The sequence below is a fragment of the Leucopleurus acutus genome, assembly GCF_964270905.1.
Source record: "Leucopleurus acutus genome assembly, chromosome: 6".
Taxonomy (NCBI): Eukaryota; Metazoa; Chordata; class Mammalia; order Artiodactyla; family Delphinidae; genus Leucopleurus; species Leucopleurus acutus.
In genome coordinates this window covers 74877415-74994072 of record NC_139149.1, presented here as the reverse complement: position 1 = coordinate 74994072, position 116658 = coordinate 74877415, and the positions used below count along the sequence as shown (strand labels likewise).

Sequence of the window (116658 nt, the reverse complement as noted above, 5' to 3'; positions counted from 1 at the left end):
CTTCAGCCCGGCCCCGCCTCACCCACCGCCTGCACCCCGGCCCCGCCCCTCAACAGGCCACGCCCCTTCCCACCTCCCATCTCCCTCAACCATTTCCTCAGTAGGTGGCTCTCGCCCCGCCCCTCAGCGACGCGCCGCGGTAAAGTCGTGCCCTAGGCCTCTCTAGCCCTCTGGAGGACTTGCAGTCTGTGTCCGGCGGCGCCGGGCGGCGGTGGGCGGGTCTGACGTGTGGCGTGAAGAGCCAAGCGAGCGGGCTGCCGGGTCGGGGTTGTTTTAGGCTCGAGTGTTTTGGCGATGGGGCTGCGGGAGATGTGGAGACTCATGTCGAGGTGAGTGAGCGAGCGGTCTAGGGCAGGTTCATCGGCTGCGCTCGCCCGGGTGGAAAAGGTCAGGGCGGTGGGGACTGGCTGGCCTTGACGTTTCGAGTCGCCCTTGGAGGCGCAGCTCTCAGACCCGAGTCCCGACCCGCCTGGACCACCCTCAGCCCTCTTCTGGGTCTCGGTGTCACTCCTTCTAGCACCTTCTTTGCAGCATCACCTTCGTTTTCTGCCTCTCTGGCTCTTAATGCAGACTTGACCCCCGTTTCTTTCCTTTTTCAAAGTTGAGTAAGTTTGGGGGATACGCAGGGTTTCAACTTGGGGGAATTTTGTGGCATGTTTTGTGCTGCTAACAAACGCTCGTGCTTTGCCAGTTGTTATCTGTGCTTGTGGTGTGATTGTTGTTCAGCTGTGTCGCGTAGTTCCAGCGTTAGTACAGCTGTCTGGAACTTTGAGGCGAGTGTTGCGGCCGCACAGCTTGGCTTGGGGGTATGTGTGCAAACGTGTTTAACTTTTGAAAGTGCTACTCAATGCAGCTTGAGCTCAGCTGAGGAAATCTGGTAGCAATCACTGTAGGAAGTTAGGCTGGAGCAGTCTTGAGGCCTACCGCCTGCCCCCATGCATTACCAGGTATCAGCTCAGGCTGCTTGAAGGGAGAACCGGCTAATTGCCTCACAGCTGAAATTCCTGGGGGGTTTTAGTCTTGGATTTTGCTTTAGGGCAAAGAGATGGGAGTGGTTTTTTTGATTTAAGAATACTTTCAGTTTTAGGGCAATGTGTCTAGTTGTTTTAACCTTGTATCCATGCACTTGGTATTCAGTATTTGAAGAAAAATCGAAGAGTTGCTTTCCTTCTTCGTTTTTTTTTTAATACCTTGAAATTAGTTGTCTCTGTGCCTCTAACCAGCTCACAGAGGAACTTGGCAGATATAAAGAAAATCGGTACATATAATCAGTGCTGATGCTTTTTTGAAGCTGTGAGCAAATACCGAATTAATTGAGAAACAAATTGGGAAGACATGTTAACTTTGTTAACAAAATTAACTGACTTGGGAAAGAATCTGTCGTTCCCAGAGTTCAGATTGGCTTTGTTGCACGCCCAGTTGCAAGGTACAGACTGATTAGGCGAGTCCTGGACTGGTTTGGGGGCTTTGATCAGAGATGCCTTTTCCAGGGCCAGCCCTGGAGTGGGTATTACCCTGGCAAAGCAGAGACCTGAGGCCAGTATCATCCAGTCTTAACAGCCTAATTACAAATGTACTAAGGAACAGGGTGCCACAGTTTTCTGAGAGGAACTAGGGCCCCTGTGCTGTGGTTGACATTGTTGGGCAGTCCTTGAACCCTGGCTTCCCTTGGCTTTTCTGTCACTGTCTTGCTTTCCTACTACCACTCCCCACTACTTATCTTGCCCTAGTGCCATACAGCCCTTGGAATTTTTTGTTATTGTTGTAGTTCCCCAGTAAAGTACCTCTCTCTGAAGATAGCTCTCAAATTTGTATGTCTAACCTTGATTTATCCTGAGCTCTAGTACTAGTCACAACCACCTGAATGTCTCTTTTGCACCTCAAATATACATTTGCATATAAGTGCAACCCTTATTCCTCCTCTGCACTTTCAACTTCATAGCACTATTCTTCTAGATTCCTAAAGTTATCTAAGTTCTCCCACACTCCCAATCCTTATCTCTTCCTGCTGATTTGAATTTGAACATTCCTCTCATTTATCACTTGTTCTTTTTGCAGAAACTTGATTAATGGACTTATCTCTTCCCAATTTGAATAGGTTCTGCACATGACTGCCAGATTAATCTTGCTGAAGTTTTACTTCAGTGCCTTCCATTCCTCTGCTCAAAAGCTCTTAGAGGTGTTCTCCTACCTATGGAATTAAATAAAAAGTTCCCAGCCTGGGTTTCAAAGATTAGGCCCCAGTTTAGTTCATGAATTCGACAATACTTACTGTCCTGTTACAGCTCCTGGGAGATAGTGTTCTAGGCACATCTGTTATCCTGTAGCCAACCTGGACTACTTGTTCTTTTTTTTTTTTTTTAAAGATTTTTTTGATGTAGACCATTTTTAAAGTCTTTATTGAATTTGTTACAATATTGCTTCTGTTTTATGTTTTGATTTTTTGGCTGTGAGGTATGTGGGGTCTTAGCTCCCCGACCAGGAATCCCAAGGGTCGAACCCACACCCCCTGCATTGGAAGGCGAATTCTTAACCACTGGACCGCCAGGGAAGTCCCTGGACTACTTGTTCTTATCGTTTTTAACTTCAGGTCATTGAAGTTCGAGGAGATCAGATGAGAAACAAATATTTAAACAAAAGTAATACCTAGTTATCAAGTCTGTTAAGTGTCTTAAAGGAAAAGAGAGCCAGGTTTCAAAAGGAAGAGGGGCTCAGGGAGCCTCTTCAAAGAGACTGATCTTTAAGCTGTTAATAGTGTTTATTCCCTTCTTCATCTCTGTGTTGTGCTGAACTGTATTGTTTTGGTTTGCTTCTTGGGCTGCCTGTCTTCTCTTTCTTTTACTTCTGTGTAGTTGTTTCTGAAGGCTCAATATTTGATTCTCTGTTATTTTTATTATTTTTTAGTCGAACAGTCACAAACCCAAATGCAGATGCCCAGAAGGAATGGTGCTGGCTAGGTGGCAGCAGTGGGGATTAGTGGGGAGCTAGTGAGCAATAGAGAACGCTCTCTCTAAAGGCAGCTTTTCAGCCTGTGTGTCCTTGCCGTTGTAGAGTGTAGACCCAGGGTTTCCAGAACTACCAGTTTGTCTGGAAAAGCTGGAAAGCTGCGTTTTTAAGTGAAATCTCTTGATTTTAAAGTGTCTGTCATTTTAAAACACTGCTAACCAAACAACACATTTGTAGGCTCAAGCAGCCTTCAGGCCATAGTTTTCAACTGTAGCTTTCTCACTTATTCCTCATAGAGAGCTTAGAGATTCTTAGGCCTCAGTGATTGTCTATACATGTGACTTCCTGAAATGTCTTTAGTTATAACTTTTCTTTCAAACTCCAGTCTTCTCTACTCACTGTTGAATATTTCTACTTAGGTCATTACAACCTCAAATTCAAAATGGAATTCATATTTCATCCTACAAACCAGCTAGTTTCCTTCCCAAGCTTTTCAGTACCTATTTCTCCTAGCTCTCCTGGCATGAAATCTTGTAGTCGTTTTTGGCATAATTCTTTTAATTTTCCATTGAATTTTTACTTCTTAATAACTCAGTAAATCATTGCCTTGTTTCCACAGCTGGTGTTCATCAGTTCATGCCTGAGTTACTTGGCCTTGGACTTGATTTTCTGTTCTATTCGCATTCTACCATGCCTAGTTCTGCTGTAATAATCTTCATTAAGTACTATTTTTATTATATCGTCATCTGAAACAGTTTCATGAAAAGTTAATTTTGTAAGCCCATGTGTGCTTTATTGGATAATCAGAAATCTTCTAAACGATAAGGTTCTCATCCTTCTAAGACAGTCGTTTTTAGCAAGTATGAGGATCACCTGGAGGGTTTGTTAAAAATAGATTTATGAGCCTTACCCCACAGTGTCTGATTCAGTAGGTGTGGGATGGGGCGAAGCATTTGCATTTCTGACAGGTTCCCAGGTAAACTGATTGTGTAGGTCCAGGAACCACACTTTCAGAACAACTGCTGCAAGCAGCCAAGTTGACCATCACCTGAAGGAAATAAGCCTGATAAAGTGAATTAGTAAATTAGTAGTAGCTGTAATGTGCATGTCTCTTCCCTTCCACCAGATGGCACTTTGGGAGTCAAAAGAAAGGAAGGAGACCATAAATTCAGAATTACTTGGAGACTCTGAACATGCAAATACATTTCTGAGATATAAAAGTTAATACCAGATTTTAAATAATAGCTGAGCATAAATCGGAACATATAGAAGGAATATGATTGTATAGAATCTGGCAGGGAACTTAGTTGTACTTAGGTTTGTTTTCCATTTTGCTTTATAGTAACTGGTCCAGAGATTTTTTTGACCTGTAAATGCCATACACAGTGGTTCAAACTTGCGTTTGGTAGGTTTACATTAACTTTTCTGAGTGAAATAAAATTCTATCTCATATATAAAACTGGGACTTGAAGCCAGGCCTTGTGTTTCTCTTTGTTTATTCTTTATGCTGCAGGTAGTACTTAAACTGTTACATGAAACCTGCCAATCTGGCAGCATCCTCATTAGCCTTGAACTGGCATTTGGGTATTGGCCATTAAGGAATTCAAAGTTATTCTGGATCTAAAGAAATTAGTGCTTAAATTTTTTGATACTTAATTTTTCTTTTAGGAAGTTTTTTGAGTTAAGTTGAAAAAAATTTTAGAAGTGGTGCTTTAGGGTAAGTATAGTTCAGATTTTAAAAGTCTATATGAAATCTCTATTTTAAAAATACCCCTAAATAAGAATCTGTCACTTCAGGTTAACTTTTTTTTTTTTTTTGAAGTGGATCATTTTCAAAGTCTTTATTGAATTTGTTACAATATTGCTTCTGTTTTATGTTTTGGTTTTTTGGCCGAGAAGCATGTGGGATCTTAGCTCCCTGACCAGAAGTTGAACCCACACCTGCTGCTTTGGAAGGCGAAGTCTTAACCACTGGACCACCAGGGAAGCCCCCCAGGTTAATTTTTATAAAGTATTGATTTTAATGACAACTTGTCTGAACTTTGGAATCTTTTGGGGAGCTTCAAACAAAATATCTATGTCTGTGTCCCATCTCTAGAGTTTGATAATTGGTCTTGGATGTGACTGGGGCTTTGGAATGTTTACAGTAGTCCCAAGTGATTCTACTGTGCAGACTAGTTGTGGAATTACTGGCTTAGGATAAGAATATTTTACTTGTGGTAAGGCAAATTCAAAATACGCTAGTCCAGGAGTGTGAAGTGTGACTGACTTAAATTAGTGATTTTCCTCTTTTTTTGTAGTAGTATTCAATTTGAATGTAATAGAAAATGAAAGTAATACAAATTCTGAAAAGTAAGTTAGATTACAAATATTTTTATGAATTCAGTCAACTAGAATGTGGTTACAAGTGGTAACACTGGTCATATTGCCCTTTTTCTTAATGTCTCAGCTAAACTTTTGCCCTTCAAATAATCTCAAGGTATCCTTGAAAAATTAATAAAATTAATAAGTTGGCAGTTTATCAGGTCCATCAGATAGTATCTGTGTCTTTGCATATGTACAGCTCCTGTCAGGCTGCTGCTGCTACTACTGATCTCAGCTTTGACCTCTCTCCATACATCTTAAATCTAACTTCTTGTATCCAGTACAGGTTTCCCCTATCTGAAAGTAGAGCATTTCTGTGAAACCTCGCATAAGCCGAAATGGTGTAAAGTGAAAAGCAGTTATCTTATGACACATCTTGCTAATGGATGTACAAAACAAATTGAGATAAAGCACAGAGGCTCCCACAGTTCAAGTCTTTGGTCACTTGGTGCTGAGATGCAGAGTGCAGTTACTGCGGAAGGAGCTCAGTGGTGCCACTCTCACTGCTCGGGGTGCATGCTGCCTCTATAACATCTCGCTTCAAAACAAACACTGAACGCTCTTTTTGCTCTTCCCCTTTTTTCATAAAAGTGATAATCCTCTTTGGATTTCTTTGGATTAGTGAAAACAGGTGCTAATGTAGGTCTTTGGAAAAAGCAAAGTGGTGTAAAGCGAACTTTTTTTTTTTTTCTGTATGTGGGCCTCTCACTGTTGCGCCCTCTCCCGCTGCGGAGCACAGGCTCCGGACGCGCAGGCCCAGTGGCCATGGCTCACAGGCCTAGCCGCCCCGCGGCATGTGGGATCTTCCCGGACCGGGGCACGAACCCATGTCCCCTGTATCGGCAGGCGGACTCTCAACCACTGCGCCACCAGGGAAGACCTGTAAAGCGAACTTTTGAAAAGCAGGAAATGCCTGTATCTTCCTAATTATGGTATTTTTATATGCATCTCTCTCACTAAACTTTGAGTTTCTCAAAGGCAAGAACGATGACTTTTGGGGAACTTTTTTAAAGACCCAAAGCTTAAAGATACAATTTGATGGATTTTCATGAACATACTCATTTCAGTGGCACCTGGATCAAGAAACAAGGTAGTACCAGCATCTAGAAGCCCTCTTTATGCCCTCTCCAGTCACTACCCTCCCCCATGTTGCTTTGCTTTTACTTTAATTAGAAAGTATCAATACACGAAGTACTTAAATGTACTATATTTTGAAGTCTATAGTGAACTTTTATATATGTGAACAGTCCTGTAACCATCATGATAGAGACAACTTCCAACACTCCATGTTTCCTCATGCCCCTTCCCAGTTTCCCCCACCCTCCACCATTCTTACTTCTGTTATTATCAATCACTTTTGCTAAGTTGTATCTTAAGCTTTGTATTCCTAGCCTAGCAAACACTTTTAAAATAACAGACTTAGAGTTGTATTGTATTTGTTTTGTAGCCAATTTTCTTTTCGTAACTTCTGTCATGACTGTTTTTCTATGTCATAACTATTATTTAAATATTTTTAAATACATATATATTTTTGGCTATGTAATGGCTTTGTATAGATGACAGTTTTAAAAATATTACTAAATTGTTAGATACTTTGTTTCCAGTTTTTTCCTTATGTAAATAATTGTTGCAGACATCTTTGTAAATCAAACTTTGATCGTGTCTGAAGTTTCCTTAATACAAATGCCTGTGAAGTTACTAGGTCTAAGGGTATGATCATTTTAAAGATTGTGGGTCCGTATTTCCAGTGTGCCTACTGGAAAGGCATTACCGATTTATATGTCTCACAGCAATATCTGAGAATGCCTATTGCATCCTTATCAAACTTTTTTTAAACTAGCAGTTTTCTTTAACTTCTTTTCTTTTTTTTTTTTTTAATTATTTATTTTATTTTTGGCTGCGTTGGGTCTTCGTTGCTGTGCGTGGGCTTTCTCTAGTTGCGGCGAGCGGGGGCTACTGTTCGTTGTGGTGTGCGGGCTTCTCATTGCGGTGGCTTCTCTTGTTGTGGAGCACAGGCTCTAGGTGCACAGGCTTCAGTAGTTGTGGCTCGCGGGTTCTAGAGTGCAGGCTCAGTATTTGTGGCACACGGGCTTAGTTGCTCTGTGGCATGTGAGATCTTCCCGGACCAGGGCTTGAACCCATGTCCCCTGCATTGGCAGGCGGATTCTTAACCACTGCGCCGCCAGGGAAGCCCTTAACTTTTTTAAAAAAAGCAGTTTTAGGTTTACAGAGAAAATTAGCAGAAAATTTTGACCAATGTATTATGACAAGTCTCTACCATTACGACTGTACAGACTAGTTTCACTGCCCTAAACATCCCATGTGCTCCACTTGTACTTTCCTTTCTTCCTCCCTCCCCTAACCCTGTAATATCCACTGATCTTTTTCCTGCCTCCATAGTTTTCAGAATGTTCTGTGGTTGGAATCATACAGTATATAGCCTTTTCAGATTGACTGCTTTTGCTTAGCAGTGTGCATTTAAGGTTCCTCTTTTTTTTTTTTTTGTGGAAAGATAGCTTATTTCTTTTTATTGCTGAGTAATATTTCATCGTATAGATGTACCACAGTTTGTTTATCCATTCAGCTATTGAAGGACCTCTTGGTTACTTCCACATTTGGGCTATTATGAATAAAGCTACCATAAACATTCATGTGTAGGTGGACATAAGTTTTCAACTACTTTGGGTAAATACCAAGGAGTGCAGTTGCTGGGTCATATGGTAGAAGCGTATGTTTAGTTTTGTAAGAAACTGCCAGATTTTCTTTCAAAGTGGCTGTACCATTTTGTGTTCCTACCACAATGCATGAGAATTAAACTTTTTTAAAAAATACTTTTTGTTTTAATAACTTTTCACAGAAGCTAAAGCAAACAAAAGGGAATGTAGTATTTATACATTGAAACATGACTACCTACATTACTGTGTTCATTGTATTCTACATTTGTTTCAGGTTTAATTCATCCAAAAGGACTAATATCATACTGCAGCATTTGGTAAGTTTGGACTTTGTTTTGCTGGCATTATTAGATTATAATATGCAATTTAAAATGTTGTTCTTAGGGAAGTAGAGAAATACTGGCAGATTTCATTGATCTTGGTACACTTTGGTTTCCAATTTTATAGTGTCAAAACTTGACTCATATAACTTGTTGGAGGTGGCATAGGTTATGGATAAGAGGATGGATCTTCAAGTCAGAATGGCTGGGTTTAAATAATGGGTCCGCTACTTAATCTTGGGCAGATTACTTGGTCTCTTTCAGCCTCCTTTTTTGATATATAAAAAATGGGGATAATAGTATCCATCTTAGAGTGCTTACGAATAATAAATAATTCATTAAAAAATCTAGCATAGTGCTTGGCATATAATAATCATTTTATACATGTTAGCCACTATTGTACTAGTAGTACCATTCCAAAGCTTAGATGGTATTAGTTGATCACACTGCAAGGAAGAAATGATTTTTATTCATTTTTCTGTATCTTTGCTATAGATTGAATGTGTCCCCCTGAAATTCATATGTTGAAATCTAATTGCCAGTGTGTTGATATTTGGAGGTGGGGCCTTTAAGAGGTGATTGGGTCAGGAAGGCAGAGCTCTCATGAGTGGGATCAGTGCCTTTATAAAAGAGACACCAGAGAGATCCCTCACCTTTTCTGCCTTCTGAGGGAGGATGCAGCGAGTAGACAGCCATCTATGAAATGGGAAATTGGACTTAACCAGACACTGAATCTGCAGATGTCTGTTTTTCTTTTCTTTTTTTTTTTTTGCGGTACGCGGACCTCTCACTGTTGTGGCCTCTCCCGTTGCGGAGCACAGGCTCCGGACGCGCAGGCTCAGCGGCCATGGCTCACGGGCCCAGCCGCTCCGTGGCACGTGGGATCCTCCCAGACCGGGGCACGAACCCATGTCCCCTGCATCGGCAGGCGGACTCTCAACCACTGTGCCACCAGGGAAGCCCTCTGCAGACGTCTTGATCTTGACTTCCCAGCCTCCAGAATTGTGAGAATTAAATGTCATATAAGTTACCCAGTCTGTGGTATTTTTGTTATAGCAGCCTGAACGGACTAAGACACCCTCATCTATGCAGTAGGTCCTTATTACTTATCTAGTTTATAGATAGTGGTGTATATGTGTAAATCCCAATCTCCCCATCTATCCCTCCCCCCTTACCCCCGGTAACCATAAGTTTGCCAAACAACTTACTTTTATTTAAAACTTCAGTAAAGTCAGAGCAAAATATTAACATAAAGTCTAAAATTTTTCATTCCTTTGGTCAGAAAAATTGTATTTTACCCATAGATGGTAATAATGTCAGTAATGGCATAAGTCTCTCTGTGTCTCTTCTTACATATTTTAGGATTCAAGTCTACAATACTAAAAATTTGTAAGCATTTACCTGCATCTCTTACTCCCTGGACAAATTTCTGAGACAGTAGACTTAAAGTCTGATACCGAGATGTGAATGTGGTCCCTAAAGGATTAGAACAATGGCCTGGATATCATTATAGAATCATGTTATTGTACGATAATTCAGAAATTTCTTGGTTCAGCGTTTCTCAGCAGTGTTTCTGTTAAGTGCTTTCAATAAAAGAGTTGTATAGTCAAAAAAAAGACACCCTCATGCAGCTTGACAAGTACCTTGCATGTAAAAAGGACAAGTCACTCAGATATAGCACTTATGGTATTATGCCAGGTGCTGTTCTAAGTATTAGCTCAGTTGATTCTTATAGTCTTACGGAGCAGATACTACAGGTCCTTTATCTGCAATTCTGAAACCTCAAAATCATAAGTTTGTGTTTGGTTTGGGGTTAGTTTGTGGTAAATGCATTTGATGGCAAAATATGATCTGAACATACTTGTGAAACTCTTTTTGTCCATATCCTAACTAGTGTTTAATACTCATGGTTTGGTGCAGAAGTAGTAAAGCATTTGGTTACAGTGTACTGAACCAGCCTCCACTTAGGATGTTTTATATACTATGTAATATGTACTGTGTTACCTTTCCAAAATCTAGAAAATTTTCTGAATTCTGAAATGCATCTGGACCCAAGGGGTTTGGGTAAGGGGGTTATGGTCTTATCCCTATTTAATGGATCAGAATTTAAGGGACAGAGAGGCTAAGTAGTATGCCCCAGTGTCACACATCTGGTAAACAGGAGGTGGGATTTGAATCAGGTTATCTGGCTCCATAGACTACCTACTGCACTCTACAGCCTGTGGCAGAGTGAACACTAAGTAACTATTGCACAGTGTTTCTCGTTCAGTCTACACGGAGATGGGCATATGAAAACTGGAATATCTTACCCTTATTTATTTTAGTCAGCTGATATACATGGGAGCTGAGGAATTTCCTGGAAAAAGAACTTAGAACAATGTTATTGTTCATATTTAGATTCATATTTAGATATGTGCACAAGTGGAATAGAAAGACATGACAGTCCAGATTCCATGGGGCTGTGTGACCTGGGGCATAAACCACATTGAAGAAAGGAAGGTAAACTGGACTCTCATCAGGGCCTGAGGACTGAATGGTTCTAGCTCCCAATGTTGGCTTTTACATGTGCTTCAGAGAGTGAGAAGCTGTACCCCAAGAATTCCTCCTGTGACCCTTCTAAGAGAGCTGATAGAGCAAGAGCCTTTTTTACTTCATAGCGGAGTGATGGAAATATGCCATTGATGGCAGAACTGTAGGCAGTGTTATGAGAAATGGATAGGACTGACTTGTGATAGTAGTGTGACATTCCTTGTGACCCTTCAAAGATATTAGATGGACCTGAACCTGGAAAGGAGGCAAAAGTTCTGCATTTCTGCAGATAGTTTGTCAAGCTAATGCAAGCTAGTAGGACCTATTAATGAAGTCTCCTTTATATTCATAGGCTGATTTGGACATATTTTTACAACAAAAATATTCATAGAAAAATTTTTTTTTCTTTTTCCATAATGTTTAAAACTCTTACACAGCATTTAATTTAATATGCAGAAGCTCATTTTTCCCATATAATTTTGACCTGGACATGGAGAAGACTTTTTTCCATCAGAAAGTAGTTCTTTTCAGTATGAAGGTATACTGGTTGGACTGCATGAACTGAAACTGCACATGTCATTTCATGACAGCAATCATGTTCATATTCTGTATGTGCAGATGATCTAGAATCAGTATCAACCAATTTATAATCTGTGCCTTTTGAACAGACATACATTAAGTGCTTGCTTTGTATATGCAAAGAACTTGACTGATGTCGACTTTGTAACCAGTGAAAGCTTACTGGAGCATAGTCATTTATTTGATCTGGGCCTTGAAGCATGATTAGGGTTTCAATAGGTAGAGATGGGAAGTAGTGAGAGTTCATATAGTAACACTAAATGTGATTCCGTTATCTCCATTTTGTAAACACGGTAGTTGAGGCTCTGAGACTAGCTTGTCTGAGGGTGTATAGCAGTAGTGAGTGGCAAAACTAATGTTTGAGTCCATCTGACTCTAAAATCTGGTTTCTTTGTATTATGCAATATGTTTATTCCTGTGGCAAGAGCTGTGAGATAGGAGAATGGAGGCTACACTCGGCTTTCTGAGTCTCCATTGTAAGGAGTGCTGTGCAATGGTGGGTCTGGAGAGTTTACCTGGGATCAGATGTGGAGAGACTTGAAGGCCATGTCAAGTAAAGTTGGATGTTTTTGAAATTAATGGCGAGTCATGGAACATTTTTGAATGGGATTAACAAGATTAGAATTGGGTTTTAGCAAAATTTCTCTGAACGCAGTGTGAAGGATAGACCATCTGGCAAAAATTCCGGAAATCTGCCGAAAAGGGAAATTATAATAATGCTGTATGGCTAAGGCAATGAGAGTAGAAAGTAATGGATAGAATCATTTTAGAACTAGTTTCTCTGGTATTTGGTAACTACTTCAAGTTGTTGGCAGAGAGGGGAGGAGAACAGTTAGGAATCAACCCCAACATTTTGTGCTTGGTTGACTGAGAAAATGGTGATACCTTTACCTGATGTAGGGAACACAGGAGGAGAGACAGATTTGTTGGAGAGAAATTTCTTGGTAAATTTGGTTTTTAACAAGTTGAGTTTGGGGTGCCACGTAGGTACTCCTGTAATTGTAGCAGGCATTTGGAATAAGGGCCTGGGCTTCTGGAAAATAAAGGTATAGATGCAGGTTTGAGCCAGCTGTTTAGAGGTAATAATTGAAGATGGGAAGTAGCTGATATCACAGAAGGTGCGAGCTAGAGCACAGCTGAGGACAGTTTGAGAGATTCTCTATAAACCATTTCCATATGGACGAATTTACTGACCCAGTTTGAAGTCAGGAAGGATTGAGTGAAGCTTGAGTAATCAGCATTTATTAAATGGTTTTTGATTCTATGAATCGTACTTATATTGTGCTTTGGTGTCATATTTGTGTTATAATAATTTAAATTTAATGGCATTCTTTAATATTGGCTGGAAATGGATGACATGTCAAAATAAATCATATTCTGCAAAAGTTAGGATATTTCCCTGGTTATGTCTTTCAGTTGTTACTTAGTTCAGTGGCAGTGAATGTTACATATAGTGAAAGGTATGTGCTTGAGATTGGGATTTGGGTATCCACAGTGTGAAGCTTATTTTAGGCTTGTGTTACAGCAGGACTGCATTAGTAGAATGAAGGATTATTCATTCAGCTTATTAAACATTTTTTGGGTGCCTGCTATGTGTCACGCACTTGATTTTCCTCAGAGGAAAGGCTCATTTCTCTCAATGTTTGTGAAGTCTCTGTGTTTTCCAAAATGTAACCTGAAAAATACAAGTCCCATGAGATAGCTGTTCCATGAAAAATAAAAAGTTCTTTAATCAAGTGAGAACTATGCTGCTCGTTGTATTTTAAAAGTTTACATTGCGTATTTGCCTATTAAAGACTGAAAAGTCTTATAGAAATTAAACTTTATATTGGTTTAAGTTTTTCCCAAGCTTATTTGACCATGGGCCATTTTCTCCTTCAACATAGATGCAATAAACATCTCTTTGCACACTTTAGGAAATATTGCTACTACGGATTTTGCCAGAATAGTTCCATATTCCAGCAGAGTGGATGTTCTAAGTTATTTTATTTATTTATTTTAAAAATTTATTTATTTTTGGCTGTGTTGGGTCTTTGTTGCTGCACGCGGGCTTTCTCTAGTTGCGGTGAGTGGGGGCTACTCTTTGTTGCAGTGCGTGGGCTTCTCATTGCGGTGGCTTCTGTTGCAGAGCACGGGCCCTAGAGCATGCGGGCTTCAGTAGTTGTGGCTTGCAGGCTCAGTAGTTGTGGCTCATGGAGTCTAGAGGGCAGGCTCAGTAGTTGTGGCACATGGGCTTAGTTGCTCTGTGGCATGTGGGATCTTCCCGGATCAGGGCTCGAACCCGCGTCCCCTGCATTGGCAGGTGGATTCTTAACCACTGCACCACCAGGGAAGTCCTCTAAGTTATTTTTGTCTCAGGGATATTATTTTGGCAGACTTCATGCATTCAATTCAGCATAGGGCTGTGTGTTGATGGTGTCCATGCATTTTAGCAAGTTTCCTTCACATATATGCATTGAATGGATGTTCTCCTTACCCCTTCTGTCCCACCCCCCACCTCCAAATTTGGGTTGTATGAGAAGTTCATTTCTGACTCTAGTCTCTGTAATCTTTCCTAATATGAGAAATTTCTCTTCATAGAAGCCTTTTCTAGGTTTTAACTAAAAGTTAATGATATTTTTGGAAAAGAGATTTTTTTCTGCAGAATTAATTAACATACATAAATGACACTAATACTGCAGACTTCATCTTTTTCCCTTCTGCTCTTTTGCGTGAATTTTTTTTTTTTTTTTTTTTTTTTTGCGGTACACGGGCCTCTCACTGCTGCGGCCTCTCCTGCCGCAGAGCACAGGCTCCGGACGCGCAGGCCCAGCGACCATAGCTCATGGGCCCAGCCGCTCCGTGGCACGTGGGATCCTCCCAGACCGGGGCACGAACCTGTGCCCCCCGCATTGGCAGGCGGACTCCCAACCACTGCGCCACCAGGGAAGCCCTGCGTGAATGTTTTTGATTAATGCACCAATAGTTGTTTTCAGGTTTTAAGAAGGCCATGAACTTTTCAGGTGGGGAAAAAAGATCCTTTGTTCATTAATTTTACCATTCTAGTGGCTTTTTTTTTTGGCCATGCTGGGTGGCATGAGGGATCCTAGTTCCACACCAGGGATGGAACCCGCACCCCTTGCAGTGGAAGCGTGGCATCTTAACCGCTGAACTGCCGGGGTAGTCCCTCTAGTGGCTTTTAACAGACGATTATGTAATATTCTTTGCTCAAAGTCTGACCCTCTGTAAATGTCCTGCAAAAATACTTCACCTAAGTGCTGGAAAGTCGATGCTTAAAAATATTCCTGCATCCATTGTAATAGCAAAAATTGTAAATTACCCAGTGCTAATCAGTAGGGGACTGATTAAATTGATATCTAAGAATGAACAGCTGTTAAAAATAAGTGGGTAGGATGAGTGTGCAATCGGCAAAATCCGTACTAGGAAACTCTATAGGTTAAATGGCCTGGTTTTTTTCAACGAATTGTGAAGAAAAGAAAGGAATGGAGGCAGAACCTTTAGATTTTAAAAGACTTGAAAGATATATCCATTTTAAAAAAATGGATAGATGATGTTTATGGATGTACACTTTGTGTTTATCATAAAAACCAAGACAGTTGTTACTTTTGAAGGGAGGGTGAGGGCTATGATCGGAATGGGGCAAGTGGAGGGCTTTCGGTCTGGCTAGACAACGTTGGGTCTGGGATAGGATTTTACCCCAATAACAAGTTAGTAATTAGCTTGTTACTATTCCATGGATGCTGGCAAAAGATATGCAACCCTTGAGTTAGAGACAAAGGACGTCGTTATTAGTTACCCAATTAGCAGCATTGAGCTTCAGGTTTGTATTGGTTCCCTTGCTCCCCAAGTCCCACAGGGGTGACAGAAGGCCCAAATGAATGCATTCATATGCAGTGGGTTGCATTACAGGACAGCAGTACTGAATTTGGGGAACCTGCCGGTTTGTAACACACTGTAAGCAAGCCTGCTCTCTGTCCCGGAGGGAGATTTTACATTTTCTTCAAAGTTTCTTGCAGCAAATACAGTCCTGAAAAATGACCCAGGTGAAGAGCATTCAGGCCCTTGGATCCATGAAATACACAGCAGTAAAGTGCAGGGAAGCCTCAGGACCCATGGTAGATGGTTTCTCCCTACAGCCAGTCAGCTCATTGCAGATGTAATTAGTTAAGATGAGGTCATACTGAAGTAGGAATGACTGGGGTAATTCAATATAATTTATCCTTATATAAAGGGAAAATTTGGAGACATATATACATGGAGAATGCCGTGTGAATATTGCAGTTATGCTGCAACAAGTCAAGGAATTATCAGAAGCTAGGAGAGAGGCCTGGAACAGAACCCTCCCCTAGCGCCTTCAGAGAGAGTGTGGTCCTGCTGACACCTTGATCTCAGACTTCTAGCCTCCAGAACTGAGACAGTAACTTTCTGTTTAAGCCTAAGCGTAGTTTGTGGTACTTTGTTATGATAGCCCTAGCAAAGAAATACAGTTATCATGTTACATTTGTCAAAATTAAGAACATTGCTATATTAGTATTAACTTTATACATTTTGGATTTCACCAGTTTTTCCATCAATTTTCTGTTCCAAAATCCAATCCAGGATACCACATGGCATTTCTTTGTCATGTCTTCTTAGTTTCTTCTGGTCTGTGACAGTTTATCAGTCTTTCCTTATTTTTCATGACCTTGGCAGTTTGGAGGAACACTGGCCAAGTAGCCTGTAGAATAGCCTCTAATCCGGGCTTGTGTCTGTTTTTTGTTGTTGTTGTTCTGTTTTTTCTTTTTTTTTTTTTGATGACTAGCCTGTAGTTAAAAGGTTTCTGGAGAGAATATCACAAAGGAAAAGCCCCTTCTCATCACATATCAGGGAGTATCTATGGGTTTTGACATATGCCTTAGGGAGTACATGACATCCTCATGACACAGCTGGTGATGCTGACCTTTATCACGTGGTTAAGGTGGTGTTTGTTGGGTTTCTCTTCTCTAAAGTTACCATTTTTCCTTTTCTACTCTGTTCTTTGGAAGCATGTCAGTAAGTTCAGCCCACAGTCAGACGGTGAGGGGGCTAAGCTTTACCTCCTGGAAGGGGGATTTCTACATAAATTATTTTGAATTCTTTTGTGGGTAAGATCATCTCATCTCCCCCATTGATTTATTCAGTTATATATACCAGTGTGGACTCGTGGATATTTATTTTATTCTTTGGGTTATAATTGAACAGCACATTACTTATTCTGTTACTCACATTGTTTCAACTTTGGCCATTAGGAATTCCTTCATTTTGGCTTCTTGTGTCCCTTTGATATGACCTTTTTCTTTTAATTTTCAATTTTTTATAAATTGAAAATTACTACTTTCTGATACTGGAAGATGATCTCTGGCTCTGGAATCAGCCATTTCTCCAAGGAGCTCTGGTTGCCTTTATTGGAAAATTGCATTTAGAAATCAAGATCTGAGTCTGGGAATGCCCGTTGCTACTGGAGTGTCACGGTTTTCTCTTGGGGATAGAACTAGAGTAATGTATATATCTGTAGTAGAATACATATGCTGTATACTGTTTACTGTCCCATGTATACATAAATAGCGATAATGTATACATAAATAGCGATGTGTTTCTGTGTTTATCCTCTGTTATATTAATATATATCCTCTTAATATGTATTAAGAAAACATGTTCATACTGCTGTCTCTGACTTTAATCCAGTACCACAGGGCAGGCTTCATTCTAGCCTTCCCTTCTTGCTTATCTCTAACTCTCCTCCTGACCAGTGAGAGCCTGGTTCTCACTGACCACCCTCCATTACTTGTTTTTTTTTTAAATTTTTAAAATACAGTATGTACCTTTCTTAAAAAAAAATTATTTTTGGCCGTGTTGGGTCTTCATTGCTGTGCGTGGGCTTTCTCTAGTTGCGGCGAGTGGGGGCTACTCTTTGTTGCGGTGCACGGGCTTCTCATTGTGGTGGCTTCTCTTGTTGTGGAGCACGGGGTTCTAGGTGCATGGGCTTCGGTAGTTGCAGCACACGGGCTCGGTAGTTGCAGCACATGGGCTCGGTAGTTGCAGCACACGGGCTCAGTAGTTGCAGCACGCGGGCCCTAGAGGGCATGGGCTTAAGTAGTTGCGGAGCGTGGGCTCAGTAGTTGCAGTGCGTGGGCTCTAGGGTGCACAGGCTTCAGTAGTTGTGGCACGCGGGCATCAGTAGCTGTGGCTCGTGGGCTCTAGAGTACAGGGTCAGTAGTTGTGGCACACAGGCTTAGTTGCTCCACGGCATGTGGGATCTTCCCAGACCAGGGCTTGAACCTGTGTCCCCTGCATTGGCAGGCGGATTCTTAACCACTGGACCACCAGGGAAGTCCACATTACTTGCTTAACCTCAGTATACATGCAAAGCAGTTTCGAACAAATTTACTAACTAGAGCATTGGTTGACATACAGGTTTTTTTGTATATTTCCTTACAGCTTGCAATCAAATGACTGTTTTCTAAAGTTACTTAGGTCAGCTTTCCTGCCACCATCCTCACGATTTCACTTCAGTGTGCTTGTCATGCGTGTGTGGTTTGGTTACATTTATTTGCCACAGTCTGCATTCCATGTTGGAATCCCCTGACACTGGGTGATTTTTAAAAAAATATATATAGTTTGTATACATTCAGATTCACTCTCTGTACATTTCTTTGGGTTTTGACAGATGCATAAATCATGCATTCATTACCCAAAGTCCATGCAGAACAGCCCCATCCCCCTAAAACTTCTGCTGTCCTTCCCCTCTGTAGGCAGTCACTTCGCCTGGTCCCCAACACTGACCTTTGTTATGCCCCTATAGTTTTGTTTTCTACAGAACATCATATGAATGGAATCATACAATATATAGGCTTTTGTGTCTGCATTCTTTCACTTGGCAAAACGCATTTAAGATTCACCTGTGTTGTTGCATGAACTGATAACGTAGTCCTTATCACTGAATAGTATTCCATTGTTTGGATATACCACAGTTTATTCATTTCCCTGTTGAAGAGCATCTTGGTTGCCTTCAGGTTTTAGTGAGTACGAATAAAACTGCTACACCTGTTTGTGTACAGGTTTTTGTGTGAACATAAGTTTTTAATTCACTTGGGTAAATATCTAAGGGTATGATAGCTGGGTTTTATGGTAAGTCCACGTGTAACTTTATACAAGTTTGCCAAATTATCTTCTGTAGTGGCTGTACCACTTTGCAATTCCACCAACAAAGAACGAGTGTTCCTGTTGTTCTGCATCCTTGGCAACATGTTATTGTCTGTTTTTGGATTTTAGCCATTTTAATATGTATGTAGTGGTAGCTTATTGTGGTTTTAAATTGCATTTTCCTGATGAGAAATGATGTTGAGCACTTCATGTGTTTTTTTGCCATCCCTATATTTTCCTTGAAGCTCTTCAGGTTTTTTTTTTGCCCATTTTAATATTGGGTTGTTTGTTTTCTTATTGAGTTTTAAGAGTTTTTTATACAGTTGACCCTTGAGCAAGGTGGGGGTTAGGGTCACTGATTCTCTGTGGAGTCGAAAAATCCGAGTATAATTTTACAATCAGCCCTCTACAGCTGAGGTTCCTTCTCTGCACCTGTGGATTTAACCAGCTGGGGATCATGTAGTACTATAGTATTTACGATTGAAAAACATTTGAGTGTAAGTGGACCTGCACAGTTCAAATCTGTGTTGTTCAAGGGTCAGCTGTATATTTTGTATGCAAATTCTTTATCAGATATGTGATAGGCTAGTATTTTCTTCTAATTTCTGGTTTGTCTTTTCGTTCACTTTATCTTTTGCAGAGCAGAAGTTTTAAATATGATGAAATTCAGTTTATCAGTGTTTTCTTTTGTGGATCATGCTTTTGGTGTTGTATCCCATTAATCCTTAATGTTTGGAAGGCACTGTGAACCAGAGTCCAGGGGTGTGGCCCTCATAAGTGTTCCTGTCCCTTCTCTGGGGGTGGGCTGCCTTTTTCCCCCCCTTTTCCTTTGTCCCCTGTTCCTTTTCTCCAGCTGTGATTGGTAAACACTAAGGTCAGTAGGCTGTGTTTTTGAAGTGCTTCTCCCTTGGGATTAAGGGTCTTATTTTATAGGCCTCCATCCCATTTCCCCACTGTGTTGGGCCTCCACCAGAACCCTATGCTACCAGCTTTGAAGGCTCTCTCTCCCATGAAGATTTAGCCTTTTGTTCTGTGTGGAAGATGAGGGGAAAGGATTTAGTTGTGCCTGCTGTTTCCCTCCCCCAGCCAGCACCACACGGGGGAGCTTTCTCCAGTCTTCCCTGGGAGAACCTGCTTGGGTTCCAGGAGGAAAAGCCAGCAAGAATGGGAGCTCCCCCCATGACTGTGACACCCGCCACCCCCAGGAGCTCCACACTATCACACTTGCCCACACTTGACCTCTAGCAAGTCATTAAAAATTCTAGTTAATCTTCCTTAGGGCTTCTGCCTGAGCTAAGCAAATATACTGGTCCTGCATCTCCCTGAAGGCACCTGTCTCTCCAGATTTTATTACGGGCCTGTTTGCCCTGTGACCTCCTGTCTCTGACTGAGTTCACCAAAGCCATTAATTTTCAGTCTGTTCACCTTTTTTTTCTTGTTACAAGGTCAGGAGATGCATCTTTTCAGCTCTCAACATCTCTGAGCTGAAACCAAATAATAGAGTTTTAAAGGATTGTCTCTGATATTAGGTGATAATTTATGTGAAGTTGTTCAGTGGAAACAGTCATGAAACTTTTTGTGGTTTTTTTGGGGGGGCTGGCAAATCTGACTTGGTTCAAGCAAAAAAGAAAGTTAGTATGGAGAGAGATGAAAGTTTATTAATACTTGTGTGTAACATGTTTGTATAATATGAAATCTGTTTTACTTTAAAATTTAGAATGATGTAGGTATCTGAAAAGTACAGCTTTTTAGTCTATCATCTGTCTTTTCATATGAGTAAGGGTTTAATCAAGGAAGTAGAACCACTGAGTATTGAAGAGGAGCAAAATAAGCCACTCCAAAATGTGCCCCTTGCCTCACTCACCATGGTGCGTGAGGCCCTAAGAACTGTATAGACAAGTTCTTCACAAGTATATGCTTTTGTAAGCTCATTCTATAATCTGGCCTTAAACTACTTATTCTGCCTACTTTCCTATCACTCATTTTCTCAATCAGCCTTTATTCCACTCATGTTTAACATCTTAACATTTCCAGATATTCGCTGTTCATGTTTTAGAATGTGTTACTCTCCAGGATTTTCACCCCTCTTTTTCTTGGCATATATCAAGGCCTAGCTCAAATACCACCTTTCTTTCCCCCAAGTTGTTGGTAGCTATTGTAGTCAGAATTATTTGCCCTCTCTATTCATCTTTGATTTCCAAGTACCTAACGTATTGCTTGGTATACAGTAATAAAGATTTAAGAGTATTTCATAGTCCAAGAAATTCTAGGACTGGGTTCTATTTTATTTTTATTTTTTTAGAAACAAATTTTTAAATTAATTTATTTTTGGCTGTGTTGGGTCTTCGTTGCTGCGCGAGGGCCTTCTCTAGTTGTGGCGAGCGAGGGCTACTCTTTGTTGCAGTGTGCAGGCTTCTCATTGCGGTGGCTTTACTTGTAGCGGAGCACGGGTTCTAGGCACGCCCGGGCTTCAGTAGTTGTGGCACACGGGCTCAGTAGTTGTGGCATACGGGCTTAGTTGCTCCGTGGCATGTGGGATCTTCCCAGACCAGGGATCGAACCCATGTCCCCTGCATTGGCAGATGGATTCTGAACCACTGCGCCACCAGGGAAGTCCCATGGACTGGGTTCTATTTTAAATCAGTTGACTAAGTTCACTCAGAAATAAAAATTAAGAGATTTAAGAGGTATATGTAGTTTGCTTTGGAATTGTCTATCTACAGAGTCCAAATAACTTTAGAAAACTTTGTCAGATGTACTGAGTTATCCATTCGATTAGCTAACCTTAACATTGTGTGAAAGATTTGCATTTAATATATGTTTTGGTGTTGACTGTGACAAAAACTTAATGAATTTTATCCTAAAGTTATTCTTTGTTTACACAGAGAATGTCTAAGCACACAGATGCAGCAGCAGAAGTCCTATTGGAAAGAAAAGGTTGTGCAGGAGTGATAACACTAAACAGACCAAAGTTCCTAAATGCACTGAATCTTAGTATGATTCGGCAGATTTATCCACAGCTAAAGGTTTGTAATTTTCTTAAAGCAATCATATGGATCCTTCTGAAAGTATGTCCTTAGAGAATATTTCTGATATTCTCTCCCATAGAATCACTTGACTGTCTGGGATCAGCGCCCAAGCCCCATCGCTTATAGAGTCCTCAGCGCTTTCCTAAGTGGTTTTCCTGGGGCACCCCTACTGACAGGGAGTTCACTGCCTCAGATGACAGCCTCTTCCACTTTCACAAGGCTCCAAGTTTCTTCTTATGTTCTGCCCCTCTTTATTTTATTTTTCCAACCTGACGATATATTAGGCCCATATTTTTTTCACCTTGGTCTCAGAGTTGTCGTGGCAAAGATTTCAGTTGCCATCGTCAAACTTGGATCACAGAATGCACTCATCTAGCAACTTTGTTGGGATAGCCTCTAATTTATGTCAGAAAAGAAAATGAAGTTGGGATCCATTCTTCTGGATATGTTTTATAAAGCTTATGCCTTATGCTTTGTATATATCCACATACGTCTATATATACACATGTGTTTATGTGCATGTGGATATATCATTAATGAGTTTGTATTTATGATATGCTTATACCATCTTCTTTTACATTTGGATAGAAATGGGAACAAGATCCGGAAACTTTCCTGATCATCATAAAGGGAGCTGGTGGAAAGGCGTTCTGTGCTGGAGGTGATATCAGAGGTAAAAACTTTTTTCCCTTATTACCTAAATGCTTTATTCCCCCAATAAAACTGATAAGGTATTAGCAAATTTTTGTGGTACTTTGTAATTTGCTTTACTTTCTGGAATTGTTTTTTTGTTAAACAGTTAATACATTTTTAGTGTGGTTAACTTAGAAAAAGAAAACATTTAAAGACTTACCTCTTGTAGTTAATAGAAAAATGAGAATAGCAGCTGTTTTTTTTTTTTTTTAACTACATACGTGCCCTTCAGGTATCTTGTCTCTTTCCCTGAATCATCCTGAACAGAATGTCCAGTTATGGTATGTGATTCTGCTTTTTATTTTAGAATAGCTGTTATTAAGCAATTGTTTATCACGTAAGCCTGACAACCTGGCCATGTTGAGTGACTTGCCATTCTCCAAACATGACATGCTCTCACATATTTCCATGACTTTGTGCTTTCCCATTGTTCATGATCCCAAAGCAAGAATGCACTTAATTGTAGTATTTATCCTATTATATTATCAATATTTTTTGTGTTTAAATTAACATGCCGAGATAAATAAAAAGATTAATTCTCCTTATCTTTCTAATTATTTAGGTCAATCTGTACATATTTAACTATTAAAAACAAAAGGTAAAAGAGAGAAGAAATGTTATTACCACTGGTTGTCAGTATTTTATATATACTGAAAAATTTTCAGTATTTATATATACTGAAAACATTTTGAGTTTTGTTTCTTATGGAATTGGTAGGTTCCTGGGATGGTTTTTTTCTTTGTGTTTTATTTTTTTATATTTTTTGTATTGTGTTAAGATGATAATGTTCAGGTTGATCTATTTACCATATTTATAATCTTATGTAAACCATTACATTTGAAATAGGAAGAAACAAACTTGATTCAGGACATAATTTCAAATATCTATTAAATTTAAAATAACTGAGTCTTAAAATTTCACTTTAAAATTTTCAGTTGCTTCGACTGACTTGTTAACGGAATCGTTTTATGAATTTGTTTTGCCCACTACTTAAATATTTTTAAAACATTGTTTTTCAGCCTGGAATTAATCTTTCCTCAAGAGCTGGGCTTTTGATCTTGTCAGTTTGCAGATGGGCAGAGCCTTATGTATTGATTTTAGCTTCTTCTGACTGTGAGCTATTTTTGCATATAGGCCTATATTACTGTTTGGAAATACAGTTAAAAATTCTAGAATTATTCTAGTTCACATGTATAAGCAACAGATTTCAATTCTAGGAAATTTAGTTTCTTTTAAACATCATAGTCCAAGACAGTAAGTGGGCACTCTGAAAAATAAAATTTTTTTTGTAATTTATTTATTTTATTTTTGGCTGTCTTGGGTCTTCAGTGCTGCCCACGGACTTTCTCTAGTTGTGGTGAGCGGGGGCTACTCTTCGTTGCAGTGCGCGGGCTCGTCATCGTGGTGGCTTCCCTTGTTGCAGAGTACAGGCTCTAGGCTCACGGGCTTCAGTAATTGTGGCTCACGGGCTCCAGTAATTGTGGCTCATGGGCTCTATAGCGCAGGCTCAGTAGTTGTGGCACATGGGATTAGCTGCATGTGGGATCTTTCCAGACCAGGGCCCAAACCCATGTTCCCTGCATTGCCAGGCGGATTCCCAACCACTGCGCCACCAGGGAAGCCCTGACAAAAAATTTTTAAATGATGTTACTAAACATCATTTAATTTATATGGAACTGATTGGTTAGAATAAGATTAGAAGGAAATCTCAGAAGATTTCTGAGATAAAAGAGATTTATTCCACAGGCAATGCAATTTACACTCCTTTGCTTTTAGTATTGGGGAGAAATGATGAAAGATAATAGATGGGGTTTTAGGGGTTTTATTGGTGAAAGCCTCAGAATGACAAAACTAGATATCAAACCTTTTTTTATTTTTAAAATATTTATTTATTTGGCCACCCCATGCGGCTTGCAGGATCTTAGTTCTCCAACCAGGGCCTGAACCTGGGCCACGGCAGTGAAAGCACTGAGTCCTAACCACTGGACCACCCAGGAATTCCCCAAACTTTTTTTAAAAACCAAGAAAAAAAGTCAATATTTGGTTGGAACATTTTGAAGGAAGCTATATCAGAGTTCTGAAGTTAGTCTAAAAATCTATTAATAGTCAACAATTTTTATGTAACTCTTTCCCATAAAAGAAGTAAATGTATATATTATATATTTAATTTGTATTTTAGTAGGTAATTGTCATAGGACTTAGATAAGAAAAGCATATGAGCTTGAAGTGTATGGAAGAGAGGTTTGATGGTGGTTTTGACATTGACTATAGTAGGAGTATAGTAGATTGGACTATGGAACTCTGGATAATAGAAAATTGCAATAGAAATGAAACCATTTGATTGTTATTTATTATTAAGATATTTACTGAGCACCTGCTTATTAAGACAGGCATTTGTATGCTGTAGCAATATCTTTGAGAGGTTATATTTCCATTGATATTAACAAATAAGGATATTACTGTCTCATTTACCTTCTTAGCCTCACCTTTTACCATTCGCCTTTAGTCTTTTAAAACTACTTATTTTTTAATTTTATTCTTTCTTGCCTGTGCGCCTTTATAGGTACTCCTTTCTCTACTCAGAACTTTTCACTTTTCAGAACTTTTCACATTTAGGAAATCCTTACCTGTTGTTCACATTTGGCTCAGAGTTCTCTCTTTTGGGAAGCCTTTTTTTAAATTATTTTTTTTTGGGGGGTGCATCGTGTGCCATGCAGGATCTTAGTTCCCTGACCAGAGATCGAACCTGTGGCCCCTGCAGTGGAAGCATGGAGTCCTAACCACTGTACTGCCAGGGAAGTCCCTGGGAAGGCTTCTTTTAATTACATCTCTTATGCTCACATTCCCACGGCACCCCAACCTTAGAGTGGGCATGACACAAGGAGTGTAGCTCAGTAGTCTGTCTTACTAGTCTGAACTCCAGGGCAGCCATCTTACATTGCTGTCTTGTTATCTACAGCACTGAAAACAGTGCGTGGTACCTGGTAGATGCTCAGCAAATGTTCCATGGTGAAATGAATGTAGCAGAAGTATTTAACTAGATGGAATATATAGAACTCTGTGTGTGTGCATGCACATGTGCATATATTTCTTTGTGTGTATATGTATAATGTACTCTGTGTTAAGATATATTACCAAAGGAAACATGTATCCAGCAAACATTCATTTAGGTGCTACAGAAAATAGTCAAAGGAAAACGCATTTTGTACCAATATGTAACTTATAAGTTAAGTATAACACTTTGTAAGAAGTTCTGAATAAGAATTTTTGCCTTGAAGTTTTGACATTGGACTATGGATTTGAGGCTAACTATAGTATGTCCGTGGCATAGGTGACTTCAGAACCTTAACAAACCATTCTAGACTTTCCCCCTGGTACTTACTATCACATTATTTAAAATTTTTCTATTTGACTGTATTGACTGGAGAACACTTTTTGTAATCCTTCTTTTTTCTTTTTTTATTGTAGTGATCTCAGAAGCTAGAAAGGCAAATCAGAAGATAGCTCAAGATTTCTTCAGAGAAGAATATATGCTGAACAATGCTATTGGTATGTGTGCTCTGCTGAGAGCTTTGAAAATGGAATCAAGACATAAGCTGCACAGTATGAATTGTTAAAATGTAATCAACAGACACTCTTGTTTAATCTTTTATATACTTTGTGCCAGGAATAAACTTGATTAAAGTAGTCTGACTGCTCATTCCAGAACAATTCATACTTGATTATTAAATAGGGTATACTTAACTACTATTTGCCATATAATCAATATGGAAACATGGATTCTGATCATATGGTTGGCTTTCTTGGAAAACAAAAAGCTTGGGTGCCAGTTTTCTCTATAAAATGAAGTGTCATTTTTCTGAATTCTTGAGGAACTCTGGGATGAAATTTCTTTATAGTCATCATTCCAGATTTCATTGGAAGTGTCACAGTAGTTACATTTATCAAGCATGTGTTTCAAATGTTAAATTACAGGGAATAATATAATAAATACTGTGTACCCACCAGCCCAGAATGAATAGACCACTATATTTTATTTTTGCTTGATATTTTGAAATTTATTTAAATTAAATAGAATACTATGAGTTTTAAAATTATTGTTCAGTCTACTTCATTGCTTGCTTCAGTGCCATTTCTTTCTCTCTCCAGAAGCAACCAGCATCCCTCCTCAGAAGCAACCATTGTCATTAGTTTTTAGCACATCCAGTTAGACTGTACTTTATATTTTTACTACATATTTATGAACAAAAGTAGTGTTACTTTATGTTTTTGAAATTTGCATAAGTACTTTCTTACTGTGTATACCATTCCATAAGTTTTTTTTCATAAGTTTTTGATAACATGGAATGTAACTGTTCTTATATTATTCAGTTACCCCATATTACTTAATCTGTTCTATATTAGTGGTTATTTTAGATTATTTCAACTTTTTACTAATACAGATTGTTACACCCTTATATGTACACCCTTAGTGCCCATGTGCAAAAATTTCTAGAAATAATAGAAGTCGAATGGATGGATCATAGAGTTTATGTATCTTCAGTGTGTTTCCAAATTCTTCTCTAAAGTATAAGACTTTATTTTCTACATGTCCTTTCTATCATTTTTTGTTTTTAAACTTTGCATGCTTTATATCTTATTGTGGTTTTAATTTGTACTTCATTGGACGCAGGTAAAGTAGAAGGTGTTTATGTTAATCATTTATATTTTCTTTTCAGTTTCATCCTTTGTTTATCTTTCTTTTGGATTGTCTTTTACTGATTTTATAGGTCTTTATGTATTCTGATTCTTCACTTTTGTAGATCATATATATTATAAATACACTTCTCTCAGTCTGCTACTTTATCTTTTGGTATATACAAGTTTTTGTTTGAGATGAAATGTATTCTTTTCCTTTATGATTTCTGCTATTTGCATTTTAAAAATGCTTAATAACATGAAGGGTTTTAAGATGTTCTTTTATATTTTCTTTTAATAGTTTGTTTCTTTATACTCTACGTCCTTAAAGTGCTTGGAATTTTTTTGCATGTGACATCATCTAACTTCTACTTTTCAGCTAGAAAGCCAGAAGTTGTAATGCCTTTGATTGAATAGTCCTTGTTTTCCTCACTGGTTTTAATGATACTTCTATCATATATCAAGTTCTTATATGTGACCGGGTCTGTTTCTGGGCAACTTTGTTCATTGGCCTATTTGTCTGTACATATGGTAAAACTACAGTGTCAAAATTATTATAGCTTTAAGATATGTCTCTCTCTGATAGGACAAGTTACCCTTGTTTTCTTTCAAGATTTTCTTGGCTACTCTTGGACTTTTGATTTTTCAAATGAATTTTTTTTTTGGTTTTTAAAAATTCAAATGAATTTTTAAATTATTTTGATATTTAATAAGCTTATGCAGTCATCGCCATTAATCTGTTTTAGAACATTTTCATCAGATTGACTTTTATGTCCTTTCATAATGTTTTATAATTTTCTCCATAAAGAAAAAGAAAGATTTTTTAAGTGTTATTTTTAGACAGCTTATTTTTTTTGTTACTACATTTAATAGTAATTTTTCTTATTACATTTTCTAATTGACTATTTCTAGCATGTAGAAATGCTTTTGATTTTAGTATTTTGTTCTTACATCCAGCAACCCTGCTGAAATTTATTATCAGTTCTAATGATGCTTCTGTAGGTTCTCTTGGCTTTTCTACATTGGTAATTCTACCATCTACACGTAATTTTTTTCATCTCTTTCCAGTCTGTATACTTATGACTTTTCTTGTTATATTTTGGCTAGGACCTCTATTATAATGCTGAATGATTGTGGTGTTGTCTTATTTCTGATGTCCATGGGAAAGCTTTTAAAATTTCATTCTTTAGTATATAATCATTTTATAGACACTTTTTACCAAGTTACAGATGTTACTTCTATTCCAAATTTGTTAGGGGTATTTTCTTTTGTTTGTTCAGTTGTAGTGGTCCAGTGCTTAAGCATCCACTTTTCTGACTTTTTCTCTCCCTCTCATGGGTAGGAGCTTACTGAGTTTTAGGATCAGCAGATAGAGTTTTTCTAGCTATGTTTTACAAATCATATAGCTCTTCCTACCGTGAGGGTTTATGCAGGTATTAACTCATAGCATGTTATGTGTGGCCCATGTTATTCCTGACTCAGAACAGATACACACACACACACTCACTCATAATCTTTGGCTGTAGCTTCCACACAGCTATTAGCTCTGAGTTTATTTGTTTCTGGCACCTGAGGATTTCCCTTGTTTGGCTTTGAACTTGGATATACGTTGACAAAAAAATTTTTCTCTAGAATTTTTATGTCTTTGAGGTAGGAGTGGGGAGACGAGGCTGTTTCCCAATTTAACTCAGTGAGCCACATTGAATGGAGAGCTCTCATTTCTTTGAGTCCATAATTCTACAGATCAGGTTTTACTTAGGATGTTTTATTCATTCTAAAAATTCATACCAGCGCTGTCCAATAGTACTTTCTGTAATGATAAAAGTATTCTGTTTCTGTGCTGTGCAATATGATCACTGCTAGCCACACATGGCTAATGAGCACTTGAAATGGGGCTACTGTGATCAGTAAACTGAATTTTACCTTTGTTTAATTGTAGTTAATTATAATCTAAATAACTACATTTGGCTATTGGCTACTATATTAGACAGTGCAGTTCTATACTAAATAAAAGGAGAAGGGCGAAAACCTCTAAGCAGTTTGAGAAGAGTTTGGTAAAATGTTAATATACAGAGAGAAAGCCTTCCAGATATAATCTCTATACATTGTAATAACATATTTTAGTCGTTAAGGAATTTGACAGATTCTGGCATTGTGTTCCTGCATCAATTAGCTTCTGATATTTCATATCTAACATACATGTATCTGTAGCTGAAATGGTATATTTGTATGCATGTCTACTCCAATCAATAGAGATATTTGTTTCCATTGTTTCTAGGGAATTATAGTTAAAAATTGAGGGCTATGGAAGTCCTTGTGAATGTTAAATTAGAATTGTACTTCAGTGGCTCATTTGGCAGATTGGGAATATTTATAGAATTGCTAGATGGATCAAAACTGTACTTTTATATTGGTCTTTGGTAAGGAAGTTATATTTGCAACAAGCTGTAATAGAAGTACAGTGATTTATATTATGTTGTGCGCAACTTCCTCTTCAGAGGGAAAGGAACTGAGTAAAAGTTTACAGGATTTTTGAGCTGGAAGGAACTTCGAGGCAAGTCTCATCATTTAATAGATAGGGAAACTTATCTATATATTATATACATGATATACACATGTATGATAGGCATATATACATATAACTTACATGTGTATATGTGTATACACATATATATATTGAATTGCCAGTATATAAGCATCTAATGCCAGTATATATATTAAATATAGTTGAATTGCCAGTTAATGACAAAGCTGAGACTAAAATTTGGGTCTTTTAACTCCCAGTCCTTGCTTTTTCCTGTATGCTGCACGTCTCTTTGTATCCAGATACTTCTTTAGATGTGTAGAAGACAAATTATGTTCTTTAAAATACAACTGTGTTACATAAACATCAGTGGCTTATAAGGCAAATATTGTTTTTCTCAATAGTTGAGTTATATAGGCTTTCATCTGTTTCAAATTGAGGTGTTGAGTTTTTCATAATAATGAATAGATGATCAGGATTGTGTATGGACTGATGTTTTAAAAAGAACATATTTTATAAGCCATATGTTTAGTCTACTTTGATATTTCTTGCAAAAATTTCTTAGGGAAAATACTCAGAGTTCATGTAACATGTGATTTTTGGAAAAATAAAATGTATTTTAAGCATTGTAACTAATTACAGCTCTGTTTCTTTTAGATTCTTGCCAGAAACCGTATATTGCACTTATTCATGGAATTACAATGGGTGGGGTAAGTAGACTGTTTACTCTTATCATTGTTATGTGAGCTGTATTAAAAATAAGTTAATTATTAAACAGAAGTGAGACAATGAATGTAATACAATAGAAGTTGAAACAAATCATGTTTGGAGCTTTGCAGGTTTGGGATATAATATTTGCTTCACCCCAAAAAATACGTTCTTAATTATGTTCTATGCTATTTAAGCTTCTTGAATTAGTAAGCTTTCTTAACTAACAAAATTGATGCTTTTTTTTCTTATGTAGAGCACTTTTTCTACTTATAAGTAAACAGATTGCTTTCAACAGCTTCAGAAAAGAAACTGGAATGTTGAGGGTTTTTAGACTCTGAATAGTGGAGATGTGGTTCCTAAGTTATATCTACTGCACAAAATCTCACCTTAGTGAAAGTGTTTGGATACTTTTTGAAGTTCTCTGAAAGTGCATTTCTATCAGTTGACAAATCTTTGTAATAGCACAGATGCAAAATAAATAAATCTTAGATTTCACTGGCTTTGAATAGTTTTATAGGGAGTTGGAGAGAACATGAAATAATTACAGAAAAAGTGTTCCAATGTGTGGCACTGGCTACAACAAAGACAAGCCTTTAAAGAAGTGAGAGGTCAGAATAGGTCTTCATGGCAGGAAGAGGTAGGATTGAAGAAGGTAGTAGGAAGCTGAAGGGTGGAATTTCAAAGATTGAACTTGTTAAGTATTTCAAACATTTAGTCATTGGGAGATGTCCCCCTCTTTCTAGGAAAACCACACACTAGATGAAGTCTCTTGGGCACTTGAAATTGCTTAGATCTTTCTTTTTGAGTTTGTTTTATTGAAGTATAGTTGATTTACAATATTGTGTTAATTTCTGCTATACAGCGAAATGATTCAGTTATACATATATATATATATATATATATATATATTCTTTTTCATATTCTTTTCCCTTACGGTTTACGACAGGATATTGAATACAGTTCCCTGTGCTATACAGTGGGACCTTGTTGTTTATCCATTCTGCACATAATAGTTTGCATCTGTTAATCCCACACACCCTATCCATCAGAACTGCTTAGATCCTGCACATCATTTTGGGAAAGGGCTTCCATTAGCACCTGTGGTTAGGAGCAGGATCAAGGGCAGTCTTTACCTCTCAGCTTGTGGCAGGTACTGAGCGTGAGTTGACTGTGTTTTCTTTGTCAATGAAGTGCTAAGATGGGAAAAATAAGAGCTCCCTGAAAAAATTCTGCAGAACAAAAGGAAGGAACATAATCTGAAGCTTTGAAGGAAGAGCCCCCTGTGAATGTGAAAGGAACCAGAAAAAAATGAAAACAAAAAAACATTGGGCATACTTAATAACGTGTAAAATGATGTGGCTCCAATGAAATAGGAAAGACAGCCCATAATTAGACAACAAGCTTAGATGAAAGGGCAGCAGGTTACAAGGGGGAACAGGCAACATAGGAAGGATGACTGGAAACTAAAATGCAATAGCAGAACCTGACATTCCACTTTGAAGGTCATAGATAAGAAGGAGTTGAATTTCATATTACAGTTAATGAACTTGTGTGTCTGTGGAGGACAAACTTGAGAAGCTGTCACCAAGAAAGGACAAGGATAAAAATGATGAGAACAAACATCAGTCAAACTCTAAGGGTGGAGCCCAGTAGTATGTGTTTTAATAAGTCCTCCAAGTGATTGAGTCATGTTAATTGGGAACTAGTGCCCAAGACATCGATTGTATGTAATGAATTAACTGCATTCATATTTCTGCCCTGTGATTCTAGAATGGTACCAGTTATATACCATACTTGGAAAAACTGAGAAAATAGTTAAGTCTTTTGCAGTGATCTCTGGTTCAGATGACGAGCCCCTCAGTGAGAAAGGTTCTTTTATATTACATATTGTCAGCCCTGCCCCTAAAAAAAAAAAAAAACAAACCTATGTGTCTTTTCTTCTATCAGGTCTGCCACCTACAACTCCCCATATGTACTCTACATCTAATTCATCTTTAAAGACTGAAAGTTCTACCCTATATTTTTTAACAGTCTTAAATACCACTATGATTAGATGTGATTTTTTTCCTTCATTGACTCAGTGCATTCAATCTTTACTCCAACTTTGGCATTTATTCTTTATTGTCAGTTATTATGAAATATGCCCAAGTATATTAGATGGTCTATAAAGGTGAGGACTACTCTTTTTTTTAGCATGCTCATAACAACTAGGGAATGCACAGTATATATTTAATAAATTGTTTATTTAAAAAAATCCTGCTTTAAAAAACATTTTTGTAGCCTTTGAAGGAGTAAAATTTACAGACTGGAAGTGAATCAGTTCTTTTTTCTTGTAATGGGATTTTACATGTATCCTCGTTTTGAAGACTAACTTTTCATGTCTCATTTACAAACGTTGCTTAATATAAGACTCAGTGAACTCTAGCTTTTGAAAATGTAAGCCTCTAGATCTTTGGCTCTCAACCTTGGCTGCATTTTCAATCACTTGAGAGTCTTTCAGAAATCCTGGTGCCCAGGCTTTACTTACCTCCTGAACCATTAACCACATATTAGAGCAGGACTCGGGTATTTTTAAAGCTCCCTTGTAATCCCAATATGAAACTAAGGTTAGGAACTGCTGAACTTACTAGCAATTCCCAACTAGTGTATAGTTCAGTGTTAGCTGTGGACCTTTTTCAAAAAGGCAGTGGTTCTCACAGGTTAGCTCATATCAAAATCCAAGGGCTGGAAGGCAGTGGTTCTCCCAGGTTAGTTTGTATCAGAATCCAAGAGCTTGTTAAAAGGCAGACTCGGGACTTCGCTGGTGGTGCAGTGGTTAAGAATCCACTTGCTAATGCTGGGGACACGGGTTCGATCCTTGGTCCGGGAAGATCCCACATGCCGCAGAGCAACTAAGCACGTGCACCACAACTACGGAGCCTGCGCTCTAGAGCCCACGCGCTGCAACTACTGAAGCCTGTGTGCTCTAGGGCCCACATGCTGCAACTACTGAAGCCCGCGCGCCTAGAGCCCATGCTCCACAACAAGAGAAGACACTTCAATGAGAACCCCGCGCACCACAATGAAGAGTAGCTCTCGCGCACCACAACTAGAGAAAGCCCGCGCGCAGCAACAAAGACCCAACACAGCCAAAAATAAATATAATAAAAAAAAAAATAAAGATGGACTTAAAAAAAAAAAAAGGCTGACTCCTCTCACCCCCCCCAGTTCCAGTTTAGTCAGTTTGAAGTGTGGCCTAAGAATTTGCATTTCTAAAAGTTCCCAGATGATGTTGATGATGCTCGTGATAGTGGGGGTGCCTCACTTTAGGAACCACTGCCATAAAGTGTTGAGAACATGCAGTTTGTTAATTCAAAAGGCCTTTATTTTCAGAATTTTTAGTAGAATTTTAGTATTATAGGTAATTGTTTTATGGATACGTTTTAAATCCTAATATAAAAGTATGAGACTAAGATAGGGCAAATATAGCTTACGAAAAAGTAGCCAAATAGTTTTGTCTCTGTCTTTATCTTGATTCTGATCAATGAATTGTTTCTTATAAGAAAGAATTATAAGAAAACTTGAACAATCCAAAAGATGGCGCCATAGAGCTTGATTTTTATTTAATTTTATTTTTTCTTTTTTACTATAGAAAAAAATATTTTTCCAGCAATGAAAATGACAGTTTTACCGTCTCTTGTTGTTTACCATGAAGAGTAACACAGCACTTTGTAGAGGGGATAACTAAATTCTATTATGTTTCAGATTTCAGAAATTCAAATGTTTACTTGATATTTTGGTATACAGTAAAATAAAAATGTTTCTGAGTGGTTCTCCACTTGGTTAATTAAAAGTATGTAAGATTATGTCATTACAATGTTTTTGAAAGAGACGAAAAATTTTTTGAATAGCAATTTGAAAGAATAGTTCATTGTTTTCCTGAAAAGGAAGAATTTTAATTTCCTTTACCCTTTATTTTAAAAATCTAGTCATATTTTCTCAAGTTAATATATAACGGAAAGGCAAATTTGCTTTAAAAGTTAAAATTAATTTTAAGTAGATATAGAACAGAAAAAATTCTTATTTTTATTCTGTATGTGTAGTACTGCCTACATTTCCCTCCCAATTGAATTGGATTTAAAAAACTTTTACGTTTCTTTCCTTTTCCTTCTTCCCTTTCTTTGTCCCTTCCTCTCTCCCTTCCTCCCTTTTCTCTTCCCACCAATGCATTTTACAGTAGAAACAAAATTAGCTCCCCCAAGCCAACTCAAAATATGTTTACAATATGGTATTGTTTTTGTGTTTCTCAAAGTGTCCTAAAGATGCTGCAGGCAAAAGGGTTTTGTGATCAATATAATGGAAAATTAAAAGTTTTAAGGCATACTTTAGAAGGGGTATACTCTAATGAATAGAGAAGGAGTGGGAACTGGATTGGAAACAGTGAGCATATACAATCTCCAAACGACTTTTTGGGATACAAACCAGCCACATGGAAAACTGACTAGTGCTCGGTTAAATGGGAGCTACTGAATCAGATTGAGTTTAGCCACAATTAATGTCACTGAGACATGTTCTTATGAGAAGAATTACTACAAAATGATGTAGTATTTGCATATAACCTATGCATATCCTCCTATATACTTTAAATCATCTCTAGGTTACTTATACAGTGTAAATGCTGTGAAAATACAATGTAAATAGTTGCTGTTGCACAGCAAAATTCAAATCTTGCTTTTCGGAACTTTCTGGAGTTTTTTTCTCCATATTTTGAATTCACAGTTCGTTAAATCTGTGGGTATGGAGGGCTGAGTGTATTTTGGATATTAACCCCTGATCAGTTATATGGTTTGCAGATATTTTCTCCCATGTCATAGGTTGCCTTTTCATTTGTTGATGATTTCCTTTGCTGTGTAGAAGCTTCTATTTGATGCAGTTCATGTTTATTTTTGCTTTTTTGCCTTTGCATTTGGTGTCAATCCCCCAAATCATTGCCAAGACCAGTATGAAGGAGCTTATTCCTTATGTTTTCTTCTAGGAGTTTTATGATTTCAGGTCTTACATTCATGTCTAATCCATTTTGAGCTGGTTTTTGTGTATAAAGTGAGGTCTAGTTTCATTTTTTTCCGTGTGGATATCTGGTTTTCCCAACACCATTTATTGAAGAGATAGTCCTTTCCCCATTGTATATTCTTGACTCCTTTGTTGAAAATTAATTGACCGTATTGTGTAGTTTTATTTTGGGGTGCATTCTCTCTCTCTCTCTCTCTCTCTCTCTTTTTTTTTTTTTGGTTCCACTGGTCTATGTGTCTGTTTTTATGCCAATATCATAGTGTTTTGATGACTGTAGCTTTATAATATGATTTGAAGTCAGGAAGTGTGATGCTTCCAGCTTTGTTTTTCTTTCTCAAGGTTTCTTTGGCTATTTGAGGTCTTGATTATTCTGTATCTGTGAAAAATGCCATTGGAATTTTGACAGAGATTACATTGAGTTTGTAGATTGCTTTGGGTAATATGGACATTTAAACAATATTCATCCGATCAGTGAGCACAGAATATCTTTCCATAATATGTGTCTCCTTCAATTTCTTTCATCAATGTCTTAGAGTTGTGAGTGTATAGCTCTTTCACCTCCTTGGTTAAATTTATTCTTAGGTATTTTATTCTTTTTGATCCAGTTGTAAATGGGATTGTTTTCTTAATTTCTCTCTCTGAAAGTTATTTGTGTACAGAAACACAACTGATTTTTGTGTATTAATTTTGTATCCTGCAACTTTACTGAATTTGTTTACTAGTTTTTAACATTTTTTTTGTGGCATCTTTAGGGTTTCCTATATATAATATCATGTCATCTTCAGATAGTTTTACTTCCTTTCTGATTTTGATCCTTTTATTTATTCTTCTTGCCGAATTGCTCTGGCTAGGACTTTCTGTGGTGAATAAAAGTGGTGAGAGTGGGCATCCTTGTCTTATTTCTGATCATAGAGGAAAAGCATTCAGCTTTTCACTGTTGAGTATGTTAGCTGTGGGCTTGTCATATATGGACTTTATTATGTTGAGGTACATTCCATCTATACCTAGTTTGTTGAGGATTTTTATCATAAAAGAATGTTGAATTTCATCAAATGCTTTTTCTGCATCTATTGAGATGATCATATGATTTTTATCCTTCATTTTGTTAACGTGGTGCATCACGTTGATTTCACATATGTTGAACCATTCTTGCATCTCAGGAGTAAATCCTACTTGATCATGGTATATGATCCTTTTAATGTATTGTTGAATTCAGTTTCCTGATATGTTGTTAAGGATTTTTCCATCTGTGTTCATCAGGAATATTGTCCTGTAATTTTCTTTCCTTACAGTGTTTTTGTCTAATAAGAATGGTAGACATTCTTACTGCTAAGGCTGCTTGTGTAGATCAAGGTTACTTGATTTCAGATACATGAATATGAGACAGGTATGCATTGAACCTCTGATTCTTATTTGTTCTTTGTCGGTTTAAGGTGGAAGCAGCCAGTTGTTAACTGTGATGAAACTAGACCTGAAGCAAATGTGCAAAGATAAAGGATGATCAGTCAGGGACTTCCCTGGCAGTCTAGTGATTAAGAATTTGCCTTCCAATGCAGGGGGTGCGGGTTTGATCCCTGGTCGGGGAGCTAGGATCCCACGTGCCACCCAGTCAAAAAACCAAAACGTAAAACAGAAGCAATATTGCAACAAATTCAATGAAGACTTTAAAAATGGTCCACATCAAAAAAATCTTAAAAAAAAAAAAAAGCAAAAAAAAAGGTTGATCAGTCAGAGACTAAAGGAAGGTACTGCAGTGCAGTTGCCCTGGGAACTAAAAATAAAAGGACTATACTGACAGGCAAAGTTGTGTTGTGGAGAAAGCAATAAAATATATTAAGAGAGGAAGAATAATCAGATAAAAAAGGATATGGGGAATTCCCTGGTGGTACAGTGGTTAGGACTCGGTGCTTTCACTGCCAGGGTCCAGGTTAGATCCCTGGTCAGGGAACTAAGATCCCATGGCGTGGCCAAAAAATAAGATATGAAAAAGAGCCTCCTTTAAGACTGAAGATTAATAACACGGCAGGATCTGTGAAAGGAAGAATAGAGAAGAAATTTCCCTTGGATTTCTAAGTGTTCAGAATATGTACTTATGTGCATTCATTTTCAGTTGTGTTCACTGTTGGCATTTCTCCAAGCCTGGATGGAGATGTTTTTCTTGATAGAGAAGGGAATGTGCCTCCCTTTCCCCCATGGGATTCTCTCTACTTAGATTTCCTTCTGCTTTATTAGGGGAGAGTAAGGGTTGCTTTTAGTTGCAGAATTTCTCATAATAGATTTTTAGGGTTATTTAGTTTCTCAGTGAGCCTTTTTCATAGGTAAGCATTGGGTTCTATTTTTCAATACACAACGGATTACCCTCTAACAAATGTTCCTATGCTGTTTAACTCCATCTCACCCCTTGTCTGTCTTATTAGATAGAGACCTTTATTCTCTCCTTGCCTCTACTCTTTTAACCCTGGCTTTTAGCCCAAACATATCTAAGTAGAGAATCGGAAAGTGCTTCCATTTACTAACCAGGAACTTGGCTTTACTGCCTGCCCCTGCCCCACCTCCATCCCCATTTTAAGGTATTGATTTCTGGGAAGTAGAACTTTTACTTTCCAGGAGTGTGGGTATTCTTGGCAACTTTCACAGACTTGCAGATTCTCAGATCTACAGGGAGTTCTTTTCCATTTCCTTGGCCATTTCCTGTGGGCATATTGGTCAGGTTTTTGGTTCATTTCCTTTTTAAATGTGAAAGCACCCTAGGTTCTTGGTCAAGTGACAGGCACCTTTCCTCTGTGCCATTCTCATCCTGCCTCCATTTTATCCCCACTATGTTGGGTTGGATGATTTGTGGTCTAGAGGGCTCTGTGTCTTATTGAGGAGGCATCAGATTATTTCACAGAGAAGAAAGGGGCAGAGGAGCTCCTTTTGCCCATAAAATGAGCTCATTCTCCTAAGGATATATGGAGGTAGGAGATTTGAGACTAACTAGACGTTCATTATGATTTTAGCAATAATATGAGGTTGTTCTCAGCTATTTCACCCAACCAGCAAGAATTACTGGATGTCTGCTATGTACTAGATACTGGTTAGGCTCTAGGGATAGAATAGTGAGCAAGATAGATATATTTTCTTTCCTTATGGACCTTACTGTCTTGTCAGGCAGGTACAGAGTTGTCTGGGAATACATAAGAGTACCGGCCTCAACTGTGTGTGTATGTCTGAGTACTTTAGTGATGGAGATGGTGTAGGGAAAGCACCCTGGAGGAAGTTTTATTTAAGCTGAGACTTAAAGAGGAATCAGCCAGGGACAAACAAGGTGGGATAGTGGAGGAATGCGCTATGGTTGGTACAAGCGTGTTAAGGGGTTGATGCAGTGTAGAAGAATAGTGTGTGAGTGAGAAGATAATAGTATATGTGAAGATGAGAGAATTCATGTTTGGGAAAGTTAAGTGTGCCTAGATTTGGGAGTATGAAGGAGATAGTGGTTCAGTTCTGAGGTTAGAGAGGTAAGCAAGAAGCCAGATCAGTCCTCTTAGATATAAGTTGTTTATCCTGAGATCAAGAGGGAGAGCCTTTTTTTTTTTTTTTTTGCGGTACGTGGGCCTCTCACTGTTGTGGCCTCTCCTGTTGCGTAGCACAGGCTCCGGACATGCAGGCTCAGCGGCCATGGCTCACGGGCCTAGCCTCTCCGTGGCATGTGGGATCTTCCCAGACCGGGGCACGAACCCGTGTCCCCTGCATTGGCAGGCGGACTCCCAACCACTGCACCACCAGGGAAGCCCAGGGAGAGCCATTTTAGAGTGCTCTTAGCCAGGAAAATGGCTTGAATGGTGCATTTTAGACAGAGAACTCTCTTGTGGGAGGAACAGGTTGTAGGGAGGTTAGGATTGGTTGTAAAGAGATTATTCAGGAAGCTCTTGTAGGGATCCAGGTGGGAGATTATGGTGATTTTGAACTAGCATGGAGATTATGAAGGGGGGCGGAAATTAGATAGATTTAACGGAGATACTTAGGAGGAGACTTGGTGGGATTTGATGATGTATTGGATGTGAGAGATAAAGGGGAGAAGGAGGCAAGGATGACTTCCAGGTTTCTAGACTGGGCAGTGGGATGAATGGTGGACTGTTTACTTAAGATTCGGGAGAAAGTGTGGCTGGGGAGTGGGTTGGGGAGAGTGAAGGGAGATCAGTTTAATTTGTTAGGTGTGAAATACCTGTGGGCTTATCCACGTGGGAGTGTTTTGTCTGAACAAAAGTGTTTTGTCGGTTATGCACATCTGGAACTCAGGGTGCTGCTTGGGCAGGACGTATAACTTTAGGACTTACAGAGGCACAGTATGCTCCAAAGTGTGTGCTTCTGCAACGTGAATTAGCTCATAAGTGATTGGTAAATGGGAAAATGATGTTAGGATAATGCAAAAATTATATTGATTCATATAGAGTTTTTTTCTAGGCAAGGGGAGATAGGATAGTGGCAGTAGATATATAATCATCTAGACAGGAAAAGAGTGCTTAATTACCTCAGTTGCTGTACTGTGAATAGGCATTCTCTTGTCTGTATTTTAAGAAAATTAAAAAAAAAAAACCCACGCAAACAAATGCCTGTTTCTGGGTGGACCTCCACCGTAAGGTGAACCCTCAGCTCTTGGCACTTGGTGTTTAATGGCGGTCCCACTGGCTTATAGCTGCACTTACACTGCTTTGTCTCAGCATGTGCCAGTCCTGCTCTGATTAAAGTATTGCCATTCTTTCCACTTTATTGTTGTGCATTTTAAATATCTGCACTGGCATTCGCTGTTCATATTGAGCTGGTGCTCCTAATCAAGTCCCTGGCCTGCGACCATTTATTCTTTCTGTTAGCACTCAGAATACAAAGTTGCATAGGTTTTGAGCGGACTGCCGAAACTCTATTTTTCTTATAAGCTCTGTGCAGTTTTGTAGAGCCTGAGGATTTTTTTCAGTAACTCATCATGTTATAGCAGAGAAACTTGTATTGAAAATTTGTCAGTAGAAAAGATAATGCAAGGAAATGTGACAGAAATAGAGTGACAACCAAAGTAAGTCCAGAATGGAATACAAAAAAATGTTTATTGGCCAGAGGCAGAACAAGGAACCTATAAAAGACACTGAAAAAGGGGGGCCCAGAGTGGCAAACCAGAAGAGTGGACTTGTCATGGGAACCTTCAAGTTGGCTTTTGTGCCCCAGAAATCTTTGAGAGTTTCTTTGCTTTGTGGCAAAGAACCATATTCCAGGTTTGTTTTGTACATTTTATTCAACAGACCTAAAATAGGGTGTTTTTCCAAGGCAGCCCTGGTTACTTTTAGTAGGAAATGATGGTTAGCAATAATAATCTGGGCACTAGTTAAGCTGGTAATTGTTTATAGGCCTTTTTGAAGAGAACTAAGAATATGTGTTTTATTTTTAAGAGAAAATAGGTCCTAGATCCTGAGTTCAGTACTTCCTATTCAAATTTAGATTCTTACTTCTTTGATATTTGTAACTTTCTTCTGATGTATGTTGAAAATCTTTATTTAAAAAAAATAATACTAAGATTGTGACAAATTTGCTTTGTCCTAATGTGTATAATAGTTTCAGAATAACAATAAATGTTATTATGAAGAGTAGTCACTTGAAATACTGTCTTTGCCCTATACCAAAATTTTTTAGTAACTTAGCTTTTTCATACTTTTCCAGAGTATTCAACTTGGTTCTCATGAAATAACTCTTTATTTACGACTGACGTTTGGTAAACTCTGAACTCAACAGATTAGAGAAGTATCAGGTATATCAAAAAGTAGCCAGAGGGCTTCCCTGGTGGCACAGTGGTTGAGAATCCGCCTGCCAATGCAGGGGACACGGGTTTGAGCCCTGGTCCGGGAAGATCCCACATGCCATGCAGAGTGACTAAGCCCGTGTGCCACAACTACTGAGCCTGCGCTCTAGAGCCCATGCTCCGCAACAAGAGAAGCCACTGCAATGAGAAGCCCGCGGGCACCGCAACGAAGAGTAGCCCCTGCTTGCCCAAAGACCCAATGCAGCCAAAAATAAAATAAATAAATTTATATATAAAAAAAATGTAGCCAGAGAGTAGCTTTCAGGATGCTAGTTAATACAGATATTAGTTTTACAGAGTTAAGGGAAATTGTTGGTAAATCTGAGGTCAATTAAGAGTACTCCTGTTATAATAGTTCTTCTTGTTTGAATATATGATATGAGGCAGTGGTTTCTTAGAGCTTCTCTTTTTAAACATCTATTAAATATGATTGGGATTGACATACACACTAATCTGTATAAAATAGGTAACTAATAAGAACCTGCTGTATAAAAATAAAATTCAAAAAAATAAATATAATAGACATTTAAAATATAATATGTGGTATGTTATAATATATTGGGGGAATGTGCTTATTTAGGCAAAAACCTTGAGCAGGAATCCAGGAGGTACGTAAGAGTTATTTCTAATTTATGTTTTGTTTTTTTAAATTAATTAATTAATTAATTTATGGCTGCGTTCGGGCTGTGTTGGGTCTTTATTGCTGCGCGGGCTACTCTCGTTGTGGTGCACTGACTTCTTATTGCGGTGGCTTCTTTGTTGCAGAGCATGGGCTCTAGGCACGTGGGCTCAGTAGTTGCAGTGTGTGGGCTTCAGTAGTTGTGCCTTGCGGGCTCTAGAGCGCAGGCTCAGTAGTTGTGGCGCACGGGCTTCGTTGCTCCACAGCCTGTGGGATTTTCCCGGACCAGGGCTCGAACCCGTGTCCCCTGCATTGGCAGGCAGATTTTTAACCACTGCGCCACCAGGGAAGCCCTCTAATTTATGTTTTAATGTATGATGTACCAGAATTATATTTCTGCTCACTGGCTTTTTTTAAAATTGAGGTATAATTGACATATAATGTTTTAGGTGACAACATAATGATTTGATGTATGTATATGTTGTGAAACCATAAGTTAACACTCATCACTACACATAATTGAAAAAAATTTTTTTCATATAACTTTTAAGATTTACTCTCAGCAGTTTTCAAATATCTCTCTGATATTTCTGTTTAAAGTAAAACTGTACCTCCAAGGATGGTAGACTGTTAATTCATAAATAAATTAAATATTTCTACCGCAATTATTTGTTTCTGCTGAATATAATTTTTGTCCAAAAATAACATGAATTATATGAATCCAAAGCAGGATAATGTAAATGCTCTCTGTAGTCTATCAGAATACATTAATAGGGCTTCCCTGGTGGCGCAGTGGTTGAGAGTCCGCCTGCTGATGCAGGGGACACGGGTTCGTGCCCCGGTCCGGGAAGATCCCACATGCCGCGAAACGGCTAGGCCTGTGAGCCATGGCTGCTGAGCCTGCGCGTCCGGAGCCTGTGCTCCGCAACGGGAGAGGCCACGACAGTGAGAGGCCCGTGTACCGAAAAAACAAAAAACATTAATATTATGTAATCGGTATGTTAATACTATTAATATGCAATATTAGTCTGTTAATATTAATGTGAGAAGCATAATAAAAATAACTGTTTTTACTGGGTAGGCTGCTAATCTAAGGCATGTGGTCCCAGAGATACGTTATGAAACTTATTTTATGATTATGATATTAACTTTTATACCATAGTGACATAATGTGTGATGAAAATCTATTTGAATTTCTAACAGAAATATATACCTAATTTCAAAGAACCATTTATAATCTTGAATGATGGTGAGAGAAGACTCTCATGTACTCACTGATACTGAGATGCAGTGTTCATTCTGGACAGGAGCTTACTCATTCTCTCTGATTAGAATTTAAATTCATGACTCTTTGTGTGAGCATTTGTCACATCACCCCATTGTATGCCTTTCTGAGTTTGTTTTCTTTACTGTGGTTGTTGGCGCTGGTTACTCTGGAACATTTATTTTTATTTTCATTTGGCTCAAAAAGACTATTGTGAAACAATTTCAATTAGTAATATAGTACAGAGAACTCCAGTGTATCCTTCATCCACATTCCCTATTATTTCCGCATTTGTTTTATTTTCTCTTCTTCTCTCCCACATGTGTCTATGAATAACTTTTTTCTGAACCATTTGAAAGTTGAAGACATGATAATTATTTATTGCTAAATTTTTCAGTGTGTATTACTTAAGAATAAGACACCAAAATCAGGGAATTTAACACTGATGTATTATTATCTGGAACATTTCTTTTTCAGGCACCAAATTAAATTGTTCTACATGTGTTTTTGTTTTTGTGTTGGGGGATTAATCTTGCCATTAGTATAAATCATGGAGTAATTGACTAGATATTAAATTAACTTTAAATATCTGTATAATTATCCATTTTTAAAAATGTGCTTTTTGTCTAGAATAGTAATATTATCTGGAAATATAGAAGTGATACTCATTTCTAGTTACTGATAAGCATATTTGCATTTTGAAGGATTTAATTGTGCTTTTTAAGTCATTATAATGAGATCTTCTTTAAAAGCCTTAAAGCTATACCAGCCTTTTTCCTTTGTTGAACAGCGAAAACTCATCTAGCTCTAGTCTCTTAATTAAAAAAAAAAGTCTTAGATCGCCTGAGTTTTGCATTTAAGAATGCCAAACTTTAAACAAGTAGGATACGAGTTTGACTACATTCATATGTTCGGTTACTTATGCTTATCCATATTAATATTCTCTGTACTAGATTATAAATATGGGTCAGATTCATTTTACTTTATCTTCACAGTGTCAGTACAGTACTGCAATGAAGATTGTTTAATAATAATCCAAGTAAAAAACAATGTCGGAATGCTTGAGACACCATAACTATAAGGCACAGAAGGGTTACATGTAAGATAATAGAAAAAGTGTTTGCCAACACTAAAATAACTGATACAGCTATTTTAATATCAAATAAGGTACTATGGCAAAAGCTTTTACTTGATATAGGACGTTTCATAGTTATAATAAACAGGTATGACAAATCAAAATTTGTATGTCCTGTGAATCTTTCTGTTGTGTATTTTTTCTCTTAGGCTTTAGTCATGTGGTCTTATGTCAGATTATTTCTAATTGAGTGCTGGTTATTTCTAATTGAGTTATTTCTACTTGAGTATTATTTGAGCCCTGATATGGCGTAATCTTCTACCATCGTTTCTAGTAGGAACCTAGGCTAAGGGCACTAGCAATCCCAGATCATCTCAATCCCGTCAGGAATGGGAGTATTTGAAGCTGAGCATTTGAATCCAGGCCACCCTAACTTCTAATGTGTAACATTTTGGGGCCCAGTTCAGCAAGCCCTCAATTTCGGTTCTTATTCTCTTAGCAGATAGGGCTTAGTTCAGTCTGTTGAAAGCTATTCAGCTTTTCACCTTCTTAAGTTCAGTGTAGTCAGATTCTGAAAGTAGTTTTAGTGACTCTAATCAGCTATAGAAAGATATTTTATAAATGCTTGTCTAAAACTCTCAATTTATAGCAATATGAAGCTGAACAGAATTGCTTAATGAGTTTCATAATGTACAGTATTACACTGAGAAACAATGGGAACAAACCTCTGCCTCTGTGAAATAACTCTACTGGTGTGATATTTTCAAACATTTAAAAATGTTTAATCTTGCAAAAAAGTTAGAAAGCCCCTAAAGGGGAAATAGACAAAACCACAATCCTAGGAGAAGATTTGAACATACTTCTTTCAATGACAGATGAAGCAGAGACATAAACAGTATATGTACATATATACACATACATTTTACATGCATGCACATGGTTTGAACATGGTCCAATAAACAATCCAATTAACATGGACTCAGTAACTGTAGATTTCATGTTCAATTCATGTGTGCATGGAACATTTACCAAAATTGGCCATAGAGTTAGCCTCAGCATATTCCAAAGGATTAATCTTACAGACTGTTCTTTGGCCCTAATGGAATTAAGCTAGTAATCAATAATGACAGAAAATCCTGGATGTTTGGAACATGTTTCTGCTACGCTTTGAGGGTATGGAAGGATTACTTAAATTACACTAAATGGATTACACTAAATGTACCATAAACAAAAATAACCGATTCGATTGTGCTAAAATTAAGAAGCTCTGTTCATTCCAAGACATCATTAAGAGAGTGAAAAGGCAAGCCACAGACTGGAAAATAGGTATTTGGAATACAGTCCCTTGTTCTCAGCAGGGGATTGGTTCCAGGACCCCCATCCGATGCTAAAACCCAAGGATGCTCAAGTCCATTGTATAAAATAGCATAGTATTTGCATGTAACATATGCACATCCTCCCATATATTTTAAATCATCCCTAGATTACTTACAATACCTAACACAGTGTAAATGCTATGTAAGTAGTTGTAAACGGTGTAAATGCTATGTAAATAGGTGTTGGTATGCAGCAAATTCCAGTTTTGTTTTTTGGAACTTTTTGTTGGAATTTTTTAGAAAATATTTTTGGTCTGTGGTTAGTTGAATCTGCAGATGAGGAGCCATGAATATGGAGGGCTGACTATACATATATTTGACAAGAAATCATATGAAGGATGTAGAAAGAATTTCTACCTATCAATAAGAAAGTCCAATGGAAAAATGAGCAATAGATTAGACATTTCATAAAGAGAATATGCAGATGACCAAAACATGACAAAGCACTCAATTGCATTAATCAGCAAGAAAAGGAAAACTGAAACCACAATGAAATACTAACATATATTCACCAGAATGGCTAAAATGTTTTCTATGTGAGTCTGTTTCTGTTTTGTAAATAAATTTATTCGTATTATTTTTTTAGATTTCATATGTAAGTGATGTATGATATTTGTCTTTCTCTGTCTCACTTCACTTAGAATGATAATCTCTAGGTCCATCCATGTTTCTGCAAATGGCATTTCATTCTTTTTTATGGCTGGGTAGTATTCTATTGTATATATATACCACATCTTTATCCATTCATCTGTCGATGGACATTTAGGTTGCTACCATGTCTTGGCTATTGTAAATAATGCTGCTTTGAACATTGGGGTGTATGTACCTTTTTGAATTAGAGTTTTTGTCTTTTCCGGATATGTGCCCAGAAGTGGAATTGCTGGATCATATGGTAACTCTATTTTTAGTTTTTTAAGGAACCTCCATCTGTTCTCTGTAGTGTTTGAACCAATTTACATTCCCACCAACAGTGTATAAGGGTTCCATTTTCTCCACACCCTCTCCAGCATTTATTATTCGTAGACTTTTTCATGATGGCCATTCTGACTGGTGTGAGGTGATACCTCATGGTAGTTTTGATTTGCATTTCTCTAATAATTAGTGATGTTGAGCATATTTTCATGTGCCTGTTGGCCATCTGTATAGAATGGCTAAAATGTGAAAGACAATTTCAAGCATTGGTGAGGATATGGAATACAAACTCATATTGCTGCTGGAGTAGAAATTGGTATGACTGCTTTGGAAAATTGTTTGATCTCGTCTTTTAAAGTTGATTGAATTAATACTCTGACCCAACAGTTTTACAACCCAACCAAAATGTATGTACTTATGCCCCAAAAGACATGTGTAAGAATGGTCATTGAATCGTTATTTGCAGTAGCCCCAAACTGAAAAACCTAACTAGCTATTCACAGTAGAATGAAAATAGTTTATTCATACAAAGGAATGCTGTACAATGAAAGAAATTATTGCTACACACATGAATAAATCTTGCAAACATAACATTGACTGAAGTCAAATAAATAATACTCTATGGCTCTATTTATATCAACATCAAAACCTGAAAAAGTTAATCTCATTTTGTTAGAAGTCAGGATAGTAGTTACCTGAAGGATGGGGAGGGAGTAGTGGCTGACAGGGTGCATAAAAGAATTTCTGATAATTTTTATCTGGGTTTTGGTTACCAGGATGTGTTCATTTTGGGATAATTCACTGGACCTGTGTGCTAGCTGTTTGTACTATTTGTGTACTTTCGATTGTATATTATATGTCAATTAAGAGGAAAAAAAAAAAAGCCAGTGTGGCTGACAAGAGTGAAAGTGAGGAAAGTGGAGAATGGTAGACCATAAGATCAGGGAGATAGAAAGGGACCAGATCACATAGGGCCTTATCAGCCAGGATGAGGAATTTCAGTAATATTTTAATGGGATGGGGAGTCACTGGAGAGTTTTGGGCAGGAGAATGACATGAACTGATTTACATTTAATAAGTTTACTTGGCTGTTGTGCAGAGGATGGATTGTGGCAAAAACAGAAGCAAGAGAGACTAACCCAGGCAAGAGATGATAGTGACTTCACCTAGGGTTGCAACAGTGGCGATGAAGTGGCTCAATCCAAGATATATTTTGAAGTTAGTGCTATCAAGACAGATTCATAGGGCTTCCCTGGTGGCGCAGTGGTTGAGAGTCCGCCTGCCAATGCAGGAGACACGGGTTCGTGCCCCGGTCCGGGAGGATCCCACATGCCGCGGAGCGGCTAGGTCTGTGAGCCATGGCCGCTGAGCCTGCGCGTCCGGAGCTTGTGCTCCGCAACGGGAGAGGCCACAACAGTGAGAGGCCCGCGTACCGCAAAAAAAAAAAAAAAGGAAAAAAAGGTTCATAGATTAGATTGTAAGATCAGAAAGAAAGGATGATGCTGAAATTTTTGGCCTGAGCAGCTGGGTGAATGATGGTGCTATTTGCTGAGATGGAAAAGACTGAGGGAGCAGCATGTTCAAAGAGAAATCAAGAGGTGTACTTGTAATGCATGAACATTGAGATACATATTAGATGTTTAGGTGGAGATGTTAAGTAAACAGCTAGATATAAAATTCTAGAGAAATCAGGGGTGGGAAGATAATTTGTCATTAATGTTACAGTGCTTAAAATCTTGGGGCTCTTGGAAGAGATCACCTGGGGAATGAATAGAAAGAACAGAGTACAGGTGAAGTGGAGTAGAGGGATGATGATATCTGATCATTGGGGCGGATCAACATTTTGATGTCTGGGAGAAGAGAAAGAACAACTAATGAGTTAGAAGGAAAACCAGGAGAGTGTAGTGTCTCAAAGCCAAGTCAGGTGTTTCCTGAAGTAGAGAGTGAGCCACTGTCAAATGCTACAGAGATTTATAATTATGTGATAAATGAAATTTGACTGCTGGGTTGGGTAGGATGCAGGGAGAGTATTTGAGGAGAGTTAGGAATTGGAATAAATTTTACATTTGGGGAATGAATCTGTATAACCGGTTGTTAATATAATAAAACTTGAAGACTGAAGCCTTTTTAGTCTAGCAAAGGAGTATCTGCTAAGATTAATGGTTAATAGTATGTAATGGTAAATTTTGGAAATTTCAAGGGGGATTTAATATAAGCAACCTAGAATGGATTCTTTTATATAAGATACAAAAATTAGATATGAATCTGCCATGAGAGTGCTACACCCCTTTCAACGTGGATCAGTATTTATGTCCTTAGTATCTCCAAGTCAGGTGGCTTGAATTTTCCCGGTCTTCATTTCCTCTTAATTGAAAGGCATTTTAAATTGGCTCCTAATGGTACTGGTGTCAATGACCTCTTATTTGGAAAGCTTTTCATTAATAACTTCTTACTAAAATTTTGAAGTCTTTGACTTTGTTCATTATTTTATCAGCCATGGCTGAAACAAAATAACTGAATCAATGAATATCGGATCTATAGCTTCTACATGAAAGAGTACAGGGCTTATAAATTTCTTTCTTTCTTGAATTTAGGGGGTAGGGAGGGCCCTCTGTAGAGAATGTGGGCTGTTAGTGGTTCTTTTGCAAAGGAATGAGGGTTCCAGAAGGTAGAATGGGAATGACTATCAGGGAGAACAGTGTTAGGAAAAAGCACACAGCAGTATTGGGATGAATTTATTAGAGGCCAAAGGCCTAAGACAGCTATTGTGTGATGCTGAATCATGACAGAATCTGGGTCTGGTTCTAACTGAAAATGTGGTGAAGAGACATTTTTAATTGAAAAGAACAGGCACTCACCCAAACAGATCCAGAAAAGAGAAGGGAGCAGTTAAGAGACAAGTGCAGGGAACAAATGGGAATCCAAAGACAAAAACGCAACATAGCTTGTCTTCCTGAAAATTGAACTGCAAGTGTGGGCTTAAGGCAAGTTTGAGTAGTGCATTTGCCTGTTTTTCTCTCTCCAGCTATTTCTGTTTGCTTTGTTCTCTGTGTTGTACAGGCTACATGCACTAAACAATCTAATAGAAGTTCTGAATAATGTGAAAAACATAACATAGGAGATGTATGTCACAATGTGAGCACAGACAAACTTGGATACTTTGTAAACACATGTATACCTCTTATTTTATTCAAATATATCTGTTGATTCAGAGAGGACTGTTAAGTTTGTCATTTTCAGTGACATTCAACAAGTCAGAAACAGACTTTCAGCCAAATCTTTTTATTTTGTAACTTGTGTTTAGTAATGGATTTTTAAGAGTTAAATAGTTACTAAGTGTTGTATCTGAGAAAAATGATGTTGCTAATTTTATTTGATGAACTATGTGAATAAATAAAATGTGTTAATATTCTATAAAGGCTACTGAAATTTGCTAGAATAGCTTGGTTATGCTTTTTTGATGATTGGTTCCACTAAGAATACTCAGTGGTTCTGGGAAGAGTCAGTATTCTATAATGCTGCATCTAGTTTGAAATAAGAGGTAATTGGGGAAGAGGACCTGAAGCATAACACAGGATACTAATCAAAAACATTTTAGCTAAAACAAATCTGTTCCAGATATCAGGGATACCCATGTACTTTTCACCCAGAAAGTTCTTCTGAAATTGTGTGGTTTAGGGTTTCCCTCCCGTCTATCTCCTGAAATTCCTTTAAAGAAATTCTTTATGAAGAATTATATATAATATATATTATGTATATCTTTGTATATGATATAATTTACTTGGTTTATAATGTTTGTGAATGTGAGATTTTTTTTTTAATGCCCACAGTATTTTTAAAACAATTTTTTGCCTTTTCCCTAGGGAGTTGGTCTCTCAGTTCATGGGCTATTCCGAGTGGCTACTGAAAAGTCTCTTTTTGCAATGCCAGAAACAGCAATAGGTAAAAAAAAACAAAAAAAACCCACAAATTTTTCATAATTACTTTTACAGTTATCGTCTTTTGATACATTACAGATTACAGTTATTGAAGGAATTGATGGAATCTTGTATGAAAGAACTTTTAAAAATAAATTATAATAGGAAGATACCTAAAAGTTTATATTAGCTCATACTTGTATCTGAAAACACGAAGGCAAGCATATTTAAACTGGAGACACTAGCGCACTGTAGTCGATTTTATTTATTTATTCTTATTGAAGTATAGTTGATTTACAATGTTGTGTTAATTTCTGCTGTACATGTCTTTAATTTTAGATGAAAGATTATTAGAGGAAATATCTTGCATTCAGATCTATGCTCCATTTTGAGTTAGCTTTTGTATGTGGTGAGAGGTATGGATCAAAGGTATAGATCAAAGTTTATTATTTTGCATAGGGAGATAAAATCATTCCCACATCATTTTTTGGAAAAAGCTACTATTTCTCCACTGATTGCCTTTGCACCTTTGTATGTGCTGATCTTGGTGCCAACACCACACTGTCTTGATTACTGTTGCTTTATAGTAAGTCTTGTTCAAGTAATGATAATCCTCTAATTTTGTTCTTCTTTTTTCTTTCAAGTTGTTTTGGCTCTATAGATCCTTTGTATTTCTATGTGAATTTTAGAGTGATTTTGTAAGTTTCAACAAAAAGGCCTGTTAGAATTTTTATTTGAATTGTCTAGGATCTATCAATTTAGGGAGAATTGATATCTTAACAATGTTGAGTCTTCAGACCTGTGAGCAAGGTATATTTTTCCATTTATTTAGGTCTTCTTTAATTTCCCTAAGCCATGTTTTGTAGTTTTCAGTTTCTTATACATATTTTGTCAGATTTTTCCTTAAGTATTTCATATTATTCGATGATATTATAAATGATATTTTTAAAATCTAGTTCTGATGTTAGTTATCAATATATAGAAATATAATTGAGTTTTGAACTTTGTATCCTGCAAACTTGATAAACTAACTTATTAGTTCTAGTAGATTTTTTGTAGATTGAATTGGATTTTCTAAATAGATAATTATGTTGTTTACAAATAAAGTACATTTTACTTTTTTCTTTCCCATCTGGATACTTTTTATTTTTATTTTTTCTTGCCTTATTCCACTGGGTAGAACCTCCAATACAATGTTGAACAGATACGTTGAGACTGGGCCTTCTTGCCTTGTTTGGGATCTTAGGGGGAAAACATTCAGTCCTTCACCAATTAAGTACGATATTAGGTATAAGTTTTTCATAGGTGCCCCTTATCAGGATGAGGAACTTTCCTTCTGTTCCTAGATTTCTGAGGGGTTTTATTAGGAATGGACTTTGGATTTTGTAATTTTTTTCAGCATGTGTTGAGATGATCATTGGTTTTTCTTTTTCAGTTTGTTAAGTGAGGATTACTTTGATTGGTTTTTTAACATTAAAGTAACCCTGCTTTGCTGGAATAAATCTCACTCTAGTATGATGTGTCCTACTTTTTATATGTTGTTGGGTTTGATACACAAAAATTTTATTTGGAATTTTTGCATCTATGTTCATGAGGGATATTGGTCTGTAGTTTTCTGGTAACATCATTTTGATTGCTTCATTTTGGTATCTGGGTAATGCTGGGTTCATTTCTGGAAAAGTTCAGGTAGAATTGATTCTTTTTTTTCTTTTTTTTTCATGTGTTTGGTAGAATTCACCAGCGAAACCATCTAGGCCTAGAGTTTTCTTTGTGGAGAGGTTTTTAACTACAAATTCAAAATCTTTAATAGATGTAGGCTATTCAAGTTATCTGGGTTTTTTTGCACAAACTTTAGTAATTTGGGTCTTTTAAGGAGTTTGTCCATTTATTAGCATAAAATTCATTTCCTTATTATCTTTTTAGTATCTGTAGAATCTATAGTAATACCTGGCTCTCTCATCCTTTTTTTTTGGTCATGCCATGCAGCATTTGGGATCTTAGTTCCCTGACCAGGGATCAAACCCGTGCCCCCTGCATTGGGAGCGTGGAGTTTTAACCACTGGACTGCCAGGGAAGTCCCTCTCTCATTCTTTTTTTTCTTTTTTTTTTTTTTTCGCGGTATGCGGGCCTCTCACTGTTGTGGCCTCTCCCATTGCGGAGCACAGGCTCCGGATGCGCAGGCTCAGCGGCCATGGCTTATGGGCCCAGCCACTCCGCGGTATGTGGGATCTTCCCGGACTGGGGCACGAACCCACGTCCCCTGCGTCGGCAGGCAGACTCTCAACCACTGCGACACCAGGGAAGCCCTCTCATTCTTGATATTAGTAATTTGTCTTCTCTTTTTTTTTCTGATCACTCTAATTAGAGGTTTATTAATTGATCTCAAAAGAAGTTTTTTGATTTTCTGTTTTATTGATTTCTGCTCTGATATTTATTACTTCCTTCTACTTACTTGAAGTTTTATCTCCTTTCTCTAGTCTCCTAAGGTGAAACCTGAGGTCATTGATATGAGACCCAGGTATAGAATTCTATTCTGATGTTTAAATGTCAGTACTTTAAAGATTTTGCTATACCATCTCATGTATGTTGTTTTCCATGAGAAATCTGCTCTTATCCTTATCTTCGTTCCTCTGTAAATAAGTGTCTTTTTTTTTCTTTTTTACTTTCTCTGGCTGCTCTTAAGATTTTCTGCTGATCACTTGTTTTGGTGTGCCTTGATCCCTTGATTATGACGTACCTTTTTGTAGCTTTCTTCCTGTTTCTTATGATTGTGTTTATTGGGCTAGTTAGGTTTATAGTTTTTGTCAGATTTGGAAATTTTGACATTATTTCTTCAGATATTTTTCTGTCCCCCCCATTTCCTTTTCAGGAACTCCATTTAAACTTTCGTTAAGCTCACTCATGTATTGTTGATTTTTTTTTATTTCTTTTTTTTATTTTAGATATTTGCTATTCATGTGTTTTCAAGTTCGCTAATCCTTTCTTTTGCAAAGTCAAAACTGCCCTTAATCCGATTCAGGTATTTTTTAGCTTATACATTCATCTTAGTTTTCATCTATAGTAGTATCATTTGGGTCTTTTTAAAAATATATATTATATTTTAAAATTTATTTATTTTATTGATTTATTTTTGGCTGTGTTTGGGTCTTTGTTGCTGCGTGTTGGCTTTCTCTAGTTGCGGAGAGTGGAGGCTACTCTTCATTGCGGTGTGTGGGCTTCTCATTGCAGTGGCTTCTCTTGTTGTGGAGCACGGGCTCTAGGCACATGGGCTTCAGTAGTTGTGGCATGTGGGCTCAGAGTTTGTGGCTTGTGGGCTCTAGAGTGCAGGCTCAGTAGTTGTGGCTCACGGGCTTAGTTGCTCCGCGGCATGTGGATCTTCCCAGGCCAGGGCTTGAACCTGTGTCCCCTGCATTGGCAGGCGGATTCTTAACCACTGCGCCACCAGGGAAACCCCTCTTATTTGCTTTTATTTAACTTTCTGAACATATGGTATATGTTTATTATAACTGTGTTGATGTCCTTGTTTGCTAATTTTTATGTTTATGTCAGTTCTGGGTCAGTTTTTCTCATTTTGTTTTTTTGTTTTGTTTTATTTGTCTTTATAGATAATGTTACAACATTTCAAACTTTATTCAAACACACCAGTGGTGGCAAAGAGCACAAACAAGTGACAGGCACGATTGCTAACGCCAGGATCAAAGGCCAGGAAGGAGCTCGAGAGAGCCTGTTGGTCCCTGCCTTCCCCACACCTTGCTGTCACTTTCGGGTTTTTTTTTTTTTTTACTGGCGTATAGTTGCTTTACACTGCTGTGTCAATTTCTGCTGTACAGCAAAGTGAATCAGCCATATGTATATATATGACCCTTCTTGTTTGTATTTCCTGCCCATTTTGGTCACCACAGAGCACTGAGTAGAGTTCCCTGTTCTATACAGTAGGTCCTCATTAGTTATCTATTTTATACATAATAGTGTATATATGTCAATCCCAATCTCCCAGTTCATCCCCCCTACCTTTTTCCCCTTGGTGTCCATACGTTTGTTCTCTACATCTGTGTCTCTATTTCTGCTTTGCAAGTAAGATCATCTATACCATTTTTCTAGATTCCACATATATGTGTTGATATACGAGATTTGTTTTTCTCTTTCTGACTTACTTTACTCCGAATGACAGTCTCTAGGTTTTTCCACGTCTCTGCAACAGTTCTGGATCAATTTTGATTGATTGTTTTATCATGTCATCATGGGTGGCAATTTCTTGCTTTTTTAGATTCCTGGTAATTTTTGACTGGATTCTAGACATTGTAAGTTTTACTTTGTTGAGTGCTGGATATTTTTGTATAGATGGTTCCCAACTTATGGTGGTCTGACTTACAATTTTTTTATTTTATGATTTTACAATGGTGCAAAAGCAATATACATGTAGTAGAAACTGTACTTTGAATTTTGACCTTTTCTTTGGCCGGCCATATCTGGTACCATACTCTCATGTGATGCTGGGCAGTGGCAGCAAGCCATAGCTCCTATGCAGCCACACAATCACAAGGATAAATAACTGATACTTAGAACCTTTTTGTTTTTCACTTTTAGCATAACAGTCAATAAATTATATGAGATATTCAGCACTTTATTATAAAATAGGTCTTGTGTTAGATGATCTTGCCCAACTTTAGGCTAATGTAAGTGCTGAGCACATTTAAGATAGGCTAGGCTAAGCTATGATGTTTGGAAGTTAGGTGTATTAAATGCATTTTTGTCTTATGGTATTTTCAACTTATGATTTGTGATGGATTTATCAGGATGTAACCCCAATGTAAATTGAGGAAGATCTATATTCTTATAAATATTCTTGAGCTTGCTTCTGGGATGAGGTTATGTTATTTGGAAACAGTTTGTTCCTTTCAGGTCTTTTAATTTTTTTTAAAATTTATTATTATTATTATTTTTAGATGCAAGGTTGGAGCAGTGCTCAAGCTAGGGCTAATTATTTCCTACTACTGAAATGAGACCCTTCTTTGCCTCCTACTCAGTGCCCCCACGCATCCTGAGTTCTCACAGTCTGATTGGTGGGAACAGGTACTATTCTCAGCCCCGTGTAGGTTCCCAGTACTGTTCTCTATGATCCTTTCCTGTGGTTCTTTCCATAACCTCAGGCAGTTTCTTCATACACATGCACTGATCAGTAGCAAGCTGAGGACTTAAGGGAGACACTCTGCAGATCTCCAGAGTTTCCTGTCTGTGCAGCTCTCTCCTCTCTGGTCCTCTCTTCTGGGAATTCTGTGTGCCTCAGTCTCCCTGGATTCTTAGCTTTATTCCCCTCAAATCAAGGGCTGTTCTGGGCCTGGACCTTCTCTCAAGGCTTTAAGCTGGAGCTTTTGTAGAGTTTACCTCACTTGTTTTCAGATATTCACAGATCACTTACCTTTATTCCCTGATGGTCCAGTTTGTTGAAAACTGAATTTCGTATATTTTCTATAGTTATTTCAAGTAGGAGAGTAGATTTAGTCCCTCTTACTCCATCTTACCCAAAGTGTAATTCTCCTGGATGGCTACTTTAGATTAGATGGTTAAAGAGGTTTTCCAAGGAGATGTCCTTTAGGTTGAGATTTGAATGACAAGAGGGAAGGAGCTATATTAATATCTTAGAACAGAATACTGTGGTGTTAAGAAGTTAGTCTAAAGCAAGAATAAAGCTTTACCGGTTCAAGAAACCACATAGAGTCAACTATCTGAATCAAGGGCAGGAGTGTTATACTGTGCTCTTCAAGAGGTACACAGGGACCTCTGGTGAAGAGTTTGGATTTAAACCTAAACATTATGGGAAACTGTGGGAGAGTTTAAAGCAGGGAGTGGCATGGTCTGGTTTACATTTGAATGCCATCATTCTGGCTGCTTTAAGGATAATGGATTGTAGGGGGTGCAAGAGTAGAGAGGCTTGTTAGGAGGTCATTACATTAATCTAGAGCTCTGCTGTCTGATACTGTAGCCACTAACCACAGATGGCTACTTAATATAAATTAAATTTAAATAAATTCAGTTCCTCAGTTGCAAAGTGTTTAATAGCCACATCTGGTTAGTGGCAGCATAGATTATAGAACATTTTCATCATCATAGAAAATTCTATTGGATAGCACAGGTCTAGAGAGAGATAATTTTAAGCTTGGAGTAATATGGAGCTACAGAGTTGGAATAGAGTGGATAGATTTAGAAAATGTTTTGGAGTTAACTTGCTTGCTGATGTAATGAATCAGGAATAACTCCAAGGTGTTTAGGTAGTGCTACTAGATGGATGAGGCCAATTAGGGAAGGAACAGTATGGTTGGAGGGATGAGAATCAGGAGTTGTGTTTTTGCCATGTTATATCTGGGATGCTTATTATCTATGTGGCTAAATCTAGAATGCAGATTTGAGAGTTTGTATTCAAGGGAAAAAGGCATAACTAGATAGACAGATTTGGGACTGTATTGGTCTGCTAGGGCTGCCATAACAAAATACCAAGACTGGGTAGCTTAAACAACATTTATTTCTCCCAGTCCTGGAAGCTGGAAGTCCAACATCAAGGTATTGGCAGGTTTGGTTTCACCCAGGGCCCCTGTCCTTGGCTTGTAGACAGCTGCCTTCTCTCTGTACTCACATGGCCTTTCCTCTGTGTGTGCCCTCAGTGTCTCTTCCTCTTACAAGGACACCAGTCCTATTAGATAAGGCCCCCACTCTTATAACCTCACTTAACCTTAATTACCTCTTTAGAGGTCCTTTTCTCCAAATTGTCACATTGTGGGGTTAGGACTTCAGCTTAAGAATTTTGGGACACCATTTGGGACACAATTCCATCCCTAACAGGGACTGATCTGCATATAGATATTAAAGCTATAAGAGCTAAGGAAATGCGTGTGTGAGGTATCGGAGAGCCTCAGATAGGCACAGCAGTTGGGCACAGGTCCAGCAAGGGAGGTGGAGCCAGTAAAGGGAACTGGAAAGAAGCAGCCATTGAGGCAAAGGGCGAAGAGGGAGAATGTGGGGCCCTGGAACACACAGAAGTGTTTTCACTTGGGCAGAGTGCTCCTGAGGTTCAGCAGCAAGTAGGAATGGATATTGAGGAACAGAAAGACAACCAGAGTGGCTGGAGTATAGTGAGTGAGTAGTAAGAGATGTAATTGAAAAAGTGGTCAGGGGCCTTGAAGACTGATAAAGGTGTTAGTTTTTTTTTTTAAATTAATTAATTAATTTATTTATTTTTTTCGGTACGCGGGCCTCTCACTGTTGTGGCCTCTCCTGTTGCGGAGCACAGGCTCCAGACGCGCAGGCTCAGCAGCCATGGCTCACGGGCCCAGCCGCTCCGCGGCATGTGGGATCTTCCCGGACCGGGGCACGAACCCCCGTCCCCTGCATCGGCAGGCGGACTCTCAACCACTGCACCACCAGGGGAGCCCCCTAGGAACTTTTTGACAAGTAGAACTGGGAAGAATTTGAATGCTTCTATTTTTATCTGAATTAATTGAAGCAATTTTCAAATAGATAGGTGGATTATAAACCTAGAGGGTCGCAATTGTTTAAGGAGCTCTTAAACACCAAAAAGTAGTGTACTGGCAAGTATTTGCATATATGCTATTTTTAGTTGTTGCCAGTAGAGAGAATAAGGGAATTTAAAAAATACTCATGGTTAAGAAAAGAGTAAGTGCAAGTGATTTAATTAGGTATAAACTTGTTCATTTAGTAGGACTAATGGTTATCACATCACTTTAAGTATCTTGAATATTAGATAATTGACTGTTTGGACATTGGTTAAATGGTAATAATAATTTATCACATAATAGCCTTAGATTACATATATTTTTTCCTGTGCTTATCATTTGGAAAGAAAATATTGTTTCAGTCTTTACCTACATTGGAGACTCTTAAAAAGTAGTAGTAGAGATGAGTAATTTAAGTAATATTTATCAAGTAGTTATATCCAGAACATTGTGCCGTCATATCCTTTATTGAGTTCTATAGAAATGAAGCATGAAAAATTTGAAAAGTACCCCAATTAAGTTAGCACGATTTATAGCAAGTCTTTTGTGATATCGATTGCATTGTATAGTACGTTGTAGTACTGTGGTATAGTAATAATATTTTTACTGTAGATTCAGACTCCAGAGAAAAATGGCTCTTTGATCTCAAGTAAAGAGAACTGAATTTATCTTTTTCATTTGAATCATTGTCTCTTTTTGTTTTTAATTACAGGGCTATTCCCTGATGTGGGTGGAGGTTATTTCTTGCCACGTCTTCAAGGAAAACTTGGGTGCTTCCTTGCATTAACAGGATTCAGGCTGAAAGGAAGAGATGTGTATGCAGCAGGAATTGCTACACACTTTGTAGATTCTGAAAAGGTAATTACTTGGATGATTGCATTTTGTGTTGTTTGGAATAGCTCATGGGGAGGCAGTATGAGTGGTTGAGATTACAGGCTTTGGTCTACATGGGTCTGAACCCTACATGTACCCTTAAAGCTGTGTGACCCTGGGTAAGCTCTCCAATCCTCATTTCCTCATATGCAAAATGGAAATAATTATATCTGGATCCAGGGCTGTTTTGCCTGGTACCTTCAGTGAATATTTTTTAATGAATAATTATAGTCTGTGTAAAAAAAAAAGTAATATTTTAAGAAAGTCTAATATATAAAAATCTGAATTTATGTATAAAAAGATAGGCTTTTATAAAGATATTTTTGAAAGATTCTTTTGTTTGTTAGTTTCCCTAGTGCATTTAAAAGTTTGTAAAATATGGTCTTAAAAACTCTTCTGAAGGGTATCTGTTGTAAGGGACACATATTACTTACCTTGGTCTTAAAACATTTTTCTTAAACAGCACGGTCAGTTTTCTTAGCCCAGGATAGCACAGTGGCAAAGGATGTGCAGATGGACAGCCTGGTTTTAAATCTTAGCTTGAATTTATCCTCTTTAGCCCCAGTTTTCTCATCTCCACGTTGAGGACGGCAGTTTTATCATAGCAGTTGAAAGTCATTGTGTTAAATGTAACAGAAGGCCCAGTTCAAGGTGGTTTTGCCTTAGAACTCCCCTCAAGAGATTTGGGATTTTTCTGCTTCAGCTGGCTTAGCTCAGTCTTACTGGACTGGCTTGTGCCTGAACCACATGGGTGGGTAGAATACGCTGGCTAATCTATCCTAGCTCATGTGCTCCATCCCTGGAACTGTGGGGTAAAGTCAGTTTCCCAGGAAACCCATGGATTTCTGATCTTGAGGTAGGGGTGTTATGGGATAGGGGAAGGAATGCTATTAAAATGTATGAAGTATACAAAGTTGAAAGTTGTCCCCTTAACACTGTTATGAGGGCCTTCCATCACATTTGCCTGAATTTTCAGATATTTCTCTTTTTTAGATCTTTATGGGCATCCTTGGTCACATTGAGTAGGTGGCTGTCTCATTCTTCCCTTGAGCTGTAACAGGAAGCAAACATGGGTACTCCATTATTTGCTCTGGAGGGACACCCTTGATTATAGTGGAATTTGGTTAAGGATGGGGGAGCTGATCCACAGCCCTTTCCTCTCTTAGTCAGATTGCCCAGTAATATATGCAGTGCATAGCCTACCATTTACAGGGCCTATAGTGCATAACAGAAATGAATAATACACATTGGGAATGGGGCTAGGGGTGGGTACAAAAGATAAAAAACCATCTGTATCATCTGACAGAGTAAAGTATGGAAAGTGTACAAACAGAATACAAAGAAAGGATTCAACGCATTGAATCCATTGAAGGAAGAGCTTACTTATAAGAAAGGACTGGAAGTTTTCTCATAGAGGTTGCAGTTCAGCTGGGCCTTAAGATAAGTATTGTCAGGAGAAGTTTTTCTGGATAGAGGAGACTTTAATGAGCAAGCCCCATAGGGGTAGGAAAGCATTAGCTGTGTTTTAGAAACAGTAAAAAGTCCAATTGGCTGAGTGTAGGAAGAGGTATATGAGGGATATAGGGGGAAAGCTGTTGGAGGACAGAGGGAACGAAAAGTACCCACTGAACTGAGAAGGTATCTTGAGACCAAAAAATGAGGCAGGCGGCTCCCTATAATCAGTGGATCAGTCTGTTAGAGGGTCACTTATGCTCAGGGTGGCATTGGGTGGACAGTGATCTGGCAGCATTCGCAACTGCACTCTGCACTGCTGAGGGGCCACTGGGATAGTTTTATAGTTGACCTTCGGGTATGGGGATATGTGCTTGGAAACAGGACATGCATTCCTAAATTGGGATTTATGAATGGGTAACTCGTCTCTTGGGCACTGGGAATACATACGTCAGTGAGAGTCTTCATCATTGTTTGGGGACTAACAGAGCATGGAGGCCACTTGGTCCTAATGAATATTAAACAATGTCTATTAACTATTGATACAAAGCCCTTGATGACAGAGAAGTGAGTTACCACACAGTACAGTTCTGGGAAGGGTTAGTGGAAGGACAGGAGGAACTGTATGGGCCCAAGATGGCGTCAGTTATGTTAATAGCCATACAAGAGTTAAGTGTGGCTATATTATAGACCTGTGCATTGACTATAGTAGCCATTTAGTCACATGTGGCAATTTTCGTTAAAACTAATTAAAATAAAATTTATAATTGGGATCTTTAGTTGCAACACTACATTTCAAGTGCTCAATAGCTAGAGGGAAACAAAAATGAATGTCTCTATTTCTCCTCTTCAGTTTCTTTCGTCTTTATCCATTCCTTGCAAGGCAGCATTTACTTTATGGGAATGTGTGTGCCTTCAACTTCAGTGAAAATTGCCTTCATTGATTCAGCTGAAGGGAGAGCATCATAATTTTAAGACGAGGATTTTTAAAAAGAATATAAGATTTCTAAAGAAAAAAAATTCTGTGTTGCTGTGGTGTTTTAAATGTTTTCCTTTCTCCCCCCCTGTAGTTGGGCATGTTAGAAGAAGATTTGTTAGCCCTGAAATCTCCTTCGAAAGAAAATATTGCAGATGTCTTAGAAACTTACCATGCAAAGGTAATCTTGTCAGTATTCTAACCTCAGATTTTAATTCATGGGGAAGGGGAAGTGACTGAAAAATTAGCAGTTGGTGAATATTATAGTTTGTGGATATAAATAAATGTACTGGGATTTATTTACTTTAAAGCTTGTTGGGAGTATCAGTGCTTCACAATCATTAGGATGGCCATCTGAGAAGATGACTTCTTTACATGCAGCTACACAGCTTGTTTTCTCATTGCTGGTGAATTTCAGTGCATAGCCTTGTGATTGGCCCTTGCAAGGGCTTTTTACAACACACTGTGACGTTTGTGTAATGGAGGTTCAGTGTTGATGCTATTTGTGGAGCTGCTAAAGTGAAACTCTGGTCTATATCGAAATATAATAACATACAATGCAGTGTTTTCTTTTAATTCCTTTTGTTGTCTAACTTAAATTCTCTTTTAAGAGCCAAGAATCTATAAAAATGCTACATGACTTCTAGTTAAACATGTTTGATGCCATATATGCTCCCTCCTGAAACCCCACTAAAATTGTAGTAAAGGAATAAGAAAGGCAGGAATCCACAAAGAGAAATAGAACAGAAAAGGAGACAGTGGCAGGCATGAGATGTCAGGATTTTGGAAGCTTGAAAGTGGAATGATGAGGGCAACTACTTTAGACCTGAGAACACCGAACTCAGTGGGGGAAGCCAATAAGAAATAAGCCAGTTCTTTCTGTAGACTCTGTAGGGTACCAGCTCCCTTTGACAGGCCTTGCTGGCTAAGGGCAGGGATAGGTGAGGTGCTCTACTGAAAAGAGGCAGAACATATTAAATGGGAAGAATTTTGGCCTCTTTTCCTAGTTGGTTTCCAGAACTCTTACGTACCATCTATCTAAGTTTGGGCAGCCATAGCAAAAATACCGTAGACTTGGTGGCTTAAACAGCAGAAATTTCTCACAGTTCTGGAGGCTGGAAGGTCCAAGATCAAGGTGCCAGCCTATTAGGTTCCTGGTGAGGAACCTCTTCCTGTTTTGCAGATGAATGCCTTCCTGCTGTGTCCTCACATAGCAGAGACAGAAAGTGAGCTCTCTCAGGCCTCTGCTTATAAGGGTGCTAATCCCATCCTGAGGGCTCCATCCTTTTGACTTAATTACCTCCCAAAGGCCTCACCCCCAGATACTATCACATTGGGATTAAGATTTCAACATGAATTTTGTGGGGGCACAAACATTTAGTCAGCACCATCCTACTCCCAAGCAGTTCATTAGAAGCAAGAGAAAACCTGTAGCTATTGACATTCGAGCACCCCTCTATGAAAAAAACATCCAGGCCTGATCATCTCATAATGCATCAGACAATTGATAGTCCCATAACTGCAATTGACATTACACACAAAGCTTCCTAATTTTAGTGCTTCACATAGAATAACAAGGATTGCCAGGCATTAAAAACCGGAGATTGGCTAAAATAAAAAATGTACTTGAAGGAAGTAGGCAATGCAAGGAGAAGAAGGAACCCTAACAATTATAGGTTTGGTTTTTTTTTTTTATCTTCAGATAAGAGGAAAATATTTCATCTGTGAAATAAGAACAGATGTTACGAAGAGAAATAGTTAAAGGATAAAAAGAAATTTAAAATGTGACAGCGAAATGGGGGAAAACCTCACAACAGCTTAGATTAAAATTGATGGATGAGGAAGACTCTAAGAGGATAATAAGGTGGAAAATGGAGAGAAAAGAAAACTTGGTATTATTCCAGGAGGTCCAAACCTGTTAGGAATTTGTAACAGAGGAGAGGAAATATTTAGAGAAATGGTAACCGCCCCCTGACAAAATTACGCAGAACAGAAGAACATGAGTACAGATTCATGGGCCCTGAATAGTTAGTGTATGAATATGAATACAGAGCATGTGAGCATTTCATCAGATTTTGTCAAAGCATCCGACAGTCTCTTACGTTGTCAAATTGGGTAAACGTGGGATGGATTATAGCGTGTGGGGGGTTGAAGCGCCTTCCCAAGGAGTTCTGTTAAATGTTTGGGTATTAGGCTGTAAGTGAAGCCGTCTTGGCCTTCTCTTAGTCAGTGTTTTCCTCAGTGATTTGGATGAGAATGTTGATGGTGTTTTGATCAGACTGATATGAAACTAAGAACTAAGTTAAATTAGGTAAACATGTTTGTGAAAAAAAAAGCCAAGTTCAGAGTGATCTGTTTAATAGTAAAAATGTGAAATTTGATAGATGTGTTGGGAAACCCTCCATGTGTTTTCCTTTCCTTTCCTTCTCACTACTACCACATTCACAACACTCCTGACTCCAGACGTGTTGGTTTTCCGCACATCAGGCAGTTCTCCATGACACAAGCTGGGTGTCTTATGATTCCTTTCAATGCTAACACTGTCTACCTGAGGTTTGCATCAGATCCCACAACTTAACGGGCCCAGTCCCACAAGTTGGACCCTACTTTACACACCAGTCACAAATCCCAGGTTGTCACCTGTACTTCTCACTGACTGGCAATAAATTGGGGTTCTCATGGCCCCCTCCTTGGGTTTGATAATTTGCTAGAATGACTCACAGATCTCAGGGAAACACTTAACATTTATTGGTTTATTATGAAGGATATGAATGCACAGCTTGATGAAGAGATACATAGGGTGGGGTCCAGAGGGGCCTCAAGCCCAGGAGCTTCTGTCCCCATGAAGTTGGGGTGAGCCACTCACTCTCCCTGCATGTTCATTAACCTAGAAACTCTCCAAACCCCATCCTTTGGAGTTTTTATGACAGCTTCATTATGTAGGCATGATTGATTAAATCATTGACATTGGTGATCGAACTCAATCTCCAGCCCTTTTCGCCTCACTGGAGGTGGAGATGGGGGAGGTGTGGGATTAGATAGTGGAGTATGGCACTGCAACTTCCCTTGGTTGGTTCCCCTGGCAACCAGCCCCCATCCTTAGGGCTTTCCTATAGTCACCTCAGTAACAAACAAAGGTGTGATTGAAAGGGGCTTGTTGTGAATAACAAAAGACAGCCATTTCACCTTTATTTCAGGAACCGAAGACCAAAGACCATATATTATAACAAAAGGTGATCTACTTAGGGATTTTCTTGGGTTTTTGGGAGCTGTGAGCCTGGAACAAAAGGCCAAATATATGGACGGAGACCAAATACATATTTTTTATTTTAAATCACAGTATCACAATAGAGATAATTGTTTCAGTCCAGGGTACCAAATTCATAAGTACAGGATGGGAGAAATGTAGCCTACAATGGCACCAGTTTTAAAAAAGTTTTAACTGCCCAGTGTCAATCACAGCATAATAGGACTGCCCCCAAACTAACCTAGAGTTAGGCCTGTTATTAAAAGCATTGTATCCAAAACAAGGGTATGCGGAACCTTGTTGTACTTTGCTATGATTCAGCCACGTCTGCAGCTAAGGTACATGTACCACACTTTAAGAATGACCTTGATAAACTGGAATTTGTACATAAGAAGGACCTGGATTGTGAGGGGACTCAAAACTGCACTGTGTGAGAAAAGATTAACTCAAGGGGGATTAACTAGAACTATAAACACGAGAGGGCTGATTTTTGGTTCAAAAAAATTTTTTTTTTAATCCTAATTATAGTTGTTCAAGCACTTATGAGTTCTTTTCTGAGGTAGTGTTTTTTTTCCCCTGGAGGTCAGTGCTGTGGGGATATCGGGGATATAAGCCTGTGTTTAGACTCATTGCTATCATGAAAAGAAGAAATCGCTTACACATTGTAGTGTTTTTTTTCCCCTGGAGATCAGTGCTGCGGGGATATCGGGGATGTGGTAGGGATTTCTATATCAGACAGAAATTGGGGCAGGATGACTTCTTAGGTCCCTTGAAATCCTTAAATTCATTGACACACTTTAATGATGACATAATAATATATAATGGCATACAAATAAAAATACAAGAACATTTTTTGCTGTTGATAGTTTTAAGAGCTATTCTGGAATAATACATAGTGTCTGAATTTTGAACATATGGTAGTAGTTATTTATGCGACTGGATGTAATTTGAGTGAAAGTTGCCATCTGCCACAAAATATATCATTAAATATGGTGAAAATTTTAAGAATTTTTAAGATTTGAGTTGCATCAAATTAATTAAAGGTTTTTATTTTCAAACAGTCCAAGATTGATCAAGACAAGTCTTTTATACTTGAGGAACACATGGACAAAATAAACAGGTACTTAAAGAGAGGTGTCAATTATATCTGTTCCTTTGGAAAGACTATATTAAATTGAATTTACTACTAATGCTGTAATTGTGCTGTGTTTGAGAATGCACCAAATTCTGAGATAAGATAACGCAGTGTTTTTTTTAGTTACCTTTGAAAGTAGCTTCCTGCCCACTCCTTCAGGGGGAAATAAACTCATTAAATTTAAGTAATCTATCATGCTGATTCATTTTAGTGCAAAACATTTCATTAATGGGGAAGAGAGTGTAGAAAATAACAATTGAATTAACTTATCTTTTATCATTGTAAAGTCATCTTCTCTGAAGGTCTTATCATGCTGATCAGCAAAAGGTTTTGTGCAATGATTTGAGAGACTGACAGACTGACTTAAACACAAGAGGAGAAAAACTGTTGGAAAATAAGGCAACTATCATTACGTTTTAGAAGCATCAGTTTTTGACAGTTTAGACATCATTTACTTATGTATGATAGATGCAAGAAAGCAGAAGAGAAAATGTAGGCTTTATTTCCCATTAGTGAAGGTAGACTGCAAATACCCAGAGAAACAATGTTCTATTTCATCATCCTGTAATATAGGTTGGAAATTTTTTCATTCTTGAAATAGGGTTTAGGGGAAGCCTGTGTTTAGACTCATTGCTATCATGAAAAGAACAAATCACTTACACATTGTTGAAATCTTATGTTTCCCTTTCTTTCATAGTTGGTTCTCAGCCAATACTGTGGAACAGATTATTGAAAATTTACAGCAAGATGGTTCATCTTTTGCCCTAGAGCAGTTGAAGGTAATGTATAGATTGTTTCCGCCATGAGAGTGGTGAATTCTTGTGATAGGGAAGCCTCTGAGGGGTGTCAGAGCTCCGTGATGGTGACATAGCCCACTGCACAGTTTTTTTTCTGAACTCAGTTGAGCTCCAGAAAGTAGTTCCACAAAACCTTTACCTAAACCCAAATGCCTTGTCTACCTTGATAACAAAGCTAAGCTGTTTTTAGGTCTTTTTGACTATAACAGAGAAGGACTTCATAAGCATGCTTCATCTCCAGTAGTCCTCCTTGTCTTGAGGGAGAAATGTTCATGGGTGTTTTTATTAGAAGGGTTGGATCAATGGAGAACAGTCACCTTAAAATATATTGCAGTTGTGACATTAGTCTGTAAGTTCTATTTAATGTGCAACACATCAGTATATGGTCTTTTTAGCAGTAGGTTTAATAAGAAAGTGATCCTTTCTAAACTAACAAGAGGCTCCATCTACAGCCATAGCCAAGTCCTAAGCAGTGTTTCTCAGTGTTAGGTACACTTTGATCTTTCTTCAACATGACTCAACTGGTAACAGCAGAAGAAAAGCTGTTTTTGTGTAAATGAGTGCATATTGGATACTGACATTCATGGAACTATCATGTGACTGTGAAACTTGGGGTACTTTAGACTTCTAGACAAAGGAAAGAAAATGTATGTTTCCTTTTACTAGAAAGACAAGGTGGTTTCTCTTTATCTGGTAGTATTTTTCAATTTACAGGTATAGTTATAGCATTTCAGTTGTCAGGTAACTTACTGACAAAAAATTTAAATTAAATCTTACCTGTGAAGATGGAAACATTTCCTCATTCTTAAGGGAATATTAATTTGTCTCTTAGGATCTTATTTAGTATTGGAATTCTATTAACTTTCAAGGATAGGCATAAATTAGAGTAAGTAGACCAGCCATATATTTCCCTAACTCACAAAAGTAATGTTACTGTTAACAGCTTTCAGGAATGTTTGCATAAATGTAGATAACCATTTTATATTTCAAGGATTCTGACTTGAAAGTTGGTTCTCTTGTTTTCAGAGCAATATGGAAACCAGCATTCCTGTTTGTTTGTTTGTTTGTTTTTTCAGCAATAGGATTAAGTATGCACTTAGCAATTTCATTTGAAAATAGTCATGCAGCACATTACCTCATAGGCTATATATTGAATACTATAAAAGCAGTACAGATAAGCAACTAACCATATTATTTTAAAACCACTGGCCTACCCCAAAACTGAGGGATAGGACTCAGATGGTCTTCCAGTTTTCCTCCCATTTCTCTGGCGATATGTTTATTCTGCATTCAGAAGAGGGTACTTGGCAAGCTACCCATCACAGCTAGGATCAGCATAAGCACCCTCACTGGAAGGACCGATTTTCATTTTTATTCAGTTGACCTGCTCTGTTGAATGAATGTGGCTCCACAGTATTAGTATCTGCTGGGAGTAACATCATGTGGGGATCAGAAATTCCCACTGAGGCTTCCCTGACAGAGACTTAGAAATAGGGCTTCTTTTAATTATGTCAGCCAGAAACACACACCAAGAAACAACCCTGAAGGAGAAGACAGTTGTTAGTGCTTCAGTGACAGGTTTGCAGATCACATGTTTGAACAACTTTTAAAGAAGATTCTAACACTTGTGTCAGGAAACCTCAAGGATTGCTCCTGACCCTGTGGACTCTTCAGGGATTCTTGTCTTCCTTCTGCAGGTCCCAATGATCTAGTCTGTATTGATGTTTGAAGTTGCAACCATCTACTCCATGTCTTAGGGGTTCCTTTCTCTCTAGGATTGTCCATCAGGAAGGACCTAATCTTTTCAACATACTTGCTTATCATTAAATAAAAACATACAGTTTTTCTTTAATCCTTTCTTTAGATTTTTAACTGCCAGTCACTATAGGATAACATATGGGCTAAAAAAACTGACAAATATGGGGAAGTTGTAAAGAAGTTCCATCTTTACAACTGATGGAATTTTCGTAGTACCTTATTTTATGGCTTCTAATGTTCTTTCTTAGATTTTCCTCCTAAGTTCCAATACACTTTTTTTTTCTAAATAATGCTGTGGGTTGGAATTCATCAAATCTCCTTTTAATCACTCTTTTGGTGTTCATGGTGCCAAGCAATCCATGTAAACTAATGGGCTATTTAAATGCCCTGATGGGTAGCCTGTATTAGAGAAACCTTAACCAAAGACTCCCATTGCGGTATTCTCGTGTGTGTGTGTGTGTGTGTGTGTGTGTGTGTGTGTGTTGTGGTCAAATACATGTAACGTAAAACTTAACATCCGAACCATTTTAAAGTGTATATTTCAGTCTTGTTAAGTATATTCACGTTGTTGTGCAATCAATCTCCAGAATATTTTCAACTTGCGTAACTGAAACTTTATACCCATTAAACAGTAACTCCCTATTTCCTTCTCCTCCCAGTCTCTGGCAACCACCATTCTGCTTTCCTTTTCTGTAGATTTGACTACAATGGACAGCTTGCATAGGTGGAATCATACAGCATTTTTCCTATTGTGACTAGCTTATTTCACTTAACCATGATGTTTCAGGTTTCACCCATGTTGTAGCAGGTACCAGAATTTCATTTTTTTTAAGGCTCAATAATATTCCATTGTATGTTTATGCCACATTTTATTTATCCATCCATCTGTTGATGGGCATTTGGGTTGCTTCTACCTTTTAGGTCTTGTTAATATCGCTGCTATGAACATGGGTTTACAAATATCTGCTTTTAATTCTTTGAATACATACTCAGAAGTGGAATTGCTGCATCACATGGTAATTCTATTTTTAATGTGTTGAGGACTTCCACACTCTTTTCCATAGCAGGTGCACCATTTTATGTTCCCACTGACAGAAGTGCACAGAGGTTCCAGTTTTTCTGCATTCTTGCCAACACTTGTTATTTTCTGTCTTTAAAAGAAAAAAAAAGCCATCCTAATGGCTGGGGGGTGATAGCTCATTGTGGGTTTTTTTTGTTTTTGTTTTTTGGCCACGCCACGCGGCTTGCAGGATCTTAGTTCCCTTACCAGAGATTGAACCCGTGCCCTTGGCAGTGAAAGCGTGGAGTCCTAACCACTGGACCACCAGGGAATTCCCTCATTGTGGTTTTAATTTTCATTTCCCTAATGATTGGTGATATTAAACATCTTTGCATATGCTGATTGGCCATTTATATTTTCTTTGGAGATATGTTTAAGTTCTTTGCTCATTTTTTAATTAAGTTTTTTGTTGTTGTTGTTGACTTGTAGGAATTGCTCTCCTGTTTCAATCTCCCTTTTCTGGTAATGAGACTAGCAAGCTTGCCAAAGTACAGAAGGTTCTTCAGGGCCAATGAGAGAAGTATTTCTTTTCCAGAATTACAAGTGATGTCAGTAATCAAAGGAATCATGGTTAGAAGCGGTTGAGACGACCTCCCTTGCCTCAACTCTCAGCAAGGATACTAATCCAAGGAAGGAATTTAAATGGGTCACCAGTCCTTAGGAGGGCTGGGGAATGAAGTCCACGGCCCAGAGAGGCAGAGAAACAAGAGCAGAGAGCAGTGAGTCAAATTAGTGTCCAGGGAGGTGGTCCTGAGCAAATGGCCAGGGAAACCAGTGCTGCTTTTGACTTGTCTTTTAGGTGTTTTCTTGTTATTGATGTAGGATATCCTGCTGTGTTAAAGGCTTAGAGAGAGGGTGTATACTTTGCTTTTCCAGTACTAGAAAACGCTTATTAGATTTTTGGGGATTTCTTCTTTCTAATCACTAATGTGAGATTTATGTATTTTTTTATTTTAAAATGCTCGTTTCATGAAGAGTAAATGAAACTCAGTTTTTACTTGAAGAAGTTAACATACAAGACTATGACAGGCCTCTATAAAGAATTCATGCACTGAAAAATTGGAAGAAAAATAGGAAAACTAAGAAAGATAACCAGGGCATAGATTTTAAGGAAGAGGAGCAGCAAAGTATTAAAACGAGAAATTAAACTTAAAAGATTACTAATCTTTCTGTAAGCTTTGAGAGTTACCTGTATACTGTACTATTTAAAAATAAAGTGACGGATATTCAAGAAAATTGCTACAGGAATTGTTCTGCTGTAAACAACTAGAAAACTGGACAAAACGTATGAAACAAGTATTTGTAGACATTGGACAATGCAGGCAGCACATGTGATTCCTGAGAGAAGGGAAACAAACAAGAGAGCCCTAAGATTGACTCAGCTTTCTTCCTGCAGGAGTTCCCAGAATATTGATCTGTACGTGTTATGGGTAAAACTCCACAAGAGCAGGGAAAGAGTCACAGGAAAGCAATAGTCTGAACAGTTAGCAAGTCTCACACAGGTCTGGGAAGTGTTCATATTCCCATCAGCCAGAAGATTTACATTTTAGTAGTGGGCGTAAATTAATACTAGAGTAATACTTGCTCTGAACTCCCAAGGTAATTCAGTGGGGAAAAGATAGTCTTTTCAACAAATGGTTCTGGAACAATTGGATATCCATATGCAAGGGAAAAAAAAGTTATTGACTCTTACCTTGCCCTTGTAGGAGAGAAAAAAATTCTCTATCCTCTTAGGTTCTCTGGCTGGGCCTAAGAATCAAACTGACATAGATTAACAGGAGAAGAGTATACAAATTTTATTAAATTTTTACATGTACATGGCTGTCTGTGCAAGAGAATGAAAACCTGAAGAATGACCAGAGCAGGAAGCTTGTATACCTTTTAGACAAAGAAACAATAAATTTGTTAAGAATTGACAAGGCAAATAACTTTTGGCTAGGAGTAGTAAATGGTGAAGAAGTAACTAGGAAGATAAGGGTTAATTTAAGAAGGTTCGTTTGTACAGATTTCTTGGCCCCAAATTCCCTATCTCTGGTGATCAGAATGGCTTCCTTCCTCCTGGCACAGGGAGGGTACCTTTCACATGGGGGTTGTATCTCCTGCTTTCAGGAAGAAAAGGAGGGTCAGAGTGCCCTTCTTACACCTATTGTTTCCCAGGTGCCTTTAACTCAAAATAATCAATATGACAACATGGCATTATCTTGGGGTGACATGCTTTGAGCTCCTTCACACTGTATGCAATTCAAAATGTATTATGAACTTAAATGTAAGCACTAAAACTATACCACTCTAAAGGAAAACATAGGAGAAAATCTTGGTGACCTTGGGCTAGCTAAGATTTTCTTTTTAATGCAAAAAGCTGGAACTGCAGAAGAAAAAAATTGATAAATCTTTATTATAATTAAACACTTTTCCTCTTTGAAAGACACTATCAGAAAAATGAGGAAGCAACAGATTGGGAGGAAGTATTTGTAAAACATGTATCTGATAACAGGACTTTAATCCACCACATATACAATATAAGAATGTAAACAGCACAACTAAAAATGGGAAATCTAGACATGTCACCGAAGAAGATACATGAATGGCCAGGAAGCACATGAAAAAATGCTCAAGATCTTTAATCTTTAGGAAAAGGCAAATTAAAACCACAGTGAGATGTTGCTGTGCATCCATTAGAGTGGCTGAGATTTAAAAGGTTGACAGTACCAACACCAAATGTTGGTAAAGATGTGTAGCACTTACAACTTGCATATTGCTGGCAGGAACGCAGTTTGGCAGTTTCTTATAAAGTTAAATGTACACTTACTGTAAGATCCAACAATCCCACTTCTAGGAATTTACCCAAGAAAAATGTAAACTTTTGTCCACACAGGTGTTTGTACTCACATGTCCATAGTAACTTTATAATAGCCCCAAACTGGAAACAATCCGATCCCTAATTGAATGAGTAAACAGATTGTGATATATTCATACAGTAGAATATTATACTCAGCTATAAGAAGGGATGAGCTGATACATTAAACAGCTTGGATGAATCTTAGAAGCATTATGCCAAGTGAAAGAAGGCAGACACAAGGACTACCTACTGTGTGATTTTATTTTTATGAAATTCTGGAAAAGGCAAAACTGTAGGCCCAGAAAACAAATCAGCTGCCCAGGGATAGAACTGAGGGAAGTAGAACTCTTTGGGGTGATGGAAATGTTCTATATCTTGATTGTGGGGTAGTTGTACAACTGTATACATCTATCAAAATTTATGGACCTATGCATTTAAAATGAGTGGATTTTATCATATGTAAATTATATCTCAGTAAAGCTAATTATTTAAAAAATAAAATGATATGCCAAATTATGTTTAAAAAACAGTTTGACCTGTAGAAGTGGGCATTATATTTGCTGAAGGTACCTATTACACTGTGCAGTTAATTGCTATTAATAAGAGTAACTGAATGGCGGTGTTGATGGATGCATTGTTCCTTTGGGAAAGAGTACAATAAACCTTAAGGGGAAAATACATCAATCTATGTAGACAGGAAGAGAAAACAGTTTCCAGTCCACTGATGGAGCTTAGTGACCCTTAAGTGCTATCATGAACATTTAGGATATCATCAAACAGGAGTACCTGCATCTTTAGATACTGTCTTTACATTTTTTTTTAATTGTTAATGCTTTTAAGAAATTACCGGAAAAATCTTAAGGTTGCAAAAAGCACTCTTCTTGGACTGGTTCTAAGCCTTTTATAAGAGGAAAGAAATATTAGTGCCCATTTCTTTAAAACAATATGACCCTCCTGAATGGTGAAAAAATATTTAAAAACAAAAATATGTCTGTGAAGCTGCAGTATTCGGTGAAGTAGACCAACTCGTTTAGGTATTTTGTGTTTCTGTTGTATTTTTGGTCAATCTGAACATTTCTGGAAAAGATTTATAGATATAAGTACATAATGTATAAGATGATTATTTAGAAAAATATTCACAATTCATAACAAAACATAACTCTTAACTACAGTTGATATAAACTAGTTAAAAAAATCAAAGACCTGTTTAACAGACAGGATATAACAGGGGCTAATGCCGCTTGGTTTTAAAATAACAGATGATGTGATTTACTGTGGCTTAAATTCTACCTTCTACTTAATTTCATTCAATCCCAAGGACAAATGCTAAGAAATAGTTCCCTTTTAAGCCTTAAAACAGCACAACAAAGCTTCGGGTATTTAGTGGCAGTGTTGAACACCATAGAAGTGACAGTGTTATTCCATAAAGACCTCTACCTGCTTGTCCCTGTCCGCATTATGTGTCCTTTTCTCTCTACTGCTCCTGTCTTTTTGCTCTATTGAGTGCCATCTACAGCAGACTATAAGCTGCTGAGAAGCTTGCTTACTCCTGTATTTCCAGACACCTGTCACAGAGCATTTCACATGGTAGGTATGATGAATTGAATGGGTAAGGTGCTGTGCTGCCACTGAGTTTCAGAAGTGAAAATTCAGTACCTGTTCTCAGAGGGAGTTCACAATCCAGTGGAATAGACACATAAACAAAATACGGTAAGTGCTACTAAGCTAGAGGCTTGCACAAATTATTGTGGGTGTCCAGAAAATGGTGGAAGGAGTCTTAAAGGCTTCACAGAGGAGAACTCTGAGCAGAGAATTAAAGATGGGAATGAGTTGTCAAGTGGCAAAGGGTATATCAGACAGAACAAAGCACATACTCAAAGGACAAATGTTAGGAGAATGCAGAGCTGGGAACAAGGAGTAAAGTGTCAGAAAACACGGCCAAAAAGATGATTGGAACCAGACTGTGAGGAGCCTTATGTTAAACTAAAGAGCTTGAATTCAGTGAATTTTTTCTGAGTGTGTATGTATTTTAAGAATTCATTTTTTTTGAAGTACAGGAAAGTTATAATGTATAGCTGAAAAATTTTTACAACATAAACATAACGAACACCCAGAATAAATTAGGCACTCGATATGTCTTATTGAGTCCCATCCCAGTCACTACCTCTCCCTAGGCTAGCCATATACTGATTTTTAACACCATAGATTTTGTTTTTGAGTTATATATAAAATCATAGTTTTCTGTCTGTCTTTTGCTCAGCATTGTATTTGTGAGGTTCACCAGTGTTGTATGTAGCAGTGGTTTGTTTTCATTGCTTTAAGTTATTCCATTATGTGATATATCACATTTTATTTATTTATTTCTACTGTTCATGGACATTTGGGGTTGTTTGTAGGGTTTTACTTTAGAAATAATGCTGCTATGAACAATTTTGTCTGTGTCTTTTGTTAACAAAGATATGGATTTCTGTATATACCCAGGAGTAGTACTGCAAAGTCATCACATGTTGTTAAAAGATACACTAAAGCATATTAAGAATTTTGATAGGGCTTCCCTGGTGGCACAGTGGTTGAGAGTCCGCCTGCTGATGAAGGGGACACGGGTTCGTGCCCCGGTCCGGGAAGATCCCGCATGACACGGAGCGGCTGGGCCCGTGAGCCATGGCCGCTGAGCCTGCACGTCTGGAGCCTGTGCTCCGCAACGGGAGAGGCCACAACAGTGAGAGGCCCGTGTACCGCAAAAAAAAAAAAAAAAAAAAAAATTGATAGTTTTTTTGAGCAAAAATTGATCTAAATCAGGCAGCACCAAAGCAGAAGTGGTAAGAAAAGCTCTACTGATACGAGCTTAGGGGAAGCCTTTTATGCAGAGGAGGTGGAAGCAAAGCAAGGAAATATTGATTGGCTGTAGCTTAAGCAGTTGCTTTAGTTGGGAAAGGCTAATTGGCTATTTATGATTGGCTGTCCTTAGGTTTCGATTTTTAACCTTGAGGCATTACAGGCTTAGATTTTGGTTTGCTTACAGTCTACTAAAGCATTAAGGGCACCTCAGTTAGATGGCCTCTGTTTAATTTAAAGCATGTACATTTATCTTAGTAGTTACTGTCAAAAAGTTTTCCAATATGGTTGTACAAATTTACATTGGATACTAAGTTGCTCTACATTCTCACCAACACTTGATATTATCTGTCTTTTTCATATTCGTCATTCTGGTGTATGTAAAATAGCATTGCATAGTGGTTTTAATTTGCATCCATGATGACTAATGGGGTTGAGCATCAATTCATACCTTTATTGGCTGTGGTATCCTTCCTTGTGAAGTGCCTATTAAATCTTTTTTATTATTACTGTTAGTTTGTAGGAATTATTTCTATCTTCTGCTAATAAGTCCTTTATCCAGTACATGTACTACATATATCTTCCTCCTATCTGTTACTTGCCTTTTTTCTACCTTAATGGTGGCATTTATTGAACAGAAATTTTCTGTTCAAAATGTGGAGAAGATGTCCTGAAGATTTGGGGCAGATCCGTAACGGTCCATAAATGAGAGATTTCATTACAAACTCTTTACATTAACCAACTATAATGTAGAACAGGAGTTTGTTATTTTGGGGTTTTGAGATCTGTTGTTTTAACTATGTTTATGTTCTTAACGGCCTTTTTAAAAAGTGATTGGATATACTATTTCAGATTTTTCTTAAGTTAAAAATCCAACTGTATAAAGTGTTTCTAATTATAGTATTCCTTAGTTTTTTATTTTCTAAGTGTCATTTGCCCTTGTAGAAAACATTGTTTCTACTCAAAATTGTTTTCTATATGCTTTCAAATAATTTGTTTTGACCTGTTTTGCACTGATTTATTTCTCTTGTGCCTTGCAAGTATTTTAAAGTATCAGCTATTCAAATTAAATAATTTTCTATAGTATAACATGAGCAAATGATTTATCCTTCTCCTCTGACCTCTATAATGTACATTGAACACTTCTTAAGTGGTTACTGTCTGTGGCTTACTTAAACTTTTATCTTGACGGCATTTTTAACGGTTCAATGAAGTTTTTACACGTAGTGAATTTGGTTTTTTAATGGAATGATTAGAAAGTTCATCTCATAATATATTAATAGATTGGAAATATGCTGTAGCCATTTTTCAGAGGAGAGTAAAATTACACCCATTTATATTTTTCCTCTACCTTTATGTATTCTTTTGAGTTAGATGAAGAATAAGCTAATTTGTTGCCTTTAATTAGCTTCTTAAGCTCTCATTTCCTGTTCATTGTCTTTACCCTGTATGTAATGTAAGTCAGTATCAGCTCTATTTTTTATTGCATTTTTAAAAAGTAAAATGATCTAAATTTACTTGAATTCCTGTTAGTGTTCCTTCTTTTGAGATTAAAACTGGCAGAGCCTAGACTTTTAAAGAATGTTATACATGATATCCTTTTTTATAAAGGAAAGAACTCAAGAGATCATTTTCTAAGATCACTTAGTGAATCAGAGAAATAGTTGTTATAGCCCTTGAGTCAACTCTGAGTCCTACTTGGTAGAAGTTTTCTAATTGTAATCAGTAGGCTTGTTGAATACTGTTTTTCCCTTGATAATTCATGTCAGACTATATATTATCGAGTGTTCTGGCGCTCCTGAGGAGAGGGTGAGCGGCATTATCCTGAGTTTTCCTTTTGTGGCAAATTTCCTAGGACTTAATAAATAAAACTTAACCGAAAGAAGGGTTCCTAGGATTCTTACCCAAAAGGCAGTGATTATAGTGCTCATAATGCTTTGAGTGCAGGGACCGTGTGCTGTTCTCCCCTGAAGTGTCTAATGCATAATAAATGCTCAGTAATATTGTTGAATTGAGATGAGAATGTGAATCATTTGATAAAAATAAAGGAAAAAAGAAGTTGGCTATTTGATATACAGGAGACAACTAATCTTTAAAGGGTCAGATAAATTGGTCAGAACACTGACCAGTGTTCCTCTAATATGCAGAAATGTGTCCATTCAGTTAGTTGTATGGGTGGGCGCAGGGTTGTATCCATACACATTTCTGGCTTCGCTAAAGATCCAAGTCCTAATCATTATCAAAATTTCCAAAACAGTCTGTGTTCCCTTTATCATGAATGAAGCTATGTTAGCTCCTTTAATGCTCTTCCATCATCCCTTCTTTGATTCCTCTAACACGGGGGTCCCAAAGCCCTGGGCCGCTGACTGGTACCAGTCCTCGGCCTGTTAGGAACCGGGCCGCACAGCAGGAGGTGAGCAGCGGGCGAGCCAGCGAAGCTTCATCTGCCGCCTTCCATCATCCCCCATCCTTGGTGTTACCGCCTGAACATCCCCCCCACCCCGTCGTGGAAAAATTGTCTTCCACGAAACCAGTCCCTGGTGCCAAAAGGGTTGGGAACCACTGCTCTAATATGTCCCACTTCCTTGTCAAGGGAAACATCCCCATCTGTGGTCTTATTTCATCCTTTTCTGCCTACTCTAGGAACTAATTGCATCAGCCATCTCCCTCTTTCAGTATCTTCAATTTTACCTTCTTGAGTTAGTGGCATATTTTCTTCTATCATTTTCAAAGCTTTCCTAGCCTTACAAAAAAGCCTTCCCTTGACTCTGTTTTTCCTCAAGCTACTCTCCTGACTTTGTCTTCCTCTTTGCCATTGAAATTACACAAACAAGGTTTTTTTAATAAATAAATTTATTTATTTTTTATTTATTTATTTTTGGCTTCATTGGGTCTTCGTTGCCACGTGGGCTTTCTCTAGTTGCTGAGAGCGGGGGCTCCTCTTTGTTGCAGTGGCTTCTCTTGTTGTGGAGCATGGGCTCTAGGCATGTGGGCTTCAGTAGTGTGGCTCGTGGGCTTCAGTAGTTGTGGCTCGCGTGCTCTAGAGTGCAGGCTCAGCAGTTGTGGCACACGGGCTTAGTTGCTTCGCAGCATGTGGGATCTTCCCGGACCAGGGCTCGAACCCATGTCCCCTGCATTGGCAGGAAGATTCTTAACCACTCCGCCACCAGGGAAGTCCCCACAAAGAAGTTTTTATTCACTTCTTCACCTGAGACAATGTCCTCTCCTCCATCTTTGTTCTTTTTGACGTTTCTTCAGCCTTTGACCTTCTTGACTACTTCTATAGCCTCATATAGTATGAGGAGGTAGGCTTTGGAGTTGGCTGGCTTAGGTTTGGATTCCTGCTCTGTGTGACCTTGGACAAATTCATGAGTCTGGTTTCCTCATTTGTAAAATGTGCATATGTGTGAACATACTTGCCTGAGAGCTAAGGAAAATGTGCTCATTTCCTTCCCTTCCTTGATTTGCTTGCTTTCTGACACGTTGCACTATCCTGTATTGCCATGCCATTTATGAGGTGGGTAATATATATTATCTTCATTTCACAAATGAGGAAACTAAGGTAGGAGGCAGCGGAGCTGAGATTCCACCTCAGAGCTGTCTCACTCTGGGGTCCAAAACCTTAGCCTCTGTGCTGAAGTACCAGCATATTGAGTGGTTGGAGACTACAGTTTCTTCTTCTATTATCTGTCTTATGAAAACATCTTTTAATATTTCATGAAATGTCTGAAGCAACGGAGCCTTTTTAATGAAATTTTCTTCCCATTTTTTTTTCTAGTTTGTGTATATGGCACAAGCACAGACAACTGGGGACCTTAAGTGGCCTTTCTTATGAAATTAGTTGGTAGCCAGGTGAAGAAGTATGGCGCGAGACAGAGTTTTGTGTCTAGATGGCACATAAAGTACCAAACTAAGAATTGAGGACACAGGCAGTTAATCATAACAGTAGTACTGAGTGAGGTGCATAATTGTGAGCTTGCACACCGCAGCCCTGTTGGAAAGGGAATTGTAGCTTCATTGTTTTTGCAGACCAGAAAAATAGAAGGTAGCTGTGTCCCTCCCTGAAGTACACCTTTTAGCATTGTAAATGAAGTTCTTCTAGATCTTCATTGTGATAACATGAGCATTGCTCTGACCAGAGAAAACTACTGGGTTTGGAAATGAAATGGACGCATTACCTACTTGGCTATGGAAAGGATGGGCCCCCAGCACAGTATGCGGACTGCTGCAGGGTGCCATCATCCTCGTGGCCTGCACCCAGAAAGGTGAGAACATGGAGTAGGAGCGCTGTCAGGGCATTGAGTGGGATCGTGTCCATACAGCACTGAGGGCAGAAGCATGAGTTCCTGCGAATATGAACTAGATTCATAAAAGACTTAATTGTTTCTCTCTCCTTCTCATCTTCTCTTCAGCATTGTGGCTGTAGGTAGGGTACTGATCTTCCCTCAACTTTTCCTGTACAGTAGTCATCTATTTAAGCTCTGGCAACTGCTTGGTAAGATACTGCCCTACCCTCTCAGTCTGTTCTCTGAATCTGTTGCCAGACTGGAGGATGATACAGAGAACCTGGAATCTTGATGTGGGGAGAGTTCTTTGAACTCAAAAAGTGAAATTCATACCTTTGAGACAGTCGCTCAACAACATGCCTGAAAACTATATATTGCAATTACAAAGGAAAGGGCAGGCCTCAGATTTATACGCATGTAATGGGACCTCCTGCAGCAGCTGTTGCATTCACAGCCATACACATGTATTGGAACATCAGTAATAACATCTTTAAATTCAGAAGGAAGTGGCATAGCATTGTAGCCAAGGAGTCAGGCCTATATTTCTTATTTTATCAAGTATTTAAGTACTAGAGAAGACCACGTCACAATACCTTGAATTATTGTCTCTCTCTTTACTTCCAAGGTAAGTGGATTTATTTTTAGGTGAAGACTATAGTTCAGACACTTTTCTAGAGTCACAAAGTGGGAAGGAGGAGCTACTGTATTTCTACTCTTTCACTTTCTTTATATTAGAAAGTGAAATGTCTGTCCTCTGATACATTAGTGCTTTGTGAGATGTGTATTAGTTTTATTTTGGCCTAATCACTGCTTGCTTATTACGTAGTTGAGATGATAATTTACGTCAAGCAGGCTACAAAATGTCGATGTACTTTATTACTTCAGTTATGGATATAGGATTTCTTCCACTTGCAGAACGATCTGTTTTGTTGTACCGGATTAGAAAATTTTGTTTGGTGCTTTGGCAGGATTAGGCTAAGGCATAATCTTATTTTTATGAGACTTTGTTGTCTGAAAGTATTGTTAAGGAGCAAATTTTAATATGATATATATCAAAACTCAGCTAGTTTATTATAAGCAGTAAAGGAACTATTGGACTAAAACTAGTAAATTTTTTCTCTAATAGGTAATTAATAAAATGTCTCCAACATCCCTAAAGATCACACTAAGGCAACTCATGGAGGGGTCTTCCAAGACCTTGCAGGAAGTATTAACTATGGAATATCGGCTGAGTCAGGCTTGTATGGTAAGAATTTTTCTTTGAAGTATTGTCATTTTCTAGTTATGAAAGTCATATATGTTCACTGTAAAACATGTAAAATATAGAAAATTTATAAACAAGAAAATTGAAACTATCTATAAATCGACTCTGAAAATACAACAGGCCAGTTAGCTTAAGGCACGTGGGAATATTGCTCACAGATTGTTAATAAGCCTTTATGAAACAGCAGTTACCTTTGCATGTAATAGTAAGAAGGACTCTAACCTCATGTGAAATTCAGAATAGAAATTTTAACCATTTTACAGGCATAGTCTCTGACCTTGGGCAAGAAGCATAAATTCTCTAAATCTAAATGCACAAAGGGAAGTTATTAGTCTTTTATATGTTTTAATTAATAGATTAGCATTGAAAATACCATTATAGATACACTTAAAATAGGCAATAATCACATAGAATATTATTGATTTCATGAAATATTTCAGAGTCATACTGATTTATTCTTACAGATAAAAGTCTTTTTTTTTTTTTTTGGTGGTATGTGGGCCCCTCACTGTTGCGGTCTCTCCCGTTGCGGAGCACAGGCTCCGGACACGCAGGCCCAGCGGCCATGGCCCACGGGCCCAGCCACTCCGCGGCATGTGGGATCCTCCCGGACGGGGGCACGAAGCTGTGTCCCCTGCATCGGCAGGTGGACTGTCAACCACTGTGCCACCAGGGAAGCCCCCACAGATAAACTCTAAAAAAAAAAAAAAAAAAAATTATTTATTTATTTAGGCTGTGCCGGGTCTTTGTTGCGGCATGTGGGATCTTTTAGTTGCGGCATGCAGACTTATTAGTTGCAGCATGTGGACACTCAGTTGCGGCATGCAAACTCTTCAGTTGCAGCATGCACGTGGGATCTAGTACCCTCACCACCGATCAAACACAGGCCCCCTGCATTGGGAGCACAGAGTCTTACTTGGTGGACCACCAGGGGAGTCCCCAGATAAACTCTTTTAAAGCAGAATTATCTCTTTTGTGTTATGTGTAGAGGACCCTTAGATTAATATGCTCATGGCCTAAAGGAAATATTATGTTTAATAACTAGAAAGCAGACATACCTAATGGTCTTCGATGTCCTGAAATAGTGAAGATATTCAAAATAGTTCATCCAACCATAAATTAAGCTCTATTAGTCATATATTGAGGTCACTCCATAGGATGTAAATGGCAGCTGAGGTCTTTTGTTTATTATGAGTAGGTACTATGCTAGGCACTTTACGTGCATTCTCTCAGTTAAATATTACACTGTCTGTAGAAGGCAGGTACTATTATTGTTTCCACTTTACAGATGAGGAAACAGTGGCATAGAAAAGTAAAGTAACCTGCCTAAGGTGGTGCATCTGTTAAGTGGCAGAGACATGGGGTGTGAAACCAGATGGTCACGCTCCTGACCCCTACCCAGTACACTTCACCCAGTCCCTGTTTTTCACTGTACATTTAGTGTACTGCCTGGATTGATTGAGTCCCTCCTTCCTTCATTCTCTCAGCAAATACGTTTAGCTATGTGCCAGGCACTGTGCTAAGTATTATGCTGTTGTATGTCCTTGTTCTCATGGGATTTATAGCCTCCTGAGACCATAAAGAACAAGTAAACAAAATAAGTAAAATAATTACAAATTGTGGTAAGTGCCGTAGAGGAAACCTACAGGGTTGGTGATAGAATGATGTGAGGACAAGAGGGAATGGGGGAAGCAAAGGGAAAGCTTTAAATAAGTAGGTCCAGGAAGACGTCTTTGAGATGTCAGCTCATCAGTGACCTGAAGGGTGAGAAATGAGAATGTTGAAAAGCCTCGTGGGTTTCAGCAGGGGGTGATTTGGTTTTAGGAAGGTAATTATTGCTACTGAATGATGATGGAGTTGGGGAGAGGATTCAGAGTGGCTGTAGAGATCAGATATGAGTTTACTGCAGTAATCCAGGTGCAGAATAGTAGTGGCTTAGACTAGAGTGGCAGTGGAGAGAAGTAAATGGATTTGAGACAAATGTAGGAGATAGAATTGATAGGCCTTGATGGATATGAAGGAAAGAACACATTTAGGAGTTGGAACTTAGAGGTGTGGGTTAGAGATTTAAGTCTGAGAGACATTAACGCCAATTAAAAAAAAGAACACTTTGGAGATTTATTTACTTAACAAATAAGAGTGCTTACCATGTGCTAGGCACTAATATATAGGTAAAACAGAGACATCCCTGCCCTCCTGGAACTTACTTTATAGTGGGGGAGATAGACTATAAAGAGATAAATTTGTAAAATATGTAGTATATTATTACAGGTGCTAAGGAGCACAAGTAAATCAGGAAGGAGGGTATGGAATACAGGGGGACAGGAGTTGAACTTGTAGATAGGAAGACCAGAGAAGACCTCACTGAGATGATGTTCTTTGAGTGAAAACCTGAAAGAAGTGTGGGAGCGAGCCATGCACTATCTGGAGGGCACCTGATGTACAGAGCTCTGAGGTGAGGGGTGGCCTTCCTGTTCTAGGAACTGCAGTGGGGCCTTGCTGATGGAGTGGGGCAGGGGTGGTCGGGGAGTGAGAAAGAAAGGAGGTCAGAGCGGACAGCATAGGGAAGGGCTGTGCAGAGCATACATGGCCGTGGAGGTCTTTATAAGACTTTGGCTTTTGTTCTGAGTAAAATGGGAAGGCATTGGATGTTTTCTGAGCAGAGGAGGGACAGGATCTTATTTTTAACAGAATTGATCAATCAGGCACTGATGTGTTGAGTTTAGAGTGGATAAGATCATATAGAAGGAAAATGAGCAGTGGAAGAGAAAATGGACAGAGGTGGGAGAACCAGGAGAGCGTGGTGTCATGAAAGCAGGAGAGGAGTGTTTCAAGGAGGAGGGAACACTGCCAGAGCCTCTAGTAGACGAGGATAAAGGCATGCTTTGCGTTTGGCAATACTGAAGTTACAGATGATTTTGGCAAGCCATCTCAGGGGTGTGTGGAGGCAGAAGTTGCAGTGTGGTAAGCTGGAGGGGAAGTGAGTAAATGGGATGTGAAGAATTGAAGACTGTGTGCACAACCCTTTCTTCTTGAAACAGAAATAGGGTAGAAGCTGGGACTGTGGAATCAAGTGAGATTTCCTTTGGAAGATACTAGAACATGTTTGTAAATGATTGGGAATGAGCCAATAGGGAAAAAGGACTATGTTGATGATACTAATAATAGTTAACATTTACTGAACACTTACTGTGTGTCAGATGCTGTGCTGGAATGTGGATTAAGATAATCTTAGGATGGATGTGTTGATATTACCATTTCATATAAGGAAACTGGGAGTTAGAGAAATTACTAGCCCAAGGTCACATAGTTACTGTGTAGTAGAGCCAGGAGGTGAACCCAGGACATTTGAACTGCATGCACTCAACCACTAAGTTATACTGCCTACATTGATGATGGCAGGAAAAGAGAGACAGGTGACCTTCTCAGGCTTAGTCCTTGAGAAGAGGGCATATGAATGGGAAGGCAGGGAAGGATTGGCCTTTGGCAGGGGTGGGTCCCTTCCTCCTTAGACGGGAAAGGGAAGGCATGTGCAGATGGCTGTAGTTGGGCTGCAGATGTTTTGGTGGGAAGAAGAGAATGTTCTGTCTTAGGGCATCTTTTTTTCTTTTTTTAAAATAAAGTAGAAGGTTAACTCATTAGCTGGAGAATATAGTGTAAAGAGTAGAACTTGCTAGGGGAAGAGGTTGAGGGGACAGAAGACAGTTGAAGTCATTATCTTGCATTGGGGAAGAGAACATGGATTGTGAGGCAGTTTTCCATGCCTGTTTGAGATTTGTGATCATGAATTTTAAACGAAGCCAGTCACAGTTGTATGATTTTTCTGCAGTAAGATTTTAGCTGCTCGAACACAGGCAGAGGTAAATAGTAGGGTTCAGCTGGTGCTGAGATTTTGCCAAGATAGAATAAAGGGCGGGGGGAAAGGCTTGAGGGAGATAAGGGCGTTTTCAAGAAAAAAAAAAAATGACCGCATTAATGAACTGGGGAAACTGGGCTGGATGAAGAGCAGAGTGAAGCCAAAACAAATGGTGAGAAAGTCGCGTAGATCAGTGCAGCTCAGTTAAATCAGGGATTTGTAGCAGTGGAGATATTTGAGTAAATAAGAAAAGGAGGAGGTGATCAGAGTGGGTTCTCAGAGGTGGTCCAGTCTCTGAATGTCATGGCTCAGGGTGTGGCCATGGAGTGGGGGCTAAAGTGGCTTGAAAAGAGGAGATGATCAGGAATGAAGATGCCCAGAAATTCTGCATTTAATCTTGATTTTCTTTCAGAGAGGCCATGACTTTCATGAAGGTGTTAGGGCAGGTAAGTGACAGTTGTTTCCTTCCTGGCTATTATGGAAATAGGATTTTTGAGCAGATACTGTTAAAGAAAAAAAAAAGATGATGGTTGTTTGATTAGTGAAAATCAAACTTTTATAAAAATTGCAAAGTGTTTTTTTTGAATGTTACCAACTGGCATATGAGGGAAGACCAGTCTTTGAAACCAGTATTGTTTAAAAAATTCCAATAATGTGGCCGCCGCTCCCTAATGTATATATAAGAGGTAATCATTCTCCTACAGTCACATGGACTCCCTCTGCTAAGTGCAGCATGAGTTTGTAAATTAATTCTGCTGCTGAAGCCTTTGCAAGGTACGTTTATTCTCCTGCAGAAAGGCCTGAAGTCCCCTCTAAAATCCCAGCTGTGTTGGACCCTACCATCCACCTCTGCCTGAACCTAGCAGTTAAACATTGACATTGAGAAAAAAACATGGCATAATTAGTAACATATGCTACTATTATTAATTTCTATTTTTGCTTATCATCTTCAAAGTAAGAATATTAAGAAAAAGCTAGTGAAGTAGTTGATTTTTTTTGTTCCTAGCAAATCTGCAACCATTTCTTTTTGTGTATAAGTCCATATGCCTATAAATAGTAGCTGTCATTTATGTTGTATAAAATGAGTTCTTTCACTCTGCTTGTATTTTACATATCTAATTTTCTTATGTTTTTATTTATCACTTTAATATAGTACAGACTCTAGATATACTTTATCTGAATAAAAGGTTATGCTCTCTGAGCTGTAAGCTTCAATAAACACTGGTCACTGTGGTAGAATTCTCTTCATTTCTGGCATGATATAGTATAAGAAAGAAACAAATCCTTTCAGAGGACACGTGGAGTTGAGTCAGAGGAAATGGCTATATGTTTTATAGAAAACATGCATTCATCCTACTAATTCCCTGCAAATTCTTGCTGCATGTGGATCAGAGCTTAGACCTCTGATTTTAGGAGGACCTGTGTGCTACTTGGATTATGTTGCTAAAGTATTCATTCATTATATGTTATAGCAGCCCTTCTTAAACTTAGAAAAGAAAGGTATTGTCTTTTAGATATCCTGTCAATTATTTTAAGGAAAAAGAGCTGAAACCAAGCAGCACCAAAGTTCTGATTCATAGCCCAGGTGCTTATCAAGCTACTTTTTAATGAAGAGAAAGTATGTACCCTCATCTTTCAGCATAACCTCTTTATTCAGAAAGCAGTATCTATTCTGGGTAAAACTGTTAAGATGTTCTTACATAACCAAATGTTTGCTACAATTTACTAATTATAAAGTATGTTACCAAATTAGATAAAATAAACTATCAAATTAGGGGAATGGCTGTAAAAAATTCTTACTTTTAACATCTAGAATAAACGTCTTCCTTTAGAAGAATTTACAGGAAAAAATTTTTTAAAGGATTATCTCAGAAGAGCTAGAGAGCTACCAACTGGAATTTGAGTGGGTGCCTCATGAAACCTGAAAAACCTGAGTTGTCTGCACGGCAAGAACTTGTTTTATCTATGCTAGAATAAAAATTTTGTTAGTTTGAAATTAAATAACATGCAAATTTGATTAATATTCTCTTTCCATTTGACCTTCAGTGGACTGTCAAGGAGGTAGATAGCATTGACCCAGAGGGCTTTTAGGGAAGAGATTCTTGTAGAAAGAATGCTCCAGGATTGTTTTTATTTACTCTGTCCAGGGAATGTAAAACTTTCAAACAGGCAGGGATCATAACATCAGTGTTCAGTATCACCACTGATCTGACACTGGAATCCTATAGTTAGGCAGCCAAACCTTGAGAACCTCCAGTATCCACATTTAATTATGCATAAAGCCCCCTTCCCTCTACCTTCTGAGGCAGCCTACTGCCTTTGCTGCCAGATTGCTTCTTTAACTATTTCGCCTTTTAGTGATTAACTCATTTTTTAAGGTTCACTGTAGGCTTTGTATGTTTAAATACTTTAATTCCCCACAAGAATTACGCACATTTTAAGCATGGCTGAAATTCCTTACCACAGCCAGACTAGGTACAGCCCCGTTCTCTTTCTTTTTTGTTTTTAATTTTTTGAGATAATTGTAGATTCAAATGCAGTGTAAAAAATATGGAGAGATCCTGCATACCCCCCACCCAGTTTCCCAAATGGTAACATTTGTATAACTGTAGTATACTATCACAACCAGGAAACTGACATTCTCCTCCCTTTTTAAAGGAGGTTATGGATTGATTGCCTCATACTTAAAATCCTGTGGGGATACTATGTGGCTACACCAAGTGATGACTACACTGAAATAAGAGAAGCAGAGCTTCTCATGATAACCTGAAGGTGGTCTGGTATTTTAATTCAGTGTGAGCTAGAAGATTCAGCAAAACAGTTGTATCCACATTTAATTATGTATAAAGTCCCTTTTCCTGTACCTCAAGTAAGTTTCCTCTCAGTTCAATGTGGAGGAGGTTAGAAGACACATCTGGGCTCTACCCACTCTCCTGCCTTCCCTTTAAGCCACACCAACTCTGGTTTTACCTCTTTTATAAAGAGCTAAAGAGAGATTTCATTTATTATATTATTAGAAAAAGAAAAAAGAGTTCTAAGGCTTAAACCACTGGATTAGTTCAGCAGACTGTATTCAAGCTAGAGACATCAGGCTTAGCAGGTGAGGTCATCATCCAATTTTGTGAGGGCTTAATTTAAGAGGAAAAAGGAAAAGGAACACATACAAAAATTTCAACTTTGCAGAAAAAGATGTGCTATAGAAAAATATGCCTAGTCCAAGGTAGTTTGTGTCAATTCAGTAATTAAAATCTGGTAATAACCAAAGAGAATACTAACGTTTCTTATGTCTTGACAGTTTTAATAGATAAAGACCAGAGTCCGAAGTGGAAACCAGCTGATCTAAAAGAAGTTACTGATGAAGCTTTGAATAATCACTTCAAATCTCTGGGAAGTAATGATTTGAAATTTTGAAGAGACTGGAATTTTAAAGTAGTATTTTGGAGCAGAGTTGGCAAACTATGGCACATGGGCCAAAGCCAACCTGCTGCCTTTTTTTTTTTTTCATATATCCCTCAGCTAAGAATGGTTTCTGCATTTTTAAATGGTTGGAGAAAGAAATCAAAGACCAGTATTGTATGGCATGTGAAAATTCATGAAATTCAAATCTCATTGTCCATAAATAAAACTTTATGGGAACATGGCTTTACTCATCTGTTGACATATCTGTGGCTGCTTTGAGTAGTTGCAGTAGAGATTATAAGGCCTGCAAAACCTAAAATATTTACTGTCTGGTCCTTTTCAGAAAAATTTTGCCAGCCCTATTTTAAAAGATGGGAAAATTTGAAGGTCTTAGATTCTTGAGTTAGTATATCTAATTGAAATGGGAACTTTATGTTTTGGCTTAGGGTATTGGTTTTTAATGTTGATTAAGTAAACTTATGTATAGGTTATAAAAAATAAAAACGGATATTTTTTTGGATACTGTGTTAACACTTCATAGAATTTTCTCCATATATAAATCTGTTTTAAAATAATTATGAGTTTCTGTAGCTGAAGTGTTCCTTTTATAATGATAGAAATCTCAGGCAAAGAGAAAAGCTTATTATGAGGTTGTCTTTCCAGTATTATCGACTCAGCCTTGGCTTTTTCTGAAGTTAACCAGAATCTCTTCCTATGGGGAAAGTAAAAGCATTATTTCTTGTTGTTTAGAGTATTTGCTAATCTGGCAGAATGAAGCATTAGAAAACTCTAATCTCTAAGATAGAGACACTCTGCCTTCTGCAATTTACATCAGACTTTTGTGTGATAACAGTAATTTGTTCTTACACAGTTCAAATCAGGAGAAAGGACTTGAAAACAAGAGGACTTCTGTTCAAAATAGAAGTACCTTCAGTAATTGGTGCTGTTGACAAAATAAGTTTTTTTTAAGGTACACAACTGTGGATGTTCCAGACTTGGAACGTTAATGTCTAGGTAAGAATTATTTTTAAATTAAAGATCAGCTTATGATTTACTTTATAGCTTGGTACAATTTTTCCATAATTCCAAACCCCTCAGAAACTAAGAGAACTTTAGTTTTGTGAAAGAATGAAAAGCAGGCAGAACCGGAAAAGACATCAAAGATTATATCCTGCACCCTTCTCATAGATGAAGAAATTACAGTCCAGAAGGAATTGCTTTAAATTTTCTGTTCTCAATATACTTAACATGAAGCATTTTTCTTCCCCCCAAAATTAGGAACATATTTGGAAAAAAGATGCCATGATAATGAACATGTTTACATTTATATTCTTAAAGCTTCTAAATGTGGATGTGAATGATCTAAGAAAATACTTGTGTAAATGGACTTTTATTTTCTTTGTATTTGCTAGAAATGCAGAAAATGTTAAGTCCTTTATGTTAAAAAATTTGAAATCACACAATGGTGAAAAGCATTTGCTTGCTTCAATTAAATAAGGACTCATAACTAGTTAATTGCAACTAGACTTTTATTGAACAGTTAGGAAAAATGTTTTCACAAAAATATTTGGGAAAAAATATACCATTTCATAGCTAAGTCTTAACAGTGAAGAGATTTGCTAACAAAAGTTGTGTTTTGCCAAGTAAGATGTAGGGAATACATCTGAGCCTGTGCCCACTGCTCCAAGGAAGACATGTCCAGTTTGGTCATACAAATACAGGATGGGGGCATTATGATTAAGCAAACAATTTATTTGTTAGAACTTTGTTTTTAAATTACTGTTCCTTGACATTATTTATAATTTGTCTCTAACTTTTGATTTCTCAAACTATATAATTACAAAAGTATAGTTCCCCCATCTCATACAATGCCAGTGATACTGAGTAGGATATATGAGTGTCATCTACTTCATTCAACATGTCTCTTTTTAATACTTATAAGGCAGTTTGACACAAATGATTCCTTTGGGACTAAGATAATTTTTATCCCCTTCAAAATTGTGCTTTAAGTGCTAATAACCATAGGTAGTTTGCAAAGAACTGATAAGGCAATGGAAAGTGGAGAACTGTCAGGTCAAAGGCCTGTGACTGAAAGGTAATAACTAGCTTTCAAAAGACACTGAACTGGGAAGGGAGCAGTGAAGCACATGTGTGGGGTTATGTGAGTTTTCTTAAATGAGGAATCAGCACATTTCTCTCTGCTAATCTGCTGCTTCCAGAGTTGCCCCCTGCAGGTTCTTTGTCATGCTGGTGGCACTCATCTGCCCCTCTACTGGATGTTCTTGAGGGAGAAGATTCAGTGGTTGGGCACATGTGAGTGTGGTAAAGAACGGAACGGAACTTGGCTACTGTGTCCTTCCCCTCAGATGAAAACACTGGAAACTCGTTTTTGGAGCCTGACGTGAGTGTTGTTTCTTGGGCCCTCTTTTCCCCATTTTCTTTTCCCTTATAATTTGGCCACTATTCTTATTTCTTCTGTGTTTGTGATCTAAGTTGGAACAAATGTTTCCCATTCCAGTAGCTAATAATTCTTTCAGTCTTCTGTTCTCCTTCCTTCTCAAGCAGCCCTTCTACTCTTTGTTCATGAAAGACCTTCAAAATGAAGTAAATCCAATATTTAAAGATGAAGGTATGTAAGAAATTGAATTATCGTATCAAAGATGTTCTCATTTATCTTGTCATCTAGGCCAAACTATATCTTGATAACAATCATACGCAGTATATTTGTTCCAGCTCTTTCCTGCCTGCCCCCAACTTGGTTTATCCACTAACTCACTGATTATGCAAGCCTTTGTAGTTCCGTGTCCATGGTTTGACATATTATACAGCGTACGTCTCCGTAAGTGTCTGTATGTCACAAGATACTATACTGTTAAAGTGAGTCAGGGGCAAGGGGGTGGTGCTCAGTGACAAAACCCTATTGCCATAGTATCAGAGAGGGTGGCAACAGAGATTAGACCCTTAGATACGGGTCTGGCAGGCCTGCCTGTATTTTACCCCTAGAAAATAGAGGCCCAGGGCAAAGGAGGAACCTGAGATCAAAATATTTAGATATAATCAAAGCCTACTAGTCTATGTCCCTATGTATGCTGAAAAATTTAGTGTGATGCGCTGCTTTTATATGGCTTTGTGTTCTCACCATAATATGTATTATCTTATATACTTACTTATATCTTTTAAACAGCAGTGACCTTGCAGCAAAAGTATCTGATGTAAAATATAAAATGAATGAAAAACGGCAACATCTAGGCTTTTGTCTGAGTCATTAGTATAAGCACTCATAAACCTAAATTTTTCTTCATGAGCTGGAAATATGTTTTGCACTTTTTGGAAACTTTCTGTTCTTAGCCTTGTAACTTCAGATCCTTGTATAAACAGGGGTGGTGGGTTTTCTATTTTGTAAAGTTGCTAGATTATAAGTACAACAGGACAGTACAAACCCTGGGATTAGGTGAAAGTTAAATGACCAGTTGTCCAAAGGCAACTGAAAAGTGGCACACCACTCACTTCAAAAGAATTTTCTTTGCCAATTTACCTTGGAGAATTCAGTCTATTTGATTGTGGGTTTCAGAGTATAACTGCTAAAATTAGAGGTAGCAATTCTGCCTGCTTATAAGGTCATACACATTTATGTCATTAGAGGTCACAAGCCTTTTTCTGCCTTTCTTTAGATTTCAATGACAAGGGTCTGTTGTATCTTAATAAAAGGATCTAATTGCATGGGCTTAAATAATTCCTATTCCAGTTAAACTCAATGTGTGGCAAATCTTGATGAAAAGATACTTGTAAAGATTCAGTCTCAATTTTCTTACAAGTTACATCTTCTAGTACCTTCTTCCCCCTTTCCTGAATTTTCTGTTACCATTGATCTTAAACAGTACTTACTTAAAAAAAAAAAAAAGGCTTCCTAAAAAAGTAGCCAAATTTATGAAAATAGTATAGTATATGGCTATAAATGCCCCATGGGCTTTGTTACCATTAAAAATACACATGAGTATTCCCTTTGGAAGAGTATTTGATCTTTTGTAATAACTATAAATTCTCATGCATAATCTGGTCCCACAGTAATCTGAATGGTGATTGCCCATGTACCAGCCCCTTGCATCTGTGAGACAGTAAAGCTTAACATACACGCAGCACTGAGACCAGGTTCTTCTTTCCACCTTGCCAACTAGGGCTTCTATTACTTTACAGTTTTCTGGATTGCTGTTTATAAAAGCTCCCCTGCTTGTTTCCTTGTATAGTAATATCACTGGGCTACCTAATTCAATGCAATAAACATTGTCATGACTTCTGTAAATTGTATATTGTTAAGATGCTTATATGCAAAGCCTGAGTCATCCAGTAACAGGTGTGATTAGTTAGGGCCCTGAGGTTCAAGGTCATGGTTATGCTTTTCATCTACAAAAGTAAATATCTTATTAAGGACATAGTTCACGGTGGACCTCTTCCACATGGGTTGCTTTCTAATGCTTGGTCATTTGTGTTAAGAAGGGGAGGGATCCTTGACTCAAAAGGCAAACAAGACCCACTGTTAACAGCTATGGCTTGAGTGCCCAGGCAATTCCCTTGCCCAGGCATTTCAAGAAAATCCTTTTCATATCTTGTTTTTTTTTTGTATAAATTGACAAATATTTTAAAAGAATGTCTTTAAAATGACCATTTTGAAAACACAGGTTTTAAATAAATTAAATTCTTTAAAGAATTTTAAAAATTCTTAAAAATTCTTATTTCTTTGGTGATGGCATTGTTGCCTCTGGAAGTGGTGTGACACAGCTGATTACTGTGGCACCAGAGGACTTACATTTAACCCTTTAATGACTAAAATCCAAGACCAAGCAGATAGAAATTGCTGTTAATGTAGAACTGCTTAAAACACTTCATTTTAGGTATTCTTAGACTCTTGATGGCTATCGAAATATTTTTCTTTACACCCAGATGGAGTTATTTGTATTTATTCACACCAGTTTTTGCTGTTGTTTCATGTATTTAAACTAGCACCAACTTTATCCACAGTTGGAGAAAGTGTCATCATCCTACACACAGCGTCAAGGCCCCTCACTCTCAATATATGGGATGTCATAGTACTTGAGGTGGTTGCCAGCCCACTGCTGCAAGGCATCACTCAAGATTTCCTGGGACAGGCGGTGTGCAAATTCAAAGACCACAATTTCAGGCCCTAGGGGTTCCTTCACTTCCTCTTTGACATTAACTAGAGAAGGCATCCTGAGTAGAAGTCTCTCTTCAGGCATAAAGTTTTCTTCACTCTCATGCCTCTTCTCACTCTCGAGTGTGGTGGGAAATGGGAAAGTTTGCTTTGATTTCATGCAGCCCATGTTATGAAGAGCTTTGACTGAGTCAAGGAAAGCAGTAGCAAAGACTACTTCAACAGCGTCTTTGGAAAACACCAAGCATTTGTCCACTTGATATTTAGCAGTGCTTTTCCTCTCCAGGCTACTTCAGAAATCAATGTTCCCTTTCACCAATCTTCACATATAGTTTATCTGTCAAGAGAAGGGAAGTTTCATTTTGAAGTCATAGAATGCAAACTACTGTACGATTAGGTAGCAAGTAGAAACAAATCTTTACCAGTTTCATCACTTGGAGGAAATGTAAGGTAACAACAGCTTTATCTTAATAGAAAGAAAAGATAATCATCTAAAAATGGCATTTAGAAATAGGAAAATGTCTTTTCAAGATCAGGCAAATTTTATAAAACTGACAACAAACTTTTGCTACCTTGGATTTATTTATGTACACCAGGGCTCAGCAAACTGTAGCCTTCGGGCCAAATTCCAGCTGCCTGTTTTTTCAAATATAGTTTATTTGAACATAGGCATGCTCATTTGTTACGTATTGTCTATGGCTACTTTCATGCTTTAGTGGCAGAGTTTAGTTGTGACAGAGACTGTGTGGTTTGCAAGCCTAAAATATTTACTCTGGCCCTTTGGGGTAAATATTCTCTGACTGACTGACTCTGATCTATACTGCTGAGGGAAACAAGCATATCAAAATTTGCTCCTGCCTCAAAACATCATGAGCCTGCGTCCCTTGGTCACACATTTACAACTCAAAGAGTAGGACAGAATGACGGTCTTTCTTTACACTAGGGCCAACTCTAAACAACACAAGTTAGACATGGCAAAGACACCTATTTTTCCTTCTAAATTAGATATTATGAAATTATGAAGCAAGGACAAGATGGTGGAGTAGAATGACGTGAGCTCACCTCATCTCACAAAAACACCAAAATCACAATTGCTGAATGACCATCAACAGAAAAACACGGGAAGCTACCAAAAAAGAGATCTTACACACAAAAACAAAGAAGCCACAATGAGATGGTAGAAAGGGTGCACTCGCAATAAAACCAACTCCCATATCTGCCAGGTGGGTGACCCACAAACTAGAAAATAATTATCTCGCAGAGGTTCTCCCACAGGAGTGAAAGTCATGAGCCCTACACCAGAACCCCCAGCCTGCGGGTCTGGCATCAGGAGGAGGAGCCCCCAGAGCATCTGGCTTTGAAGGCCAGTGGGGTGTGATCACAGGAATTCAACAGGACAGGCAGAAAAAGAAACTCCACTCTTGGAAGGGTGCACACAAGGTCTCATGTGCACCAGGATCCAGTGGAAAAAGCAGTGGCCCCATAGGATCCTGGACCAGACCTACCTGCTGGTATTGGAGGGTCTCCTGTGGAGGCAAGGGGGGGCGGCTCTGGCTCACTGTGGGGAAAAAGACACTGGTGGTGGTGGTAGTTCTGGGGAGTACTCGTTGGTGTGAGCCCTCCTGGAGGCCCCCACTTTCTCACCAAGACCTGGCCCCACTCAACAGACTGCAGGCTCCAGTATGGGGAAGCCTCGGGCCAAACAACCAACAGGATGGGAAGACAGCCCATCAGCAGATGGGCCGCCTAAAGTCTTCCTGAGCCCATAGCTGCCTGCCAGACACACCCCTTGACATGGCCTTGCCCACCAGAGGGACAAGACCCAGTTCCTCCCACCAGGAAGCCTGCACAAGCCTCTTAGACCAGCCTCATCCACCAGGGGGCAGACAGCAGGAACAAGAGGAACTACAACCCTGCAGCTTGTGGAGTGGAAACTGCAATCACAGAAAGACACAACGACAGAGGAAAATTCCCATACAAAGAATCAAGAAAAAAGCCCAGAAGAACAACTAAAGGAAGTGAAGAGAGGCAATCTACCCAAAAAACAGAACTCAGAGTAATGATAGTAAAGATGATCCAAAGTCTTGGCAAAAGATTAGAGGCACAGAACAAGAAGATACAAGAAATGTATAATAAAGAGCTAGAAGATCTACTAAAGAACAAACAGAGATGAACAATACAATAACTGAGAGGAAAAATACACTAGAAGAAATCAGTAGCAGAATGAGGCAGACGAATGGATAAGTGAGCTAGAAGACAGAATGGTGGAAATCAAAGATAAAATATTGAAACAAGTGAAAAGCAACAAATAACATACAAGGCAATACCCATAAGGCTACAAGCTGATTTATCAGCAGAAACTCTGCAGGACAGAAGGGAGTGGCATGATTATATTCAAACTGATGAAAGGGAAGAACCTACAACCAAGAACACCCAGCAAGGCTCTCATTCAGATTCAACAGAGAAATCAAAAGCTTTACAGACGAGCAAAAGCTAAAAGAATTCAGCACTGTCAGACCAGCTTTGCAACAAATGCTAAAGGAACTTGTCTAGGCAGAGAAAAAAAAAAAAAAAGACTACAACTAGAAACAAGAAAACTACAAATGGAAAAGCTCACCAGTAAAGGCAGACACACAGTAAAGGTAGGAAATCATCCAACACAAATATGATATCAAAACCAGCAATCATGAGAAGAGTACAAATGCAGGATATTAAAAATGCATTTGATATTAAAAGACCAGCAACTTAAAACAATCTTATTTATATAGAGAGTGCTATATCAAAACCTCATGGTAACTGCAAACCGAAAATCTATGATAGATATACACACACAGAAAAAGAAAAAGGGATCCAAACACAACATTAAAGATAGTCACCAAATCACAAAAGAACAACAGAAAGGGAGAAAAAAAGACCTACAAAAACAAATCCAACACAATTAACAAAATGGCCATAAGAACATACATATCAATAATTACCTTAAATGTAAATGGATTAAATGCTCCAACCAAAAGACACAGACTGGCTGAATGGATACAAAAACAAGACCTGTATATAAGCTGTCTACAAGAGACCCACTTCAGACCTAGGGACACAAACAGACTGAAAGTGAGGAGATGGAAAAAGGTATTCTATGCATATGGAAATCAAAAGAAAGCGGGAGTAACAATACTCAGACAAAATAGACTTTAAAATAAAGACTTACAAAAGATAAGGAAGGACACTACATAATGATCAAGGGATCAATCCAAGGATATATAACAAGTGTAAATATATATGCACCCAACATAGGAGCACCTCAGTATATAAGGCAAATACGAACAGCCATAAAAGAAGAAATCGACAGTAACACAATAATAGTGGGGGGATTTTCATACCCCACTGTCATCAATGGACAGATCAGACAGAAAATCAATAAGGAAACAAATGCCTTAAATAACACATTCGACCAGATGGACTTAATTGATATTTATAGAGCATTCCATCCAAAAGCAGCAGAATACACATTCTTTCCGAGTGCACATGGATCATTCTCCAGGATTGATCCATGCTGGGCCACAAAGCAAACCTCAGTAAATTTTGGAAAACTGAAATCATATCAAGCATCCTTTCCAACCACAACGCTATTAGATTAGAAATAAACTACAAGAAAAAACCCTTAAAAAACACAAACACATGGAGGCTAAACAATATGCTACTAAACAATCAATGGATCACTGAAGAAATCAAAGAGAAAATCAAAAAATACCTAGAGAAAAATGAAAGTGAAAGCACAACGATCCAAAACCTATGGAACGCAGCAAAAGCAGTTCTAAGGGAAGTTTATATAGCAATACAATCTTACGTCAGGAAACAAATAAACCACCTAACCTTACACATAAAGCAACTAGAGAAGAACAAACAAAACCCAAAGTTAGTAGAAAGAAAGAAAAATCAGAGCAGAAATAAATAGGAACAAAGAAAACAATGAAAAGATCAATGAAACTAAAAGCTGGTTCTCTGAAAAGATAAAATTGATAAACCTTTAGCCAGATTCACCAAGAAAAAAAGGGAGAGAGTTCAAATCAATAAAATTAGAAATGAAAAAGGAGAGGTTACAACAGACACCACAGATATACAATAGATAATAAGTGACTGCTACAAGCAACTATATGCCAATAAAATGGACAATCTAGAAGAACTGAACAAATTTTTTTTCTCTCTTTTTAAAAAAGTTTTGGCCATGCCCCACAGCATGTGGGCTCTTAGTTCCCTGACCAGGGATCGAACCTGTACCCCGCTGCATTGGAAGCATGGAGTCTTCACCACTGGACCACCAGGGAAGTTCCCTGGACAAATTCTTAAGAAGGTAACAATCTTCTAAGACTGAACCAGGAAGAAACAGAAAATATGAATAGACCAATCACAAGTACTGAAATTGAAACTGTGATTAAAAAACTCCCAACAACCAAAAAAGTCCAGAACCAGATGGCTTCACAGGTGAATTCTATCAAACATTTAGAGAAGAGTTAACGCCTATCTTTCTGTAACTCTTCCAAAAAACTGCAGAGGAAGGAACACTCCCAAGCTCATTCCACTTGGCCACCATCACCCTGATACCAAAACCAGACAAAGATATCACACAAAAAAAATCACAGGTGAATATATCACTGATGAACATAGATGCAAAAATCTGCAACAAAATACTAGCAAACAGAATCCAACAACGCATTAAAAGGATCATACACCATAATCAAGTGGGATTATCCCAGGGATGCAAGGATTCTTCAATATGTGTAAATCAATCAATGTGATACACCATATTAACAAACTGAAGAATAAAAACCATATGATCATCTCAACAGATGCAGAAAAAGCTTTTGACAAAATTCAAAACCCAGTTATGATAAAAACTCTCCAGAAAGTGGGCATAGAGGGAATGTACCTCAACATAATAAAGGCCATATATGACAAACCTACAGCTAACATCATATTCAATCATGAAAAGCTGAAAGCATTTCCTGTAAGATCAGGAACAAGACAAGGATGTCTACTCTGGCCACTTCTATTCAACATAGTTTTTTGGAAGTCCCAGCTACAGCAATCAGAGAAGGAAAAGAAATAAAAGGAATGCAAATTGGAAAAGAAGAAATAAAATTGTCACTGTTAGCCGATGACATGATACTATACATAGAAAATCCTAAAGATGCTACCAGAAGACTACAAAAGCTCATCAATGAATCTGGTAAAATTGCAGGTTACAAAATTAATACACAGAAATCTCTTGCATTCTTATACACTAACAACAAAAGACAAGAAAGAGAAATTAAGAAAACAATCCCATTGGCCATTGCATCAAAAGAATAAAATACCTAGGAGTAAACCTACCTAAGGAGGCAGAAGACCTGTACTCAGAAAACTGTAAGATACTAATGAAAGAAATAGAAGATGACACAAACAGATGGACCATGTTTTTGGATTGGAAGAATCAATATTGTCAAAAATGACTATACTTTCCAAGGCAATCTACAGATTTAGTGCAATCCATATCAAATTACAAATGGCATTTTTCACAGAACCAGATCAAATAATTTCATTATTTGTATGGGAAACAAAAGACCCCGAATAGCCAAAGCAATTGAGAAAGAAAAACGGAGCTGGAGGAAAATCAGGCTCCCTGACTTCAGACCATCCTACAAAGCTACAGTCATCAAAACAGTATGGTACTGGCAGAAAAACAGAAATATAGATCAATGGAACAGGATAGAAAGCCTAGAAATAAACCCATGCACCTATGGTCAATCAATCTACAACAAAGGAGGCAAGACTATACAGTGGAGGAAAGACATCCTCTTCAATAAGTGGTGCTGGGAAGACTGGACAGTTACATGTAGAAGAATGAAATTAGAACATTAACACCATACACAAAAATAAATTCAAAATGGATTAAAGACCTAAATGTAAGACCTGATAATATAAAACTCTTAGAGGAAAACATAGGCAGAACAGTCTTTGACATAAATTAAAGCAAGATCTTTTTTGATCTGTCTCCTAGAATAACAAATAAAAATAAACAAATGGGACCTAATTAAACTCAAGCTTTTGCACAGCAAAGGAAACCATAAACAAAACAAAAAGACAGTCCTCAGAATGGGAGAAAATATTTGCAAACAATGCAACTGACAAGGGATTACTCTCCAAAATATACAAACTGCTCATGCAGCTCAATGGCAAAGAAACAGGCAACCCAGTCAAAAATGGGCATAAGACCTAAATAGACATTCCTCCAAAGAAGACATACAGATGGCTAAGAGACATATGAAAAGATGGTCCACATAGCTAATTATTAGAGAAATGCAAATCAAAACTATAATGAGATGTCTTTCACACCAGTCAGAATGGCCATCACCAAAAAGTCTACAAATAACGGATGCTGGAGAGAGTGTGGAGAAAAAGGAACACTCCTACGCTGTTGGTGGCAATGTAAATTGGTGCAGACACTACAGAGAACAGTATGGCATTTCTTTAAAAAACTAAAAACAGAGCTACCATGTGATCCAGCAATCCTACTCCTGGGCATATATCTGGAGAAAAACATGGTTCCAAAGGATACATGCACCCCAGTGTTCACTACAGCTCTGTTTACAATAGCTAAGACATGGAAGCAACCTAAATGTTCATCGACAGATGAATGGATAAAAAAGATGTGGTACATATATACAATGGAATATTACTCAGCCATTGAAAAGAATGAAATAATGCCATTTGCAGCAACATGGATGGACCTGGAGATTATCATACTAAGTGAGGTAAGTCAGACAGAAAAAGACAAACATCATATGACATCACTTGTTTGTGGAATCTAAAAAAAAAAAATGATACAAATGAACTTATTTACAAAACAGAAACAAACTCACAGAAAACAAACTTATGGTTACCAAAAGGGAAAGGTGGGGGGGGGATAAATTGGGAGTTTGGGATTGACATATACACTACTATATATAAAATAGATAACCAACCAAATATTATGAAAAGCTTAGATTAATTTGAAATTAGCTTAAAAGTTTCTCCCCCTAAATATCTTATTGTTTGATGTTTGGACAGTCAGTAGGGTACAATGCTTGTGATGTACCTTCCAAACTTCCCAACGGAATGTTGTCACTGAATGAACTTATCTAAGATAAGACTTAAGGGTAACTAAAACAGTACAAACTTCACTGGAGGGAGGCCTAGCCATAAGAAAGTGCAGGCAAAGACTCTATAAATGAGGTTGTGATCCCTGACTATATCATAGTTTTTGGACCAAAAACAGCTGTAAAAATTCATGAAATGAAACTCCATTGATTATTTCTGAAACTACTGATCTTAAGGTAAAAACTAGCATGCATTTAATTTATTTCTTAATAGTTGATAAGAAGTCCAAAAAAGGTGACCTTTGTCCAAGTCAGTACTAAGTATTTTTTAGATTTAAGTTTTATCCAATTTCTCCCATAATATACTCCTTCCCCACCTCTACCACTTATAAGGATGATATGGAGGGTTGGAAAGGAAATCTAGCTCTCTGCTTCTGATTACCTTTAGTTCTATATGCCTTGCTATATGCTCCAGAGATGCATTTCAAAAAGGGCATAAGAGATGTGTGAGATGTATCTGGTTTACTAGACTGAACTCCTAGAAGACAGGAACTGGCTTGGTTGTGCACCTCTAACATGTAATGACTTAACGTAGTATCTGTTTTGTACTATGAGGGATTGTTAAGGGAACTGGACTTAGTTAACCTGAAAATGATTAGAATGCAATGAATGTCAGACAAATAAAAGTCCATGAGGAGAATCATGAGAACATTCTGTGTTTTCTAAGATCTTTGGTTTTGCAAAAGCAGCTTTATCTTACCATGACAAAAGTAGTGCCAGATTTGCTCTCACACCAAAAATAACTTTAAACCTGGACAAAATATATGTGGGCAGCTATTTTCAGACATTGAACAACAGCACAGGATTCTGATCCCCAAAGAAGGGAAACACATGATGTTAAACCCCACAACTGATCATCTTGAGATTCTGCCTGAGAATCTGATTCAAGCAGAGGGGCAATTCTGCTGTGCTACAGAGGAAGAGGCTGAGATACTGAAGCAGGTGAAATTACAAAGGAGTTCAAGAGTAAAAGGAGCTGGAAGGGAGGCAGAAATTTGCATGGGGTCTCACTGAAGCCGAGCAGGACCCTGCAGGGCCTTCCTAGGGACAGACCCGTGTGTCCTTGGCCTCTAGTTTATAGAAAAGCTTTAGCCTCCTAGGCCTTCCCCGAGTGCCAAAGAGCAAATGCAGAAACAAAGGAAAACAGTCAAGCAAGACAAAATAATAATAGCTTAGCCATGAAACAAAGTCAAGGACTTTTAGTTCCTCTTCAAGGGATATAGATATATGTATATGTACAACTGAATAGATACATGTATATATATAACTGAATCACTCTGCTGTACACCTGAAACTAATACAGTGTTAATTAACTATACTCCAATATAAAATAAAAACTTTAAAAAAAGGCAGAATATCCAACAACAAAAAAGAAATTTGAGACCACTTTAGGAGTGAACTTTAGAGCAGAGGTTGACAAAACTTTTTGTTAATGGGCTAGCTAATATATAATTTAGGTTTCTGAGCCATATGGTCTATGTTATACTACTCAGGTCTGTTGTAGTGCAGAGCCAGCCATAGCTAATATGTAAACAAATGGGCAATGGTTTTTATGTTCCAATAAAACCTAATTTATGAAAACAGGCAGCCAGCCCACAGGCCATACTGGGCTAAGTTCAAACAAACAGTTCCATTCTAACAAAGAATAAAATTCAATACCATTCAAAGGAAGATGGCATAATCCAAGTTCCTATGGGAAGTAATATCCACAATGTCTGTCATACAATAAAAAATGACTAATAATGCAAAGAAGCAGGAAAATGTGCCCCAAGTTCAAGAAAAAAAAAAGTTACTAGAAACAGATCCCCAAATGACCTAGCACTTGGTAGTTAAGAGAACTCAGTAGAACTGTAAAGCAGCTATTTAAATAAGTTCAAGGACATAAAGGAAAAATCATAGAGTGAACAAATAGAGAATCTCAGCAGAGAAATGGAAATTGTAACAAAACACACAAAAAGTAAATTCAAGAACTAAAATATAAAACTCACTGTGTGGGCTGTTTGGCATTGGAGAAGAAAGATTAGTGAGCTTGAACATCTATAGACATAGCCAATCTGAAAAAGGGGGAAAATGATTTTAAAGAACTTAACAGAGAAACAACTAAAAAGATAATGTAAGTATGACTTAAAAATGAGGCATTAGATACATTTAACCCAGAAGAAGGCAGGAAAGGATGAACATGGGAAGGAAAAAAAAATGGGACAATTAGAAATCAGCAAAGTGGCTGACTTAAACCCACAGATATCAAAAATTACTTGAAAAAAAATGGACTAAAAATTTCAATTAAAAGGCAGACTGTACCGCAAAAAAAAAAAAAAAAAAAAAGGCAGACTAGTTAAATAAGATCCAACCCACACAAATGCAGTCAACTGATCTTTGACAAAGGAGCAAAGATAATACAATGGAGTAAAGACAGCCTTTTCAATATGTGCTGGAACAGCTGGACATTCACATATTAAAAAAAAAAAAATCTAGACAGACCTAACACCTTTCCCAGAAATTAAAGTGAATCATAGACCTAAATATAAAGCAAACCATAAGACTCTTAGAAGATAACACCCAGGAGTTAAATCTAGAGAAATCTAAATGACCTTGGGTTTGGCAATGACCCTTTAGATACAACATCAAAGGCATGATTCATGAAAGAAATAATTGATAAATTGGACTTTATCAAAATTAAAAACTTCTGCTCTGTGTAAGACACTGCCCAGAAAATGAAAAGACAGGCCACAGACTGGGAGGCAGACTGGGAAAAGATATTTGCAAAAGCATATCTGATAAAGGATTGTTTATCCAAAATACACAAAGGAGTCTTTAAAACAACAATAAGAAAACAACCTGATTAAAAAATGGACACCAGATCTGAACAAACACCTCACCAGAGAAGACATACTGATGGCAAATAAGCATGTGAAAAAAATATTTAACATATATCATTAGGGAGTTGCATTTTTAAATGACATTGCGATACCACTACAACCTATATGAATGGCAAAAATCCAAAACACTGACAACGCAAAATGCTAATGAGGATGTGGAGCAACAGAACTCATCGCTGGCGGGAATGCAAAATTGTACAGCCACTGTGGGAGACAGTTTGGCAGTTTCTTACAAAACTAAACATACTCCTACCATATGATCCAGCAATCACACTCCCTGGTATTTACCCAAATGAGTTGAAAAACTATGTTCACACAAAAACTTATATATGGATATTTATGGCAGTTTTATTCATAATTGCAGAAATTGGAAGCAACCAAGATGTCCTTCAGGAGGTGAATGGATGAACAGTGGTCTATCCAGACAATGGAATATTATTCAGTGCTAAAAAGAAATGAGTTATCAAGCCATGAAAAGAAAAGGAAGAACCGTAAATGCATATTACTAAGCCAGAGAAGCCAAGCTTTACAACTGTATGACATTCTGGAAAAGTCAAAACTATGGAGACAGTAAAAAGCCCAGGGGTTACCAGGGGTTAGAGAGGAGGGAAGGTTGAATAGGTGGACACATAGAAGTTTTAGGGCGGTGAACTACTCTGTATTATACTACAGTGGTGGATACGTGCCATTATACAATTGTCAAAACCCACAGAATGTACAACACCAAGAATGAACCCTAATGTAAACTACAGACTTTGAGTGATCATATGTCAGTGTAGGTTCATTGACTATAACACTCTGGAGTGGGATGTTGATAGTGGGTGAGGCTTGTGTGTTGGAGGGGGCGAGGGGAGTGGGAAGGGGGTAACTGTACTCCCTGCTCAGTTTTGCTGTGAATCTAAAACAGCTCTAAAAAAGAAAGTCTATTAAAAAAATCCAGCTATATGCTACCTATAAGAGATATACTTTAAATACAAATATACAGGTTGCAAACAAGAGGGCTGGAAAAGACATACAATGCAAACAAGAAGTATAAAAAGTTGCTGTGGCTGTATGACTATCAGACAACGCAGACTTCAGAGACCATTAGTATTACCAGAAATAGGGACATTTTATGTGTCAGTCAGGAGAAGACATGATAATCATAAATGTATATGTAACTAATAACAGAGCTTCAAAATACATTAAGGAAAAACTGACAGAATTAAAGGCAGAAATAAACATTACTCTCTCCGTAACGGATAGAATATTCAAAGGAAAAAATAAGGAATTCAAGTTTTGAACAACACTATGATGTCACTTGAGGTAACTGTCATTTATAGAAGACTATTCCCAACAACTGTAGGATACATATTCTTATAAAATGCATATAGAACATTCACCAAGACAGACTACACGATGATCTCAACAGATTTCAAAAGCTTGGAATCTTATATTTTCCAACCACCACAGAATTGAATAAAAAATAATAAAAATAATAAAATATCCAGGAACACCCCAAATACTTGGAAACTAAATATCACATCTTTAAATAACCCATGGGGCAAAGAAGAAATCACAAGGAAATTAACATATATTTTCAACCAAATAATAGAAACCACAACATATCAAAATTGTTAAATGCATCGTTAAAGTTTAGAGGGATATTGATAGATTTAAATCCTTGTGACAGAAAAGAAGAAAGGATTAAATCGGTGATCTAAGCTTTCACCTTAAAAAGCTAGAAAAAGAAAAGTAAATTAAACCCAAAGTAGAAGGAAGGGAATAATGTAGATGAGAGCAGAAAACAAAGCAAAGGAAAAGGGCCAATAATGGAGAAAAATCAATGGAACCAATGGTGGTTCCTTAAAAAGATCTAATAAAATAGATAAGTCTCTATCTAGTCTGATCAAGAAAAATGAGAGGACACACAGAACCAAGATGTGTGTAGGAAAAAGGACATTACTACAGATTCCATATACATTAAAAGACCAAGAAGGGAATATTGTGAACAACTTTATACATACCAAATTACCAAAACTGGCACAAGAGAAAACAGAAAGTCTGATAGCTGTATCAATGAAAGAAACTGGATTTGTATCTTAAACCTTTCCAAACCTTTCCAAGAAGAAAACTCCAGGCTCAAATGGCAGCTCTAAAGCTCTAAATTCTTTCAAACTTTTCAGAAAGAAATAATACCAATCTTACCCAAACTCCAGAAAATAGAGGAAGAGGATTCCAAATCCATTCTATATGAAGTCAGGATTTCCCCAAGCAAAGACAGTTCAAGAAAAGAACACTCTACAAGCCAATATCCCTCGTGAACACAGAGCCAGATATCATTTTTTTAAATGGCAAATTGAATCCGGCATATATAAAATGGTTACTACATCATGACCAAGTGGGATTTATACCAGAATGCAATGTAAATTTTGAATGTAACATTCAAAACTCAATACATATAATTCACTGTTAATATAAAAAAGAACACCAGATGATCATCTCAATAGATGCAAAAAAAATTTGATAAAACAACCATTCATGATAAAAATTCTCAGCAAACTAGCAATAGGAGAGACTTCCTCAAACTAATGTTAAGTGTAATGGTGAAAGACTGAACAACTTTTTCTATGATAGGAACTAGGCAACAATGTTTATTCTCACAATTTCTATTTCACAATTTTTATTTAATATTGTACTAGAGGGAAGAAAGAAATACAGAGTATAAAGGTCGTCAGAAAAAAAAAACTGCCTTTACTTGCAGATGACAAGACTGTATATGTAAAAAATCCTAAGGATTATATATGAAAAAATTACTAGAACTAATAAATAATTTTAGCAAGGTCTCATGATACAAAATTAATATATAAAAATCAACTGTACTTCTGTATACTTAGTAATTGAAAGATGAAATTAGTGCCATTTGCAATAGTATAAAAAATATGAACACTTAGGGATACATTTAATAAAATGTATGAAAGAAAACTACATTGTATGTTGTATATGCAGTATGTAAATAATACAAATTGTTACTGAGAAAAAGTAAAGAAACTAAATAAACAGATAGTGTTCATGATCTCGAAGATAATATTGTTAAGATGTCAATTCTCCCCCAATTTTTATATATATTATATAAGCATATGTGTGTGTGTGTATGTATATATATATATATATATATATATATATATATATATATATATATGAGCACAATTCCAGGAGGCTTTTTTGTAGACATTGACAAACTGATTCTAAAATTCCATTCAAAATCCCAGCAGGATTTGTTATAGATATAAACATGCTGATTCTAAACTATACATGGAAATGTAAAGAAATCAGAATAGCCAAAACAATTTTGAGAAAGATCAAAGTTGGAAGACTCACATTACCCACTTTTAAGAATGATTAAAAGCTACAGTAACCAAGACAGTGCTATATTGGTGAAAGGCCAGACACACAAATCTATGGAATATAAGAGTCCAGAAACAGACCCACAAAAATATGGTCAATTGATTTTTTTTTTTTTTTTTTTTTTTTTGCGGTACGTGGGCCTCTTACTGTTGTGGCCTCTCCCGTTGCGGAGCACAGGCTCTGGACACGCAGGCTCAGCGGCCATGGCTCACAGGCCCAGCTGCTCTGCGGCATGTGGGATCTTCCTGGACCATGGCACGAACCCGTGTCCCCTGCATCAGCAGGCAGACTCTCAACCACTGCACCACCAGGGAAGCCTCGTCAATTGATTTTTGACAAATGTGCAAAAATAATTCAATGCAAAAGTAATTTTTTCAACAAATGGAACTAGAACAACTGGACAGCCACATGCCCCCCCCCCCCGCCAAAAAAGATCTATACCTTACCCTTTATACAAAAAATTAACTCAAAAGGAGTCATAGATCTAAATGTAAAATATAAGACTTTTACAAGACGATACAGAAAATATTCATGATATTGGATTTGGCAGAGTTTCTAGATACGACACCAAAAGCATAAACCATAAAAAAAAATTGATACCCTTGACTAAATCAAAATTGAGAACTTTTGCTCTGAGAAGAACACAGTTAAGGAAATAAAAAGATGAGCCCCAGATGGGGAGAAAAATATTTGCAAATCACTTGCCCAAAAAATGACTTCAATCTAGAATAAATAACTATCAAAAGTCAATAGTGAGAAAGCAACCCAATTTTTAAAATGGGCAAAAGATTTGTACAGACTTTTCACCCAAGACATCATCTATGGATGGCAAGTAAGTACATGAAAAGATGCTCAACATACTGGCCTTAGAAAAATGCAAAGTAAAACCATGATATGGTACATCTGTACATCTATTAAAATGGGTAAAATTTTTTAAAAAATAATACCAAGTGCTGGTAAGTATGCAGAGCAACTGGAACTTTCTTTCATACATTGCTAGTGGGAATGCAAAATAAGCCACTCTGGAAAACAGCTTAGCATTTTCTTATAAAGTTGGAACATCCACTTACCATATAACCCAACCCACCTAGGTATTTAGAGAAATGAAATTTGTGTTCACATAAAAACCTTTATGCAGATATTTATCACAGTTTTATTCATAATTGCCAAAAGCTGAAAGCAATAAAGATACTGATACCAACATTGATGACTCTTAAAGGTGTTATGCTGATTGAAAGATGCCAGTCTTAAAGCTCTTTCATGTTGCATGATTCTATGTATTGCATAATGCATGATTCTGGAAAAGGCAAAACTATAGGGACAGATAACATGTGGCTTTTAAGGGTTAGGGTAAGAGGAGAATGTGACTACAAAGAGGCAGCAAAAGGGAATTGTTTTGGGTGGTAGAACCATTATATATCCTGATTGTCATAGTGGCTATACAAATCTATACATATATCAAAACTCAGAGAATTAGTCACCAAAATAAAGTCAGTTTTACTGTATGTAAATTAAAAATTAAAAAGGTATTTTCAAAACAACAATACCAGGACTTCCCTGGTGGTGCAGTGGTTAAGAATCCGCCTGCCAATGCAGGGGACATGGGTTCGAGCCCTGGTCTGGGAAGATCCCACATGCCACGGAGCAACTAAGCCCATGCTCCACAACTACTGAGCCTGCGCTCTAGAGCAGCGGTCCTCAACCTTTTTGGCACCAGGGACCAGTTTCGTGGAAGGCAATTTTTCCATGGACGGGGCAGAGGGAGAAGGTTCAGGCGGTAATGTGAGCACTGGGGAGCAATGGCGAGCGGCAGATGAAGCTTTGCTCGCTCGCCTGCCGCTCACCTTCTGCTGTGCGGCCCGGGGGTTGGGGACCCCTGTTCTAGAGCCTGCAAGTCACAACGACTGAGCCTGTGTACTGCAACTACTGAGCCTACGCACCACAACTACTGAAGCCCATGTGCTCTAGGGCCCACATGCCACAACTACTGAGCCCACATGCTGCAACTACTGAAGCCCACGCGCCTAGAGCCTGTGCTCCGCAACAAGAGAAGCCACTGCAATGAGAAGCCCACGCATCGCAACGAAAAGTAGCCCCTGCTTGCTGCAACTAGAGAAAGCCTGCGCACAGCAACGAAGACCCAACACAGCCAAAAAACAAAACAAAACACAACAATACCATTATACACTCATTAGGACTGCTAAAATTAAAAAGCCCAACAATGCCTAGTGTTGGTGAGGATGTGGAATGGATATATTGCTGGTGTGAGTGGAAAACAGTACAACCACTTTAAAGAACTGAACCCACCATTTTATTTCTAGGTATTTATTTAAGACAAATGCAAATATGTCTGCAAAAAACTGGTATACCAATGTCCAGAGCAGCTTTACTCCCAACAGCCAAAGCTGGAAACAACTCAAATGTCTATCAATAGGTGAATGGATAAGCAAATGGGGGATATATCCATAAAAGTGAGCATGGAGCTCCCATTCCTAATTCAGTGTTCTTCTGGGAATAACAGTTGCTCTAATAATACTTTATCTGATCATGGCTTATAGTATTTAAGTGTTAAACATCCTCCCTCTCTTGAATTTATAGAACCTCCCTCCCCACTTCTAGTTTTGATGTTAATTCTGGCAAACAAAGACTAGTGTAGCTTCCTCCCAGGGTCTCTTGTTACTCTCTGCTCATTGTCCCAGTCCTTGACCTGGTCTCCATCAGCAGGCACATTATGGCTTGGAGCTTCCCAGGCTCCCAGAGACCACTACCTAGGACTAGCTGTCAACTCTGGCCTTCAGGTCCTATCTTGGATAAAACAACACTGATACCTTCATGCCATTATGTAATCAACTGGTCCAGTAACTGTCTAATGGAATTACTCATCATCACATGCTTAGAAAAGATGCAGTTTCCCTGATAGAACAGCATTGGTAACCCCATATTTTTGTTAATCAGATTTTAATTCTGTGATTTCTGTTCTACAGAAGCCTCTTGAGATTCATCATGAGTAAGGAAGAGTGATCCTGAAAGGAAAGTCAGAGACAAAAACAAACAAAAAGTTTATGCTACTACTGTTCATGGTAGCAGCTATTCAGACACTTGACAGACATCTTAAAAGGCAATGATAGGGAGTTCCCTGGTGGCCTAGTGTTTAGGATTTAGCGCTTTCACTGCTGTGGCCTAGGTTCAATCCCTGGTTGGGAAACTGAGATCCTGCCAGCCGCGTGGCGTGGCCATAAATAAGTAAGGAAATAATAAATAAATAAATAAAATTATAGATGTGAACTAATAAAGAAATGTGAATAAAATGACCTTTAAAAAAAGGCAACGATAATCCCAACCTGTATAGCACTGAAGAATAAGCTTTGTATAATTTCATTATCCCCTAATAAGATAGTTGATTCATAATGAAGAAATAAAGTTTCAACAATGTTAGCTAGTAATGCAAGTCAGTAGTTGAGCAGATTATATAATTGGTTTTCTTAGGACAGCATGTGGGATGACCTCTTCTAAGTTAATTTTTAGACTGTATTATTCATCAGTCAGGTTGGAAAGTTACCATGGCTATCAGTTGAAGGTATGATACATTTAATGCTGGATATTAGCCAAAAAAAGTATTTTGGCTCTCTTGTCAATGTAACTAGCTGAAGTATATAGAAGTATAAAATATTTTTTAAACACACTTTTGAAAAATACTGAAAATCAATTTATTTTATACTATAGTTTAAAATCTTAAGAAACATAAAGAGCTGTCAGTGAGAACGTTCCTTAACCATCTAGCCAGTATTTATTGAGTTTCTACTATGTGTTCAACACCAATATCCATCAGTATAAGTGCTTTCAAAATTTATTTAACAAAATAAAATCAAAGGGAGATAGAGTGAGAATGAGATGACAACTTATTCAGGCTATAATTAGTGCAGATGCCCAGAAAGGATCCTTAGTTTTACCCTTGTCCTAATATGTGAAGTGGCCATTTGTTCATGCCACTGCCAGCAAAAATAAAATATAAAGATGCCTTTTCTCCCATCACTCCCTCCCCCAAATCCCAACACACATACATATATACATACACATCAGAGTCATACGTAAAGAAAAGACAGCCCCATTTACTTGGTTCCCTCAATGTTACTTTGAAGTCTCAAAGCACTGAGTATATAAAGAGTATATAGACCCTTCCCTCAGGAATGGATCTAGCCACTACAGGGTCTTCTATTAGATCTTTCAAACAGAAGATGCAGTTTACTGCAGTCCATAGTTCATCTTGGAGCTGTGGACCACCGTCCTGCATACAGTGTCATCAGATTGAGCCTGGTTTGTAAGCTCCCTGGAAATATGCCAGGGAAGGTGCCACAAAAAAAGCCAAAACTTGAATATGAGTGGGGGCCAGACCATACAGTTCTAGCAAAAAAAAGTAACTTCCAAAATCTGCTCTGGAAATGAACAGCCTGCTAAATCCCTGAAAGTCTTTCTTAAATATTAGATTAACAGAAATGCTTATTACTGTTGTTCTACTTCAGATAATCTTCTAAGACTTTAAACAGGTTTTAAGACATTTTATATCTCAAGTTATACCTTAAAATGGGCCCTAGCCCTGAATTAATGCAAATATCTATATAATATCGATAAAAACCACATTATAGTCTTTAAAAGCATAATGAATATACTGTCTTTCAAATTTCAATGTAGATGCAGTTAATTAAAATGCAAATTCATTAAAAAATATAACTGAGTTCATTTAAAAACAATAACGGGGCTTCCCTGGTGGCACAGTGGTTGAGAGTCCGCCTGACGATGCAGGGGACACGGGTTCGTGCCCCGGTCCGGGAAGATCCCACATGCCGCGGAGCGGCTGGGCCCGTGAGCCATGGCCGCTGAGCCTGCGTGTCCGGAGCCTGTGCTCCGCAACGGGAGAGGCCACAACAGTGAGAGGCCCGCGTACCGCAAAAAAAAATAATAATAAAAATTAAAAAAAATAAAAACAATAACGAAGTTCCTAACAGAAGCTTTGTCGTTATTTGTTCTCTAATATTGGATACTAAGAGTCTATTTTCCTTCTTGTAGGGGTCCATGAAAATTGGACAGTAAACAGAGGACTTTGTACTGGTAATACTGACAGTCACTGACCTAGACTATAAATTCATAACAGGATCAAATGACACCAGTTAAACTGGCAAACAGAAATGAACTCAAATTTAATACAAAAAAGTAAAAGCTAGAAAATACAGCAAATGTGATCTTGGTCCGTCTGAAGGTCACCTCAGGGGCACTACTGTACAGTCTTTGGAAACTTAGTAGCTGCTTTCGTCCTCAGGCACACAGAACACATGCTGTGTGCAGCTGCTCAACACCAGGGCAGTCACAGGAGCCTCTTCATGAAGTCACATTTGGGGCCAAATTTTCTCAATGGAGAGGCAGAGAAAATAACATTGATAAATGAAAGGACGATATAAGAGATTCTAATAAACCTGAGCAGAGCTGTGTGGTATGACTTCATCCGTAAACTGGGAATCTGCCTCAGACGTTCATCATAAAAACTGTGAGCTTCTACACGTGAAGCATCTAGAACCGCCTTGGAACACGGAAGGTGTTCAAGTGTTCAGTAAGTATTATTTCCTTTCCTTCTCTCTCTTAGATTGTCCCCTAAACCTACTAACATCAAATTATTATTTTAAGTGCTTTAGTTATTATGTTTTAGGATTATAATTAAGGAAAGAGAATTATAACCTAAGAATGCTGATGGTCATTTGGGAATTAAAGAGTTAGAATTGGGCGCCAGATCTAAGTCAGGGGTCAGTGCTTCATCTCATTTACCAGGTCCTCCGGGTAGAGAAGGGAAACAAACAGGCTTAACTCTGGGTACAAGTCTGGCTTCACCTGACCACTCCTATTTATGACTACAGATATTGAATTCAGTCTGCAGTAATTCCTCCAGCCCTGTAATCTAAATACTTGCAGGAAATGAAAAGTAGCTTCTGATGAACTAGTTGTAGAAAACCTGATCTAGATCACCACTGAGACTGTAAAACATTTAAACATTATATTCTGTACTAATTTCTCAGTCACGTCATGTCCTAACTAAATGACACAACTGTACTCATGACACATGAATTAAGCTCTGTAAAATTCTGAAGGCAGTTCCTTAACGCAACTGTTGTTAAATGGAAGTGAGGGGTGGAGGGAACAGGGTAACGGTGTCAGAATGTTGCCTTTAGTTTGTTACAACTGGACTATTCTTTAGATCCTGTAGCTGAAACTAGGTTATCTGAGCCCAAATCAGAACATGAAACTAATAAAACATAAAAATGAATGCTCAGTCCTCAATTCATTATAATTTGAAAATCATGATCCACTCATCCTTATATACTAAGCCAATTACTTACTCCATAAACTATATCACATTTGTAAAATGCTTTCTCTTTCAAAAGGGCTTTCTTATTTTTTCCCTCCTTATTCACACAAATATCTTCTCTTTAAAAACTGACCCACTCTTAAGTGTCTATCTCAAGTACACTTCTGTGTAAAGGCGTTCCCACTACCTAATATTACTCTGTCCCTCTCTTGGGTTTCCATAACATATTTATCTCCATCACTGTACTTTTCTCATTCTGCTTGTTTACAAGTCTGTGCCTAGACTCTCAAAGGCAGGAATATGGCCATACCACTTAAACTCTTTCTGAAAGAAGATGGGTAATAAGTAATTGTTTATCTTTGTATCTCACTTCTATATGCCTAGCATAATGAAGGGCCTCAGTAAATGTTAATTGATTTAAATAATTTAAGTCTAGATATTTTAAATAAAATTCCAGTCCTCTTAGAAAGAGAGCAACACGGTGTGTACAGCCCTAAGTTACAAATGATTACCAAGTGTCTGGGGCTTTTCAGAGTAAATTATCCATCTACCTCTGTTTCTGTTGAGCATATCTCATTTGCATTTTCCCTTTTCCTGTTTCCCTGGTGTCTTATAATTCATTTATACAACAGAAAGGAATTATTTTTCCTTATTTTACAAAATACATTGATGTATAACTCTATATGTAAACAGGTTAAATATCCTGCCTGGGGAAGCATGTGACCTTGATGACATTGTATGAGAGACCAAATGCACTGCCTGTTCTAAAATCCGTATCTTTTGATTCTAGTTTCAGGGATCTTGCTGCTGTATCACAGTGCCTTTCTTTCACATTTCATGACATGTGCTAATTCAAGTAAACTGCCTAATTATGGAACAATTTATTTTACAAACCCATTCTTCAAAAAAATTGTCTTAAAGTGGACGTGGTGCAATGGACACTCAAATATAGATGTTAGTAGTGCAAATTGGTTCAACAGTAGCATAACAATTCATGTTAAAAGCCCTAACCCAAATATCGCACTTTGAGAAATCTATCCTAACGAAACGATCAGAGTTGTAGACAAATATTTATACATAAAAATTTTCATGAAAGCCCTTTTATAATAAGAAAAGTTGAAAATAACCTAAATGTCCAACAATAAGAGGTTTGTTATCATATGTCTATATCCTGGAATATTATGGAACTATTAATAACTACAGCAGATAGTCTCTAAAATGGCCTTCAACAATCCCTGCCTGCTGGAATTCCAATGCCTTGTTTAATCCCCTCCCCTTAAATACAGGACTAATGACTCACTTCTACCAAGAATATAGCAAATGCCATGGGATGTCACTTCCAAGACTGGGTTTCAAAGAAACCATGACTTCTGTCTTGCATTCATTCTCTCACTGTAATGGAAGCCAACTGCTGTGTTGTGAGCAGCCCTACAGAGAGGCCCATAAAGCAAGAAATCGAAGGACATCTCTCTACGGCAGTGTGCAAGGAAGGGATTGTCCCTCAGTTAAGCCTTCAGATAAAGACTATAGCCCCAACTGACAAAATGATTGTGAAAGACTTTGAAGCAGAGGTACTCAGTTAAGCCGTACCCAGATTCCTGATCCACAGGAACTGTGAAATAATTTTATATTATTTTAAGTAATTAAATTTTTTGTTTGTTTGTTTTTGCGATACACGGGCCTCTCACTGTTGTGGCCTCTCCCGTTGCGGAGCACAGGCTCCGGACGCGCAGGCTCAGCGGCCATGGCTCACGGGCCCAGCCGCTCCACGGCATGTGGGATCTTCCCGGCGGGCACGAAGCCGTGTCCCCTGCATCGGCAGGCGGACTCTCAACCACTGCACCACCAGGGAAACCCAGTAATTAAGTTTTAGGGTAGTTCATGATAGAAAAATAAATAATAACTTTAAAAAATATTTAGTAACATGAGGAAATGTTCACATGTTAACTTTTAAAATTACTGGTCAAATGGTTTAATTATCCATAGCGAAACAGTTTAAAAACTCAGCCTGTTAATAACAAAAATATTGTTTAAAAACAGACTGTGTACTCACTATTTGTTATTCGAACTAATAATTTCCTACAACATTTCCATTCATTGAAAATATTTTCAAGACTGTTATAAGCCTGCCTTGTAATATCATACAATTTTAAGTGTAATTATCATTAGCTAAAGAAATGACACCAAACATTGACGATATTACAATCTGCCTCCTAAAATATAGTAGAAAAGTTTACAAAGATTAGATTCTTACAAGTCTTCAGAATTTATAGTTAATTTTTAAAAGCATAAGACTATAATATACATGTATGATTCCAATTTTTAAAATATATATGGTTGAAAAAGAATAGAAAACAGGAAGACATCAACAGTGTTTCTCTTTGGATGGTGGGATTATAGGTAATTTAAATTTTCTTTATGCTCTTCTCTGTTTCCCAATTTTTTTCAAATGCATATATTATTTTTTATCACAAATATCTTTTACAAAAAAGTCAAACTAATAACTTGATATAATACATTTTACTGCTTCAAACCAAGATTTAATGCTAATAAGAGACTCAAACCATTTTGCAAAGAGACAGAATAGCACTGGACCCATAACAAGATCTAGGCGATAGCACTCAATTAGCAAGTAAAAAGTCAATAAAACTATAGTATATCTAATTCTTTTTTTTTAAAGAAGAAGGCTTCATGCTGAGTCAGATGAGAGTTAAATTAATGCAGGATTCAGAAGCAAGAACAAGTTTGTGAGGGGATATGATAGATGTGCTCCATAGCACTGGTTCCTGAAGGTCAGTGTTTACAAATAAATTAGAATATTAAAAAGCTGAGCAACTCCTGTATCTCCCATAAACTCAATATTTATCATCTGTGATCTACCTAAACATGCTTGAACCTTACATTCTAGCCCATATCAACTTTGGGGGCCGTGTTTTTCTATATACAGTATAAAGTATGCTTTTTATTAAAACTATATGTATGGGAAGAAGGGAAAAGTTTTTTCAGATTTTAGGATTTGGTAAGCAAAATTATTTTTTGTCAAGCCATTTCTCATTTCTCTGAGTGCAGACAGGTCATTCATCCAAGATCCTGACAAGGTTCTTTTAAAAAATGACACCTTGTTATTACAAAATACCAAACTTAAAAGGCTCCACTAAACAAAATGACTTCATACTCAAAATCAACACATAAAATCTTTTTCTCATAGAGTTTTCTTTGAACTTCACTGGGCTCAAGGAGAGAAATTTATCATGTACAGCAAACTTGTGTCATTTTGAGCTCAGAAAAGTCAGAAAAACCAACAGATTCTACCCAGAGTTCTTCACATAACTTTTGTCTAAAAAAAGGTAGAGGAATTTAATTGGCTATGTGACCACAGGAGTTTTTCTTTGCTTCTTTGAGACTCTGCTTCCTCATCTCTAAACTGAGGGTAATAATGCCTGCCCCAAATTCCTCTGAGTAGGGATAAAGGAAAAACATAAAGCACCATAGAAATGCAGCAGCTATTCTGCTACTATTATTACTAAACTGATAATGAGGTAAGAGGAAGGACGAAAACACTGTGAAAAGGAAGGAAAAGATGACATTTGAGTAGATTATTTTGGGTAATTCACACTCCCTGGTTCTGAACAGTTCTTCCAATCCCCTCCACAAAAGTCCACCCACAAGAAACACATCAGATACCCCAATCTCAAAACTTCCTTAAAGGTGGAAACCATATACTCCAAAACAATCCTAAAAAAAGTAGATCCTTGTGGAATTACATTTCAGTATGAATGCATATCCCATTCCACTGGAATGAATGATGTATCTGTCAGTCTCTCTCACAAGCCCGTGAATTCACGGAGGGTAGACACTTTGCCTCACTCGAAGCCCGAACTTTAATAAGTAGTTTCTAATTCAAGGTTGGTCCGAAATACCTAAATCTTGCTCATTTTAATTGTTCAAACAATCTTAACTGACATTTTTCTGAGCCACTAAATTTTATTTATCTCAATCGTCATTAAGGAATTTGAGAGGGATCACAGTTTGTCACGACAATGCATAAGGCTTGTTTTGAGCCAAAGGCAATTAGCTCTCTGCCCTCCACCTTTTTTGTCCAAAAGCAGGGCATAAATTTCCCTTTGTAAATGTTGTCTCCGTCTCCTATACCAAGAAGAGAACCACTCTGG

At 37.9% G+C, this 116658-nt stretch overlaps 2 protein-coding genes across 3 annotated transcripts; one reads left to right on the top strand and one right to left on the bottom strand.

Moving 5' to 3' along the window:
• The first annotated feature begins 233 nt into the window (after positions 1 to 233).
• On the top strand, positions 234 to 87971 carry HIBCH (3-hydroxyisobutyryl-CoA hydrolase). Of its 2 annotated transcripts, XM_082841866.1 has the most exons (15): positions 234 to 329; positions 4846 to 4942; positions 8260 to 8302; positions 21460 to 21600; positions 22192 to 22276; positions 25765 to 25845; positions 30155 to 30207; positions 50191 to 50269; positions 58465 to 58610; positions 61148 to 61234; positions 65362 to 65420; positions 66133 to 66214; positions 80137 to 80256; positions 84543 to 84576; positions 87426 to 87971. In XM_082841866.1, the coding sequence occupies exons 4-15, from the start codon at positions 21463 to 21465 to the stop codon at positions 87539 to 87541; spliced, it is 1080 nt and encodes a 359-aa protein (XP_082697992.1). In that variant the 5' UTR covers positions 234 to 329; positions 4846 to 4942; positions 8260 to 8302; positions 21460 to 21462; the 3' UTR covers positions 87542 to 87971. The 2 variants fall into 2 exon arrangements, with proteins under 2 accessions (XP_082697992.1, XP_082697991.1); XM_082841865.1 differs by lacking the exon at positions 4846 to 4942 and having other exon boundaries at positions 239 to 329.
• Positions 87972 to 92577: 4606 nt separating this feature from the next.
• LOC309962745 (small membrane A-kinase anchor protein) lies at positions 92578 to 92865 on the bottom strand (the record flags this gene model as incomplete). The annotated part of the gene is made up of 1 exon (XM_082840706.1): positions 92578 to 92865. The coding sequence occupies one exon, from the start codon at positions 92863 to 92865 to the stop codon at positions 92578 to 92580; it is 288 nt and encodes a 95-aa protein (XP_082696832.1).
• Between the last annotated feature and the right edge of the window lie 23793 nt (positions 92866 to 116658).

Coding starts and splice junctions, on each gene's coding strand:
- HIBCH (XM_082841865.1), top strand. CDS start 295: ATGGGGCTGCGGGAGATGTGGAGACTCATGTCGAG. Junction 330..8,259: donor ATGTGGAGACTCATGTCGAG/GTGAGTGAGCGA, acceptor CATTTGTTTCAG/GTTTAATTCATCCAAAAGGA. Junction 58,611..61,147: donor ACTTTGTAGATTCTGAAAAG/GTAATTACTTGG, acceptor CCCCCCCTGTAG/TTGGGCATGTTAGAAGAAGA.